This window comes from Oncorhynchus gorbuscha, linkage group LG14 (genome assembly GCF_021184085.1).
Source record: "Oncorhynchus gorbuscha isolate QuinsamMale2020 ecotype Even-year linkage group LG14, OgorEven_v1.0, whole genome shotgun sequence".
In the NCBI taxonomy this organism is placed as follows: Eukaryota; Metazoa; Chordata; class Actinopteri; order Salmoniformes; family Salmonidae; genus Oncorhynchus; species Oncorhynchus gorbuscha.
In genome coordinates this window covers 10,608,817-10,730,712 of record NC_060186.1, presented here as the reverse complement: position 1 = coordinate 10,730,712, position 121,896 = coordinate 10,608,817, and the positions used below count along the sequence as shown (strand labels likewise).

General features: G+C 42.9%; 4 protein-coding genes across 8 annotated transcripts; 2 read left to right on the top strand and 2 right to left on the bottom strand.

Annotated features, from left to right (window-relative positions):
* Window positions 1-769: 769 nt before the first annotated feature.
* On the bottom strand, window positions 770-34,646 carry LOC123994418 (GAS2-like protein 3). Of its 3 annotated transcripts, none has more exons than XM_046296956.1 (9): window positions 34,444-34,646; window positions 18,131-18,186; window positions 10,737-10,914; window positions 10,395-10,513; window positions 10,005-10,146; window positions 9,278-9,341; window positions 8,973-9,114; window positions 8,252-8,359; window positions 770-3,237 (listed from the first exon to the last, which is right to left on the bottom strand). In XM_046296956.1, the coding sequence occupies exons 2-9, from the start codon at window positions 18,152-18,154 to the stop codon at window positions 1,996-1,998; spliced, it is 2,019 nt and encodes a 672-aa protein (XP_046152912.1). In that variant the 5' UTR covers window positions 18,155-18,186; window positions 34,444-34,646; the 3' UTR covers window positions 770-1,995. The 3 variants fall into 3 exon arrangements, with proteins under 3 accessions (XP_046152912.1, XP_046152914.1, XP_046152913.1); XM_046296958.1 differs by lacking the exon at window positions 34,444-34,646 and adding an exon at window positions 32,723-32,825; XM_046296957.1 differs by lacking the exon at window positions 34,444-34,646 and adding an exon at window positions 19,004-19,329.
* A 4,639-nt stretch (window positions 34,647-39,285) lies between these two features.
* Window positions 39,286-63,002, top strand: LOC123994417 (AT-rich interactive domain-containing protein 2-like). Of its 2 annotated transcripts, none has more exons than XM_046296955.1 (21): window positions 39,286-39,906; window positions 40,018-40,111; window positions 40,937-41,034; window positions 48,386-48,519; window positions 50,901-51,119; window positions 51,576-51,643; window positions 51,875-51,944; window positions 52,184-52,440; window positions 52,609-52,705; window positions 52,896-53,105; window positions 53,476-53,643; window positions 54,295-54,370; window positions 54,577-54,711; window positions 54,974-55,164; window positions 55,417-57,776; window positions 60,182-60,327; window positions 60,598-60,736; window positions 60,819-60,910; window positions 61,013-61,136; window positions 61,346-61,437; window positions 61,586-63,002. In XM_046296955.1, exons 1-21 carry the CDS (start codon window positions 39,815-39,817, stop codon window positions 61,695-61,697), a joined length of 4,974 nt encoding a protein of 1,657 aa, XP_046152911.1. In that variant the 5' UTR covers window positions 39,286-39,814; the 3' UTR covers window positions 61,698-63,002. The 2 variants fall into 2 exon arrangements, with proteins under 2 accessions (XP_046152911.1, XP_046152910.1); XM_046296954.1 differs by having other exon boundaries at window positions 54,292-54,370.
* Window positions 63,003-63,556: 554 nt separating this feature from the next.
* LOC123994416 (protein SCAF11-like) lies at window positions 63,557-84,849 on the top strand. Of its 2 annotated transcripts, XM_046296952.1 has the most exons (16): window positions 63,557-63,765; window positions 65,313-65,408; window positions 68,443-68,504; window positions 68,640-68,785; window positions 68,942-69,025; window positions 69,164-69,246; window positions 74,886-74,962; window positions 75,049-75,086; window positions 77,425-77,495; window positions 77,734-77,856; window positions 79,613-79,713; window positions 80,101-82,269; window positions 82,475-82,767; window positions 83,007-83,165; window positions 83,371-83,481; window positions 83,903-84,849. In XM_046296952.1, the coding sequence occupies exons 3-16, from the start codon at window positions 68,483-68,485 to the stop codon at window positions 83,996-83,998; spliced, it is 3,573 nt and encodes a 1,190-aa protein (XP_046152908.1). In that variant the 5' UTR covers window positions 63,557-63,765; window positions 65,313-65,408; window positions 68,443-68,482; the 3' UTR covers window positions 83,999-84,849. The 2 variants fall into 2 exon arrangements, with proteins under 2 accessions (XP_046152908.1, XP_046152909.1); XM_046296953.1 differs by lacking the exon at window positions 65,313-65,408.
* Window positions 84,850-95,919: 11,070 nt separating this feature from the next.
* Window positions 95,920-107,557, bottom strand: LOC123994415 (sodium-coupled neutral amino acid transporter 2-like). The gene is made up of 15 exons (XM_046296950.1): window positions 107,243-107,557; window positions 105,902-106,027; window positions 105,636-105,717; window positions 105,409-105,524; window positions 102,229-102,395; window positions 101,759-101,834; window positions 101,034-101,116; window positions 100,515-100,573; window positions 99,811-99,981; window positions 99,578-99,657; window positions 99,243-99,343; window positions 98,508-98,632; window positions 98,206-98,350; window positions 97,984-98,081; window positions 95,920-97,821 (listed from the first exon to the last, which is right to left on the bottom strand). Exons 2-15 carry the CDS (start codon window positions 106,024-106,026, stop codon window positions 97,717-97,719), a joined length of 1,533 nt encoding a protein of 510 aa, XP_046152906.1. The 5' UTR covers window position 106,027; window positions 107,243-107,557; the 3' UTR covers window positions 95,920-97,716.
* Between the last annotated feature and the right edge of the window lie 14,339 nt (window positions 107,558-121,896).

Below are 121,896 nucleotides of genomic sequence, written 5' to 3'. Positions count from 1 at the left end.
GTGAAACTCAATATTAGGAAGGTGTTTACACTCAGTGTTAGAGAGCTTAGTTCAACTGTCCTACCCCATCAGAATCCAAAATACAAACTCGTTTTACTCCAATGTTTGTAAACCAAGTAAATGTAAACCCCATATAACCTCAAAACATGGTCAAAACTATAATTTGTATATTACAGATGGTCACTCCTTGCAACCATAGCTCTATGGATTTCAGTGGTTACATTTCTCCAGCCCCAGTAGTCAGCTTTTACCAAAACAGGGAGGACAATTTGTTATCGTTTCAACTGCTGATTGCTGCTTTAAGGTCCCCAGCTAAGACAACCAACCATCACATTGAGTAAAAATGTTCCTCAATAAAGCAGCCATCACTGAGCTGATTAAGTAAATGAAGTGGAAACCAAGGACGAGTGGAAATATGAATCCATATTGAATTAAGTATATGGCTGTACTCTGACTGCACAGATCAACTTTCAAAGACCTTCTAGTACTTCAGCTGCACATCTGCTCATACCTTTTTCACACTACTGAGCCAAACCCTAGGATGATTCTAGGCCAGGCCACGCTCTACTGTGCCAAGCCTGGTTACGCATCCATTGTAGTTTCTAAGACTATGCTGGAAAGGACAATGTGAAAGCCAGCGCAGTATGGTTAGCACAAGAGTGTGAAAAGGTTATGAGTATGCTTAGTTTCTGGAAATTAAGTCAATATCAATATCATTTCCACTGACTTCAAATGTTACTGTCAATTATGAAGCGCAGACATGTTTTGCAAGGAAGTCTGGCAACGTTTGGCCTTTTATTGGACAATGTAACAAAAGTAGATCAGACAACACAAATCAACAGAATCAACATCCAAATTGACAAACACACCAAGAGGTTTTAATAAAGTGCTGACCAAGAAAACAGATAAAGTAACTTAGACGTGAAGCTCACGCAGAAAAGTAAAAACATGATCAATGAAAATAAACAAATTAAAATCTACCTCACGTTAACTTCCCCCTCTGTAAAATGATTAAGGGCTTTGCTTGTCCCTTTGTTGTCTACTACGTGTTCAAAGGATGTGTTAGAGGCATATTATTATCAGTAGTAATTCATTTGAGGTTTGACCTTGTAATAATCATAAAAAAACTCAGTCTGAGTGCTTGTACTTTGTGCAATTCTCATTTGTAAAAACAAATATTAAAACCCTAGCTTCTAGTACATTCTAAAGCCACTCAGCAACAACAGTCATTTCTAAAGGCACACGAGAAACATTCCAACAGTGCTTAATTTGACCTCTAAAATGGAAAATACCACATTCATCATCCAGTCTGTGACATAGAGAAACAAACATCTATATTCAATCATACCTCCATCAATGAAATGCTTATCCACACAGAGGACAAACATTCAGTCCAGTTATATTTTCTGTCAAATATGTGAAACTTTGGTTACAGTAACCTGCTTGTAATGAATATTGAAAACTCAAAAAGCAAATGTTCAAAGTGTGCTGCCTTACTTAGCTCTGCTTTGCACAGAAATGACCCTTTCTGAAAAGAAAATGTCAATGTTTAAAAGTCAAACTTTAATATGCAGAGAAAAAATATGTATCAGATCAGATGGACAAAGAGTGAGCCCTCTGTGGAGAGGGAAAAGGATAAGAAACAAAGGGCTGTTGAAGGGATGTTGGTTGACAACACTTCCATTGAGTGTTTCTGTTAGGCTAAAGACTGAATTGAGCTGACCTCAGATAAAATCAGTATCACTCACTTCTCAACCCATTCAAAGACAGTATAAAAATGGACTTCTTGTAAAATGCTATTGAAGCATGAGCTTCAAGCTTTTGACAACAGGACAATAAAAGGAGACAAAGTAACAAAAAAAATCTAACCAACAGAAACATAAACATAAAAATGGTAGAATGCAAATGACGTTTTGAAAGTTACACACTAGCTTGTGTCTTGACAGTTGCTGCATCTATAACCGGTTGGATATATATATGTCCCCCAATTACGTCTCACGTCTTCTGATGCCTTCTACTGTTCATTTCAAAATAAGGGTCCTCGCTTTTGTTCTTGAGTTGGGTCTTCTTCGTGAGAGCAGTGTTCTTTTGGGAGGGGAGGGCTTTGATGTTGGGGCTGGTTTTTCGGGGGGCCGTTTTGGTGGGCTCTGGTTTGAGAGAGGGGGTGTTGGTGGTAGGCTCTTGCCTCCGTCCTGCCCTCTGTGCAGTTGGTACCGTTCTCTGGTTGGTCTTGCCAACAGCGGAAGAGCCACTAGGGGCCCCTGGTACCCACCCAGGGGTGCCACCACATGGAGGCACAACCACTTTGGGGATGGCCCTGGTTTGGGCCTGGCTTTTGGCTGTTGTGTCTTTGCTCTTGGGGAGCGCGATGTTGGATTTGGGCAGGGCTGTTGTGGCATTCCTGGAGGTAGGGTTTAGTGCCCTGGTGGGTTGGGCCGTTGCAGGCCTGGGTGTTGGCACAGCCACCCGGGGGGTTGGACGGACCAGTCTTGCAACATCCAGACGAAGGCTTGAGGTCGGGGAGGTGGGCCGCCTCTGAGACAGGCGGCGTTGGGTGGTGCCGGTTGGGGGTCGGCCATCTTTCTGGAAGTGTACCCTCGATGGGGCTGTGGCGGGGCGAGGCACTGTGATGGAGGTGTGGGTGGATGGAGTGGAGGAGGGTTTAGGACATTTACAGGAGGGCTCGGGGCACACAGGGCTACGGGGCTGGTAGAGGGCGCCGCAAGGGGATGGCCGGAGCTTCAGCTTGGGGGCAGAAGAGTAATGTAGCAGTGGTGCCGTCTGCTGGCTCTTGCCACTGTGAAGTGAAGGGCTTGGGCCCTGCTGCGAAGACAGGGTGGGTGACACAGCAGCCACCTTTTTGGGAATTGGCAAGGGCTTCTGGGTGGGCTTCTTGGGCGAGGGAAGGGGCATCTGCAGGATCTTTTTGGGTGCTGCAGCTGCTTTCCTGGGCAGAGTTGGGGTCGAGACGGGGGTGCAGGTAGCTTTGGAGGCCGAACCAGAGGAAGACGAGGAGGAAGACGAGGGGATGAGGTTGACTGCAGCAAGAGGGTCCATGTCAGGTAGAGGGGCCGCTGCTGCAGAGCCGTAGCCCGGTGGCCCCTTCTGGTATGCCAGGATCTTCTGCTCCAGAGTTGTGAACTGGAGCACCCGGCCGGGGTCGTACTTGAGCAGGAAACCCCTTAGGGTGTCCCAGCCACCCCCCACACGCACCATCACATGCTTCCCATGCAGCATCTACCACAGTGAGAGAGGGAGAGACAGGGATAAATAAATGTGAGACATTTCAGTTGGTCTCTTTAAAGGGTTAACAGTGAAGTGGTGACGCAGGGTACCGTGCTAAACGTCAAATTACCTCTAAATCCCGCGGTGTAAGCTCACAGCTTTTAAAGGAGGAACCACTATACCACCACTACTCACTGCCTACCACCACTACTAACCACTCACTACTCACTCCTACTACCACCAACTAATATCTACAGCTACCATCTATTTTTTCAGCTGCTGTTCCTTGGCCAATAAGTGAAGGCTGTTCCTTGGCCAATAAGTGAAGGCTGTTCCTTGGCCAATAAGTGAACGCTGTTCCTTGGCCAATAAGTGAACGCTGTTCCTTGGCCAATAAGTGAACGAAGGCTGTTCCTTGGCCAATAAGTGAACTGTTCTGTTCCTTGGCCAATAAGTGAACTCTGTTCCTTGGCCAATAAGTGAACTCTGTTCCTTGGCCAATAAGTGAACTCTGTTCCTTGGCCAATAAGTGAACTCTGTTCCTTGGCCAATAAGTGAACTGTTCCTGTTCCTTGGCCAATAAGTGAACTCTGTTCCTTGGCCAATAAGTGAACTCTGTTCCTTGGCCAATAAGTGAACTCTGTTCCTTGGCCAATAAGTGAACTCTGTTCCTTGGCCAATAAGTGAACTCTGTTCCTTGGCCAATAAGTGAACTCTGTTCCTTGGCCAATAAGTGAACTGTTCCTTGGCCAATTGAACCTGTTCCTTGGCCAATAAGTGAACTCTGTTCCTTGGCCAATAAGTGAACTCTGTTCCTTGGCCAATAAGTGAACTCTGTTCCTTGGCCAATAAGTGAACTCTGTTCCTTGGCCAATAAGTGAACTCTGTTCCTTGGCCAATAAGTGAACTCTGTTCCTTGGCCAATAAGTGAACTCTGTTCCTTGGCCAATAAGTGAACTCTGTTCCTTGGCCAATAAGTGAACTCTGTTCCTTGGCCAATAAGTGAACTCTGTTCCTTGGCCAATAAGTGAACTCTGTTCCTTGGCCAATAAGTGAACTCTGTTCCTTGGCCAATAAGTGAACGCTGTTCCTTGGCCAATAAGTGAAGGCTGTTCCTTGGCCAATAAGTGAAGGCTGTTCCTTGGCCAATAAGTGAAGGCTGTTCCTTGGCCAATAAGTGAACTCTGTTCCTTGGCCAATAAGTGAACTCTGTTCCTTGGCCAATAAGTGAACTCTGTTCCTTGGCCAATAAGTGAACTCTGTTCCTTGGCCAATAAGTGAACTCTGTTCCTTGGCCAATAAGTGAACTCTGTTCCTTGGCCAATAAGTGAACGCTGTTCCTTGGCCAATAAGTGAACTGTTCCTTGGCCAATAAGCTGTTCCTTGGCCAATAAGGAACCAAATAAGTGAACTCTGTTCCTTGGCCAATAAGTGAACTCTGTTCCTTGGCCAATAAGTGAACTCTGTTCCTTGGCCAATAAGTGAACTCTGTTCCTTGGCCAATAAGTGAACTCTGTTCCTTGGCCAATAAGTGAACTCCTGTTCCTTGGCCAATAAGTGAACTCTGTTCCTTGGCCAATAAGTGAACTCTGTTCCTTGGCCAATAAGTGAACTCTGTTCCTTGGCCAATAAGTGAACTCTGTTCCTTGGCCAATAAGCTGAACTCTGTTCCTTGGCCAATAAGTGAACTCTGTTCCTTGGCCAATAAGTGAACTCTGTTCCTTGGCCAATAAGTGAACTGTTCCTTGGCCAATAAGTGAACGCTGTTCCTTGGCCAATAAGTGAACTCTGTTCCTTGGCCAATAAGTGAACTCTGTTCCTTGGCCAATAAGTGAACTCTGTTCCTTGGCCAATAAGTGAACGCTGTTCCTTGGCCAATAAGTGAACTCTGTTCCTTGGCCAATAAGTGAACTTCTGTTCCTTGGCCAATAAGTGAACTGTTCCTTGGCCAATAAGTGAACTCTGTTCCTTGGCCAATAAGTGAACTCTGTTCCTTGGCCAATAAGTGAACTGTTCTGTTCCTTGGCCAATAAGTGAACTCTGTTCCTTGGCCAATAAGTGAACTCTGTTCCTTGGCCAATAAGTGAACTCTGTTCCTTGGCCAATAAGTGAACTCTGTTCCTTGGCCAATAAGTGAACTCTGTTCCTTGGCCAATAAGTGAACTCTGTTCCTTGGCCAATAAGTGAACTCTGTTCCTTGGCCAATAAGTGAACTCTGTTCCTTGGCCAATAAGTGAACTCTGTTCCTTGGCCAATAAGTGAACTCTGTTCCTTGGCCAATAAGTTCCTTGGCCAATAAGTGAACTCTGTTCCTTGGCCAATAAGTGAACTCTGTTCCTTGGCCAATAAGTGAACTCTGTTCCTTGGCCAATAAGTGAACTCTGTTCCTTGGCCAATAAGTGAACTCTGTTCCTTGGCCAATAAGTGAACTCTGTTCCTTGGCCAATAAGTGAACTCTGTTCCTTGGCCAATAAGTGAACTCTGTTCCTTGGCCAATAAGTGAACTCTGTTCCTTGGCCAATAAGTGAACTCTGTTCCTTGGCCAATAAGTGAACTCTGTTCCTTGGCCAATAAGTGAACTCTGTTCCTTGGCCAATAAGTGAACTCTGTTCCTTGGCCAATAAGTGAACTCTGTTCCTTGGCCAATAAGTGAACTCTGTTCCTTGGCCAATAAGTGAACTCTGTTCCTTGGCCAATAAGTGAACTCTGTTCCTTGGCCAATAAGTGAACTCTGTTCCTTGGCCAATAAGTGAACTCTGTTCCTTGGCCAATAAGTGAACTCTGTTCCTTGGCCAATAAGTGAACTCTGTTCCTTGGCCAATAAGTGAACTCTGTTCCTTGGCCAATAAGTGAACTCTGTTCCTTGGCCAATAAGTGAACTCTGTTCCTTGGCCAATAAGTGAACTGAACTCTGTTCCTTGGCCAATAAGTGAACTCTGTTCCTTGGCCAATAAGTGAACTCTGTTCCTTGGCCAATAAGTGACTCTGTTCCTTGGCCAATAAGTGAACTCTGTTCCTTGGCCAATAAGTGAACTCTGTTCCTTGGCCAATAAGTGAACTCTGTTCCTTGGCCAATAAGTGAACTCTGTTCCTTGGCCAATAAGTGAACTCTGTTCCTTGGCCAATAAGTGAACTCTGTTCCTTGGCCAATAAGTGAACTCTGTTCCTTGGCCAATAAGTGAACTCTGTTCCTTGGCCAATAAGTGAACTCTGTTCCTTGGCCAATAAGTGAACTCTGTTCCTTGGCCAATAAGTGAACTCTGTTCCTTGGCCAATAAGTGAACTCTGTTCCTTGGCCAATAAGTGAACTCTGTTCCTTGAACTCTGCCAATAAGTGAACTCTGTTCCTTGGCCAATAAGTGAACTCTGTTCCTTGGCCAATAAGTGAACTCTGTTCCTTGGCCAATAAGTGAACTCTGTTCCTTGGCCAATAAGTGAACTCTGTTCCTTGGCCAATAAGTGAACTCTGTTCCTTGGCCAATAAGTGAACTCTGTTCCTTGGCCAATAAGTGAACTCTGTTCCTTGGCCAATAAGTGAACTCTGTTCCTTGGCCAATAAGTGAACTCTGTTCCTTGGCCAATAAGTGAACTCTGTTCCTTGGCCAATAAGTGAACTCTGTTCCTTGGCCAATAAGTGAACTCTGTTCCTTGGCCAATAAGTTAACTCTGTTCCTTGGCCAATAAGTTAACTCTGTTCCTTGGCCAATAAGTTAACTCTGTTCCTTGGCCAATAAGTTAACTCTGTTCCTTGGCCAATAAGTTAACTCTGTTCCTTGGCCAATAAGTTAACTCTGTTCCTTGGCCAATAAGTTAACTCTGTTCCTTGGCCAATAAGTTAACTCTGTTCCTTGGCCAATAAGTTAACTCTGTTCCTTGGCCAATAAGTGAACTCTGTTCCTTGGCCAATAAGTGAACTCTGTTCCTTGGCCAATAAGTTAACTCTGTTCCTTGGCCAATAAGTGAACTCTGTTCCTTGGCCCGACCTCCTGTCCAGTACTAACGAGATCCACTCTGCTTCCCTAATGAGCTTAGGGTGTGATCTGCTGCTGTGTGGAACCATGAGCCACTGAGACAGATGTTTCCAGCTTCCTTTATCCTACAACGCTGCTTTTTATACTTGGCGTGGCTTTTTACTTTCCAGTTGTATCACCATTTTATCAGCCTTAAATACACAACATTGATACTAAGCTTACTTGACTTTTCTAAAATGCTTTGTCTCAAGTCTACAGGTCTATCTAGTCTATATATCAGGTTGGTCTCAAGTCTACAAGACTTATCTGGTCTATATATCAGGTTGGTCTCAAGTCTACAAGACTATCTGGTCTATATATCAGGTTGGTCTCAAGTCTACAAGACTATCTGGTCTATATATCAGGTTGGTCTCAAGTCTACAAGACTATCTGGTCTATATATCAGGTTGGTCTCAAGTCTACAAGACTATCTGGTCTATATATCAGGTTGGTCTCAAGTCTACAAGACTATCTGGTCTATATATCAGGTTGGTCTCAGGTCTACAAGACTATCTGGTCTATATATCAGGTTGGTCTCAGGTCTACAAGACTATCTGGTCTATATATCAGGTTGGTCTCAGGTCTACAAGACTATCTGGTCTATATATCAGGTTGGTCTCAGGTCTACAAGACTATCTGGTCTATATATCAGGTTGGTCTCAAGTCTACAAGACTATCTGGTCTATAGTATGTGAAGGTATAAAAGGACCAGACGACAGGTACTGACCATAGAATTACATCAAGTGTAGTAATTTCATTTCTATGGTGCTGACACAGCCAAGCTTGTGCCAGGCACCGAGACTGAACCTTTTGATTAATGGCCAGGTAATGAATGAGGTTACGGTAGAGAGATGTTTCCTGGTCTCTTGGCAGAGGACAGAAAGGGTGTGTCACTAGCTACAGGTCTAATGCTCACTTAGCAGTGGAATTGACTCAGTGCAACATCTACAGCACATACACTGATGTTCAATGCTTGGGAGAGGTCAGTGTGTCACTATACAGTTTGTGCTGCTCACCCGGATGAAGAGGGTCTTGTCTCCCAGTCTGTAACGGCCCTCTGACAGGTATTCAATAGATACTCTCTGGGAGCAGTTACACGGAGGCTCGTCCGTCAGATGTTGCTCCTGTAACACAGAGGGAGAATTAACATGGGCCTATAGAGTCCTGGCTAAGGAAGTAAGAACATGAGAAAGAAATGTTCTAAAACATTGAGAAACCCTGTTTCATTAACCCATCACCTAAGGATAAAGCAGAGTTGCTAACAGGAAAACGCAATGAACCGATGAACTCAAATGAACCAATTTTAAGTTGCAAAGACTTGAAAGGCTAGAGAGCAGCACTCAGTAGCAGCCTCTGAATACTGTAGTTTAAGAGGACCGCTTTGGCAAACACACTAATCAAAGGCTAAGTGTCATGCAGCTTAGGCTGTGGACACAGGAAGTGTTCTTCTGATGTTTGTTGATGTTGTGACTGAGCTGCATTTGTGCCACAGGCTACAGAGTCACATGACCCCAGATGGATGGAGCATCACGAGGACCATAATGACTCATACAGTCCTGAGCAGTGAGGCAACTAGAGCCCCCGCTGCCTCCATCTTGGATCTGATGAAATGGGTCACCAACTAACTATTTTAATAGAACAACAAGAGAGATGAGAGGAGAGGAAAGTGGAGAGTCGAGTCCCTATTTAGTCAGTAGAAATTTGACAATAGCACAGTTAACTCCTGGAGTGACTTACCCCAGGCTGGTAGAGGCCCCCATGCTGGCAGCACACAGTGAAGGTTTTGACTGCAGGAGCAGGCTCTGTCGTCTTCAGCAGGGTCTCCTCCAGATCAATCTCCTTCTCCAGTTTCACCAGCACCGGAGGCTCCACACCATACCTATGGAGAAAAACAGATCAGTACAGTGCTTTAAAAGGGACTGTTAGGAATTGAAAAAAAGAGTGAAGACATCAAAACTATGAAATAACACATGGAATCACTGTAGGCGTGTCCAAACCTTTGACTGGTACTGTACATCATCTATCAACCAAGGGAAACTTACTTGGAGACGATGCGGCCGATCTCTAGCAGACACAGACACACCTGCCGGGGATCCTTGTGCAGAACTGCGAGACAGAGAAAATACATACTGTAGAGAGACGACATGGTTGTATAGTATAGCAGCAGTGTCACAAACCCATTACTTATAATGAGAAGGTGTCCACACAGAGAACTTATGTTAATTGCTCTCTATGGTGGATCCTATTATGTCATTAAGGAGGACGGCTTAAACAAAAGCCAGACAATGGCTGCAGTGGAGGCATCTGCTCCGTTCAGTCATTAAAGGCTTACAACTCAGCCCATGTTCCTTTGAACCGATTAAGCTAAGGAGCAATTAATCAACTCCCAGGGTAATGTCGTAATGTATCAAACTCCAAGGGCAACATAGTAATGTATTAATCAACTCCTAGGGTAATATAGTAACATTAATTAACTCCAAGGATAATGTAGTAACGTTACATGAGTGGTGGGATGGAATGGAGTTGGACCCTACCTCAACTGTACAACCATGGTTCTGCTCCACTGATTACACAAGACTGAATGGGTTTTGGTTTGATTGACACCTGTGGACAGTTCGTGCTAGAATGCTAAGCTAACTAGAGGCTGCCGGAAACCCCCCCACCAAATATGCACTTCAAAACTGTCTGGAGCGATTGCCGTTTGTGATTAGCTCCTACTTACTGTGCCTACTGGTCAGTACAGCCTCCCCACCAAACTAAAACGCGTACCTAGGCCCTCTGATTCAAACAGGTACGTCTCCTCCACACCTATGCGGCGACACCAGCCCAGGAAGTTGGCAGTGTTGTCGCGCGCGAAAAAGGACCCTGGAGAGGCATTGCACTTGCATGTCACCTTCTTCATGGGAAACAACTGCAGGGAAAGGCATTCAAAAAGTATAACAAATGAACCACACATGCATTGCATCACAGTTGACATATGACCATGATATTTTCAAATGGACAGAAAAAAAACATGAATTTCAGAACCAAACGCACCAACTCGTTTCAGATGGGAAACAGACCACCATCTCAAATTACCCTATCCATTACCACTCTCCACACTCGCCTACTTTTCCTTAATATCCTGGTCCCCCTGCCATTCCTGTCGCCACTGCTCACCTTGCCCATATCAGAGGCCCCGCTCTGAGAGATCCTGCTCTGCAGAGCTCCGATTAGCTGACACAGCTTCACCCCATTGTTCAGCTCCGCCATGAAGCTCTCCGCTCTCACCTCCTCTCCTGTGTATCAGAGACAGAGAGGAAAATAGTGTGTTCGTGTTTATTTTTGGGAGGGGTGAGTGACAGGGCGAGACATTTAAGGCCAAATGATTAACAAAAGGAAGAATTCTAGGCTGCACATCCAAAAACTTCATTTGCCAGGTTCAGGTTACAAATAATGCCACAGGAACAAGACAACGACACACTTTTTGAATTATTTCCCCCATGACCCTCCTGGTCTTACCCAGCATCCCGGTGAGCCAGATGGCCAGGTCCTCTTGCATGGGTACCAGTGTGGCTTCGTGGCGCACGGCCAGCCACTGGTCATACTGGAAGACATCGGCCAAGCCCGGCCCATGGCGCAGGGTCAAAGGGCTGCGAGGACTCTGCAGGGGCGTGTCAAACTTCTCCCTGAACCACACCTGCAAGGGGGGGGGGGAAGATAGTTTGTCACTCAATGTGTCCTCTACCACCAGCTGGTACCATTAATATGGGGAGAGAGTGCAGAAAAAGGTTTTGGGTGCTGACAATGAAATGTTCCTAGCATATCGCTTACATTCACCCGTTATTCAACAATTCCATTATATTACAAGTGGTGTCAGCCTGGCAAAGGATGTCATTGTCAGAATAGATTCCAGCACGACAGTGATTGTATCCAAATGCTCGTAGACTAAAGGAGCTGCACGGATCACTGGAAGTGGGTTTAGACTCTGTTGGCAGTGGGATAGGCCGGGGGGAGAAATCCGAAATCCTTCACTCACACAGGCTACGAGAACTCAGCCCCTGGCACACAGACCGCGCCTTCATCAGGGCAAGAATAACATGATTCAAGCATATCAATTTTCAAACATGTTGATATTCATCAGTATACAATTTCAACATTTGGCCCCCTAAAAAAACTATCCAGCTACACTAATAAGATTGAAGTGCAAATAGACAGAGGAAAGGTTGCCTTGGAGATTGAGCAGCGTTTTGTAAGACTCTAAAATGGAAGAGGAATAGAAATAGGATATTGTCGAGACAACCAAGTCCTCCGAGACGGCCTACTAGATGTCTGCGGTGATATTCCACTTGCAGTGAGGGAAAGGAAATCAGCTGAGGGGAGGAGAATTCCTGGAGGCTGGAACAAGCACTGTATTCTACAGTCACATCAGATTAACCTCCAATCATGGACCCTGACAAATCAGCCGGGCTAGACAATCTGGACACTCTCTTTCTAAAATTATCTGCCGAAATTGTTGCAACCCCTATTACTAGCCTGTCCAACCTCTCTTTCGTGTCTTCTGAGATTCCCAAAGATTGGAAAGCTGCCGCGGTCATCCCCCTCTTCAAAGGGGGAGACACTCTAGACCCAAACTGCTACAGACCTATATCTATCCTACCCTGCCTTTCTAAGGTCTTCGAAAGCCAAGTTAACAAACAGATAACCGACCATTTTAAATCCCACCATACCTTCTCCACTATGCAATCTGGTTTCAGAGCTGGTCATGGGTGCATCTCAGCCACGCTCAAGGTCCTAAACGATATTTTAACCGCCATCGATAAGAAACAATACTGTGCAGCCGTATTCATTGGTCTGGCCAAGGCTTTCGACTCTGTCAATCACTGTATACTTATTGGCAGACATCGATAGCCTTGGTTTCTCAAATGATTGCCTCGCCTGGTTCATCAACTCCTTCTCTGATAGAGTTCAGTGTGTCAAATCGGAGGGCCTGTTGTCCGGGCCTCTGGCAGTCTCTATGGGGGTGCCTCAGGGTTCAATTCTCTGTATACACCAATTATGTCGCTCTTGCTGCTGGTGAGTCCCTGATCCACCTCCACGCAGACGACACCATTCTGTATACTTTTGGCCCTTCTTTGGACACTGTGCTAACAACCCTCCAGACGAGCTTCAATGCAATACAACTCTCCTTCCTTGGCCTCCAATTGCTCTTAAATACAAGTAAAACTAAATGCATGCTCTTCAACCAATAGCTGCCTGCACCTGCCAGCCCGTCCAACATCACTACTCTGGACGGTTCTGACTTAGAATATGTGGACAACTACAAATACCTAGGTGTATGGTTAGACTGTAAACTCTCCTTCCAGACTCACATCAAACATCTCCAATCCAAAGTTAAATCTATTTCGCAACAAAGCATCCTTCACTCATGCTGCCAAACATACCCTTGTAAAGCTGACCATCCTACCGATCCTCGACTTCAGGTGATGTCATTTACAAAATAGCCTCCAATACCCTACTCAATAAATTGGATGCAGTCTATCACAGTGCCATCCGTTTTGTCACCAAAGCCCCATATACTACCCACCACTGCGACCTGTACACTCTCGTTGGCTGGCCCTCGCTTCCTACTCGTCGCCAAACCCACTGGCTCCAGGTCATCTACAAGACCCTGCTAGGTAAAGTCTCCCCTTATCTCAGCTTGCTGGTTACCATAGCAGCACCCACCTGTAGCACTCGCTCCAGCAGGTATATCTCTCTGGTCACCCCCAAAACCAATTCTTTCGCCTCTCCTTCCAGTTCTCTGCTGCCAGTGACTGGAACGAACTACAAAAATCTCTGAAACTGGAAACGCTCATCTCCTTCACTAGCTTTAAGCACCAGCTGCCAGAGCAGCTCACAGATTACTGCAACTGTACATAGCCCATCTATAATTTAGCCCAAACAACTACCTCTCCCCCTACTGTATGTATTTATTTTGCTTCTTTGCACCTCATTATTTCTCTCTACTTTGCACATTCTTCCACTGCAAATCTACCATTCCAGTGTTTTACTTGCTATATTGTATTTACCTCGCCACCATGGCCTTTTTTTTGCCTTTACCTCCCTTATCTTACCTCATTTGCTCACATTGGATATAGACATTTTTTCTACTGTATTATTGACTATGTTTGTTTTACTAAATGTGTAACTCTGTGTTGTTGTATGTGTCAAACTGCTTTGCTTTATCTTGGCCAGGTCGCAATTGTAAATGAGAACTTCTTAACTTGCCTACCTGGTTAAATAAAGGTGAAAAATAAACAAATAAATAAATAAACACAGCTGACAGTATAGCCGCTATCGCTGCCTCTCTCCCACACCCTCATTGGCATATCATGATTGAGACTTTCCCTGGGTTTAGCCTCACAGAAAGGTCTCGGTTGTTCTTTGGGAGTTTTTCCACGACCCCATTTGAGTGACTCAAAAACTTCAGTGGGGGTAGAGAACGAGGGCGAGTCAAGTCACTGTTGGAGATATTTGACGTCACAGAAAACATCCCAGACTGAGAAGAAAGAGTGAGAGAGAAAGTGAGAGAAAGAGAAAGTGAGAGAAATAAGATATGAGAGAGCAAGGGGTGTGAGAGAGAAAGAGAGTGAGAGCATAAATGGCCCTGCTCAGTAGATAGCATTTAAAATTCTGTCTGGTTGTCAAAAGATGTGCATTTAATTAAAACACAAATTAGAAGAAATTCTCGCAATTCCTCCTCCCCAACCCCCTCTCCCTTACATAACTGTGTTCTAAAGATAAGGTGCATGGCTGGTGCTCTGGGCAAGGCAACCCCACAACTTATGTTGTTTTCCATCTTACTCGCACTGAATACAGCTAATTAGAGAAAAGGCGACGAGGAGGGGAGTGTTTGAGTTACATAAACATGTGGAGATTACCACCATACCATTGGGGATTACCTGTGGTGACCTCTCCAGCGTCACCTGACTGGATGCAGGTTTAACAGAAATCAAAGCTTTAGTAGCCCTCACGTGAGCTTATTCTAGTTAGACATCAATTCAATTGATCCTTAATGGTAGTCCTTGTGCAGTAGAATATCTACCACCTTTCCTGTGTCCAAATAAAATTGCTAAATAGTTTTGGGTACTGTGAAAACTTTAGACTCCTCCCAAGTATACGTTTAGTTTTCAGAATAAGTGTACAGGCAAGGTACTGTGTACAGGCAAGTAGACTAATTGTGTAAACAAATACAGCATAATAGTGGTAAATCTGGCAGATAGGGGAGGGAGATTGTAAGAGTTTTAAACATTGGACTTTAAAGCTCCCTCTTAATGGAACATAGAAAAGGGATTTTAAACAGAAAATCTACATTCCTAACTCGTTCTTAATGAAGAAACCAAATAGCCATTCAGGATGATGTGGATCGCATATATGTACACATACTAGGCCTCTCGATTGCATGTTGGTGTGATCACAAGACAGACACCAAGCCAATGAGTTTGAATACTTCTCAAATGCATCCTTTCACCCTTCCTTAACGGAATCACATGATTTGAGTGCAAAAAACTGTTTCCACTACATTGCTTTCACTAATAATGATGTCACATCAATTTAGTGATGGGGGAAAAATACATATCACAATAATATTTTGGACAATATTATAATTTATATTTTCACTGTGCTTGCGCCAAAACGCCAGTATTTTTCATCCGAAATCTTGTTCTCTGTCTTATATATAAAATAGTAAGCCAACATGGTTACAGCACTTTTAGTTCAATGACTGATCAACACTCATTTTGTCATGGTTCTCTCGTCCCTCTGCAGCAGACATTGGGTGAGCAATATGTTAGGAACAGCAAAGCATAATAAAATCACAGTATCGAATCGCAATTCATATTGTATCGGCACCGACACATGATAATATTGTATCGTGAGGCCCCTGGCAATTCCCAGCCCTACATCAGATCAGTGATAACGTCAAGGACGAGAGGAAGGAAGGATTCAAACAGGGCCAGAGTTACACCTGCTAGTCCTTTATGCTCCTCCGAGTTGTGAATGGTTCTTGATGACCTTTGACTCAGAGGAGAAACAGAGGAATTTATGGATTTTTCCCATTGTATAAACCTCGAAACCCCACAGGCAGGGCCGTAACCAAGGTCTGAGTTTTGCAGTGAGGTCTGGAAAAAGAAATAGAGCAGGGGGCCTTAATGAGTCGAACAAGACGTTGGAAACAGCAGCGTGAGGAACTGACTCAGTGCAAAAAGACAACAAAAGGACAGATATAAGCCACTCGACATCAGTGTAAATCGTTTTAAGGTGGCGCTCAGTGTTCCAGGCTTGGATGACAAGTAAAAATCCTTCACTAAAACGGGCGCAGGCGAAGAGCATCTTATGGTCAATGACCCTAACAGCGTGGAGCACTGTCAAAAAAATCCACTATCATCAACGGATTTTGTTGAAGGGGCCATGAGCTCAGCAGGGTATTTGCCTCCGGATGAAAGTGACAAAATGAAAACGATCAACATGCAATTCTGAGGCTATTCAACTCCGACACCGAAGGAGATGACTTCAGAGTGCACAGGAGGAGGAAGATAGTGACCAATGACTTTCTTGGTAGGCTATAATGTTTCGAAAGCGTTAAAGCCATGTTTCGTTTAAAGAAAGTTCATTTGTTTCAATGTACCGGTCAAACTTCCTTATTTATGTACAAAATCATTTTTTTAATAATTCAGTGATTTCACGTGCTTAATAGTCCAGCAATTTTTTGCTCAAAAAAATTTTATGTCATTCATTTTGTAATTTTAATAAGTCAGATTTTTTTACTTTATTGACAAAAAAGACAATTAACTTGGACAATTCTTGGAACACATTTTGCCACAGGGTGGGGATATTTTTTTGTAGACTTAAAGCACATGTTCTACAATTCTACACATTCTGCCATAACTTATGCCATGTTAACCTGTTACTCCTACCCCCTACTTTTTCGAACATTCTGTTAAAAATCGCGCAACATTTCAGCGCCCTGTTACTCAGGCCAGGAATATAGTATATGCATATGATTAGTATGTGTGGATAGAAAACACTCAGACGTTTATAAAATTGGTTAAATCACGGCTGTGACTATAACAGAACGTGCGTTTCATCGAAAAGTGCAGGAAAATCTGATCACTGAAAGTGGAAAAATATATCCATCCGCCACTTCAACCCATTGTTATGGGCGAACGACATTAAATGGGGCTGAGGTTGCAGTACCTACAGCTTCCACACGATGTCAACAGTTGTCATTTGCCAATTCTTTGTTTCTTGGTCAAACAAACAAGAGACAGGCTTTTTCTTCAGGTCTCCGACCGGATATTTTGGTTGAGAAATACACGGACATTATTTCCAGACGGACCCCTATAGAAAACACTTCGTCTCGTGATTAATTTGATCGCTTATTAACGTTTACAAATACCTAAAGTTGCATTACAAAAGTATTTCGAAGTGTTTTGTGAAAGTTTATCGTCTACTTTTTTAATTTAAAAAATGACGTTATGTTATAAGACGCAATTTTTTTCCGTTTATCACACAGTCTTCATAGATCGATATCTAGGCTATATATGGACCGATTTAATCGAAAAAAAGACACAATAGTGATTATGGGACATCTAGGAGTGCCAACAAAGAAGATGGTCAAAGGTAATGAATGTTTTATATTTTATTTGTGCGGTTTGTGTAGCGCCGACTATGCTAATTATTTTGTTTACGTCCCCTGCGGGTCTTTTGGGGTGTTACATGCTATCAGATAATAGCTTATCATGCTTTCGCCGAAAAGCATTTTAAAAATCTGACTTGTTGCCTGGATTCACAACGAGTGTAGCTTTAATTCAATACCTTGCATGTGTATTTTAATGAACGTTTGAGTTTTAACTAGTACTATTAGCATTTAGCGTAGCGCATTTGCATTTCCAGATCTCTAGATGGGACGCCTGCGTGCCAGGTAGGAGCAAGAGGTTAATATAATATCTGAGTGAAAGTGACTAACAAAATATAATACGAGGGCCTCCTGGAGGTCAGGGCCCCTGGGCACACGCAGGGTGTCGGTAATTCAGCCATGATTACAACAAGTTTAGATAGTTGGCTAAACTAATTAACCAATCCATTTTTTTTACTGCCATTGGTGAGTAACAATTGAAAAACTGCTTATGCACAAAATGGCACCTAGTGTATTCTACAATCCTAACTCAACAGTAAATTGAGACCCTGACTGTCCCCCCCCCCCCCCCCAAAAAAAAACATTTTAAAAAACATGTATGAGATCCAGACCTCTGTGTCCTCATATGTAGTTACGGCCCTGCCCACAGGGTATTGGCCTCCTCAGATATCAGACGGCCTTGAGAGCAAACAGATTATGTTGCTGGAGATAATAGACCAGTAAAAACAGTAAAGCGATCAGGTGTCAATCCGCCTCCTGAATAGACAAGCTCAGGGCTGCCCAACCCTCTTCCTGGATCTACCGTCCTGTGGGTTCAGTCCAACCCTACTTTAACACCTGATCCTACTAATTAGCTGCTCAACAAGACCTTAACTAGCTGAATCAGATATGCTAAATTAGGGTTGGACTGAAAACATACAGGACAGTAGATCTCCAGGAAGAGGGTTGGGCAGCCCAGGACAAACTAAACCAGGAAAGCGTTAGAGATTTTGAATGACTCGTGAAGGGTCCTAAACTGATGAGAACGTCACGATTTTGCTTTGCCATTGTAGCCGAGCCGTTTTGCTAACACCTGACTGCTGCTCCTATCCTTTAGATATGTAAACACAGCAGGGATAGGGACCACGGTATGAGAAGAGGTCTTTGGACTGGGCCTTTGAGGGAAAAGGAATTACCCCTTCTGAACAACAAAAAAACGTTCCAAAAATCCTTGTATGTTCATAAGTCATTTTCTTACCTGTATGCCAGCCTGCACTGCCATCGCTGCAATCAGAGGAGATTCACCTTGTCATCCTGAAACAGACACGAGGCTATTAAGTATAAAAATGATAGAAAACAGATACAAATTAAACTAATATATCAGAATGTCTCCCTCATTCCTCCCAGGATGTAGGGGATTACCCAGACCCCTAACCATCCCCTTGGCCCAAAGGTGTGTGTGTGTGTGTGTGTGTGTGTGTGTGTGTGTGTGTGTGTGTGTGTGTGTGTGTGTGTGTGTGTGAGAATGAGAGCGAGAGACAATGAGCTGCACTATACTAGCCTCTGACAGTTTATTTAACAAGAAACACAGCCAGCCCCCCCCCCCCCCCCCAACATATACACACCCCAAAACAGCTCCCTTTCTCCCTCAGCAACCCACCCAATTTAAACTTCTCTACTGGGCTGAGCTCCAGTACTCAAACGTCACCATAGACCCAAGGGGCAGGCAGCACAAACTAAGACCCCGGAGCTATGACCGCATTTCAATTTTATAGATAGGGTTGCAAAATTCCAGTTACTTTCAATAAATTTACTGGTTTTCCCCAAAATCCCAGTTGGACGATTCCCGGAATCAGGTGGGAAGAAGCAAAAAAATCCAGAATCCTACACCAGGATTTCTGGAAAACCAGGGAATTTATTGAAAGTTCGCAGAATTTAGCAACCCTAATGATAGATTCACATTGCAGCTACTTAATACGCTGTCGTCATCTGATAGACCGCTCCTTACGTGCACAAAAATGTGCATTCAGTTACTCTGACACAGCATAAAATAAATCAATTAATGTCTCATCTGTGATGCGTTGCTCTCGGCAGAGGACAAGATGACAGCAGTGCAGACAAGCAGAATTACCTTAAGACAGGAGGAAGACAATAGTCATGTACAAAAAGAGCTGCGTAGAACCCCCAGATAGTCGGAAAACCCCGTCTCCACCCTGCTTCTGACCGGAAAACAGAAAGCGCAACAAAACCACGCAGGCTCTACTGGCTGGTTCCAGACTTCAGAGTGTGTTATGTCGACAGCGAGCGAGAGAATGACAGAAGGAGGAGAGAGAGAATGGAGGGAGGAGGGAGAGCCTTGACTAATGAAGTGGCTCTGCTCAGCGCTGCAGAGGCCCCCCACTCCTGCTACGGCCAGTCCTCCTCTCACAAAGCACCCATTGTTACACAGCATCCCCCTTCCACGCCCCCCACGCGTCCATCATCCCCCAACTCTGCACCTACCCTGGGAGCTCCCTGCGATGAGCTAGTGGAAATGGAGCGCTAGGGGGCAGGGGAACCAGCCACTTCCTCCTCACCCCCCCACAAAAAAAGAACAACATGATAGCAAGGGGAAAGTTTGGTGTGGAGAAGACAGAAGAGAAAAGGGCAAGGGCCAGGGTTTCAAATTACACATTGCGACTGTCCCTGATCTGGGATGCCCTCAGAATAGTGGCTGGACCAAAGTGTTCATTGTCTAATGCTTATGCGGGTGCTCAGGCCAGTGCACATGTCCTGATTTGCTTAAAGGTGACAAGCACTGCCATAGTTGGAACCCTGGCAAGACTTGCTCCTGGAGCAGATCAGTAGGTCTAAACTACTGGACAGTAGACAAACAAAGAGGGGGAGAAAGAGAGAACGGGGTGACTTTTAACTTGAGTAGAGAGGAGTATGTGGCTGACAGCAGAGGACAAAGGGAGCACTCGTCTCTAGAATGTGCTGCATCTGGGGCCCCAATGCGCGAGCTGAGAGAATGCCTCCCCGTGGGGACCAAAAGGGCAGCATGCGCGTCCACACCACCACCAAATGTCAATGCGAAGGAGGGAGCGAGAAATGAAAAGAGGCATTCAAAAACAGAATGTGTTTAATGCTGCTGGGTTGGCTGATATGAATGTGCGAGTGTCTCTGAGGAAAGGGCAAGGCTCAACACTTGACATGGGGCGCTGCCTTTGCACATTCTCCAGAGGCTGCTGAAACACTCGAACAAGGCCCGTTCTCTCTTGGCAGCCTTGTTCAATCAAAACCGGTCTTCCAACAATGACCTTTGGGTCCAGCAAAAATTAATGTTTGAATGAATATGCATTGGAGCTTGTTATTGCTTCACAATGTAAACCTTGTTTGGTACATTATGCATTGGTACATTGTTGGGTAAATTCATTAGATTTTTAAAACTTATCTTTAACTCTGCATTGTTGGAAAAGGACCCGTAAGTAAACATTTCTCTGTTAGTCTACAAATAACATTTTACTTGATGTTGATTCATGCGTTTTATTTTTGATAGAACCGGGATGTAAAATTACAACCTGCTTCCAAACCAAGACGGCCCTTTAAATGAATTGAAATGGTGGGTCTCCCTTTGTGAGGAAGTAAATGGGAAGGTTTAATGAAGTAGAGGAACATTAACCAAGCCTCTCTGTAGTCCTGAAGGAAAAACACACAGATGGATGAGGGAGCAGGGGTAGACTGTCCACATGTTCCCCATGGTCAACATCTTGCCTCAGTAATCATTTAAGAGGATCAGGGGCTATTCCAGACATGGACGATCCACCCTCACTGATCACAATACTACAGACAGCACGTAGCACGGGCACATGGATGGAGCTGTAGTCGATGTACATCATGTGTTTGATTTGCATTCAAGCGCATAGCGGGAGACCACACAATGTTGGGGGGGGTTGCATGTTCATTTGTTTTACAGTGCATTGTAAAGTGTGTGCGAATTATTGACTTGGGTGGGGGGGGGTGATTCGCTTATTTACCAATAGCATGGAACTGCTGCGTTAGTCTAACGTAAGAATGGGAAGGGGCTGTAATGCCAGCACATGGGGACATAGGCTTTTTATTTTTTACCCTGCTCTCCTGCCAAATGGGGTCTGCTCCACTCACCCCAGAGACCACCAACTCTTCATTCATTCAACTTCTCCTGCTGAGCCCTTTGTGTCTCAACTTAATTGGCCTGTCAGTTGAAGGTTTCATTCGGTGCCTCTCCATCGGAAATGGACCTTTTATTCATTATGGGAGTAGGTGCATTCAGGCAGGATTAGGCCTATGTGTAGCACACAGCATTAGGCTCAACCCCTGTCCTTCAAGAAGAGTTGTCCTGAAGATGACGGGTCGCCAGGAAAGCCCCTCTGACTTTTAGGTGTGAACTGAGGAGACACCTGCCAATCCCACTTCATCCTGGTTTGATTAGTCTATTTCTGCTCCACAGCATGCACTTTGAGGCTGCTGGGAAGTTTGTCTTGTCAAAAAAAAAATTTAAGACAGTCGACACATCTGGTAGGGAGTAAAAAACGTGTGGATTTACTGAAGTCTGAAATTGAGGCAACCAAATGAAAGCTGTCAAAGGGAGCCAGTATCGAGTTAGGCCTCCTATAGGGTGATTGTGCCTGTTAAGCTGCGGCAGGCAGGACTGGCAGCTTGCCCATTCATCTGGAGTTTGCTCGCTGATTAACATAGACTAGGCCACTGAATTGCAAGCCAACGTAGATGACATCATCCCTTCAGAAAACAATATCCCGACAGTCCCAACTGAAGTACCTAAGAATGTCCCAAATACCGCCAAGAGCATTGATCTAACCTGACAGTGTCATAAATGTTGACGTTTGCTTTAAATACATTTTCCAGAATGAATAGGGTTCCATGGCCATACTGACAAAGTCATCAGGAAGAGATTCTGTGATTATCAAGGAGAGGGTTGTGATCTGATCATTGCAGTGATGGCAACAACTGCAGAAGCTGCTGTATTCAAAAATGGGTCAGTTGTAAGGACAAGGCCGTTAATGACCTCATCTGAAACTATGACTGGATGATGTCAACAGAATAGAAATAGGGCTTTTGCTGGGCTTTTGCTTAAAGAGGGTGTTGAGGAAATCAAATCAAATCAAATTTATTTATATAGTTCTGTGATATCTCAAAGTGCTGTACAGAAACCCAGCCTAAAACCCCAAACAGCAAACAATGCAGGTGTAAATGTTCTGTGTGTATGCTCTTATGATAGGAACAGACTTTTTTAAATTTTATGGTACACAATACTAGTTCTACCTTTCAAATTGTATTGTATTGTGTTCTCCATTGTCCTAAAATTTAAAAAAGAAAATCCTGAAATGAAATTGTAACACAATGCGAACACCAAATATGGGCCTAACGTGTCAGCTAATTTGTAACCGGCTTTATCAAAGTGGTCAGATAAGCTACAAGACGTCCGAGGCCCTGAAGAAGACCCTCGCAGAAGGTCAGGTAAGGAGGGTTATTTGCTTGTATGATAATCCCAGAGATATAGGGGAAGGGAGTGGGTAAACCTTTCATCTTAACATGAAAGGCTCAGCCCTCAGTAAAAACAAAAGCTATCATAGATCCTGTTGTCATTAACTAATGACCTGCTGTCATTAACAAAGACCTCCAAACACCCTTTCAGCATCCTCCTCTCATCCTGTTCTTTGTTTTGAAACTGGACTCATCATCTGTCGTAGAGGAGTCCAAAGACCTCTAGAATTAAACTGGATATATTCACAGGACTAAGGTTGCAAAGGGTCGGAAACTTTCCAGTAAATTTCCAGAATTTTCCCAGAAATTTTTCATGGGTAGTTAAGCCCGGGAATTATGCTTAAATTCATTTTTTTTAAAGTTAGCTTATAACAGTGAACCTGTTTTTGTGGGATACACATAGGGCAATACTAGGTCATGTGGCATTTTTTTTGGTTAAACTATCCCAAATTCAATGGAATTGCAACCCTCTGCATGCACAGTGCATTCTTCCATCATGTGCAGTGCACTCTTCCATCACATGGACAGCTGATTCTCAAGATCTTGCACAGAATGAGATGCTATTTAGCCCACACTACCACACTGACTGAGCCAAGGACTACATACTTTCTGGTAAGTTTTGATTACAATACTGGGTGGGGTGAATATATTTTATAGAACATACATGATTTTTTGTTAACTAGTAAATAATAGTCTACTGCAAAGTGTGTCTAAATCATTTCTAACTTGTTGACAATTTCTGCTAGTTAGTTTTTGATACCATGTGGGTTTTAAGTTGCTTGAGCCTGCTAATGAAGGAGTCTTAATTTAACTGTTTCCATACATGTTTCATTTAAAAAAATGTATCTTACAAAGGAGTTGATTAATCTAACTATTTAACTATTTTTCTGTACCTGGAATTGTATATATTAAAAAAAAACTAATTTCCTCTAATCTCTACAGGAAAATGCCATGGGCACCTTCTGATGAGCGGAGACATTTCACCACAGCTAATGTAGAAGGAAAATCTGTGTACATTTGCAAATACTGTGCCAAATCATATGTGAAGAATGCAACAAAGATGCAGAATCATCTGGCTAAGTGCACAAAGTTCCCTCAGCGCTCACAACAAACACCCTCTGAAAAAAGTCACTACTGCTATTTGAGGTGAAAATGATGAATCAGACATCTTATCGATGGTCCTCCTGGAATCAGAAGTTTTTTTGACTCAATGGAGAAACGTCGTCAGAAATGCTGATGAATGTCTTGCTTGAGCGGTGCATGCAACTGGTTCATCTCTGATGCTCAAAGGCAATGTGTATTGGAAGAGATTTCTGAATGTTCTTCGCCTAGCATACACCCCTCCAACCAGACATGCTTTATCTACTCATTTGCTGGATGCCATCCTGTCTGATGATCAGACTCTGCTTGAAGATGTAAGCTAAGAAATCCATACTTTCCTGCCCACTTCACTGTTGCTCCAAGCAGAAGAAACTGCAGTTCTGAAATACATCAAAAAGCGTGAAGACTTCTGCCTGAAGCCCATACACGCCGCAGCATACATGTTGGACCCCAAGTATACTGGCAAGAGCATCCTGTCTGGTGCTGAGATCAACAAGGCCTATGGTGTCATCACTACAGTGTCTTGCCACCTTGGCCTGGATGAGGGCAAGGTTCTTGGCAGTCTGGCGAAGTACACTTCCAAGCTAGGTCTTTGGGATGGAGATGCAATATGGCAGTCGTGCCAACATATCTCATCAGCCACCTGGTGGATCTGAAGCTCTTTCCCCTGTTGCTTCCATCATCCTCCAAATCCCACCAACATCAGCCACCTCAGAGCGCAACTGGTCCTTGTTTGGGAATACACACGCCAAAGCACGCAACAGGCTGACCAATACAATGGTTTAAAAATTGGTGGCCATCCGGGCAAAATTTAGACTTTTTGAGCCATCCTCAAGGTTGGAAAGTGACAGTGAAGATGAGGCCTCAGTCTGATGTTCAAGAGGTGGACATTGGAGGAGGTTCAGAGAGAAGACATTGAAGCCTGAGAGGATGACAACCAAAGCTTTAGTTTCTAGACTATCATTTTACAGATATATGTTGAAAACATTTTTGGGAGATGCGATGGATCATTGGGGATCATTCAATAATCCCTTTTGTTGTTCAGTGAAATCATCCCATGTCAAGAGTCAACTCAATGAAAGTTCAATTCGTAATGATTTTTTATTTTTTAAATATTTTTTAACTTCTATTGGAAATATTTAAGAATTTGCAATTATGTCTACTTGTGATAAGGTAAAAATGTTTATGTCTACTTATGATAAGGTAATTTTTAAATGTCTACTTATGATAAAGGTAAAAATGTTTATGTCTGCTTAAGATATGGTAAATTCTCCAGATCCTTCAGGTTTCGGGGCTGTCACTGGGCAATACGGACTTTCAACTCCCTCCAAAGATTTTCTATTGGGTTCAGGTCTGGAGACTGGCTAGAGACTGGCTGGAGACTGTTATATACCCTTTGTTGGTAATGACAAAGTATTGAGATAAACTTTTGTTATTGACCAAATACTTATTTTCCACCATAAATTGCAAACAAATTCATTAAAAATCTTACAATGTGATTTTCAGGATTTTTTTTCTCATTTTGTCTGTCAGTTGAAGTGTACCTATGATGAAAATTACAGGCCTCATCTTGTTAAGTGGGAGAACTTGCACAATTGGTGGCTGACTAAATACTTTTTTGCCCCACTGTACATGGCCCCATCCATCCTCCCCTCAATACGATGCAGTCGTCCTGTCCCCTTTGCAGAAAAGCATCCAAGGAATGTTTTCACCTCCATGCTTCACGGTTGGGATGGTATTCTTGGGGTTGTACACATCCTCCTCCTTCCTCCAAACACAGCGAGTGGAGTTTAGACCAAAAAGCTCTATTTTTGTCTCAGACCACATGACCTTCTCCCATTCCTCCTCTGGATCATCCAGATGGTCATTGGCAAACTTCAGATAGAGCTGGACATGCGCTGGCTTGAGCAGGGGGACCTTGCGTGCGCTGCAGGATTTTAATCCATGACGGCGTAGTGTGTTACTAATGGTTTTCTTTGAGACCGTGGTCTCAGCTCTCTTCAGGTCATTGACCAGGTCCTGCCGTGTAGTTCTGGGCTGATCCCTCACCTTCCTCATGATCATTGATGCCCCACGAGGTGAGATCTTGCATGGAGCCCCAGACCGAGGGTGAAAAGACCGTCCTCTTGAACTTCTTTCATTTTCTAATAATTGCGCCAACAGTTGTTGCCTTCTCACCAAGCTGCTTGCCTATTGTCCTGTAGCCCATCCCAGCCTTGTGCAGGTCTACAATTAAACCCTGATTTCCTTACACAGCTCTATGGTCTTGGCCATTGTGGAGAGGTCGGAGTCTGTTTGATTGAGTGTGTGGACAGGTAACAAGCTCAAACAGGTGCAGTTAATACAAGTAATGAGTGGAGAACAGGAGGGCTTCTTAAAGAAAAACTAACAGGCCTGTGAGAGCCGGAATTCTTACTGGTTGGTAGGTGATCAAATACTTATGTCATGTAATAAAATGCAAATTAATTATTTAAAAATCATACAATGTGATTTTCTGGATTTGCGTTTTAGATTTCGTCTCTCACAGTTGAAGTGTACCTATGACAAAAAATTACAGACCTCTACATGCTTTGTAAGTAGGAAAACATGCAAAATCGGCAGTGTATCAAATACTTGTTCTCCCCACTGTATGTATATACTCTATTCTAGATAAGGCTCATCCTATATAACTACTGTTGTACACACATTTTCTATTCATATACTGTCCACACACACACACACAAACAGAGAGAGTATACCAAACATTAGCAGTAGAGGTTGACCGATTAATCGGAATGGCCGATTAATTATGGCCGATTTCAAGTTTTCATAACAATTGGTATTCAGCGTTTTTGGACACAGATTGTTGCCGATTTATTATTATTATTATTTTAGAACCTTTATTTAATGAGGCAAGTCAGTTAAGAACACATTCTTATTTTCAATAACGACCTAGGAACAGTGGGTTAACTGCCTTGTTCAGGGGCAGAACGACAGATTTGTACCTTGTCAGCTCGGAGATTCGATCTTGTAACCTTCCGGTTACTAGTCCAACGCTCTTACCACCTGCCTGGCATTGCACTCCACTTATCTAGCATGTCCTGTGTTGCATATAATCAATGCAGTGCCTGTAGTTTGGGCCGCCTGGCTCGTTGCAAACTGTGTGAAGACCATTTATTCCAAACAAAGACCGTAATGCATTTGCCAGAATTTTACATAATTATGACATAACATTGAAGGATGTACAATGTAACAGCAATATTTAGACTTAGGGATGCCACCCATTAGATAGAATACGGAACGGTTCCGTATTTCACTGAAAGAATAAACATTTTGTTTTTGAAATGATAGCTTCCGGATTCGACCATATTAATGACCTAAGGCTCGTATTTCTGTGTGTTATTATGTTAGAATTAAGCCGATGATTTGATATTTTATAGAGCAGTCTGACTGAGCGGTGGTAGGCAGCAGCAGGCTCGTAAGCATTCATTAAAACAGCACTTTCGTGCGTTTGACAGCAGCTCTTCGTTGTGCTTCAAGCATTGAGCTGTTTCAAGCCTATCAACTCCCGAGATTAGGCTGGTGTAACCGATGTGAAAAGGCTAGCTAGTGAGTGGGATGCACGCTAATAGCGATTCAATAGGTGACGGCACTCTGAGACCTTAAAGTAGGGCCGCGGCATTTGTGGAGCAATGGATAACGATGCTTCGAGAGTGGCTGTTTTTGATGTGTTTCTGGTTCGAGCCAGGTAGGGGCGAGGAGAGGGACGGACGCTATACTGTTACACTTGCAATACTAAAGTGTCTATAAGAACATCCAATAGTGAAGGTATATGAAATACTAATGATATAGAGCGAAATAGTCCTATTATTTGTATAATAACTACAACCTAAAACTTCTTACCTGGGAATATTGAAGACTCATATTAAAATGAACCACCAGCTTTCATATGTTCTCATGTTCTGAGCAAGGAACTTAAATGTTAGCTTTTTTACATAGCATATATTGCACTTTTACTTTCTTCTCCAAAACTGTTTTTGCATTATTTAAACCAAATTTAACATGTTTCATTATTTATTTGAGGCTAAATGGATTTTTATTGATGTCTTATATTAAGTTAAAATAAAAGTTAATTCAGTATTGTTGTAATTGTCATTATTACAAATAAATAAATAAAAACTATATTTTTTTAAATGTAAAAAAAAAATACAAGCGTCCGATTAATCGGTATCGGCTTTTTTTGGTCCTCCAATAATCGGTATAGGCGATGAAAAATCATAGTCGGTCGACCTCTAATTAGTAGTGCTGACTTAATATGGAGTTGCTTCCCCCCATCCGCCTTTGCTTTCAGAACATTCTCAATTTGTTAGGGCATGAACTCGACAAGGTGTTGAAAACATCCCATGGGGATGCTGGCCCTTGTTGACTCCAATGCTTCTCACGGTTGTGTGAAGTCAGTTGGATGTCTTTTGGGTGGTGGACCATTCTTGATAAACACAGGGAACTGTTGAGCGTGAAAAAAATCCAGCAGCGTTGCTATTCTTGATACAAACCGGTGCGCCTGGCACCTGCTACCATACTCTGTTCAAAGACACATTTTTTATCTTGCCCATTCACCCTCTGAATAGCACACATGCACAAATCATGTCTCACTTGTCTCAAGGCATAAAAAGTCCTTACTTAACCCGTCTCCAGCCCTTCATTACACTGATTGAAGTGGATTTAACAAGTGATATCAATAAGGGGTCATAGCTTTGACCTGGTCAGTCTGTCATGGAAAGAGCAGGTGTTTTTAACGTTTTGGATACTCAGTGCAGGGTGAATGGGCAAGGCAAAAATATTTAAGTGCCTATGAACGGGGTATGGTAGTAGGTTCCAGGTGCACAGGTTTGTGTCAAGAACTGCAACGCTGCTGGATTTTTCACACTCAACATTCTCCCGTGTGTATCAAGAATGGTCCAGAACCCAACTTCACACAACTGTGGGAAGCATTGAAGTCAACACGGGCCAGCATCCCTGTGGAATGTTTGAAACCTTGTAGAGTCCATACCCTGATGAATTGAGGATCTTCTGAGGGCAAAAGGGGTGGTGCAACTCTATATTAATATTTAGTATACTCTGTGTATATATTCCAGACTCTGACATGGCACCTGCTAATATTTCTTAATTGATTTATGTGTATTGTTAGGTATTATTGCACTGTAGGAGCTAGAAACATAAGCATTTCACTGAACCTGTCATAACGTCTGCTAAACATGTGTTCATGACCAAAAACAATAATTGGTTTTATTTAGTCTCAGTCCATTCTACCTCTCCTGTAACCATTCCACTTCCCCTCTCTCATTGGTCCCAGTCTTCCCATTAGTCAGCAGGATTAATCAGGATTTTATTTGGTTTGGCCTCCTTCTGGAGATGCCACTTCCCCAAAATGTGAGTTATAATGCCAGAGATCAGCCAGATGGTGTTTAGGGGGTAGAGGGGCAGAATCAGGGCTGGTTTGGGGCACACTCCTCCTCGTGCATGCATTCATTTGGCTCCAGTCCAGAGCTCAAGTATGACCCTATGCCTAAATGTTATTATTTCTGTCACACAAGCTACCACAAGAGGGTTGTCTGACAAAAGCAGCACAAAGCACAATTTGTGTGGTAGTCCTACATATGAGATATGCCTATGAAAATGATTTGTTTTCACATTACAGCTCAATTTAGGTGCAGAAATCAACTGTTCTGCCTTACTATTATTCGACCATGCTGGTCATTTATGAATATTTGAAAATCTTGGCCATGTTCTGCTATAATCTCCACCCAGCACAGCCAGAAGAGGACTGGCCACCCCACACATGGTCTCTCTAATTCTCTCTTTCTTTCTCTCTCTCGGAGGACCTGAGCCCTAGGACCGTGCCCCAGGACTACCTGACATGATGACTCCTTGCTGTCCCCAGTCCACCTGGCCATGCTGCTGCTCCAGTTTCAACTGTTCTGCCTTATTATTATTCGACCATGTTGGTCATTTATGAACATTTGAACATCTTGGCCATGTTCTGTTATAATCTCCACCCGGCACAGCCAGAAGAGGACTGGCCACCCCACATAGCCTGGTTCCTCTCTAGGTTTCTTCCTAGGTTTTGGCCTTTCTAGGGAGTTTTTCCCAGCCACCGTGCTTCTACACCTGCATTGCTTGCTGTTTGGGGTTTTAGGCTGGGTTTCTGTACAGCACTTTGAGATATCAGCTGATGTACGAAGGGCTATATAAATAAATTTGATTTGATTTGAAATTGTATGTTAAAGAAATAATAAGCAGGTCTACTTGAGTTTCTAAAATGGGTATAGTATTTAGGATCCATTTGCTGCTGGTGAAATGGTCTTCCTCAGAGGTAGCAGCACACACTTAAGCAAAGGGAAGCACCTGCACAACCTTGCCATTACGGTATTCCTCTAGCAGGAAACAAGGAACAGGGAGATTTAAAATGGACATAAAAATATTTTCTGGTATTGCTTAACATTATGTAGGCTAAAAGTAAGCAATAAAATCAAGGGCATCTCCTTTCCAGACATGATGGGTTGATGGTTGCCAGAAGATACAGACCCAGGTATCTTCTGGCAACAATCCACCCTCTGCAACTGGATCATGGACTTCCTGACGAGTAGACCACAGGCTGTGAGGATTGGCAACATCACCCCCCTGACTCTTCACACAGGGGCCCCCAAGGGGAGTGTTTTCAGTCCTCTGCTGTACTCCCTCTTCACCCACAACTGCATGGTTGCACAACACCAACGTCATCAAGTTTGCTGACGATATCACGGTTATAGGGCTGATAAGCAACAACAACGAGTCAGCCAATAGGGAGGAGGTAAGTGAACTGGCATTGTGGCGTCATGATAACCTCTCCCTCAATGTGAGCAAAACAAAGGAGTTGATTGTGGACTTCAGGAAGCAAAGGAGGGAACATGCCCCGATCCACATCAATAGGACTGCAGTAGAGGGTCACAAGTTTTAAGTTCCTCGGCGTGCACATTGGACCAACACCACTCTTGTCAATAGGGCTCCCAAGTGTCTCTACTTCCTAAAGGCGTCCACATAATTACCAGCCGAAATAGTTCGGTAGAGTTTGTACATATATAATGATGACATTTTGTGGGGGTTTTATCACTTTTTGGACTTCGGTGAATTTTTTTTCGGCAGTTCATGCACACATTTTTTCTGGAGGCAAGCCAAAAGGTCAGAGCCAAAGTCTACGTCCCTTAGTCTGCGATTGGTTATCAGTAGGGATTCTTCAATAAAGTATTTTTTTGTCATTTCAATGAGACTAATTTTCATGTAATTTTTTTCCATTGAAAAATACTTCAAACATCTTAATTAGATGTAAAATCTTCAGCAAAATCAAAATTAATGACTAATTTCTTGACTTAGATAAATTCTTTATTTTGAGGAAGTGTATACTGGTTACAGTGTTTCAAAATGGACAAAGTACTATCGCCACTTGTTTCTTGTTTTTAAAGCGAAGGTCTTTTAAGGAAGTAAGCGAGCACACTCGTTCGGTTAGCCGAACTGAAGCATGCTGACGAACACAACGATACATCAAACCGAAGCATGCTGACGAACACAACGATACATCAAACCGAAGCATGCTGACGAACACAACGATACATCAAACCGAAGCATGCTGACGAACACAACGATACATCAAACCGAAGCATGCTGACGAACACAACGATACATCAAACCGAAGCATGCTGACGAACACAACGATACATCAAACCGAAGCATGCTGACGAACACAACGATACATCAAACCGAAGCATGCTGACGAACACAACGATACATCAAACCGAAGCATGCTGACGAACACAACGATCAAACCGAAGCATCAAACAAACCGAAGCATGCTGACGAACACAACGATACATCAAACCGAAGCATGCTGACGAACACAACGATACATCAAACCGAAGCATGCTGACGAACACAACGATACATCAAACCGAAGCATGCTGACGAACACAACGATACATCAAACCGAAGCATGCTGACGAACACAACGATACATCAAACCGAAGCATGCTGACGAACACAACGATACATCAAACCGAAGCATGCTGACGAACACAACGATACATCAAACCGAAGCATGCTGACGAACACAACGATACATCAAACAGAAGCATGCTGACGAACACAACGATACATCAAACCGAAGCATGCTGACGAACACAACGATACATCAAACCGAAGCATGCTGACGAACACAACGATACATCAAACCGAAGCATGCTGACGAACACAACGATACATCAAACCGAAGCATGCTGACGAACACAACGATACATCAAACTGAAGCATGCTGACGAACACAACGATACATCAAACTGAAGCATGCTGACGAACACAACGATACATCAAACTGAAGCATGCTGACGAACACAATGATACATCAAACTGAAGCATGCTGACGAACACAATGATACATCAAACTGAAGCATGCTGACGAACACAACGATACATCGAGCAGATAGAAATACAGCTTAAAACTGCCCCTTTCGTCCTCATGCTAACTACCAGTATTTCGCTACACTCGCATTAACATCTGCTAACCATGTGTATGTGACAAATAAAATTTGATTTGATTTGATTTGAAGTAGACACAGCAGCCATTTTAAAATGGCAGTTTCAGCCAATCAGATCCATTGTTTTTCAACATCATGTGCCATTTCATAATGGCTGCTGTGGCTACTGGTAGCTAGCATGAGCACGAAATGGGAAGTTTTAGAGGAACACAAGTAGTATTTTAATCTTATCCACGCTGCTCCATAGATAAAGGTCAAATTTGGAGTACAGTGGCATATCCCATTCCTGCATTGAGGTACATTTTCAGACCCGTATCTCACGCCGGCTCAACTGTGTCAATGTAGCCAGGACGTAAACATTAATAAAAGAGAGTCACACACACTATATACAAGCTCCCAGTAATATATTGGGTGAACCAACAACGTATCGGCATCACTGTGCCTTCTTCAGGGTCATGAATGTAGCCAGGACAAACACATTTTCATGATTTCACTAATATCATGAAAAACAATAAATCATAGCACGGTTTTGGGCTCATTCGGTAGTTTTTACCTGATAAAGTACCATTTATATTAATAAAAAACAGGGGTCACCAACAAGTGGATCGTGAAATTCAAGGCATTCCTAGTTGATAATCAAACACTTCTGTAGAAAAGCTAAAGATAAATGCATAATGTCTCACCCATTATGCAACTAGAGTTTTGCCATCAAGCCTGTCCCCGCTCTCTGATCAGTCTCACTGGAGGAAGGCGAGAGCAGGGACTGTGAGAGGTGGACCCCTCTGCTATTCTCTCCCTCCGCTGAGACTAATGCCGTATTCGAAACAACTGGGGACTCAAATCTACAACTTCCGAGCGTTCAAGACAACTTCTGAGAAAAAAAATAGATCAAACAAAAATAGATCCAACTGGGGAAAATAGTTTTTGAACGGTCATCCAACTCGGAAACTAAGGCATCTTTATAGCGCTCCGACTTTCCGACCTGAATAAAGTTCACTGACTTCATGATTTGACCTCGTTTTTTTTTACAGGATAATGTCAATGAATCACTACCTCACCTCAGTTTCTAAATAGTGATAGATGTGATAGCTTAACCCTCAAAACCATTCCTTCATTTGAGGCCAGAGACTTTTATGGGATGAGCGCGCAATTTATTTTCAAGCCACCATGACCTGAAAATGACAGATACGTTCTAAATCCCGCTACGGACTGCCGTTTATGACAAACACCGGTACTAAAAACCAAAGATAATCATCTGTTTTAAGTAATAGATTTTGTGACTTCTAGATTTGTTTTTATATATTTTTTTGTTTAACTAGGCAAATCAGTTAAGAACAAATTCTTATTTACAATGATGGCCTACCCCAGCCAAACCCTAACACGGTCGACGCTGTGCCAATTATCCACCACCTTAAGGAACTCCCAATCACGGCCAGTTGTGATACAACCTGGAATCGTACCAGGGTCTGTTGTGACACCTCTAACACTGAGATGCAGTGGCTTAGATCGCTGCGCCAATCTGAAGGCCTATAAACTGTGTGCGCAGTTTCATCATAAACGGATGACTATAAACTGTAATACCAACATCACCAATCTGAGGTAAAAAGGAATGGGTAATTTCCTGTAATTCATGAGGTGAAAACATTAGTCTTATAATGTAATAAAACACTATGTCCACCATGGGTAAATTTGAATAATATATCATAATTCATTGCCAAAGTAATTCAACACTTTAATATATGATCATACTACTTTAACCATGGACAGAGTTTAAAATGCCTGTAAACGCAATTTAACCAGGCACTCTAGACTAGAGCGTCCGTAGGGTCTGTGCAGCAGGATGAACGTTTGACCACTATACTTAATGTAACCATGATTGTGTTCCGATCTCAGTATAGCTCAGTGTTAACAAGCGTAACGGTAGTGTCAGTATCTTCTGGCAAGGTGGATGTTTGTCCAAGGCCAATCATGTATGTTCCTTGCAGTTTGTATCCAAGGCAACATTTTCAAACACACGGTCATTAGTAGGGCGTCTATAACCTGTGTGACATGATGATGCTCATTATGCAAGATAATACATGGCCCATTTCAAAATGTGTTTAAAACGCTTTCCCATGGATTTTCAGAGATGTCCGCCAAATTGCACATTAAATGTAAAACAAGTTCAGTCATCTAAGCAGGCTACCAAATTACACGCATTCCATTTACAAACCATGAGACCAAATATAGTCTATTGTGCAGACTATAATAAGGTTTAAGAACTTAGAAACTACATGAAATAAGTTAGTCTTCCACTCCAGAGAATTATCAGCCATGGGGCACTTGTTGCTTTCTCGTGGGCTGTATAAACGAAAGGACAGATTCGTCCACGCCACGGAAACAATTACGTCTCGCGTTAACTCACCAGTATATAAATTATGTGTTCCGTCTCTCGTCGAGTTTTCCTTAAAAATTTCCTAAAGTTTGAGTTTACTGTCATTAGTGATCAATTATAGCTCTCGCCAAACGTGCATGCACTGTTCGAAACAACCAACCAGAGCACAGCCGAAGCTCTTCGTGGAAAGGGGCGTGGTGAAGCTCCTGCTGGAAGAGCAGGTAGGCGGACCCAAAACGACGCTCCAGGTGGAATTTGGCTAAACTCACGAATACGCAATCAATATTGATATAGACACATAAATTGTGGTTTATGAATATATAGTGACAAATCAAACCCCATTTATGTTATTTTGTTATATTTGTTTACTATATTTTCAGCACTCAATTACTTTTCCATCACAGGCTAACTTTGGACATTTATCGACGACTTCTGGAAAATGTATTATAATTATTGTTGTTGCAGACCTCTTGTTGCACACATCTTCAAGTCTTGTCAATGACAAGTTGTCACAGATCTGGAATACTGTAAATTACACACATAGTGGTTAGAGCGTTGGGTCAGTAACCTAAAGGTTGCTGGATCAAACCCCTGAGCTAATAAGGTAAAACAAAATCTGTCGTTCTGCCCCTGAGCAAGGCTGTTCCCCGGGCACTGTGGATGTCGATTAAGGCAGCCCCCGCACCTCTCGGAGTCAGAGGGTTTGGGTTAACTGACAAGTAAGGTACCCCTACTTTCCCTTAATTGAGAGAGAGAGAGAGAGACACACACACACTGAGAGAGAGACACTGGGAGAGACACACACAGAGATAGAGACACTTGAAATGTCTCTATTCCTTTGGAATGTTTACTGTTAATTTTCTATTGTTTATTTCACTTTTGTTTATTATCTAGTTCACTTGCTTTGGCAATGTAAACATATGTTTCACATGCCAATAAATCCCTTTGAATTTAATTAAGAGAGAGAGAGAATAAGGAACTTCTGTTAATGGAATGTTTACTGTTCATTTCACTTCTGTATATTATCTACCTCACTTGCTTTGGCAATGTTAACATGTTTCCCATGCCAATAAATCCCCTTGTATTGAAGTGAATTGAAGAGGCAAAAGTTCTTCCTCTGTCTCTGGATCAAAAGCAGATATATACTACCCCTCCAAGGCTGTTAGTCGTTACTACAGGCTAAAGACTGTTTTCTGGGGGAAATTTCAACTGAGTGAACTCAATAAACAAATTACATATTCTCTACTTCTTGCAGTATTAGCTTTTATATGTTGTTTTTGAAGTCAACCAAAATAAAATATGTGCCCTTGGTTAAATATAGGCTAAGATAAAAAATATATTGAATTTGGGCCCACCAATTGTGTGCATGTGTGTGTGTGTGTGTGTGCGTGAGAGAGGGAGAGAGTGAGACCACTGGAACAACTACTGGGACTTGAATCAGGCTCAGCAGACATCTGGTTTGAGGGAGACCTCATTTGGACAGGGATTTGAGCCAGTGTGGCTGGATGGGCAACGAACAGTCTTACACAGTGCAGAGTGTAGACACAATGATTCTAAATGGTGTACTGTCTGTACAATGACACGGGCATCTGATCAGGTTGGGCAATGTCTCCACAAACACCCACACAAAAGAAGCATCCTTCACCCTTACGCAAAACTGAATAGTTTCAAGTTTTAATGTCACATTCACAAGTACAGTGAAAAACCTTTCTTGCAAACTCAAAACCCAACAATGCAAAAATCAATAACAATGTAATACTAGAAGAAAAAAACACGAGAAATAAGAAGATACATTTCATTTCATAAAATATATCAAAATGTAATTCTATACATAACATTAAATATAGTGTAAGGAAAGTACACCCAAGCATGCTTCAGCCCAGTTTGAACAAAAAGGGAATCAGGTGATGAAGGACTTGAAAATGTATGTCTCGTTAATACATTTCTGATCTATGCAGAAACAGAATGCACCTTTTTCTTAATTTTCCTGGATAGTCACCCGCTGAAGTGTCCAGGGATATGGATTTTTTTGGGGGATGAAATATAGTGTGTATTATATACATGTTTGCATATATTACAGGTTTTCCATTACAAATACACATGTGACAGATGGCCTTTGTAACTGTACATTTCCCTGGTATGTCTAAAACAAATCAATACATTTTTGCAAATGATTTTTTCCCTGATAATGTATTGGTTTTATATTTATTAGTAACGTTTCTTACATAGGACATAGAACGCCTCATATTTTTGAACATGAAACGCAACATATTCAACGCATCGCTTGCAAGTAAAATCTCCACAAGAGGGAGCTATTTTTTCACGTTATGGGTTTACCAGCAGTAATTAAATGTATTCCAGTTGAGATCCAGAAAATGTCAAGGACCTGGAAGACAAGGACGTTACATGCAATTAGAACCCTGCTGGGATCTTTTGTCTAGGTGTGCAGAGGCAGCGTGGACCATGGCCCCATTTACGCCATATGCTATAAAAGGTCTGTCAGACCTAATAAAGACCAACATGTGACATCACAACTGACCATGCATGCAGTTCATCACTGGATGGACACTGCTTTCAGCTTCATGTCTCAAACCAGTGATGGCCGACCAGCTTTTTAATATCAGGCAAAATATTGCACCTGAATGTATTTATTAAAACCCATACAAAGCTACATAGCAATGCTCATACAGTACATAATCACATTAGAAACGTTGGTAATGTCAGGGATTTTGAGGAAAATTGTATTTATTTATTTAATACAATGGCTAGGTATTGCTGACTATATCACTGTATTCTCTTATAAAATTATATTGGCATCTGAAATCTATTTTTAAGCAGTATCCTGTTCAACAGAGGAAATTATTGTTTCAGACGTTCATGCCTTGCATAACAGGCAGTTGTTTGACTGAATTATATGCATTTTATTTTACGTGATTACATGTTATAAATTTGCTGTGAATACTTTGTTTCTGTCTGTATTTGAGCTTGATCCAGTATCCAAAAGTAAATTCCAATACTAATTCATCAGCTATGTGAATCACTTACAATGCAGCCATCAGTATACATTTTTTGCAGGCCTTCCAAGTAGCTAGATTTGCCGAAGTATACAGAGCGCGTGCTGCTAGCTAACCGCGCGAAACTTTGCCTTTCAGTTTATCTGTAGCTAGCCAGCCTGTGGGAGGACACGTCCATGTTGTAGCTAGCAACTGTCTTCTGTCAAAACGTGACATTATTTGCTAAAGTTGTTTATATTGATTGTGAGATTATAGTTAGCTAGTTACTGCGAATACACACATGCCAGCAATCAACAGCTTCAGCAAACATTAGCTAAATTAGAAGATTGACAACTGTTAGCCAGCTAGAAAACGTTAACTAGCTAACGTTAGCTAGAGTTTCCGGTGAGTAAAGTGGATATGGTTGTTAGATATATTAGCTAGTTAACGTTAGCTGGACAGTTAAAATAAAGTAATGGGTATACTATTTAAATAATCCCTCGGAGTTAGCAAACTAACCCTGGATGGGGGGTTATTCGTTGAGTTTTCAGGAACGTTGACGTAGTTATTAACATGAGCTGTTCAAAACCAATATGCCTCTAGCAAGATGGGTAACGTTACAACTAGCTATCCAATAATAGCTCGCTATACGTTGCCACCATGTCAGCAAATAAAACCATTCTGCTCATGGAAGGAAACAGGAAATATTTGCTTAATTCCAAACCCATTCATAAACTATCCTGGATCTAAAACTGACTAGCTATGTGGCTAACGTTAGCTGCTGGCTAAATGTGACTGACGAGCGAGCAGCCACCGTCAACTAGTAAATCCGAAATCGAATGCCTCAATGTTGACGAGCCGCTAATCTCAGTATTGTTGCTATTTATTTCGCTGAATCGTTGATATCCAGTGGGTAAAGTTAGCTGCATCCATAGACTTTCTACTCCACAAAATGGGGTCTATTAACGTTTGTCTCCGCCATTTTGTGACAGAAATTTCTCTGAGCACAGGGGTACGTGTAATGGTTGAATGTTGTAACCTCGTCAAGTAGATATCCGTCTGGCAGTTACAGAAAAGGGATCATGAGCAATTTCCATTCATCTCAGGAGACAAAAGTCATTTCTGACTGCTAGGCTATTGGGTCCAACACCGGTGATAACCTGGTAGCCGGTTGCTCTCAGGCAAGGGCTGCAGATACTGGAATAAAGTTACATTACTAGCTATCTCCAATTAAAATATTACACAATATGGCATTATCACTTTGAAATTGTAGCTAGATTTGGTAGAAAGGAGAGTTGCGGCTATTGAAACAGCCAGGTGATTTCGTTATCACAATATAATCAAGAGAAAGTATTTGTGAACAAACAGTACTGATACATTATTATAACTCGTATTCATTTCTACATTGACAGTTTAGAGTTCCGCTCTGGGTCCAGCCAATTTAGCTAAGAACTGTCACCGCTTTGATACAGGTGTAAAAAGCAATGTGGTGTAATGGGATATTGCACTGAGATAATTAATATCACGAACCACTCATTTTGTGGATGAAATTAGCAAAACTGAATTTACTGTAGTGACATTATAAACTGTAATGATTAGTCTACTTAGTTAAGAATATTCAGAGAAAGCAGTCACTTCACTAAACTTTACAATTTAGATGAAACCATTACACAAATTAATTGCATGTCAGTTGCATCTAATATTGATCAACATTTAGCCAACTTTGAGAATAAAGTAGGGCTATCACAGCACAGGAAAATATATGTGGAAACTCTGAATAATCTATTTTTAATGGTTGTCAACTTGTCACATTATTATTCTTATAATATATCCAAAAGCGCCCCTCCCCCACGAACAGTAGTAATTTTGTTCTGTTTGAACGGGTCTTGTAGATTTCAGATGAGCTCTAAAAAAGACAACACTGTCTATTGTTCCAATAAACCGCTTTGGAGTGCAATACCGTTGTTTCTAGTAGAGGGCGCTGCGTGGCAGTACGAGCTCGAGGCCTCAGATCTTTTTGTCTGGAACTGGATCCCGCTGCCGCTCTACAGTGTGTGCGATTGCTTGGAGCCGCGTCCGTAACACACTGTCAAACCACTCCAAACGAACACATTTGATACCAAAACTATTAATTTAGCATATTTTACAATGGCAGTTGTAGTTTGCCGTTGAAATCGGTCGTTATTCTGGCTAAGTGTTTATTACAACTTGCAGAATCGGCTTGTTTTCTGTGTATAGCTGTGCATCAGTCTTTATTAGCGAGCTGGCGCTCTTCTTGCTATTAGCTATTTCTTTAACTTTTTTAAACACTCAGCTTCGCGAATGACTGAGCGCCGGCGGAGTATGGGATCCTTGGTGTCTTAGGAAGCGAGTGAGTGGGGGTTTAACCGTTTTTACATGCAAAAACAATGGCAAATTCGACGGGGAAAAATGTACTAGATCAGCGAAGGAAAGGACTGGCTTTCCTGGACGAGCTGCGGCAATTTCACCGAAGCAGAGGGTGAGAATGGGGCGTTTAAATACACCTTTAAACATCATGTGCATATGACTATGGATGCTTACAAACAATTAGTAATACTATTCTCCATGTATTAAATTATTTTTCCTTCAGATCGCCGTTCAAGAAGATTCCTATCGTGGGTGGGAAAGAACTAGATCTTAATGCTCTCTATATCAGAGTCATTTCGTTAGGTGGATTTGCTAAGGTGAGTGCAACTAAAAGTGCATTTTCGCACTCTCGGTTTTCAGTGAACAGCTAGAGAACTCTCATTCGGCATCCCTAATAGCTATTTCATACTAAAACGGCTGTAGGAGAGAGAGGATTGCGGTCGGCCTTGTGCTAGTTTGCCATCTATGCAATGTGGTGGCTTGTGTTGTGTATGGTTTGCATTGAAAGTCCGTACGGTAGCTGCACTGCTCGGAGTCTGAGTGCAGTAAGAGCAACTCGAAATTAGCGGGCACGTTTAACATCGATTATCGGCACTGGCTAGGAGGAACTATTCGCCGCGGGGGATAGGTAACATTTTGTGCAAGTAGATTTTTTACGATAATTTGGGGGAAGCTAGTTATTCGCATTAGCCATCTTTGGCTCTATGGCTGAAGACAAATGTAGGCCGCACACAGGCCTATTTATTGAAAACTGTAAACGTGAAAAGAATTCCCCAAATAAAGACTGCTCGCCTTCATTCCATCATTGCTACTAGCATTGTGCTGAAGCGGGTCATCGTTGTCTCGGGCTTTGGAAGCTACCACATTTAGCCTGCACGCTTGGCTTGCCAGAAAAGTAATGTTAGCCAGATTGCTAACACTAGCTTGTAAGTAAGCCATCCAGTTCAAGCTGTAGCTAGCTGTGAGTTGTTGCTTGCAAACATGGAATTAAATGCACAGTTCTAGCTAATAAAAGTAGCTAACATTAACATCTTGTTACTATATGTTAATCAGATTGTTTACGATTAATCTAATACATATTTTATGCATCCTGATATTGCTTAATTGAAAAATTTATAATAACATCCTTATTTACTTTACAGGTTTCTGACAAGAATCAGTGGTCAGAGCTGGGTGAAGATTTTAACTTCCCAAGGAGTTGTTCAAATGCAGCATTTGTTTTAAAACAGTACTACCTTCGGTAAGTGGCATGGTCTTGTATTAGCTACTACACTCAGACAGCATGTGGCAAATGTTTACAAATTGTGAGAGGCTGGAAGCAGGAAAGGACCATGCAACAATCCAGCATTGCTGACAGTTTTAAATATGTTGAACACGGAAAACAAAAACACCATACAGGACCTTACGTTGGCTGCAATATGTATGCCTCATAGCAGTATGTTTTGACGTAAAATTTACTAAACTTTACTGGGTTAATGCAGATCACTATTTTATATATATTTTGTTTGTTTGTTATGCTGTGTCTTACTGCTGGGGATTCTGCCATACATCTTCTCTTTTGTAGATTTAAACTATTAGTAAGGGACATAAACTGGGAATGCTTTTTAAATGGCCCATGATTTGTGTATTACTGAATGCTGGCTGTTCATTTTGTAATTGAATAGGCTAGCTGTTGCCACAACTATGCAATCAGCGGCACGTTACCGTAAACACCTTTTGCCCTCGGTGTAGATGTTTCACCAGCAGTAAGCCTGTGGCCATTGTGGAGCTGCTTCTCTACTCAAGTCTCCTTTTCCCTCCAAAATATTGCCATCATTGACACGGTCACCTGCTTTTAAGAGGAAGAATCACATTCACCAGTCTAGCCTAGAGGCTGCTTATATGACCCTGCGTTGCCAGTTAGTTGAAGCAACATATCTGTAATAATCCTGTTGCATTAATCACCTTCACAATTTGGGAATGGTTGAAAGAGCTCTAGGTCAACAGTCTGCAAGTAACCAATCATGTAGGCATGTCAAATTCTTAACAAGGTTCACACAGACTCTACCTAAATATCATAACTGCCTACAGATATGGCTTATGAATTTGAACAACTCGGCATAGGCCTAAAGATGTTATTGCCAACCACTCTTAAGTTATCATGGGATTTTATATAGGCCCTACATGCAGAGCCAATGATAGGCCAAGCACAGTAATGAAGTGTTTCCAAATGGTCCTGGTTATTCCAGCATTTTTAGCCAAGGATTTCATTCTTGCTATCAGATGAACAATAGTTTGTTGAATTAAAATATTTTAACATGCAAAGCTGATTTGATATTGGGCAGGCAATGTTACCCTGTGAGGTGTGGTTGCAGGCTGTTTTAGCCCAGCTGCAACACCTGATTCTACCAATCAACAAGGCCTAAATGGTCTTCAACCAAGAAACAGGTGTGTTGCTGCTTGGCTGGGAACAAAAGCCGCAACCCAGTGAGACAACCCCCCCCCCCCTTCAAATTGTCATTTGAAGAGTCATAGGCTAATTTATAATGCAGGGCTCCACAATGTGACCATTTTACTCACATATGCAATGTCGTCACAGTTCGCATATGTGTATCGTCAAGTACAAGTATTGTGATATTTTATTTAGGAGCACCAGTGCGCCTAGAAGAATGGAGGATTCTAACATTATTACTTCAAATATTTTTTGTGTGCACCTGGCTACATTTTCTGACTTAGTTCGCACATGTGCTCCTTGTAAAAAAAAAAAAAAGAATGCGTAGAGCCCTGTAAAACAATGTTTGACTGAAACACAGAGATATAAATAGCCTAACTGATAGCACATCAGCAGGTTGGAAGGAGCTGTTGGGAGCTGCCCAGATGCATGCTTTATTTTGCCTTATATTTTCAAACAAATGCACAGGCCTAACCCATTTCAAGCCTGCATTTGACCTGACTGCCTGAAACTATTCCTGGGTTTTACCTCATGACACAGCCCACTGGGATGACATAGAAGTTTGACCATTCTGGTCTACAACTACCATTCCTTGGAAGATTTTTTTCACAGCTTATATAGGTTGTTTATTTTTACCATACTCCTGTGTCTTAACCTGGCCAATTCAATTTTTTGTTTGGTAAAGACAGCCTTCTACCATCAACTCAAACTGGTTTACGGGGGAGATGTAGCCCAATGCCAGGTCTCTCTTTATAGGGTAAGCAAGCCTGTAACAGTGAAACTTGTTGGAACCGAAGAGCCCTTTGGTTTAACTGGGAGGTGTAGCTCAATACCAATGTGGTCTTAAGGGCAAACGCTGAATAGTCAGAAATGTATTGAAGTAGGGAGTCGTTTGCTTGTTGGTCTTCTTGTACCGCTACTTAAATTAACATTGCCAAGCCACTTGTCAGTGAGAATAGTAAGTAATCATACAACCTGGGAATCTGAGCAATAGACTCAGTAGTTGACCTCTGATTATCGTTTAATAAAACTGGAATAAAAATTCTACTTATGTTAAAGACAAACATGGAATAAATGAGTTGTTGCAGCTCAATTCAAGTCACTACAACCATCATGTTGAGGCACAAGTTCAACAGTCTAGTGATTGCTTCCCCTTGTATCCTTTTATCTGCATTGGTTTGAACCTGATACATGGGGGTAAGCAATATTGATGTTGTGCCTACTGCATACAGTAAATTGGCTTTTGTCTGTCAATTTCCTTCACCTTAGTTCAGGTGCAGGAAAGGAGTTCTCTTAAGACTGAGATGCAGCTTGTGAATAGACTGTACCCAACATCATGATGTTAGCACTGTGATGCCCATGCCAAAACAAGAGCTGGATTAGAACTACCTCACTGTTTTCATGCATAAGTGAAGTCCGAGGCAATCAAGTTGTCTCATTCACACATCGTTTGCTAGTGAGATTAGCCTTGGCACCTCAACAAAGGTGAAACGCGGCAACAGCGTTTAGAGATCCGGTGTTACCCCGATGTCCCCTGATATCTGTATGTCTCTTTCTGATGTTAAATAGAGGGTGCTAAAATGATATAGCAAAACTCATGTATCAGCGAGCCACAGAAAACTGTAGCGAGTCTGCTGAAACTTTGGAAATGCATGTTATTTCGACAAGATTTTGCAGACAATGTCAACAGTTTCCTGGTGTAATCCAAGCTGTGCATACCATATTCATTTTTATGAAAAGTCAGTTTGCTTTCTAAACCAGTGTCATATAAATTAGGGCTGTGACGATACTAGTATCGTGATATTTTTTACATGGCAAAAATAAAAACTCAAAGCAGACATCTCTGGTCCTTTAAAAACTTGCTGTATGTTAAGTATTGTGTTTTGTAGCTTGGAAAACACAGTGAACAAAAATATGAACGCAACATGTAAAGTGTTGGTTTCATGAGTTGAAATAAAAGATCCCAGAAATGTTCCATATGCACAAAAATCTTATTTCTCTCAAATGCTGTGCACACATTTGTTTAAATCCCTGTTTGTGAGCATTTCTCCTTTGCCAAGATAATCCATCCACCTGATAGGTGTGGCATATTAAAAAGCTATTTAAACAGCATAATCATTACACAGGTGCACCTTGTGCGGGTGACAAAAGGCCACTAAAATGTGCGGTTTTGTCACACAACATAATGTCACAGATGTCTCAAGTTTTGAGGGAGTGTGCAATTGGCATGCTGACTGCAGGAATGTCCACCAGAGCTGTTGAAAGAATTGGATGTGCATTTCTCTACCATAAGCCGCCTCCAACGTCATTTTAGAGATTTGGGCAGTACGTGCAACTGGCCTCAGACCACGTGTATGGCATCATGTTGGCGAGTGGTTTGCTGATGTCAACGTTGTGAACAGAGTGCCTTCTGGTGGTGGGGTTATGGTATGGGCAGGTATAAGTTATGGACAACTAACACAATTGCATTTTATCTATGGCAATTTGAATGCAGAGATCATGACAATGGACCTCAGGATCTCGTCGTGGCATTCATCCGCCACCATCTCCTCATAGTTTCAGCATGATAATGCACAGCCACATGTTGCAAAAATCTGTACACAATCCTGGAAGCTGAAAATGTCCCAATTCTTCCATGGTCTGCATACTCAACAGACATGTCACCACCCATTGAGCATGTTTGGGATGCTCTGGATCGACATTTTGGATAGCGTGTTCCATTTCCTGCCAAAATCCAGCAACTTCGCACAGCCATTGAAGAGGAGTGGGACAACAGGCCATAATCAACAGCCTGACCAACTCTATGCGAAGGAGATGTCGCACTGCATGAGGAAAATGGTGGTCACACCAGATACTGGGTGATTTTCTGATTCACAACCCCTACTTAAAGAAAAGGTATCTGTGACGAATATCTGTAATCCCAGTCATGTGAAATCCATAGATTAGGGCCTAATGCATTTATTTCTATTGACTGATTTCCTCATATGAACTGTAACAGTGAAATGGTGTTTTCTATCATCAGATAGAACAATTACAGCCTAACAATTACATTTACATTTAAGTCATTTAGCAGACGCTCTTATCCAGAGCGACTTAAGTTGAATAACTCCATAGTTCCCCACTTAAGTCGATAGGACAAACTGTTGCGAATGATGGGCAGCAGAAGTTGTTCACTCTAAAAAAGGTACACCCGGGAACCACTGTTTAAGAAGAGCAGCTCTCCCTACTCCAAATCCTATTTCCAATGCCTGACATACATTACAAGACTTGACTGGCAAGTAGGACCTAACTTGGTGGTGGACAAAGAAAACTATAGAACGTCTGCTTGTTTGCAATTTGATTACAGGTGAAGCGCCATGGTTATTTGCTTAGGTTTTGTTCTGGTTTTCCGCCACTGTGTGAGGCCACAGCTAGCTCTCTCCCTCAGCATGCCCCCTTATTTTGTCACTGGTTATCTGCTTGTCATGCCTTTCTCTACTATTTTTGAAATTGTTAAACCTTGTCAGCAACAATAGCTAGGAGAGGTTTTGAATCACAGATATAACAGTCCAGTGGTGGGGATTGGAGATGTTGGGACTAGCGAAAGCTAGCCGAGGTAGGCAACACTACTGCTACTGGCCTAAGATTGGGCATGCTGTCCCAGTGTTCTTTGACTGTGGTAAGCTCTCTGCAGATCACACAAATGTTTGAAATTAAATGTTTCTGTTGGATAGAAAGTGACACTGACTAACTTTGCATCAAGCAAACTACACTCGTGGAAAATGTATTTAGGGGGCTGACAAATTAAACTTAGCCACCATTCTCATTATGTTAAGCATGGTCTTGAGGCCAAAGTGTTTTATTCTTTGTCTAATGGCATTCTTTTATCTTTGTTGTGATTCCCACCTTGATTGTGGTTGTTAGCTTTCTTCTCGGTGTAGTTTACCATTGTCTCCCCCAGACCAGTTTCTTGTCCACAACCTAGTACTTGGATTTCACCCACCCCCACTCTCAGTAGTGGCCTGTATATAGTGCTTCCATTTATGATTTTATCAGCCATAAAACCAGCCTATCAATTGACATAGCTTTAGGCTACATATTCTGGATTTCTAATGTTGCTCATCGGTCTCTGTATGCCCCATGTTTAATAAGTTGTCTCTGTCTACTCAAATGAATCTGCAAGCATTTAATTTAAAGGTACAATAATATATATTCACCTGTTTATAGAACAGTAGTAATGCCAGTTAGTTTACTCAATCTGATTGTGTGTATGTGTGCTTGTCCAACAGGCGCACCCAATTTTCTCTCACTCACTCACTCACTCACTGAGGCAGCCTTTATTGAGAGGGTTGCTCTTATGTCCTATCAGCTCTTGTATGATCCGGACAACCTTAAATTACATCAGTTCACAAACAGTCACCATTTGCAGTGATAGATCTATGGCTTCAGTTTGGTTGCCTACGTTTTTATTGTGTGCCGTTCAGATTAATTGAAAAAATGTGATTTAAAAAAAGTATATATTTTTTGTTGTTGCTGGGGACAAAAATGAGGAAAGAGCCCTGGTCTACCTTAATTGCTTGTTTTTTTCCCAGCTGATGGTATGACACATGCAATGACATGTCAACTTGATTGGACACTGATAATGAGAAGGCCTCCTAATTCTGTGTTGCTTTTCTGTGGCACTCTGGCTGTTGTCTTGTCAGAAGAATGGGTGCTTTTTGCCAGCCATGTATGAAAAGGGAAGTGCAGACATGAGCAGCTGCAATAGAACCCACCACCACCACACATCCCGCCTCCCCTTCTTCCCGTGCCCAGACAAGTGTGTGATGACGCTGTGCAGAGCCAGGGCCTCTCCAAACGGAGAGTTGGTGTATTTATAGTCCAGTGTGTCACGCGCCGTGGACGGGGGATTACCTTGATCACAGCGAACTAGCAGCAGCACTGGGACTCCGTTCAGATTGGAGCTCTCACTCTGACTCACGGCAGCACACACACTCCGCGCTTAGCCAGGGCTTTCCACGCTACCACTGGTGAGGTATTTTCTGTTGCCACCACTGCAGCATGTGTCTGTGTAAACAAATATTCAATGTGCAGATGTGTTGGTTCCTCCCTACCTAAACATGTGAGAGAAGGCTGCAGCACCTTGTTAGACTTTCTCAACTCAAGTAAGGTTTTGCAGATTTTTTGTAGACTTTTTTTGGCTTTAGACAGAAAGCTGTCAGTCTTTTTCTTTCATTGAAACTCCCTCTGCTTTTCTGCACTCCTCCCCAGCTGAGCGGTTGGTCATTTGAATGAAGACATCACCCCAGTGTCTGGAATATTCTGTCTGTGCTGATGATAAGGTCATACCATCCCCACCTGTGTCACATCCAAGCTGAATAAACATATTAAGGAATACTGGTATTGGTTGTGACTCTTGATAAACTAGTTTGCCCTAAGCAATAGGGCACAAAGGATTCATCACTTGTATTCTGCTTAAACACTTGCACATGTCTTTTGATTCTTGAGTCAGCTAGGCGTAAACATAATTATTTCATCATAACCGATGGTCTCTATGTCAAACTTGGATTGGATTTTTATCCCCCTCTGGCAGTATTTTTCATTTCATGCTTTGTCGTGTAGTCATTCATGTTCACTCTGTCGATTTTAGAAGTAGGCGAGAGACATTGGTTGTGTTGTAAGCCCCGTTTTGTAGTTTGTTCCACTCTGCTGCGACTGAGTAGTGGAATTGCTTTGTGACTGGGGTTGGAATAGGATGTGGGCACAGATAGCCCAACAACATTAGTGTTGTCTGTAGGGGGACTTTGAAAATGTTAGGAGTTCACAGAAGTAGGCTTGAGTCTTTATAGGCGTGAGTGTAGCCTACCAGTTTACTTGTGTGATTGCAGGCATTAACCAAATTCCACAGAGTGGCTGTCATACTCCATTGGCAAATGATATGGTGGAAATGTGCCAGGGTGTCCAGTTTTGTTATCAGGGATTTGGAGGCACAACAGTTGATGTTGAAGCCACAGTCTAAGGATACAGGACTTATCCTAGTTAGGGAGATTTGAGGATCGGGTGAAACAGGATTATTTGCTATAGAGAGGCCATTCTAAATTTGATATTGGGGGGGAGAGTAGGAATAGGTGGGGTCTTGGATCAGTCACCCTCTGAGCATTAAGTTCTCTTTTGTCTACAGATATTTAGAAAAGTATGAAAAGGTCCATCACTTCGGCGAGGATGATGACGAGGTGCAGCCTGGGAACCCGAAACCATCTCTTCCAATTGGTGCAATCCCCTGCTCCTATAACTACCAGCAACACACTGTATCAGGTAAAGCTTTCCCTCTCTTTTACAAAGTGTCTTCAAAGAACCCCAAAGCAATAATTGGCTACATAAGTTCTGCCAAAATCTTGTTGGTTGGGCTAGGACTTGAAATACAATAAAGATTCTTGAAGGGATGGCCCCATATTTTGCTTTAAAGCTAGTTCTTAAAGGGACAATGGTATTTCAGGATGGTGGCATATTCCAGGAAACGAACAGATGCAAGTATGATAAAAACTTAGTTTCTTACTGACACTTTGAGAAGAGTGATTTTATTGGACAGGTATCTGAGAGGTAGGGCTGGTTAATTGCTAGTGGTGGGGGGAAAAATAGATGCTTACATATTGGGATATTATTTTTGATATATCGTTTTGACAACATGGCAGTATTCATTTTGTGGTAGTACCTGCCCCAAAACTCCAGTATTTATCCTTAATGACTTGTTCTTATCTTCTTTTCAGCTATTTTATTTCCTTGACTGATCAAAACTAGTTTTCTCATGGCTCGCTCTTGTCCCTCTGCAGCAGACATAAGGTGAGCAATATATTTGGAACATCAAATCGCAGTCAAATCACAGTATCTGATCGCAATACACATAGAATAATGAGAATCGCATGCCGAATCGGCACCTAAGTATTGTGATAATATTTTATTGTGAGGTCCCTGGCAATTCCCAGCCCTAGTTATTGCCTTGGACCTCATGATACAATATCACTTTACTTAGGTGCCGATAAGATATGTATGGAGATTGTATATGTATCACTATTCTGTATGTATTGCGATTCGATGTTCCAAACACATGCTCACTATACTGTATATTTGCTGCAGAGGGACAAGAGAAAGCCATGAGAACTAGTTGTGGAGGTTAAAGTGCTCACGTTGTTTGCTCAACATGCTTTCTTTTTTAATTAAAAAATATATATTTAAAAAAATAAGATGGAGAAAAGGCTACAGGATGATCAATACCTGATATTATGTGGGGCAGGTACACCTGACTAACGTTAACAACCAGCTAACGTTAACAATATAGTCACAGTAACGATGTAAAACCGGCAAAAATTATATTGTGATACTCTACTGTATCCATACTGTGAGGTAAAGCAACCACCCTTTGGTGGATTTTGGGATGCTGTGAAATAAATAAAAGTACTCTTAGGTCAGAGGACAACCTTGGTGTGTGTTTATCAAGGTGGATATTTCTTCAAGTATCGAGTGATGGGGCTGTTGAAGAACACCGCCAACTCTGATTTGAGTTGAAACTTTACGACTCAAATGGAGAACATTATGGCCACCTTCAGCACTGAACATCCTCTCAACAATCTTGACTGGGAGAACTAGGTCTCTCTCTACTCAAAGCACACATTTGTTAGTCATCTGAATGTGCATATACTGCAGGCCTGTTTGCTTTGTCTTTTCAGACAATTTATTCCACCTCATAACATAATCATAGATTCATCAAGATATAATTTGGAAAGCTCAAGAGAGGAGAATGTTAGCAAGACAACAAGATCTTAAAATGTATGATGAAAGTAGCCTATATTCCAAGAAAGAGGAGTTGTACTAGGATTAGTCTTTGAGCTGTTTCAGAACTGAGACGCAAAGCACTTCATAAGGTATTTGGGCTGCTACATTTATACTCCTTTTGTTTATGTGCAAACATATGGGCCTTTAAATCCGTGCTCTGCCACCAGAAGCTCATATCCTCCCTCATATGGCTGTTGAGATAATTGTTTGAATAATCTTGACTTTGGACAAATATTGTAATACAATCATGCCCAGGACTGAGAGACCCCCATCAGTAAGAGTGTATCTGAACTGAGGTTGTCATTTCCCCAGGCATGCAGGCAATTTGCAACAGTGTGTTACCATGGTGCTGTGTGATGGTGCATTACCACCATGCCCGCTGTGTGTGAAGTAGCTCTAGTTCAGGAGTCCTGACAGCTACACACACACACACACACACACACACACACACGCGTGTGAAACAGATGCAAAGCTGCCAGCTGTGAGGAGTTGGCTATTTATATCCCATTGATTGCACCATAATCAATTTCAAATAACTGAAATATGCCATACAATCATTGCCATGCCAGCAAAGTTATGCCAAGTGACGGAGGCTTCAGGAAGTTGCACTTGTTAAGCCCACCCCCTGCATGTGACTTTAATTACTGTTTCCTACCTTTGAAAGTATATTCATTATCAGGCAGGTGTCCCATTGCATGCAGTTTCAATCATTTTTTTAAACAGTCTAAATAAACTCCTAAATCATAATTTCTCAAGGTCTTTATAGCACAACATTGTAATGTTTTTGTATGTTTTCATCAGGCTTTCTTTACATTCACTTTGAAGTTGAAATTACAACTGGATTTGTGGTTGTTTTTTGTCCCCAGACTATCTCCGCCAAAGCTATGGGCTGTCCATGGAGTTCACGGCCCCATGCGACTATAACAAACTGGTGCTCTCTCTCCTGTCGGGCTTGCCCAATGAAGTGGACTTCGCAATCAACGTTTGCACTCTCCTGTCCAACGAGAGCAAGCATGCCATGCAGCTGGAGAAAGACCCCAAACTCATCACGCTGCTGCTGGCACATGCAGGCGTCTTTGATGACTGTACGTCTTCAACACCTTTAAATATTATTCATTAGTATCCAAATCTATTTTTGCAGAACAGTAATTAGAGAGATGTGTGTGTGTTTTTGTAATCTTTGTCTATCATGGGAACTTGGGGGAAATGTTGAAACACTCGCACTACTGTGGTCAGTTTCCCTTTTTGGTTAAAGTAGAAATGGGGAGTCAGTTGTTTATTCCCTTTCATTTGCCTGTATGGAGACTAGATGAGTTATTACGTCCTTGGTAAACTTGTTAATTTATAGTCTGAAGACTGTTGTGTTCAATACAGAAATCCAGGCTTTAACACAACAAAATGTGAACACTGTGCATTCCTTTTCAAGGCACTGCCATTGCAGAACCTTTTTTGTTGTTGTGATCCCTCAGGTGTGAAAGTACCTTCTGTCTCAGAATGTAAGGGTTGGAATGTTCTCTAACGGTACTCTTGTGAATTTGCAGCACTAGGCAGCTTCTCCACTGTATTTGGGATGGACTGGAAGGAGCAAACCTCCCGGGACTTCATGAAGGTAGATTTGACTGAAAGACTCACTATATATGTATACTATAGGTTTGTAACTTAAAAGGCTTTTGGTCAGAGGGAGAAAAAAAAATGGTTGCCTCACCTCCAGCCGTTCAGGGATCTTAGTGAAATACGGTGTGATGTCCTCGCGGGAGTACATCAGCCTTAACCGCTCTTGTTTTTTGTAGCAATGCATCTTTTCGGCAGTCAGTATTTCAATAATAATCTGTGAATACAGTTCTGGAAGGATGTGGTAGAGGATTCTGAAGTCCGGGACCTCATCTGGGACAAGACCAGCCTGACACAAGGTAAGCAAATTATGCTGACAGATCCAATTTTAAAGGACCCATGGCAAAATAAAATATTTTTTGCACAACAATGGTAAAAGTAGCACGTCAAATAAATATTACGGCAACATTGTTTTGTGGAATTTTTGTGTAATAAAGTATTTGAAAATTTGTCATAAAGACTATTAGAAGAACATTGCTCAGACCCTCGATGTCCTTGGGGGATCAGACATTCACTGTTCTCTCTGCTCTTCTCCCAGTGACAGACACTACGCTGGGGGACGAGCGCTGGGGCGTCCTCTTCCACCCTCCACGCAACCTAGGCATCGGCGACATCGAGGGTCAGCGGGTCCTGCAGGTGGGAGTCATCCTCCGCAACCTCTCCTTCGAGGAGGCCAACGTCAAACTGCTTTCTGCTAACCGCACCTGTCTGCGGTTCCTCTTACTGTGCGCCCACTGCCACTTCATCTCCCTACGGCAGCTGGGATTGGATACACTCGGCAACGTGGCCGCAGAGGTGAGGCGTTTTTACTGTTATATTTATCTTCTGAATGTTATTACTTTCGTGCAGTATGGAGCTAATTAGTACTATTCAGTATAATGTTAGACAAGTCTGTAGCTGTTCCAGAGCATTTGTGTTATTGATGATTCCATGAATTAATATCTCTGTTTTCTCTCCCAATAGCTTCAGTTAGATCCTGTTGACTTTCGAACAACCCACCTAATGTTTCACACCATCACCAAATGCTTGATGTCAAGGGACAGGTTCCTGAAGATGAGGGGTGAGTGTCAGAGCCCATATTTTATCTTTGTCAGTGTCTGGGTCTTTTTATTACATTCAATGTCAGATTTATTTTTATATCACTGGCCTTGTAATGCGAAAGCAAATTCATGTCTTTATGTAAAAACAGTAAGCATAAATTGTGATAAAATTTTCCCCAGAGCCTGACTATTTGTTCCTCCTCCCCTCAGCCATGGAGATCCTGGGTAATCTGAGCAAGGCGGAGGACAACAGCGTGCTGATCTGTGAGTACGTGGACCAGGAGTCATACCGGGAGGTGATCAGCCTGCTGTCGCTGCCTGACCTCATGCTCCTCATGTCCTCCCTGGAGGTCCTCTACCTGCTGGCCCAGCTGGGGGAGATCCCCTGCAGCAAGATCGCCTCCGTGGACAGGAGCATAGGTGAGATACCAACAACCTAGCCCTAACCATGGTACTAGTAACCTAGACACTAGTCAGGATTGAGGATACATGCAGTAGTATAAACAACCAACCAGAATGGAGTGGATGGGGAACCGTCTAACCAAGATAAAGTGTATGTATAGCAATAACAACTAATGGAGTGTTTGAGTACAGTTTGATTAAGTAAAGTCTCTTAGCATGGCACAGCAACCAAGCTACATGAATTGGGAAACAAACTGGTTGCACAGAAGATATTTGTCGTCTCTTGGAGGAATAGGAAATTCAATGATTTTCAGAATTGGGAAATCAAAAACAACTGTCATGCAACAATTTACGTTATTAAACTGTGTATATGTGTGTCCCTGGGCAGATCTGCTGGTACGGCTGGTATCAGTGGACCTGCACACGTTTGGTCCGGATGCTCTGACGGCCGTGAGGCTGATGGAGCACCAGGCCGCTGGGCAGAGCCAGGTGGCCGAGGTGCGGCCGCAGCTTGTAGAACAGCTGCCTGCTCCGCTGCAGGGCGCACCCATCCCAGGTGAGCATCTTAACACTTAAACCCTGTCCCCTGATCTTCAGATGCACATAGAAATTAACTGAAGCCAGGTTATTTATATTCATGTTGTACATAAAATCAGAATTCAGAGCAAGCTGTGTGAGGGCAATAATTAGCCATATGGTATAAAGGAACAGTTCCCTGAGACAATGGCCTGAGATTATAGGCTCAGCTCTGTGGAGCCTTGCTCCTTGTCGTGTACGTTGGAGTCTGATCGAAAGCTGACAGCTCATCAGTTTACGCCTCCCATAAGCCTCTGCATCCACTCTCTTCTGTAGAGACTTTCCATCCATTGGTGATTTAGAAACATGGATGATCAGGCAAACTGGTGTAACCTGTATTGTATGCAATAAATCAGCTAAAGTTGATGTTTGCATGTGGTGCTAGGAATAATTCAAGCTAGGGTAAACATAGCAGTCTGCTTGTACAGTACTGTCACTGCTCCCTAGTGGGAAAAATGAGGAACAGCACACTAAACACACCATGTAGGAAGGGAGCACTGTTCTGCAGATTTGACTGTTCAGTCTCACATCAGAACAAACGTGTTTTCAGCATAGAGAATGAGTTTATTCAAAAATGTTTGTAAATTGATCAAATTAGACTCAATAATGATGTTATATCTCACTTCAGCAGCAAGAGTCCCTGTCCAGTCCACTCCCCCTCCTCCTGGTATTGTTGAGCTAGATGGGGAGAAGTTTACAGTACAGTGGTGAGTCTCTCACACACACACACACACACACACACACACACACACACACACACCCTCTCATAGTTATGCTCTCTCTGTGACACATCTTAGCTCTTTAGTTTCTCTGTAAGTTGAACGGTAGTTTTCAGGTCAAGCAGTCAGCTTGCTGGTCACAATTGACCCCTGAGTAGCTATAGATACATTCTGAGTCCCTTTGTCTCCACCAGGCTAAACGCCCACTTCGAGGTGAGCGGCGAGAGCTCCGTGTTGCGCTCAGAGATGTACTCGGAGTACCTCACCACATGCAGCAAGATGGGACGCGCTGGCATCCTGGCCTCCCAAGGCTTCCTCAAATGTCTACGGTTGGTTGGAATAATCCCATATTAAATCAATAGATTTAATTGAAAACCATCATTTTGGAGAACACACAACTAGAAGTTTATACTGTTTTTATTTTATTTCCAACTGTGGTCCTGGAAGCCTTATTCATGTTGTGTTTTCAACCAAGAAATCACCCTATGGACAAGTTACAATATAGTGGTCCAAATTCAATGACTTTGAGAAGCATGATTGACAAGGTTTTAGTGTCAACTGCACTCACACCATGTCTCTATCATTTTGTAGGACAATCTTCCCAAACCACACAGTGAAGCGGCTAGAGGACACCAAGCCCAATGCTCAGGCACACATACACGTGGTGGGGGTCAAACGGAGGGCCATCCCACTGCCCATCCAGCTGTACTACCAGCAGCAGGCTAGCCCCACACCAGGGCCCAGGCACGACGTCCCTGTCGACCCCCAGGCATCCCGGTCAGGTAAACTCACTGTACAACTAACTACATTTTGTAGTTAGTGGCATTAAAATTCAAGTTTCCACATACCTTGAATGTTATCACAGCAAACGTCAGAAGACATAGTTGCTATACATGTTGTCTTGGAGTATGGTGAGACATACTTTGCAGTTGTGCAAATTAGACCTCAGTCAATGATTCTAACGTGTTCTTTGTTGTATCTCTTTCTGTGTTTACGCTTTGTTCCTGGGTATCCTGGGTTTGCCCGGCCTCCAGTCCCCAGCCTTACTGCTAACCCGGCAGCGCCACAGGTGGCCTCCGCCATGCAGGATGGTGTACCTCACCCCCAAGTGGCTCAGACTGTTCCTCGGCTCCCCCTTCACCCCCAGGCCTCACCGCATCAGCACCCCCACCCTGCTCAGCAGGCCAAGCCAGGGGATATCCTCAAGACGGCCATGGTCCAGAGCTCCATCCCCACCTCTGGCCAGGTGGTCCAGAACCACAGCCCCAGCATGGCCCAACAGCTCCACCATCAACAAGTCATGGCGCCTACCGGGACCCCCGTCACACTGTTCCAACAGGTACAGCAGGGCCACATCTTCACGGCGCGGGTTCAGGGGGTGCCCATCGCGCAACGGCCGCCCCTGCCACACACTCCCTCCTCAGTACCCCAGGCCCTCTCCCAGGGCCCCCAGCAGGAGACGGCTGTATTCTCTTCCCCCCCACACTACGCTGCTGTGTCGGCTCCCTGCTCCTCGCTGCAAAACTTCCAGGTGGGCGGGGGCCAGGTGTTCACCATTGCCGGCGTGTCCAACACCCAGGGCTCCCGCGTCACTTTCCAGAACATCGCCCCCAAGCCTGCACCCTCGCAGGCCAGTGGACCACCAACAGCCACTCATAACCAGCAGCAGCAGTCCAGCGTTGTCATCGTCAGCCCCAACCTCCAGCAGAACCAGGCCTATGCCCCGGCTATCCATCAGATTGTTCTGGCCAACCCCTCCACCATGTCTGGTGGCCAGGCCATCCAACTGGCAGGACAGCCTCCCGCTCCTTCCAAACCACCACCTTGCCCTTCCACCATCGCTCCACTGCCCCAGGGCCTGCCCACTCCTTCCAACACCCAGATCCCAATGCAGGGCTCTGCTTCTGTCAGTCAGATGCTGTCGGTCAAACGGCAACCACAACAATTGAACCCCCAGCAGCAGTTTCACCCCCAGCAGCAGTTTCAGATTCAGTCCCAACCCCTGCCTCAGCAGCAGCCGCCCCCCCAGCCTACCTCTACAGAGTCCAGCCTGATCAAACAGTTACTGCTTCCAAAGCGGCCCTCCACGCCGGGCGGAAAGCTCATTCTGCCCGCGCCCCAGGTGCCTCCCCCTAGCAGCACGCAGCGTGCCCCAAGCCCACAGGTGCTCTACCAGTTGGCCTCACAGGGCCAGCCTCAGCCCCAGCAGCTCAATGTACAGCTGGTCCCCAGCCAGCTCCAGTCCCCAGGGGGGCCTCTCCAGACGGTGCAGCTCATCTCCACCAGCAGCCCCGCCACCATCATCCAGGGCCAGGCTCCTGGTGGCCAGGTCACCTTCACTGTGGTGCCCAACACAGGCTTCAACACTTCAGCCTCTGCAGCTGCCGCCCAGGTCAGCCAAGGAGCCGCTGCACCAGGCCTGCCAGCGGTCCAGACAGGCAACACCCTCCACGGGCCACCGCTACCCTTCAGGGGGGACAAGATAATCTGTCAGAAGGAGGAGGAGGCCAAGGATGCCACGGGTCTGCACATCCACGAACGCAAGATCGAGGTGATGGAGAACTCCTCTCTGGCCGATGGGGCTGGCACCAAAACCAGCAACGGGGACCTGGCAGGGGCCGACGCTCCAGGGGCCAAGCTGCTTAATGGGAGGAAGTGCATGGACTCCAGTCTACCTCCATACCACTCAGGGAACAGCCAGGTGGCCTGTGCCAACGGACCAGCCAGTGAGAGCTGCCCCACCAACGGGAAGCAGCCCTCTGGCCCGGCTAACCCACAGGAGGGCCATGTCGACCCCAAAAAGGCTCTCGTCAACGGGGTCTGTGACTTTGAGAGAGGGGACACCTCCACCGGTGCCCACTTAAGCAAAAACATTCCAAATCACTTCGCTTCCAAACACTTGGGGAACGGGGAGGTGGGTCCTCCTCAGAAACTGCATGGGGCTCCCCAGGAGCCCTCTGTCCCCCAGCAGGATACTGCCAAAGCTGAGCAGGCAGAGCGCCTTGCCAATGGGCCTCAGGCAACAGGCCCTTTCTCTAACGGACCTATGGGGCCGGGGCCTAACTACGCACTGCCTGCATTCAGGCAGCAGCTGTTTCCCACCGTCACTGTAAACTCCCAGGGCGCCACGGGGCCAGGGACCCTGCCGGCCAATGGTTTGAGCGGTGAGAGCCGTGCGCACAAGAGGCCGGCGGAGGAGGACAAGGGGGCGTCTGTGATTCCCTGTAAGGTGGGAGTGAGGATCATCACCATCAGCGACCCCAACAAGGCGGGCTGCAGTGCCACCATGGTGGCCGTGCCTGCTGGAGCCGACCCAAGCACAGTAGCCAAAGTAGCAATAGAGAATGCCACGCAGCAGAGGAACTGCTCCATCATACAGGCATCCAGCTCTACGGTGAGTTTCACATAACTCAACCATTTGTTTCTTGTCCCAGTTTTGCAAGATGTGCCAACTTAGTTGGCTAGCAAGCTCATTAGATTGATGACTTATCTTGAATAATTCATTGGATCATTGACATTCTTGCCCTGCTGGTAAAACATGTGACTACATTTTTCTTCATAAACATAAAATGCAGGGCTCAACATTAACGCTTGTCCTCTTGTCCGGGACAAGTAAAAACGATGCTCGGACAAGTATAATATAGATTGAAGTTCGGACAAGAGTAATAAACTTTTTTCTCATCAAACAATTACTCGGATCAGAATTTGATCAGAGGCCGACATTGGAATAATATTCCAATCAATTTTTTATGCACATTAATAAAAAGCCTACATGTCAAAGTGTAGATGATATGCATGTTGGCTACAGCCTCGCGTCCAAACTGATGCTGAATGCTGACATGAGGGAGGCACCAGAAAATGTAGCCAGACTTTTAATTACATAAATATAGGTTGAACACCAGTCATGTTTGAAAAATATAATGAAGGACCATTAACGTCTAAAGGCTTGATTCGACATACTCAAGGCACGGTTCGTTCAGATCAAATGGTCACAAGACCGGCCTGTTGCGCACCACACATCACCCACCTTGGTTCTGAGTGGGGTCTGCATTTTGAAGTTATTTAAAGGGCAATTCCATCACTTTTCGGCCTCATTTGTCATGTCCAGTGTATACATGTGTGAAATCAGCACTTTTTTTTACAATCTGTAGTTACAAAGATGAGAAGGAAAGTCCTAAAGAAATGCTTCTCTGTGACATCATAGGGTAAGATGTAAAAAAAATAAATGTAAATCAACCTGGAATGTGTTTTTAGCCCAAGGTGGGGATCAAGAAAATACCTCCATCACTGAATCTGTGTTTGAAAATAACTGATTATGTATTCTAAGTATACCTTTTTTTACTTTTGTTTTTTTCCTACAAGACTTATAAATGCACAGTTTTCATACATGTTGTTGTTGGTGTTGTGCTGGAGATAATGAACAAGAGGTTGGTGGAGTTGCCCTTTATCTATTAACGTAATTGTTTGAAACCTTGATGTTTTGTCATTTTATGAAGCACGTTTTACCTTGTTTCATTTTAGCCAAGCATAATCCTAGTCATTAGTAACCCATGCTAGTTGATGCATCTTTAGATCTCCCCTTGCTTTATTTCTAACAGATATTTTCATATCTCTTGCGGTGTGCTTTTGAGAACAAAGTTTTCCTGCAAATTGCATTTTGGAACATTCGTGCATAGCCTACAGCCAAGTGCGCATTGAGTTATTGTATAAAGAAATAAAACATTATCAACATTTTAAGCTAAACAGTCTGATCTGAGACATCAGCCTCATTGCTTTTTAAAGTGTTTTAATGTGCAGTGGTTGTATGAATTTGGGATCTGTCATCCTCAAGTCTGTTATGAACCGTAGACATATTTTTTTATCATTCCAGGGACAACGGGAAGCCCTTAATTTCGAGCCCTGGGGGGAATTATTTTAGAAAGAAAAGTGTTTGGTTGTAATTGTAATGTTGCAATATTTTATAGGCTACAAAGGGTGGCCAACCAATCTCCAGGAGAGCCTTAAAGGGGCAGTGTTGTAATTCCAGATAGGCTTGAATATGCAAAGAAGCCTACAGACAGAGTGTAGCCTACATTTGTCTGATTCTCGATGGTAAAATATTTTGTCATGCATTTTATTTGTAAAGTGGATCTGTCAATGATGCGAAGATTGTGTTATTTGGGGGGGGCTTCAGTTTTTGCAAGTAAAACATCTGACCTTAAATGTCTATCCATCACATGCAACTACAATGCTTTTCTGTTGCTGTTATTTGGGAAAATCAACTGCATTGTGATGAGTAGGGTTAGAGGCCATTTAATGATTTATGCAGACTGACTTTGAAAATATGTAATTGTATTTTATATTGCACTTATTGGATTGGCAGGTGTGTGTGATCTTTAATTTCATCGAATAACAATGCAAGGCTTACAGTTGTTGTTGTTTACAAGCAAATTACTTGCATAAAACAAGATCAACGATGAAAGTCTTCAGGATCTAGGACCTTGAATAATTTATTCAAACTGTTCATATTTTTGTTTAATTAATTTCTGAAAATAACTAATAAGTAAGTGGTAGGTTATTCATATTGTATAATTTATTGTAAGCAGAGGTTAGCTAGGCTAGAATCTAAATGTGTTTCTTCAAAATTAGCTTAATTTACCAATTTATCTTGTCATACTTTTTAAAAAGGTAAAAGAAATGCAACAACAAAAAATGGTGACTGTTTTATTTGGGGAATAGTCAAACACAATCATACAACACAAAATATCACTTGCTTATTTGGTCTGATAAAGCTTTGCCTCTTTCCCTGGTTTTACGCAGCCTCTGCCAACAGTGGCTCAGCCTGTGCAGGGTGGCAGCGCCAGCCCCAACTCCTCCCTTTCTGGGCCACAAGCCGTGGTGGCACCCCCAGAACAGACCAGGAAAGCGGGACAGAACTTCAAGTGTCTTTGGCAATCCTGTAAACGGTGAGTTAATCTCTGTCCATATTGAGTTGACATACTTAAAGAGAAGTCATTTGTTGTGAAAGGTGTGTTCATATCATGGCTAACTAAAACTGCATTTAGACAGGCAGCTCAATTCTGATATTTTTTTCCACTAATAGGTATTTTGATCAATCACATCAGATCTCTTTCAGAGCTGATTGTTCAAAAGACCATTGAGTGGAAAAAACATCAGAATTGAGTCTCTAAGTGGCCTGTTCATTGGCTGTCCCATTTATATCCGTGTTCTTCCAGGTGGTTTGAGACACCGTCTAGAGTGTTCTACCATGCAGCCACGCAGCATGGTGGCAAGGAGCTATACCCAGGCCAGTGCCTCTGGGAGGGATGTGAACCTTTCCCCCGACAGAGACTGTCCTTCATAACCCATCTACAGGTAAAACTACACCCTCACCTCACAATCAATCAGTCCATGTTTGTGGGTTTTTGTTGACAATTATCCTATTTTCTTCCTGCAGGATAAGCACTGTTCTCGAGATGCCCTATTGGCCGCACTAAAACTGGAGCAGGAACCGACACAGACGCAAGACCCAAATCAGAAAACTTCCAAGTATGTACCCTCTGGTTAGCTTAGTATGCTAGTGCTAATGTCCATTCTGGTGATGCTAGAATGTGCTATGTGTGGCTGACTGTCTTTTGCATTGTTCCACAGGCCTCAGCCAGTGGCGAGCAGCACTCCAGCCCCCCGAGCACAGAAAGCTATTGTCAATCATCCGAGCGCAGCCCTTATGGCCCTACGCAGAGGCTCTCGGAACCTGGTGTTCAGGGACTTCACTGTGAGTATGCTGAGCTTAGCTGTTTGTTTACACTGAAGGTGTCTGGCTGACTTTTGACAGAAATGTATGATTTTATACCTGGAAATAAGATTTAAGATGTTAAACATTGCAGTCCTTGACTACTCTATATTTATCATATATTCCCACTTGGAAATATTTTGTTATCAATATATCTTGTAACTGATGAATTTCACAATCCTTTTCCTTAGGATGAAAAAGAGGGACCAATGACCAAACACATACGACTAACTGCTGCCTTAACGCTAAAGAACATTGCCAAGTATTCAGACTGCGGTCGAAAGTAAGAACAATTATTTTGGCAACATTTACAGAAGGGTTATCTGAGGACTCCTCGTGCTGTGTTTGTTCGGAGTGATGAATCATAATCAATTAAACAAATGTTTACTGTTTGATGGAGTGTGTTTAATGACGGCTTCCTGTCTTCTCAGGTTGGTGAAGAGGCATGAGAGCCACCTCTCTGTGCTGGCACTTAGTAACATGGAGGTCTCCACAACGCTCGCCAAATGCCTTTACGAACTGACTCGCTCTCTCCAAGCTTGAGCCCACAAGAGCAACCCCACCCCAAAAATTGGAGAACCATCATTCAGGGGTGTCATGACAGTGGGGCACACAGGTGGGCAACACCAGACTATGCCCTTCGGACTCTCCTCCCTCACCCCACTGTGCTCAAATCCCCCCCTCCCATCTCCTTAACAAAACAAACTGCCACGGGGTCTTCCACCAGCTGCCCAAGAGGGGGAGCTCTTTAGATTGCTGCCCTGAGGGACTCTCCGACCGAAACCCTAAATACGAGCACATTTTTGTAATCCTGGGACTATTTGCAGAGAATTTATTTGAGTAGGAGCGGCAGTACGTTGAGGTTTTGCTGTGGCGGGGGAGGGGAATGGCTGGAGAGGGGGAGGGAGACGCAGCTGCAGGAGACTGGCTCGATTGTTTTTCTTTAGAACTTGATAGTGTGGTTTTCTTACTTGAGTCAATATATTTTCACTTATTTATTATTGAAATGAATACCATTACAATTAATGAAAATAATCTTGTAAATATTTGTGAATATATATATATAAAGAAAATCCTCTCATGCCGATACAGCCACTGGGGAACTTGCTCTGTGGAGTAATAGAAGCATTACTTTGGTAGAACCTTTTTTAATTTTTTTTTAAAATGATCCCTGATTACTTGTATCTAATGTGATTCTATACTCAGCAGTGGATGAATGTACTTAAAACCTGTAAATACTTCTGCAAAGGTACTGATGCTGTAAAGTTAAGGGGGGGAAACAGTTTTTTTGTGGAACTGACTTTTTTTGTATAATAATACCTTGTAGAACTCATTTTGCTGGTTGAAAGAGTATGGAATAATATATCTCATGTCATTTTGTAGAAGAAAATAATATTGAAGGTATTCTCTCACCCCGAACATGTATCCACTGTAAACGTTTGGCATTGTACAAGCACAGTGCGCGTACATTTTTTTTTTTTTTTTTGTATTTGTAAATTGGTTTAAATACATGGAGTTTTATACAGGTTTTCTCCTGTGTTCTTTGCTTTATGTGCAGGTATATTTTCTTCACTACTTTTTTTCTATGTTAATATAGTGTGGCGTTTTATTGTACTATTTTTTTCATAATACCATGCCACATTCCGGCTCACGTCCTCAGACTATCCTCTCTATGGAGTGTTGTGTAACATTAATGACTGCCTGTTAGCGTCCGAGCGGGGCAGCCCACCCATCCTCATTTCTGCAGTGTCAGTAGGATGTGCTATTATACATAGACATGAGTCTGTTAGATTGGCTTTATTTACTTTGGTGACTGTTTATAGTTTTTAAATAAAAGACTGAACTATTTGTCTTTGTTTTGGTGCTCTTGTTTTGTGGTGTGAGGAGGTAATGGGTGCCTCTGTTCTACAATGTTACATGGCTGTGATCATCCCCTTTTAAATACACATATTTAAATGGAAAATGGTTTCCCCTAAATGTGTATATTCTATTGATCAAATTACAACACAGTTACAGAAAGTTGAGCTGTTTTTAGAAAGTTTATTTGTGAGATCATCTCTCCCAGTGGAAAATGGATCAGAATGGTTGTCAATCTGAAGGTTTGTCCCCCCCAAACTACCTTAATTGGGTATATATGGCTCTGAGTTTAGTTTACCTTTTACTTGGATGTCCTGTTGGTGGCCTGTCACTAAAACTGTCAGTCTCCTGCTACTGTTTATGAAATTAGACTTTCAGCCCCCATGCCAGTTACCGGTATAATTATGTTTTAATAAAACAGTAAAAATATCAATGCTTTCTTGAAAATATTTTAATTTCATTGGCTACAAAACAGATACCGGTTATATCTGGGACCGGAAACAGTTGAAGGATTTCTTCCATAGTGTAAAGTGTATTGCAGCGACACTGTGCGGTGCCTTTTAAACGTCACAGGTTTCAGACATCGAGACATGTGGCCGAGACGTTCTTAAATGTATAACGAGTTAGCAGTGCAATCTATCCGGCTATGTCCAGGTTCTCGTCTAGCTTTGGAGACTAACCAATACACGGAAATAAGTGGGACAACAAAAAATAAACAACCAGGCCAATTTTATAGCTATTGATTTAGCTTCGGGTAAGTCAACAAACACTTAGCTAGCTAACCAATTTAGCAAGCAAAAGTATCGTTAGCAAAAAAATATATATCGTTAGCTGCTAGCTAGGTAGCTGTTATCGTGGCAAATATAGCGTCTGTACTGTAGGCCAGACCAGTCTCGTTAGCCAATCAAGTTGAATAATTAACTAACTAGCTATGAACATGTTTCTTGTTACTGACCTAAATACAATAAATACAAATACGTTGTTACTAGCCAGCTAACGTTAGCTAACAGCTGACTAGCCTATATCAACCAAAAGTAGTGAGGTAAATTAGCTGACTAGCGCCTGATCATGACCCTCTTGTTACCGTTATCTGAATTGCAAACTAGCCAGCTAACGCTAGCTAGTTAACTTGGTTATCAAACTAGTAAAAAGAACAAGTAGCTAGTTAACCAGCGAAACAAGTTAGTGTACTTTTGAGGGGGACTAGTACACACTTCTAATATATAAGTTGAAGGGTCGTGTTCCATCACACATGGGCCACATCAAAGTTTAACGTCAGCGACCGCAGGGCATTTCATAATGTTTACTAAGTTAAATGGTAACTTACGTGATAGCTAGCTGCGAGGTATTTGGTTAGTTAGCTGGACAGAAAATCAAATACAAGACCACAACTCTCCAAATTTACTAAATGGTAGGAAGCTAGCTAACTAGCTGGTAAATGTAAAGAATCCAAGATGGCATTGGACGATAGAACATGGCTAGTTAACGTTTAGTTATTTTGACATGGTAGAGAGTGTTGGCTTCAGTGACCAGTGTAACCCATTTAATTTGAATCTTTTTGCCTCTGTCCAGGCCTGCCTGTATTTTAGTCAGAGCTGACAGACTGGCTAAGCAAGGCCTTTTGTGGTACCCTTGCCACTGTGGTAAACCCGTTTGCTCTGGCTTTCACTGGACGGTGTTGTTTTGCTTCCTGATTCAGAGGTTAAACGCGGAAGACACATTTAAGTTGAATGCATTCAGCTGTACAAACTTTCCCGTTGCTCCACTCACCAAGCAGACGTTGACTTATCAACTGGCTATGTACACTTTGTGACAGTATATATTTTTTGTGTTTTTTTAAGTTAATTTAACCTTTATTTAAGCAGGTAGGACAGTTGTGAACAAGTTCTCATTTACAACTGCGACCTGGCCAATATAAAGCAAAGCAGTGCGACAAAAACAACAACACAGTTACACATGGGATAAACAAACGTACAGTCAATAACACAATATAAAAATATACATACAGTTTGTGCAAGTGTAGTAAGGTTAGGGAGGTAAGGCAATAAATAGGCCATAGTAGTGAAATAATTACAATTTAGCATTAGCACTGGAGTGATAGATGTGCAGATGATGATGTGCAAGTAGAGATACTGGTGTGCAAAAGAGCAAAAATAAATAACAATATGATGATGGGTGGGCTATTTACAGTTGGGCAGTGTACAGGTGCAGTGATCAGTAAGCTGCTCTGACAGCTGATGCTTAAAGTTAGTGAGGGAGACATAAGTCTTCAGCTTCAGTGATTTTTGCAATTTGTTCCAGTCATTGGCAGCAGAGAACTGGAAGGAAAGGCGGCCAAAACAGGAGTTGGATTTGGGGATGAGCAGTGAAATATACCAGCTGGAGTGCGTGCTACAGGTGGGTGCTGCTATGGTGACCAGTGAGCTGAGATAAGGCGGATCTATACCTAGCAAAGACTTACGGAAGACCTGGAGCCGAATATGAAGTGAGGGCCAGCCAACGAGAGCATACAGGTTGCAGTGGTGGGTAGTAGATGGGGCTTTGGTGACAAAACGGATGGCACTGTGATAGACTACATCCAGTTTGCTGAGTAGAGTGTTGGAGACTATTTTGTAAATGACTGCTGAAGTCATGGATATGTAGGATAGTCAGTTTTACAAGGGTATGTTTGGCAGCATGAGTGAAGTAGGCTTTGTTGCCAAATAGGAAGCCGATTCTAGATTTAATTTTGGATTGGAGATGCTTAATGTGAGTCTGGAAGGAGACACCTAGATATTTGTAGTTGTCCACATATTCTAAGTCAGAACCGTCCCGAGTAGTGATGCTCGTCGGGCGGGCGGGTGCGGGCAGCAATCGGTTGAAGAGCATGCATTTAGTTTTACTAGCCTTTAAGAGCAGGTGGAGGCCACGGAAGGAGTGTTGTAATGGCATTGAAGCTCGTCTGGAGGTTTGTTAACCCAGTGTCCAAAGAAGGGCCAGATGTGTACAGAATGGTGTCATCTGCGTAGAGGTGGATCAGAGAATCACCAGCCGTAAGAGTGACATCATTGATGAATACAGAGAAAAGAGTCTGCCCGAGAATTGAACCCTGTGGCATAGAGGTCAACCGATTGATTGGAATGGCCGATTTCAAGTTTTCATAACAATCGGAAATCTGTATTTGTGGACGCCGATTTTCGATGATTTAAAATAAAAAATACATGTTTTTTTTATACCTTTTATTTAACTAGGCAAGTCAGTTAGGAACACATTCTTATTTTCAATGACTGCCTAGGAACTTTGGGTTAACTGCCTTGTTCAGGGGCAGAACGACAGATTTTCACCTTGTCAGCTGAGGGGTTCCAATCTTGCAACCGCACAGTTAACTAGTCCAACGCTCTAACCATTGCACTCCATGAGTAGCCTGCATGTTACGTGAATGCAGTAGAAGCAAAGGTAAATTGCTAGGTAGCATTAAACTTATCTTATAAAAAACAATCAATCATAATCACTAGTTATAACTACTAATCCAGTTTAGCAGGCAATATTAACCAGGTGAAATTGTAATTTCTCTTGCGTATATGCAACAGTTTGGGCTGCCTGGCTCATTGTAAACTAATTTGCCAGAATTTTACATAATTATGACATTACTTGAAGGTTGTGCAATGTAACAAGAATATTTAGACTGATGGATGCCACCCGTTAGATAAAATACCGAACAGTCCTGTATTATTTCATAATAAATGTTGTGTTTTCGAAATGATAGTTTCCGGATTCGATCATATTAATGACCAAAGGCTCGTATTTCTATGTGTTATTATGTTATAATTAAGTCTGATTTGATAGAGCAGTCTGACTGAGCAGCAGCAGGCCTGTAAATCATTGTGATACAGGGAGTCCCATACGGAGGCGCTCATTTGGCCCAGCATTGTCCGGGGTAGGCCGTCATTTGTAAATAAGAATTTGCTCTTAACTGACCTGCCTAGTTAAATTCATAGAAATAAATAATGGAATGGAACACGCTCAAGAAAAAACTAATTGCTTATGCTAACTCTAGATGCAGAAACAAATAATGCTTTAGTGAAACATTCCTGAACTTGCTGCAAATGATGTACAAAACACCAAATGTCAGAATACGGTTAAATGGTGCATTATTCTCTAGAGTTCCCACGGCTATGGATGAAGTAAAACAATAGTGTTGTATCTGGATACAAACTAAATACTGGGAAATCAGAATGAATTACTATCAACCAGATCAACCAATATCCCAAGACATCAAAACTAAGTTTAAACTTAAATGGGATCCAAATAAACTGAAATACTTATTTATTACTATCCCCCAAGACTTGACTTTGCAATTCTGGGAAACCAGTTAAACAGGACCTACCTACAAATATGTACATTGGTGCCTTTTAACAATAACAGGAAGAATTTAAACTTGTACAATTAATGTCCTCCCAATATTTGTTATTCCTGTTCCAGAATCTATCAAAAACTATTACTCCAAACAGTTTTAAACAGTGGGATAAACTCCTGAGTAAATCCATATGGAGAGGATTAACAGTCTGTGTCCAACTTCAAACAATGTAAATAAGCAGGGGGACTAGCTTTACCAAACCTAATTAATTATTATATAGCTGACCAACTCAAATATTTTTTTGTTTGGATAAACCCGGCATCAACAGCTAAATGGAATCCACCAAATGGAAAAACTATAAGTGCAACTATATTTATGAGGACAATCAATGCACACACTCGGAAGATAGAAAATACCTGTATAAATAACACTATAAAGATCTGGACAAAGATCACCAAAATAAAAGACATCTAAACAGACCTGATCTACCTGCGAGAAATTGTAATGGACGGTGACTTTAAGCCAAATATGATTGATGATGCATTTAAATTATGGGCTGACCGGGTATCATTAGATGTTCACAGACAATGGGATAGATACATTTGAGTACCTATATAAAAAGAAATACAACCCCCCAGAAATCAATTTTACAATTACTTACAAGTGAGAAGTTCTTACTAAAGCAGTGAGACCTGAAAAGAAAACAGAGAACATCGCTGGGTTCGTCGATAGTATGTCGGCCGTTCGGACGCTACAGACGTTTTCGTGAGACGACAGATTTTTGGGATGTCTCATGGTCTGACAAACACAGCTATAGCTCCGGCCACCTTCCACCGCAGATGCGGAAGGCCGACATAGTCGGATGCGGTGGATTGCGACGCAGGCCATGCAAATATACTGATATCTCTAGTTTAAACAGACAGGTGTGTCAATAGACTCTTAAGGTTTAAGATGTCCATTGTGTAAATAATGCATTAAAGTCTATGGAAAACTTGCTTCACTTTGGTTACACACACATCTCAAGTTCAATGTAATTAAATGATGGCAATGTGACTGGGTTGTTAACAAGAATCTCTCATACATTTTTATTTCCAGGGGTCATCTGGTCATTAGGGACAAAGCAACAGTGCCAAAGATGACGGGTGAATCGGGAAATGGTAAGTAACTGCCAGCCAGTCATCATGAAAAAGATCTTTCAGTGGGCTTTGGCACCATGGTTTAATTTAAACGTCTCTACCCTCAAGTTTGTTCTTGAATGACAAGCTGTTGTGCCACCTCTCTCTGGTTGTTAGATGGACAGACTCCAGAGGGAGACCCGGAGCCGGAAGAGGCGGAGCGGTGTCCTATCTGTCTGGGCGCCCTGGGCCGCTGTGTCCTGGCCATGCCCGACAGCTGCTGCCATGTATTCTGCCTCAGCTGCCTCCTCAGATGGGCAGAGGTAAGCACCATGTACTGTCCTACCCCCTAGACACATCACTCTCATTGGCAACAGATAGTTGTCTATTGTGATAAGCCATGGTCTTACTCCCGGTGAGGCTCAGGAGACGATACATGGCTAAAATGTGTTGGACTGATGTTTTTTTTGTTGTTTAAGTTGCAGGCAGTTCCATCCTGCCCAGTGGACAGGCAGCCTTTCAATGTTGTCTACAAACGTGACGCTGTGCTTGGATGTGTGACGGTAAGCAGGGGTTTCTCCGCTGGCTCTACCTTCTATGTTTCACGATTTATAAATGGCATACACAAGCTATATTATAACTTTAGTCACTATGCAGGGATAATTTATGTGCTGTGACTTCAGTTGTGATGTGAATCTCAGGTTCCTGTGAAGAAGAGAGTCAGCCAATCAGAGCCAGAGAAGTGTGGCTGCACAGACCCAGAAGCCAGTGGCTGTTTGTTAAAGTGAGTAGAGGTCTTGCGTTAGTGAAAAGGTTGCCCTGCTGCAGAGTTAACCTGACAAAGACCCTTTGTGGTCGAAACGTTGTCTTTAAACTTGGGGAGCATTCAAACAGTGTGCAGCTTAATGGCAGTCACTTTGCGGTGCATTATTATATTCATTTTTTACCACGTTTTTATTTGTTTTGTCATTCTGTTGGAGGTGGGAGTTACAGGTACAATATACATGTTAATTTACACACTTAGTTTATACCACATGTATCTGTACTCTAAAGGATAATAACACTAAGAAATACATACAGAGAAATTATTATATTGATCACACAGGATTTTGTAGTAATACAATTGGTATGTAAAAGAATTCTGCTTAATCTTGTCAATAAATTAAGTTCTGTCTTGACTTTGGAAATAGTAATAGGTACCTGGTCTGAAAAAAAGGGTTGTTTGAAATGCAGTTAACATTTCCCATGATGATTTTTGTGATTTATTCAGCCGAGATGCAAATGCAGTTGCATTATTTTTTTATAAAACCTTTAATTGCATTCCATAGAATTCTGGCATTTGTAGTTGGCAGTAGTAAACGTGATGATCAGACAAGCTCATGGGGCGGCAAGGTAGGCTAGTGGTTAGAGTGTTGGACTAGTAACCGGAAGGTTGCAAGTTCAAACCCCCGAGCTGTCATGGTACAAATCTGTCGTTCTGCCCCTGAACAGGCAGTTAACCCACTGTTCCTAGGCCGTCATTGAAAATAAGAATTTGTTCTTAACTGACTTGCCTAGTTAAATAAAGTTAAAATAGATAAATAAATACATTGTTACTTTAAAGCCTTATTCTAAAATGTATTAACTTTTTACTTTTTAAACTTTTTTCCTCATCAATCTTCACACAATACCCCATAATGACAAAGCAATGGGTTTAGACATTTTTACTAAAAATAACAAACTGATATCACATTTGCATAATTATTCAGACCTTTTACTTTGTTTAAGCACTTTTGGCAGCAATTACAGCATCGAGTCTTATTGGGTATGATGATAAAAGCTTGGCACACCTGTATTTGGGGGAGTTTCTCCCATTCTTCTCTGCAGATCCTCTCAAGTTCTGTTGGGTTGGATGGGAGAGCATTGCTACACAGCTATTTTCAGGTCTCTCCAGAGATGTTGGATCGGGTTCAAGTCCAGGCTCTGGCTGGGTCACTCAAGGACATTCAGAGACTTGTCCCGAAGCCACTTCTGCGTTGTTTTGGCTGTGTTCTTAGGGTCATTGTCCTGTTGGAAGGTGAACCTTCCCCAGTCTGAGGTTCTGAGTGCTCTGGAGCAGGTTTATATCAAGGATCTCTGTACTTTGCTCAGATCTTGACTGGTATTCCAGTCCTTGCCACTGAAAAACATCCCCACAGCATGATGCTGCCAACAGACGTGACGCTTGCCATTCAGGCCAAATAGTTTAATCTTGGTTTCATCAGACCAGAGAATCTTGTTTCTCATGGTCTGAGAGGCTTTAGAAGCCTTTGGGCAAGCTCCAAGCAGGCTGTCATTTGCCTATTTTTCCTGAGGGGCTTCCGTTTGACCACTACCATAAAGGCCTGATTGTTGGAGTGTTGCAGAGATGGTTGTCCTTCTGGAAGGTTCTCCCATCTCCACAGAGGAACTATAGAACTCTGTCAGAGTGACCATTGGGTTCTTGGTCATCTCCCTGACCAAGTCCCTTCTCTCCTAATTACTCAGTTTGGTCGGGCAGACAGCTCTAGGAAGAGTCTTGGTGGTTCCAAGCTTCTTCCATTAAAGAATGATGGAGCCAACTTTATTTTTGGGGACTTTCAATGCTGCAGAAATGTTTTGGTATCCTTCCTCAGATCTGTGCCTCGACACAATCCTGTCTTGTTGCTCCTTCGAACTCATGGCTTGGTTTTTGCTCTGACATGGACTGTCAATTGTGGGACCTTATGTAGACAGGTGTGTGTCTTTCCAAATCATGTTCAGTCAATTGAATTTACCACGGGTGGACTCCAATCAATTTGATGAAATATCAAGAATAATCCATGGAAACATGATGCGCCTGAGCTCAATTTAGTCATATAGCAAATGGTCTGAATAAAAACTTCTAAAAACCTGTTTTCGCTTTGTCATTACGGGTATTGTGTGTAGATTGATATGGGGGGGAAATAATTTAGTCAATTTTAGGAGACTGTAACATAACAAAATGTGTAAAAAGTCAAGGGGTCTGAATATTTTCTGAAGGCATTACGTCGAATTTCTATTTTCTTAATTTTAGAAAATAAAGGTGTAGATAAGAGAGAAATCGAGTACTCTGAGTAGAAAGTGCACTCTTGCTTTAGGAGTATGTGCTCACCGGGCATCAATGAGGTTGTAATCAGAGAGTATATGTTGGAGAGCCTTGGTTGTGTGTGGATTGTAGTTGGTCTTTATTAGATCTGTCCCAAAAACTAGTTGGATTTCAGTTAATTCTAACAATAGGCTGTTCAGAGAATCAAAAAACTTGGGATCAAACAAAGGTGGAGCATACATATAAATAAAGGCAATTTTATTTACATTATGGATACATTTAAGGAAAGGGATTCTGCCGTCTTGGTCTTCGCCTTAACCAAGATGGTGATTTTGAGTTTGTATTAATATGATTACACCTTTAGGGCTGATGGAAAAGCAGCCAGTTTCTACAAATGGTTCTGTATTCTATCTGCATGCCTTTGGAGTAGGTGTATTTCTTGGAGCGTTGCTATATCAATATGGATTCTTGCTAGGATATCAAGACAGCTGGAACATTTGATTAAGTGAGCAGTGCAAGAGATTAATTTAGCAGTTTTAATTGCAAGTCGAGGGCAGAGGTAATTTCAGCACAAACAATCTCTTGCATAGAAGCAGCCAACTCTTTCTGTTGTCGGGTGTCTTTCTGCTCCCACCTTTTATTTTTTTTTTTTTTTTATTTCACCTTGATTTAAGGCCACTTGAGAGCACTTGGCATCCTGGCCAAGATAAAGCAAAGCAGTGCGACAAAAACAACAACAAAGAGTTACACATGGGATAAACCAATGTAGTCAATAACACAGTAGAAAAAGTCTATGTACAGTGTGTGCGAATGTAGAAGAGTAGGGACGTAAGGCAATAAATAGGCCATAGAGGTGAAATAATTACAATTTAGCATTAACACAGGAAGGATAGATGTGCAGATGATGATGTGCAAGTATAGATACTGGGGTGCAAAAGAGTAAAAATAACAATATGGGGATGAGGTAGTTGGGTGTGCTATTTACAGATTGGCTGTGTACAAGTACAGTGATCGGTAAGCTGCTCTGACAGCTGATGCTTAAAGTTAGAGAGGGAGACATAAGTCTCCAGCTTCATTGATTTTTGCCATTTGTTCCAGTCATTGGCAGCAGAGAACTGGAAGGAAAGGTGGCAAAAACAGGAGTTGGCTTTGGGGATGACCAGTGAAATATACCTGCTGGAGCGCATGCTACAGGTGGGTGTTGCTATGGTGACCAGTGAGCTGACATAAGGCGGGCTTAACCTAGCAAAGACTTATTGATGACCTTGAGCCAGTGGGTTTGGCGACGAATATGTAGTGAGGGCCAGCCAACGAGAGCATACAGGTCGCATGGTGGGTAGTAAATGGGGCTTTGGTGACAAAACGGATGATACTGTGATGGACTACATTCAGTTTGCTGAGTAGAGTGTTGGAGGCTATTTTGTAAATGACTGCTGAAGTCAAGGATATGTAGGATAGTCAGTTTTACGAGGGTATGTTTGGCAGCATGAGTGAAGGAGGCTTTGATGCAAAATAGGAAGCCAATTCTAGATTTAATTTTGGATTGAAGATGCTTAATGTGAGTCTGGAAGGAGATTTTACAGTCTAACCAGACACCTAGATATTTGTAGTTGTCCACATATTCTAAGTCAGAACCTTCCCGTGTAGTGATGCTAGTCGGGCGGGCGGGTGCGGGCAGCAATCTGTTGAAGAGCATGCAGTTTTAGTTTTACTAGCATTTAAGAGCAGTTGGAGGCCACGGAAGGAGTGTTGTATGGCATTGAATCTCTTGAGGTTTGTTAGCACATTGTCCAAAGAAGGGCCAGATGTATACAGAATGATGTTGTCTACGTAGATGCTGATCAGAGAATCACCAGCCGCAAGAGCGACATCATTGATATATACAGAGAAAAGAGTCTGCCGAGAATTTAACCCTGTGGTACCCCCATAGAGACTGCCAGAGATCCGGACAACAGGCCTTCCCGATTTGACACACTGAACTCTATCTGAGAAGTAGTTGGTGAACCAGGCGAGGCAGTCATTTGAGAAGCCAAGGCTATTGAGTCTGCCGATAAGAATGAGGTGATTGACAGAGTCGAAAGCCTTGGCCAGGTCGATGAAGACGGCTGCATGGCGGTTATGATATCGTTTAGGACCTTGAGCGTGGCTGAGGTGCACCCATGACCAGCTCAGAAACCAGATTGCATAGCGGAGAAGGTACGGTGGTATTCGAAATGGTCGGTGATCTGTTTGTTAACTTGACTTTCAAAGATTTTAGAAAGGCAGGGCAGGATGGATATAGGTCAATAACAGTTTGGGTCTAGAGTGTCTCCCCCTTTGAAAAGGGGGGTGACCGCGGCAGCTTTCCAATCTTTGGGGATCTCAGACGATACGAAAGAGAGGTTGAACAGGCTAGGCTAGTAATAGGGGTTGCATGAATTTCGGCGGATAATTTTAGAAAGAGAGGGTCCATATTGTCTAGTCCAGCTAATTTGTAGTGATTCAGATTTTGCAACTCTTTCAGAACATCAGCTATCCGGATTTGGGTGAAGGAGAAGCAGGGGAGGCTTGGACAAGTTGCTGCAGAGGTTGCTGAGCTGTTGGCTGGGGTAGGGGTAGCCAGGTGGAAAGCATGGCCAGCTGTAGAAAAATGCTTATTGAAATTATCGAATTTCGTAGATTTATCAGTGGTGACAGTGTTTTCTAGCCTCAGTGCAGTGGCCACCTGTTAGTTGTTCTCCACCTTAATATGGTGTTATATGTTAACAATTATTTTTAAAATATACTCCATGGCCAATTTATTACGTACACCCATCTAGTACTGGGTCGGACCCCCCTTTGCCTCCAGTTCAGCTGGAAATCTTCGTGGCATGGAAACGTTGCTCAATTTCTATCAAGAGACCTTATGTGTGCCAGGAAAATAGTCCCCAGGAGTTGTGTATTCCGAGATGCCATTCTTCACACCACTGTTGTACTGCGCTGTTATTTGCCTGTTTGTGGCCTGCATGTTAGCCTGCACGATTCTTGCCATTCTCCCTTGACCCGCTAATCAACAAGCTGTTTTTGCCCACAGGACCTGTCACTGACTGGATGTGTTTTGTTTGTCGCACCATCCTTTGTAAACCATAGACACCAGGGTTCGCCAACTGGCGGTCCCCCCCCCCCACACACACACACACAGTTCTCTTAGCACAAAAATGTAAACAAGGTTTGAAATGATTATGTTTAGTCAAATATCTGTTAGGGATTCTTGCAGTTAATTTGCAGTCTACAAGTTCCGGCCCCCTGTTCTGGCCCCCTGACCATCCGGTCAATAAAAAAAATTGTCCTGTGGCTGAATCTAGTCTCCTTTTATGACAAATGTTTTTGTTGTTGTTAAGGAAACAAGGAGGAAGATGGAGGAGAACGAAGACTGATAGGACATCAGAAGCCAAAGTCAAAGGCCTTATTCGGAAATGTATGTGTCTCCTCGCATAAATCCTCTTTCCCTCATTTGTTGGCATTTTATTCATGAGGTGTAACAAGATAAATTGTTTTCCCCAGGCAGCGATGATGACCCCTCTGTGTTGAGCAAGAAGAAGGTTAGTAATTTCAGACCCCTTGTAGGGGCATCTATTTCATAATAAATATGTATGGTTCTTGCAAGATTTTATGGGTTTAGAGTCCAACTGTCCAGATATGTAATGCATGCGATGCAACTAAGAAACAAAAGTTTCACACTACATACGCACACACGCATACCAACACAAACACACATACAGTGCATTCGTTAAGTATTCACACCCCTTGTCTTTTTCCACATTTTGTTACATTCCAGCCTTAGTCTAAAATGGATTAAATAAATTGTTTTCCTCAATCTACATCCAATACCCCATAATGACAAAGCGTAAACAGGTTTAGACTATTTTGTGTGTGTGTGTGTGTGTGTGTGTGTGTGTGTGTGTGTGTGTGTGTGTGTGTGTGTGTGTGTGTGTGTGTGTGTGTGTGTGTGTGTGTGTGTGTGTGTGTGTGTGTGTGTGTGTGTGTGTGTGTGTGTGTGTGTGTGTGTGTGTGTGTGTGTGTGTGTGTGTGTGTGTGAACATACCTTATTTACATAAGTATTAAGACACTTTGCTATGAGACTCGAAATTGAGCTCCGGTGCATCTTGTTTCTACAACTTAATTGGAATCCACCTGTGGTAGATTCAATTGATGGGACATGATTTGGAAAGGCACAAACCTGGTCATACAGTTGACAGTGCATGTCAGAGCAAAAAGCAAGCCGTGAGGTCGAAGGAATTGTCCGTAGAGCTCCGAGACAGGATTGTGTCGAGGCACAGATCTGGGGAAGGGTACCTTAACATTTCTGCAGCATTGAAGGTTCCCAAGAACACAGTGGCCTCCATTCTTAAATGGAAAAAGTTTGGAACCACATATACTCTTCCTAGGGAGGTGACCAAGAACCCAATGGTCACTCTAATAGAGCTCTAGAGTTCCTCTGTGGAGATGGGAGAACCTTCCAGAAGGACAACCATCTCTGCAGCACTCCACCAATCAGGCCTTTATGGTAGAGTGGCCAAACAGAAGCCACTCCTCAGTAAAAAGGCACATGACAGCCTGCTTGGAGTTTGCAAAAAGACTCAGCCTGTGAGAAACAAGATCATCTGGTCTGATCAAGATTGAACACTTCGCCCAGAATGCCAAGCAGGAAACCTGCTTTATCCCTACCGTGAAGCATGGTGGTAGCATCATGCTGTGGGGATGTTTTTCAGCGGCAGGGACTGGGAGACTAGTCAGGATGGAGGGAAAGGTGAACAGAACAAAGTACAGAGCGATCCTTGATGAAAACCTGCTCAGGCCCTCAGAATGTGGCAATAGTTCAGCTTCAAACAGGACAACAACCCTAAGCATACAGCCAAGACAACGTAGGAGTGCATTCGGGACAGGTCTCGATGGGGTGGCAGGGTAGCCTAGTGGTTAGAGCGTTGGACTAGTAACCGAAAGGTTGCAAGTTCGAATTCCCGAGCTGACAAGGTACAAATCTGTCGTTCTGCCCCTGAACAGGCAGTTAACCCACTGTTCCTAGGCCGTCATTGAAAATAAGAATTTGTTCTTAACTGACTTGCCTAGTAAAATAAAGGTAAAATAAAAATAAAAAATGTCCTTGAGTGGCCCAGCCAGAACCCGATCCAACATCTCTGGAGAGACCTGAAAATAGCTGTGCAGCGAAGCTCTCCATCCAACCTCACAGAGCTTGAGAGATTCTGCATAGCAGAATACAGGTGTGCCAAGCTTGTAGCGTAATACCCAATAAGACTCAAGGCTGTAATCGCTGCCAAAAGTGCTTCAGCAAAGTCTTGAGTAAAGGGTCTGAATACTAATGGAAATATATTTCAGTTATATTTACATTTGCCGTAATGTCTAAGCCTGTTTTTGCTTCGTCATTATGGGTGTGTGTGTGTGTGTGTGTGGATTGAGGGGGGGAAAAACTAATCAATTTTAGAATAAGGCTGTAACGTAACAAAATGTGGTGAAAGTCGAGGGGCCTGAATACTTTCTGAATGCACTGTACATAGACATTACACATGCCTACTCACATACTCACACATCATTTGCTGCTGCTACTCTTTATTTATTTATTTTGTATTCCTCTTGTGTTACTACTTTGTTTAAACTCTGCATTGTTAGGGAAGGCCTAGTAAACAAGCATTTCACTGTAAAATCTAAACCAGTTGTATCCGGCACATTTGACATTACATTTGATTTTAGATTTCCCATGTTCGTATTTGCTCAGCCAAGAGTTTTCGATAATACTCTGACATAGAATAAGTAGTATCAACGTGGCCCCCTGTCCTCATAGGCCCATTTGTTCCCACTGGGTGCTTGTCTGGTATTTGCAACAGCCAAGCCTCCTTCTGAACGGTTTTCTCTCTTTTCCAGGTGAGAGGACCTCTGTGCTCTTGGTCTGCGGCCCAGACAGGCACAGCAATGGCGACTATGACACAGTGCATGTGAGTAGGCCACTTTGTTAACGTTTTGATTTGCAGCTCACCGAGCAGAGACACAGTAACTACTTCTTATGGTACTTCACAATTTGTTGGAAACCCTGTTCTAATCATCATTGTCCTAACAAAGTTGAAATAGAAAGAGTGGATCTATCTCAAGTTAATGTTTTTGACTTAAAAAAAGACAACCAGTGAAAGATGTCCTTTTTCTGTGTGTATATTGTGTCCTTTGTCTACTCTGCAGTGCAGAACCCCTTTGGGTGCCCGAGGAGGAGCCTGAGGATGACTGTAAACAGTGTAGCCGCAAAACACAGGACTGCCCATTTCTGCCTTTTGCTGTACCCGTTCCTGCCAGTGGCAACTCGAGGTGAGTTGGTCCACACACAATGAATGTATGTAGATGGAGTGTGTGTATATACACTGCTCAAAAAAATAAAGGGAACACTAAAATAACACATCCTAGATCTGAATGAATGAAATATTCTTATTAAATACTTTTTTCTTTACATAGTTGAATGTGCTGACAACAAATCACACAAAAATTATCAATGGAAATAAAATGTATCAACCCATGGAGGTCTGGATTTGGAGTCACACTCAAAGTTAAAGTGGAAAACCACACTACAGGCTGATCCAACTTTGATGTAATGTCCTTAAAACAAGTCAAAATGAGGCTCAGTAGTGTGTGTGGGCCTCCACGTGCCTGTATGACCTCCCTACAACGCCTGGGCATGCTTCTGGTGAGGTGGAGGATGGTCTCCTGAGGGATCTCCTCCCAGACCTGGACTAAAGCATCCGCCAACTCCTGGACAGTCTGTGGTGCAGCGTGGCGTTGGTGGATGGAGCGAGACATGATGTCCCAGATGTGCTCAATTGGATTCAGGACTGGGGAACGGGCGGGACAGTCCATAGCATCAATGCCTTCCTCTTGCAGGAACTGCTGACACACTCCAGCCACATGAGGTCTAGCATTGTCTTGCATTAGGAGGAACCCAGGGCCAACCGCACCAGCATATGGTCTCGCAAGGAGTCTGAGGATCTCATCTCGGAACCTAATGGCAGTCAGGCTACCTCTAGCAAGCACGTGGAGGGCTGTGCGGCCCCCCAAAGAAATGCCACCCCACACCATGACTGAGCCACCGCCAAACCGGTCATGCTGGAGGATGTTGCAGCCAGCAGAACATTATCCACGGCTTCTCCAGACTCTGTCACGTCTGTCACATGTGCTCAGTGTGAACCTGCTTTCATCTGTGAAGAGCATAGGGTGCCAGTGGCGAATTTGCCAATCTTGGTGTTCTCTGGCAAATGCCAAACGTCCTGCACGGTGTTGGGCTGTAAAGCACAACCCCCACCTGTGGACGTCGGGCCCTCATACCACCCTCATGGAGTCTGTTTCTGACTGTTTGAGCAGACACATGCACATTTGTGGCCTGCTGGAGGTCATTGTGCAGGGCTCTGGCAGTGCTCCTCCTGCACCTCCTTGCACAAAGGCGGAGGTAGCGGTCCTGCTGCTGGGTTGTTGCCCTCCTACGGCCTCCTCCACGTCTCCTGATGTACTGGCATGTCTCCTGGTAGCGCCTCCATGCTCTGGACACTACGCTGACAGACACAGCAAACCTTCTTGCCACAGCTCGCATTGATGTTCCATCCTGGATGAGCTGCACTACCTGAGCCACTTGTGTGGGTTGTAGACTCTGTCTCGTGCTACCACTAGAGTGAAAGCACCGCCAGCATTCAAAAGTAACCAAAACATCAGCCAGGAAGCATAGGAACTGAGAAGTGGTCTGTGGTCACCACCTGCAGAACCACTCCTTTATTGGGGGTGTCTTGCTAATTGCCTATAATTTCTACCTGCTGTCTATTCCATTTGAACAACAGCATGTAAAATGTATTGTCAATCAGTGTTGCTTCCTAAGTGGACAGTTTGATTTCACAGAAGTGTGATTGACTTGGAGTTACATTGTGTTGTTTAAGTGTTCCCTTTATTTTTTGGAGCAGTGTATTATATAGGTTGTAGGGTGAGTTAAATACCCTGTGCAAGGTGATAGTTTTTCAATAGAAACAGTGATTTTTAAGTGTGTTTTTGTGAGGAGTGAAGCTCTGATCTGATATTTCCCTCCCAGGCAGTTGTTCCATCCCTCTGAGTGGAGTAGCAGCCCCTTTCCTCTGAGACCCCTCTCACCGTTCTCTACTACTGCTTCACCTCTCGGCTCGGGGCATTTTGGTGAGTCCTGCTTTGAAATGCTTATCAACCATTTAGTGAGTCTGGTCAAAGGAACCCTCTTGGATTTTGCCCCGCCCCGCCCCCACCCTCCCAAAACCTGCTATAAATGTTAGCTTGAATCACAGAGTTTGAATGAGATCACGCAAGGTGACTGGACTGTAAGTTACTTTGCTACAAAAAGCTACATTGTGGCAGTAAGATACTTTTTCTGCATAATTTCCATCATGTGTGTGGGTTGTGCAGTACCCTGGCATCAGGAGTTCAGTTTTGTGAAGGCACCAAAACCAATCCTTTTAATCCATAGGTTATGCCTAATTTTATGCTACATAAGACCATTGTTAAGTTTCTCACAATACTTCTAAAATTCATGATTATGTCTCATCATAGTCTTTCAGGGAAGAGTTTGCGCAGTCACCTGCCCCAAAGGAGAGGAGAAGAAGGGCACCTGTGGATCTGGCTCCAAAGGCCCCTCCAAACAGACAGAGGCCCTGACGACTAGGCGCTCTGGCCGCCACAGCAGGGCTGAGGAACAAGCTCCTACACAAGACCCTGCATCTTCGCAGTCCCACTCTTCAGATTCCGACACTTCCACAAACCCACCCACAAAAGCGGGCAAAAGCACCGCAGCCGCTGGTAAGAGGAAAGGCAAACGGGCAGCTCAGCGAAAGCCCAGCGCCAAGAGGAAAGCCCCAGCTAGAAAAAAGGCCTCCAAAGTCGTTCTCAGTAGCCCAACAGGAAGTGAGGAAGAAGAGGAAGCCAAAGAGGAGGAGGAATTAGAACAGCAGAGGAAAGAGGTAGAGGAAAGGGAGCAGCTCTCAGACACTGCAGTGAGCCCACAGGCTGTGCAGCGCACCTCCAGCCCTACCGAGGAGGAAGGCCGTCCCGAACCTTCTGCTTGTGATGCTCTGAAGGACCAGCCATGCGAAGGTGACGATCTTTCTGAGGAAGAGAATTGTGGGAAGGAGGATGGTGAGGAAGAGGACCAGAAATCACCGTCGTCAGATGTAGAGCTGAATACCTCTGGGCTCTCCCACGACAGGGACCAAGGTGCAGGGGAGAAACACCCGGACCAAATAGAAGATCCAGAGAAAAGCAACTCACCCACCTCTTCCAACTCACCAGAGAGACCATTGGAGAGCCCCCAGTCTGGGCAGTCAGGACAACTTGGGGAGGAAGATGCTGACGCTGTGGAAGCCACTGCCAATCCAACAGAAGTGAAATCAGATGATGAAGCCTCAGTGGAGGAGGAGAAAGCAGAGGCCTCTCCCTGCCCTACTGCAGAGCCTGAATCTTGCGCTGGCTCTACACGTTGTGACTCTCCAGATGGGAATGCGTCCCAGAAAGTTTCAGGTGCCTCAGAAGCAAAAGTGTCCGAGGAGGACAGGCATGATCCAAAGGATGTCAAAAATGAAAAACCAGCAGCCGGCAGCAAAGAGGATGGTCTGTCTGAGGATGACACAGAAGCAATACCGATAGACTGTGATTCACCCAGCAGTGAGTGCAGCACCAACCTGGCCTCTGATCCACCAAAAGAGACTGAAAGTGCAGCTCACGAGTCTACAACCCAGGCCCCGGAAGACAAGAGGAATGGCAGCAGGCAGGAGCGGGAGAGCTCGGTCGGAGAGGAAAAGGTAGAGGAAAGGAAGAATGGCAGGCAGCGCAAGTCACGCTTCCACTCTGCTGCCACCACTTGGTCTCCCAAGAGAGAGTCGAAGCAGGACTCGTCGAGGAGGTCGCGTTCCAGATCTCGGGAGCGCAACAAGGAGCGCCAGGCCTCGGGCAGCCCCCCCTCCAGCCGCAGCAGGGAACGGGACGCGGAGAGGGACGCCCCCAGGATGGGCCGTAGCCGTGACCATAGCCGTGAGAGGAAAAACAGGAAGCGCTCTAAGAGTCGTTCCAGATCTAGTTCCAGGTCCAGAAACAGGTCCTACCGAAGAGGGGCGTCCCCGGAACGCCCGGACTCAGGGGGCCAGTCACCACGGAAGAGGAATCGCTGGACTGGAGATGGATGGAGGGCTGGGCCGGGTAGCGACTCCTCTCGAAGGAATTTCCCAGAGAGGCCGGCCAGAGACACGGGCCGCTCTGAAAACGGTGGCTTTACAGAGGTTTCCCCCAGCAGGGAAAATCCTGACTGGGTTATGGAGAAGGCGCGTGCTGACACAGAGGCCAGGGTGACAAGTGGCCCTCGCTGGGAAGATAAAAGCTGGTGCGGAGATCGTGGACGAGGCACAGGACGAGGCCGGGGCGCCTACGGAACCTCCAACCAACAGGGGGAGCAGGCAGAAAACCGCTGGCAGCCCAGAAACACATTCTCAGGGACCTCAAACAATTCAGGGAGCGACGCATATAGCCGATTCAACGAGAACCGTGGTGGCCGCAGGAAGGAGCCTGAGATGGGTGAATCGATGATGGACCGCTCCGGCTGGTCATCAGCTTCCAGCTGGGCTGTGCGGAGGACACTCCCGGCAGATGTGCAGAACTATTACTCCAGGAGAGATCGAGGGGGAGGTGCAGGCTCTGGCAGCTGGAGCAGGCAGGAGGAGACGTCAACAGCAGGTCAGAACCCTTAGATTGTGTAACATGGCGTGTATGCACTCATTACTGTTACTAGTTTCACTGTGCATATCGAAATGGTATTGCTGATGCCTGTTGCGCAGTTGATGTGGATCCGACTTCTGCCACCAATGTAAAATGTAATAAAAGGCCGGACGTACATTAGGTAATCTAATATTATTCTTGATATTTGTTTTTATCTATTCAGACCCAGCTCAGAGTGAGACCAATGCCCAAGGAGAAGCTCAACCTGCCCTGAACGTCATGCCTCCCCAACTGAACGTCCTGCATTACCCAATGGGCCCGCGAGGCCCACCTGTCAGCCTGCAACCACCCCCCTTCGGGATGCCTCCTCAGGTCCCCATGCACCACCACTCCTCAGTGCCTCTCCTGCAGGTCCCTGTGACAGCTGCCCAGGGCCTCCCGCCACCACCTCCACCACCACCTCCCATGCAGCAGGGCAGCATGACGGCCATACAGGCAGATAGCCGCACAACACAGGTAAGGACAGGAGAATTTTGTATCCTTTGTCAAAATATAATCTTCTGGACCCAATCAATGTTTGAGTATTTTCACTTCTCACATACTTAATTCAATAATAATAATAATAATAATAATTCAATCAACTGTAGATAGTGTATTTCCGGGATAGCACTTTCAGAAGTGTGTTGTATTTGCATAGTAGTGTGTCCCGGTTGGAGGGAATTGTCCCCCTGAATACCTCCATGTCTCTTTCCCAGATGATGAGCAGCATGGCAGGCCATGGCAAAGCCCCCTTCATGCCCGCCATGACCAAAGTAGGTGGTGCCACCACAGCCCAGGCCCACAGCATGGCCATGCCATCCTCTACCACCCAGCACAGCAGGGCTGCCCCCCCAGACAGCTCCAAGAAAGAAAAGGTAATGTCACCGCCACTAATAACAACCACAGCACCAGACAATGTTCTCAATATTCTCAAGTGGCTTCCTATACTTTCTGTTTTGTATATACTGTGGAGAGCTACTTTGCTAAATTTGTGTTTGCATTCTGACCCAGATAATTAATGATCCTTTTATTAGATTAGAACTAGATTTCTTAACTTGATATCTGCTTTGGAAACAACAGATCCATGAGAGAGCTGTCAATGAAGTGAAAGCAGCCATGAAACCCTACTACCAAAACAAGGACATCACCAAGGACGAGTACAAGGAGATTGTACGCAAAGCTGTTGAAAAAGTGAGTGGTTATAAACATCCAGTAACATTTTGACATTGGTATTTGAGTTTAGCTTTTAGGTGTATTAAAACTGCTTAGTTTTCAGGAGTACAAAAACTACTTAGCTTTTAGTAGTATTATAAATACGTAGCTTTTAGTAGTATTATAAATACGTAGCTTTTAAGAGTATTAAAATACTTAGCTTTTAAGAGTATTAAAAATACTTAGCTTTTAAGAGTATTAAAAATACTTAGCTTTTAGGAGTACACTTAGATTCTAGTAGTATAAAAAAGACTTCACTTTTAGAAGTATAAAAAAATACTTAGCTTTAAGGAGTATTAAAAATAAGATAAAATAAGATAAGATAAATCATAGGGTGTCCAACAAATCAAAACAGTCTGTTTGGAATTTTTTGATTTGCTGAGGGCATTTTACATTTCAGGTCTGCCACAGCAAGAGTGGAGAGGTGAACTCTGGGAAAGTGGCAAACTTGGTGAAGGCCTACGTGGACAAATACAAACACGCTCGCAAGAAATGAACCCTGACATCTGCTGAGGGGGAAACGGTCGCAGCCCATCTGCTTAAGTGCAATTTCTACCAGGTGTAACAGCCTCCCGGCTGACAGACTGGAGCCCGACTTTTGATATCTCTTACCTTGAATGAAGATTTTTCTATAGATTTCATATTTTGTTTAGAAATAATCCAATCGGAAACTGTAGTGTGAGAAGACCGTTATTTCAAGCAGATCTTGTGGCTTGGGAACTACTATGAGATAGATGCCCAGAGTAGCTGGAGCAGTAAGGTTAGCACCTGTTCTCTGGTGAGATGGACATGGTGCTATGGGTAGTACAGAGCAGAGCACCCTCTCGTGGAGCCAGCTGGTATGATGAATTTCTCCTTCTCCACCGGGGACCTCCAAATTACTTCTTAGTTAAAAAGTATTGTCATTGTTTCTCATTTTGTTTTTGTTTTATAAATATTATATTATGATCATTCTGGAGGAAGCCTAGGTAATAGTGCATTGCCTTTATGACTGTCTAGGCTGCATCACACGTGCAGCCCAATTCTGATATTTTTCCACTAATTGGTATTTTGACCAATCAGATCAGTGCTGGAAAAGATCTGATTGGTTAAAAGACCAATTAGTGGGAAAAATATCAGAATGCATCCTAAGTCGTCACAGCTCAAAGCTTGTAGACTGGATATGTCTTTGAGTGTAATTGTATCAGGGACTTCATTGGTTGAGAGTTGGAGATGAGTTGTCCAATCAGCAGTGAATTTGTAGCGTAAGGTATGGGTCTGGCAGATCAGGTGAAAACGGCCATGTCCCTTACTTGTTAAATGTGCTGCGAAATAACCAGAGATCAATGAAATAAATGAGCTGCTTCATGTCTGGCTATGTGTGTATGTTTGTGGTCAATCATGGAAAAGTTATTGACCTCATCCATCAATTTAACATCAGAATTTCTATTTTGTAAAGGTCCAATGCAGCTGTTTTTCTCTATCAAATCATTTCTGGGTAACTATTAAGTACTTTACTGTGGTTGTTTAACAAAAAATGTTTTTAAGAAAATATACATAAATAGCTTATTGGCAAAGAGCAATTTCTCAATCAAGAATTTAACTAGGACTGTCTGGGAAGAGGTCTGTGTGAGGAGGGGAAAACTGAAAGGTAGCTGTAATTAGCAGGCCAAAACTCCATTCCACCAAAATAGACTGAAATTTCAGGTTCTTTTCAAACCGCTGTTAACACTAAAAGGGAATCATAATTTTTCAGTTTCACAGGACAGACATATTTTGTTATGGTCATGAAGACCCACTTTGCCAATGTTTCACACAAGTAGTCGAATGTTAACTTGAAAATGTGCTTCACTATTTTCACCAGTAGGGCGAGCCTTTGTCAACACCATCTCAGGTTTTTTTTTTATAAACCCACCATTTCATAAAAAAGATTTGAACATAGTTAACATGACAATCCACAGAACTTTGGCAATCAGGGCCTTTTCCAGCTATAAGCGACATAAACGGTCGCTTAGGTTGGGGTCTCATCCAGTAAAAATTGTAGAATACACCAGGTGAATTTTTGAAAATTGGTTGTGCATCCGCTGTTTTTCTCTTATGATGCACCAGGTTTCCATCCAACCTTTTTATGCGAGTAAAGTACATGTCGGATAAAACATACCATGACAAGCCTGATGGAAATAACATTTTACGGTCAACTTTCCAAATGTTGACAAAGAATACACTGGACAAGATGGGATCTTTTTGTGTTGGTAAAATTAATTATGCGAAAATGTTGGTGTAAATGTTTTTATGTGTAAATATTGATAGGCTTAATAACCATATCGAAGTAAACTTGAAGTCACACAATGACATGTATGGTCCTCCCATTAGGGCTCATCGGGAAATAAATCAGGTTACAGATTGAATAAATGATGATTAACTTCACAAGGTGGTGAAAGTGCAAGGCGATGACTGATACTCCTTTCCAGTAAATATTGAGGAATTTATTATTGTGACATGATGATCGATTTTTGGCTTCCGCCTGACAAGTATAAATAATCTTGCTCTTTTGTCCATAATAATAATCTGATCATGTAGGCTATATGGTGGATTTTGAAGAGCTAACATATACACTGCTCAACAAAAATAAAGGGAACATTTAAACAACACAATGTAACTCCAAGTCAATCACACTTTTGTGAAATCAAACTGTCCACTGAGGAAGCAACACTGATCGACAATAAATTGCACATGCTGTTGTGCAAATGGAATAGACAACAGGTGGAAACTATAGGCAATTAGCAAGACACCCCCAATAAAGGAGTGGTTCTGCAGGTGGTGACCACAGACCACTTCTCAGTTCCTATGCTTCCTGGCTGATGTTTTGGTCACTTGAATGCTGGCGGTGCTTTCACTCTAGTGGTAGCATAAGACTGAGTCTACAACCCACACAAGTGGCTCAGGTAGTGCAGCTCATCCAGGATGGCACATCAATGCGAGCTGTGGCAAGAAGGTTTGCTGTGTCTGTCAACGTAGTGTCCAGAGCATGGAGGCGCTACCAGGAGACAGGCCAGTACATCAGGAGACGTGGAGGAGGCCGTAAGAGGGCAACAACCCAGCAGCAGGACCGCTACCTCCACCTTTGTGCAAGGAGGAGCCCTGCAAAATGACCTCCAGCAGGCCAAAAATGTGCATGTGTCTGCTCAAATGGTCAGAAACAGACTCCGTGAGGGTGGTATGAGGGCCCGACGTCCACAGGTGGGGGTTGTGCTTTACAGCCCAACACTCTGCAGGACGTTTTTCATTTGCCAGAGAACACCAAGATTGGCAAATTCGCCACTGGCGCCCTGTGCTCTTCACAGATGAAAGCAGGTTAACACTGAGCACATGTGACAGACATGACAGTCTGGAGACGCCGTGGAGAACGTTCTGCTGCCTGCAACTTCCTCCAGCATGACCGGTTTGGCGGTGGGTCAGTCATGGTGTGGGGTGGCATTTCTTTGGGGGGCCGCACAGCCCTCCATGTGCTCGCCAGAGGTAGAATGACTGCCATTAGGTACCGAGATGAGATCCTCAGACCCCTTGTGAGACCATATGCTGGTGTGGTTGGCCCTGGGTTCCTCCTAATGCAAGACAATGCTAGACCTCATGTGGCTGGAGTGTGTCAGCAGTTCCTGCAAGAGGAAGGCATTGATGCTATGGACTGTCCCGCCCGTTCCCCAGACCTGAATCCAATTGAGCACATCTGGGACAACATGTCTCGCTCCATCCACCAACGCCACGTTGCACCACAGACTGTCCAGGAGTTGGCGGATGCTTTTGTCCAGTTCTGGGAGGAGATCCCTCAGGAGACCATCCTCCACCTCATCAGGAGCATGCCCAGGCGTTGTAGGGAGGTCATACAGGCACGTGGAGGCCACACACACACTACTGACCCTCATTTTGACTTGTTTTAAGGACATTACATCAAAGTTGGATCAGCATGTAGTGTGGTTTTCCACTTAAATTTTGTGTGACTCCAAATCCAGACCTCCATGGGTTGATAAACTTGGTTTCCATTGATAATTTTTGTGTGATTTTGTTGTCAGCACATTCAACTATGTAAAGAAAAAAGTATTTAATAAGAATATTTCATTCATTCAGATCTATATTATATATTTTTTACAAAACTTAGTCAGATAATAGTTAATCCTTTACCATTATAAATCAACATACATGCCAGTTTAATTCAATTGAATATTTGTAATTCATTACCTAAAGAAATGCTAGTGCTGCCTTTTTGTCACTGGCATTACCTATATAATTTGCATATATAATCAAAGACTGAAAAGGTTCATGCAAATATTCATGAATTGTTTAGATTTGTAATAATTTACTTTAAAACTGTATGTAGAAAGTTCTAGTGTGTGACATTTTTATATTTCTACCATGTGTTTTGTGTTGTAACATCAGAAATAATTGAGGTTGAGTCATCAAAATTTGATTATCATATGCTTAAAATGCTTACTAATTCATGCAGCAGCAGTTGGGTCGATACAAATAAAAAATTCTCTAAAAATGGGCAACTCTGATGCCAGAACATCAGTGTCCATGCACTAACTAATTTGCTTACCGCCTAAATAGGTCCACAGACGATGCAATCTCAACCACACTGCACACTGCCCTAACCCATCTGGACAAGAGGAATACCTATGTGAGAATGCTGTTCATCGACTACAGCTCAGCATTTAACACCATAGTACCCTCCAAACTCGTCATCAAGCTCGAGACCCTGGGTCTCGACCCCGCCCTATGCAACTGGGTACTGGACTTCCTGACGGGCCGCCCCCCAGGTGGTGAGGGTAGGTAACAACATCTCCACCCCACTGATCCTCAACACTGGGGCCCCACAAGGGTGCGTTCTGAGCCCTCTCCTGTACTCCCTGTTCACCCACGACTGTTTGCGGACGATACTACAGTGGTAGGCTTGATTACCAACAACGACGAGACTGCCTACAGGGATGAGGTGAGGGCCCTCGGAATGTGGTGTCAGGAAAATAACCTCACACTCAACATCAACAAAACTAAGGAGATGATTGTGGACTTCAGGAAACAGCAGAGGGAGCACCCCCCTATCCACATCGATGGGACAGTAGTGGAGAGGGTAGTAAGTTTTAAGTTCCTTGGCGTACACATCACAGACAAACTGAATTGGTCCACCCACACAGACAGCATCGTGAAGAAGGCGCAGCAGCGCCTCTTCATCCTTAGGAGGCTGAAGAAATTTGGCTTGTCACCAAAAGCACTCCCAAACTTCTACAAATGCACAATCGAGAGCATCCTGTCTGGCTGTATCACCGCCTGGTACGGCAACTGCTCCGCCCACAACAGTAAAGGCTCTCCAGAGGGTAGTGAGGTCTGCACAACGCATCACCGGGGGCAAACTACCTGACCTCCAGGACACCTACACCACCCGATGTCACAGGAAGGCCATAAGGATCATCAAGGACAACAACCACCCGAGCCACTGCCTGTTCACCCCGCTATCATCCAGAAGGCAAGGTCAGTACAGGTGCATCAAAGCTGGGACCGAGAGACTGAAAAACAGCTTCTATCTCAAGGCCATCAGACTGTTAAACAGCCACCACTAACATTGAGTGGCTGCTGCCAACACACTGACTCAACTCCAGCCACTTTAATAATGGGAATTGATGGAAATTGATGTAAAATATATCACTAGCCACTTTAAACAATGCTACTTAATATAATGTTTACATACCCTACATTACTCATCTCATATGTATATGTATATACTGTACTCTATATCATCTTTATGTAATACATGTATCACTAGCCACTTTAAACTATGCCACTTTGTTTACATACCCTACATTACTCATCTCATATGTATATACTGTACTCGATACCATCTACTGCATCTTGCCTATTCCGTTCTGTACCATCACTCATTCCTATATCTTTATGTACATATTCTTTATCCCTTTACACTTGTGTGTATAAGGTAGTAGTTTTGGAATTGTTAGGTTAGATTACTCGTTGGTTATTACTGCATTGTCGGAACTAGAAGCACAAGCATTTCGCTACACTCGCATTAACATCTGCTAACCATGTGTATGTGACAAATACATTTGATTTGAACACCAGTGACACGATGTGAAACCAAACATTGAACGTAAACAAAGACTTCCCAAAAACACTGATATAAACCTATTGTATGCAGTAAAACATGTTCACGGAACAGGCCTATTTCCTGTAATAACTTTTCCTGTACTAATTATTTCACATTCAAACATCACTTTTACTTGAGATGTGTTTTTGTCTTCAGAAAAGTTTGTCCATATGTTTGTCTTTGCCATGTTATTGTGTCATGTCCATCTGTTAGCATCTCCCAGCCAGTCTCCCTTGCTTTCTAACCACTGACGCCTTCTTCTCTGGGAGCCAGTTCACATCTGCCACTTTCACACATTCAGGTGCTCCTCCAAGTACTTCCAGATACTGTGGCCAATCTGAGCTGATCTTTTGTTCACTGGCAGTGGCTTTGGCCTCAGACACACAATGTGGTCATCCCCATACCGGATGATATCGTCTCTTGGGCTTGGCCAGAAGAACTTGTTGACTTCCTTCCTGTGACATTCATTCCTTTGACGTTATGTTCTTTGACCTCCAGTATAATGCCAGGGTATGGTGGTTCATCGTGGTTCACAATGCACCACTGTCCAGTGTGGTGAGCCTCTGACATCTGGACAAAGTGGAGCTGAGGTATCCGGGTCGATGACATCTGTTTGATGTGGAGGTGAAAGACCATTGCCATTAGCCGGCATTGTCGGGAGATTGATATCTTGTAGTCCATGACATAGGCAATCCCACATGCTTTGCGCTGGTTGACAACTTATGTCTCTGTATTTTAGGATGCCAGGCGTGATACTCAGAACCTGGTGCATTCGTATGGTTACCCCATAAATATAATGGGCCTTACTTTCCACTTCTTCCTCACTGACATAATGCAACTGTATTTCATATCAAATCAAATTTCAAATCTGAATTTGATTTGAGTGCCGGAGCCCCTTACCTCCTGATCGCAAGACATTGCATCCTTTGTCTTTCCTATGTTGGACCAAGAGGTCAGCTGTCTTCTTTAGTGAACCCCCCACTCCATCTGGAGCACCCTTTCCGTGACTGGGCTCAAAAAAGTTCCATGTACTCCCCTGGAAACCCTTCTTGAAAGGTTCAGTGCCAGCCATATAGAAGTTGCCCTTTTGTTTATATTGGGTGGCATGGCCATTACTGAAGAAGTGTTGCACAGTAGGCTACTGCTGTTTAATCATGCCCAGGATGGGGTCCCCGGGGAGCCCATATGGCTGTGCGGTCATGCCTTCAAACTGGGTGAGATGGTGCAGAAGGAGATGGGGGACTCCTCTGCCACATAGAAGACATCAGTGTGGAGCGTCACCTGCTTGTGAAGTTGTCACTCAAATCTATATGGATCAGGCCGTTATTGCTTAGGTTCTCTCTCAAGGTCCGGTAGCTGTGGTACTGCCATCGGCTGATGAACAGATGTTTCCTAAATTTAAAGAGCCGATACTGGAACTGGGTAACCAGCTCTTCCTCAGTTATGGCTATATCCATCTTCATAGTGATTAAGCTTCTTTTCTCTTGTTCTTCATTTGCTCTGTTGTGCTCTGTCTTGTCCAGACACCACTGTCGGGAGACTGATTTCTTGGAGTCCATGACATGGGAAATCCCACATGCGTTGCACTGCTTAACAGAGACAACTTATGTCTCTGTATTTTAGGATGCCAGGCGTGATTACTCAGAACCTGGAGCATTTGCATGGTTCCTTTTATGGTTACACCATAAATCTTCTGTGCCTTACATTTCACTGCTTCCTCACTGACAATGTATTTTGAGTGCCAGAGTCCCTTACCTCCTTATCGAAAGACATTGCATCCTTTGTCTTTCCTGTGGTGGACCGAGGTCAGCTGTCCACTTTAGTGAGCCCCCCACTCCACCTCTTCGTTGGATTTGCTGTCTAGCAGGCGGTGCAGCGGAGTGTTCACATTCTTGCCATTCGCCATAGGTGCATGCCTTTGAATTGTTTTAAACTGTGTTATCTGCAATCTCCTCCAGGTTGCTGGACTGTGAAAGACCGAGTTTGTGCATTTCATCCATCGTAAACTGCAAGTTCTCAGGAGTCTCGCACTGGCAAGTTTCTCTCCTGCGGTGTCACCACCCAAAAGGGGTTTTCCCTGCAAAAGAAGCGGTCTCTCTATCCTGCTCAACATCTCTCTGTTTTTCTGACTGACCCGACATTGCTTTTGCTACTGTCTTGTTCCTCTTTATGTGAGATCATTCACTCGCTTTCTTTTTTGACTCTCTAAATCGTTTAAATAAGTACGATTTTTTTATGTAGGCATCTCTGCGGTCTGGGTAGCATCCCTGCGCTCTCTGTAGAGCCTTTGCTATTCAGCAGCACTTACTTTTTTATTTGCTGTATCTATCAAAAGGAAAGCCATACAAAGTGCAATATTGAAACAGTATAAAACCTTACATTGATATAAATAGTTAGCAGTGTGATTGATTGTCACTGGTGTTACCAGCAGGAACAGTAACACCAGGGATGTAACACCAGTGACAAATCGGCTGACAATATGACATATCTAAAAATGGGGGCCACAGTAGCTCAAACCACACCTATTAAATTGTAAATAAATAACTTAATAACATGATAATTTTTTTTAATCATATATTGCTAATATGAAGAGAGGGTGCACTCACCATGTGCTCTTAAAAACAGCCCTGCTTCCAACAAACCTTTGAGACAGAAAGTTGGCAAGGATGTCATTTTTTTCAAAGTGGTATTTTTTATTTAAGGTAACAACAGTGACATGACATTGAGGGACAGTTATTTCCTGTAAATTATTTCTAATATTTAGTTCATATTTTAAGTAATTCCCTTAACAGCTATAATACTTTAATTTGAATTATGACATTTAAAGAAAAATATATATTTTGACTCAATATGTCACTAAACCATTACACCTGGCTCGAAGTCATTTTCATGGTGCTGAGCGTGTTCTACTATAATATGAAAAATAACATTTGCAATATTACATATGTTTATTAAAACAAGATATATTTTGTTTGAATTGTTATTTGATTTTCTAAATATAAAAATAAATAAAAAGTTTTCCCCTGGTGCGCGCAAGCCAACATCGCGCAGATAACGCTGTAGAGCGCACGTGCCAATACCAGAGTTTTTTAATGAGAAAACAATCAGTAGAGTTGAAAATGCGATGGAAACCGATTTAACTTGTATTTTTTTATGAGGTACGTGGGAATTTAACCACACTCTAACGGCGTTCTTCGTTTGTAGAAAGAGAGTCGGACCGAAATGCAGCGTGGTGGTTACTCATGACTTTAATAGAAAAAGTGACACATGAAATAACGATACAAAATACAAAACAACAAACGGAACGTGAAACCTAATTACAGCCTATCTGGTGAAACTACACAGAGACAGGAACAATCACCCACGAAATACACAGCGAAACCCCGGCTACCTAAATACGTTTCCCAATCAGAGACAACGAGAATCACCTGACTCTGATTGAGAACCGCCTCAGGCAGCCAAGCCTATACAACACCCCTACTCAACCGCAATCCCAATAATACAAAACCCCAATACGACACACACCAACATAAACTCATGTCACACCCTGGCCTGACCAAATAATATAACGAAAACACAAAATACAATGACCAATGCGTGACACACACAGGGTATTTTATGTGCAATACGTCATCACTCACAGCCTTTTATCTACAGCAAGTCAATTTGATGGAAACATCTCTGGTGGGAAAAAGCACATATTGTTTTTATGCAGATTTTAGAAGATTCGCATGAAAATCTGTCGCCAATTGGACGAAAACCCAGCTACTGACAGTCGCTCAATTAGCCATGTCAGCTAACATTTTTTTCATTGGTAGTTAGCCAGCTATCTAAACTTGTAGTAATCATGGCTGAATACTTACCTCCAGGGGGCCCCCATTAATTTTGTAAATCATTCTCACTCAGATATCATATTAACATGGCATAAATCATTACTAAAGTTGTCGAAATATTGCTTTAAAACTGCCAAAATATCTCTCCACCCTATGGAAAAATGGGTAGAATTGCAGGAAATTAGCTGTTAAACTGAATTTATTTTCTATACGCCCATGCAAAATGTGTAGATTTACATTTTTCTCTCCACCATCATGAGGGGGGCCACTAAAATATTTTACTGCGAGGTGGGAGGCCCCTCAACCAAAACTGGTTTAGGGCTCCCAAAATAAAACACTGTTTCTGGAACGCACTGGCAGGGACAACCCACAGGGCGGTTGGGGAGGGATGGGTTTGATCATATGTGGTTGGTTTTGTAGTGTTATTGTGCAATTTCAAGGTAAATGACCCCACTTGACTGTCACAGTGGTTTAGTTTCATTTACAGAAATCACTTCAAATAGCTACGTTTTCATCCAATTGACGACAGATTTTCATGGGAATATTCAAAAAATATGCATAAAGAATGGTTCAATGTGTTTCCATCGCTTTTGCATCTCTACCAATAGTTTTTGCACAAAAAGTGTTGCATTAAAATAGCAAATGTGCCTAGTCTGGTCTTGGCACATGCCCTTTAGCTAAACAGCTTGCAGATACTGTGCAGGTAGGATAGTCTACAATACATGATGAGATTATTAATGAGAAGAGCGAGAACATTTTATTTGACAAACGGCAGTCAAGTATCGATCATCATGTCACCACAATAAGACCCTCGATATTTATTGGAAAGGAGCATCAAACTCATACTGGTCCGTGCACTTTCACCACCCTGTGAAGTTCATCATCATTTATTTCATAGTGGGAGGACCACACACCATGTCATCGCCTGACTCCAAGCTTATGTGTATTTTATTATGGATACCCATTTGCTGCTGCAGCAATATTGAGGCAATTTACATATACATACATTAATACACACTACTACAACATATCTACAATACAAAATCCATATGTAATGTGTGTAGAGTACGCGTGTTAGCGTGTGTGTATGCGTGTGTCTGTGCCTGTGTGTGTGTGTGGCTCTTCACAGTCTGCTGTTCCATAAGGTGTAGTTTAATGTTGTTTTTTAAAATCTGATTTTACTGCTTGCATGAGTTACTTGATGTGGAATGGAGTTCCATGTAGTTAGTCATGGCTCTATATGGCACTGTGTGTTTCCCATAGTCTGTTCTGGCCTTGGGGACTGTGAAGAGGCCTCTGGTGGCATGTCTTGTGGGGTATGCATTGGTGTCTGAGCTGTGTGCTGATCGTTTAAGCAGACAGCTCAGTGCATTCAACATGTCAATACTTCTCACAAATGCAAGTGATAAAGTCAACCTCTTCTCTATTTTGAGCCAGGAAAGATTGACATGCCTATTATTAATATTAGCTCTCTGTGTACATTTAAGGGCCAGCCATGCTGCCCTGTTCTGGGCCAATTGTAATTTGCCTATGGCCCTCTTTGTGGCACTTGACCATATGACTGGACAGTAGTCAGGTATGACCAAACTAGGTCCTGTAGGACATGTTTTGTTGATAGTGGGGTCAAGAAAGCAGAACAGCGCTTTAATACGGACAGACCTCTTCCCATTTTAGCTACTGTTGCATCAATATGTTTTGACCATTACAGTTTACCCTCCTGGGTTACACCAAGCAGTTTTCCAGTCTCCTCAACTTGCTAAATTTCAACATTATTCATTACAAGATTTAATTGAGGTTTAGAGTTCAGTGAATTACATCAATGTTTGCCCATAAAGCCGTTTCCACAGCCCTTTCTCACATAATTCAATTTAAAGTCACAAAAAGATTCCACTATGTCGAACTAACAAATGATCTCTCAACATTTATAAAATTGTATTGAAACTTCTTGTTTCCATCACAGCTGTCGTGATTTTCTTTCTTCATAGCGTGGATGGAAACATGGTTAACGAGGCCGTTTGCATAGTTCGGTCCATTGAGTTGTGCTTTTATTTATTTCAGCAAGGCAGAGTAAAGATGTGTCTTATACATATTTGGCTGTTCAAATCCAATCAACAGCACACCTAGAATAAGGTTGTGTCCTCCTGTCACCTCATATTCATCATTTGATCTCAAATTGCTGGAGTTCTACTTCACTGTCCAAACACTTGTGGACTTTTGATTCTGGACTATACATCCAATTCATGCAACGTTTCCCACCACAATATTTAGACAATGTAATATTCTCTCCTGAAATCGTGTTGTTCTTGTGCAGTTTATTAATCAAAATATAGGGGGTTCCAGTTCTTTGTCTCAGGAGTTGCCATCACTTTCCCAACATACGGTGGGCTCCCTGCAAAACCACACCACAATCAGCTGGTCTGCAAAATAGAACTGACACAAAGACCTGACAATGTGTGGGGTTATCTTTCACTTTATTTTGACAATAATTACATGATGTACATAGTGTTTCATTGAAACAAGAGTGTAACACTGGTGGGCGATGCCCTCTGCTCCCGAGGTCAAGAGATGGCTCACATACTCTCTAACCAAGACGTGCATAAAGCATGAGAGAACAGGTTATCAGGGTCACAAATAGAAGTGTGTTACACAAAGACCACTGCCACTATGCTTTGGTAGGTTCCACTTTAAACATGGTCTTTCAGAATTACAGCAAGTGGAAGAGGGAAAACTCTCTCACTATGGTTCCAGAAATGAAAGTGAACAGCTCCATACTGAATCATAGGGGGGGTAAATTGATAAAGACCAAATTCACCAGCAATTTTTTATAGTTTAGTGAAATGCCAATAGAAGGTTAAACAAAACATAGCATATATACAGTAGTTTAACTCATAGATATATATATATATGTACAATATATAAATATAGTAAAATAGATAAAATTACATTGATTTCATGTTCTTCCATAAATAATCGCAGGACAATAACAGTTTGGATGATGTGTGAGGTTAACATTGGAAGCAGTGAGCCACTCGCCTCGTGTTTGTGACGAGGCGACAAGCCAACTCTACACTATCCTTATCAATCATTTCGTAACTTTTTGTACCTACGGTTATGTTTAATAAGGAGAAGCTGCCAACCGTTAGAAAAACACTGACATTTTGACAGACACTGAGCAGCTCACACGACATTCCTCCGCCTTCCCTCAGTTCTGCATGGAAGCCATTATGTAACGTTGATGTGACGTTTGGTTATATGCGGTCTCAAAACCGTCATAAAACAAACTATTTTAGCAAGTTAAACAGGTACATTACAACCACGCATGTGGTCAAATTCAAGATTTTCTTCCGTAAAGAAAAAGTGTAACGTCCCCCTCCCCTTAGCATCCGAGGGATTTGACAGGGAGCATGCCCCATCTACAAGCAGTAGTATCATCGCTGTGCTAGATTTGAACAAGGTCTTCAATACATTACAATGCGTAATACATTTCTTTAAAAGAGATATTTTGCAACTTCCAGTGTGGGGTTTTGAGAAGGCAGGTTTCGTTGATTCATACTAAGCATTTTACAAGTTAAGCCGACACCACTAGCTAGGTCACACAGCCTTGGTACAAATACTGATAAGCGGTCTAGTAGTCCGTGAACAGACAATTTCGTCACGAGTGTGCTGAACATTAAGTGCTTTTTAAATATAGAAACACATATTACAAATACCTTTTTTGGCAATGTTTAAAAAAAAAGAAAGAAAAGAAGTTGAACACTAAATTATTCACCTCGAGTAGAGTCTGCTGTCACGTTCTTCACCTCTAATGATTTCTGCGATTCCAGGATGTCCGCGGTTGCGTGCGGCCCTGGTTGAGAAAAGTTGTCGCCGTGCCCAAAAAGCTGAGCTCACACGCAGTACCTGAATATGAGCTGCAGTGGAACTCTACAACTACACCATCCCTGTTTGAGGCACCATCAAATGTTTCAAATGTACCAGAATAACAAAAGAGAAAACGTCCAAAATGGGAAACGAAACAAAGAAAGCACAACGAAAGGAAAAAAGATAATCACCACCTGTGTGGCTTAACTGCATACTGTACAAAGTTCCGTACATTCTCATTGGAATGGTATAGTCTCTTGCTTAGAGTTCAAAGCCGAACATTGTTGTATGTGAGGTCATATTCTTCTTCTTGGGTAGCAGTCTTAGCGGTCAGATGTTTAGCGGCTGAGCTGCGGATGGTGTGGTGCCCCCCCTGGTGGATGAGGTATCCTAGTGTCCATTGGCGGCTTGTGAGGCGTTGTTGATCCAGTCAAGGGTGATGAGGGTCAAGCTGCCGATCATGACAAAGAAACCACTGCACAGGAAAATGGATGCCTGGAGAGAGACGGAGGACAAGACGGTCGGGCTTAGCACAACAAACACATCAAGGCTTTCTTCTCCACTATAGGATTGATGCTCCTTGCCAGGAGTCACAGACTACAACACCCACAAACACATCAATTGCATGGACTAAAAATGAGCGGGATGGTTTCTTACTCCGATTTTCTGCACAGACTTCATGGGCTCCTTCTTGACCAGTTTGATATAGAAGGCCGAGGGCAGGATGAAGATCAACATGGCTGCCGCAGATGCACCTGAAGAGGAAGATGACAGGCTCAGTGGGGATGTTCACCTCTTTTCTTTCTCTATTACAACTTCTGGAATCTGTGCTGTTCAACTTCTAGAAATGCACCTGACCAACTGAACACATTCACTCACCGATGAAGCCGAAGATGTCTCTGATGGAGGGGACGAAGATGACCAGACAGTTTGTGCTGGCCAGCAGAACCATGGTGATGATGGTGTGGCGGATCCAGCTGAACTCCTTGGAGGCACACAGCAGCTGGTTGACTGATGTGCGGATCTACGAAAAGACGGACAGAGATGGGGGACCAAGGTCAACATGGTGGCAATACCGGACTTGACAACGCTCACAAGTTTTGGATGGATGGATAGAAGGACAGCTGGATGGACAGAGAGACAAGCTGCCAGCCAGACAGATAGATAGATGTGGGGCTTACGGGAAACAGCACCACAGGGACAGTCAGGGTGACAGCTGTCAGCACGGCCAGACGAACGATGAGTAGGATCACGTCAGACTTGTAGACCTTGGAGTAGGTGTGCAGAAGTTCGGACTCCACATGCACTGTAAAGCCAATCCAATACGGTCATTTAATGTATGCTTGTTTCCTTTCACTTATAAAGCCACATATTCAATTCCTTTCCACACCTTTCAAATATTCAGATATCCAGACACAGGGCCCATGTGTGACCAACTGGGTATCGAACCCTGGTCAGCAATGCTCTATAATAACCCCTACGGTCAACATTCACTCAATGTTGGTGTTCGTTCAGAATTGTCTTTGTAACCTGCTTGTTACATGTCCAGCCAAATCAAACTGAGATTGGGAGGTCAATTGGAATACAGCTAAGATTATTTGAGGTTGTGCGTAACCTTCGCACCCTCGTTCATTCATTTTCGTCATGTCGTCCTTGCTAACAAGGGCCAATGCGTAGCCATACTTTTAGAGAAGTCTGGAACATGGCTGGACACCTGCTGCGATGTCCTTGCCCGTAACAAATATACAGGATCATTGGTCTATTGGACAGATGATTCTGTGTCTTGTTTTCTCATGGGGGACAGTACTTGCATAACAACTGGTTGTAATGAGCCCAAAACGGACTGTTTCCTTCTCAAACTAGTTTTGTATCTGACTGTTAAATGGATGAATATGTCTCTAAGGAGGGCGGCTCACCGTTGAAGGTCAGATATCCGAAGAGAGCAGCCAGCAGGTACATGATGAACATGGCCAGGAAAGACACGTTGGCCACGCCCTGCATCTTTCTACGGGAACGACTGGGAAAGAAGAGGAGGTTTAGACAACACAGAACCACTGTTCTTTTTTCTGTCTTCCTTCACAGGTACTTCAGATATAAACTGTGTGTGTGTGTGTGTGTGTGTGTGTGTGTGTGTGTGTGTGTGTGTGTGTGTGTGTGTGTGTGTGTGTGTGTGTGTGTGTGTGTGTGTGTGTGTGTGTGTGTGTGTGTGTGTGTGTGTGTGTGGCAGCTGGGTAAACAGCGATAGACTCACTCTTTAAGCTCCTCGTACATGGGCAGGACGGCGGGGTGGCAGACAAAGGCGAATGTCAGGATAGGAACAGCATACACAGTCTGAAGGAGAGAGTTAGACAAGACTGTTAGACATTTGACACATGCACAGACACAAAAAATACCTAATACAGGTACGAAAGCACTTGGACATCCATTAAGTAGTTCTCTTTCTATTTATCGATTTACCACTCAACATATCTGTCCATTTCTCACCTGAGAGTTGAAGACAAAGTATTTGGGTGTGCAGACGTCCTCGTTGTAGACACCGGCGGTGGTGTTGAGGAAGCCCATTGTGTTGTTCAGGACCTTGCTAACAGTCTCGTTCAGTATCACGTCCATGTTAGGGATGAAAGGGCATGGGATCTGGAACTTCTTATAGATCACCTGGAAAAGCAACCAAGCCCATTTAGACTCCCATACAAAAGGTACAGACTATTGGCTACATACGTTGCTAATTGGCGATATAACTACTACAGATTAAAACGCATTACTTTTAGAAAGCAACGTACAATAGAGGGGTCATTTGAAATGCTTGCTCATGGTCCGGCTAGTGTGAGCAGGTCAGAATTGTAAACCAATGTGTCAGTTATTCAGGTGTTCTATCTTCATTTGACCAGTTTCTCACTGGATGAAAATAGTCCTGCAGCGACAGGAATTTTTCATTTCGATGTGGATTATAATAAATGGAGATCTGGTTGATACAATCAAGATTGACAGTATTAAAGTGGAAATTACAAACCTTAGAAGCCGCTTTAAACCTTAAATACAGTACAATTTGCATTTCCTACTGTGCAGGAACATTATCTTCGACAACAGAGTGATAAAATTAAGATATCATATCTGTAGGTGAGCCATTCACTACAATAACCTGAACTGTAAAGACCACAACAGCGGAGTAGTTTAGGATGTTGACTCACCACAATCAGGAAGAACACCATGCAAAGCAGGGAGAAACCACTTGTGTAACCAAGGTAACCTGAAGTAAGGTAACGGAGAGAGAAAAAACTATTGAGTACTTCATATACTGTGGAAATGTAAGATAGTAAATATACTAACAACTGTGTAATATCCCTGTTATAACATATATTAAAACCATATTACAATGAATAATAATGTAATCTTCGAAGGCAATATATTAACTTTATCAGTCAAAAAGGAATCTAATGTAAACAAACTGTTCTGGCCTCTACTACACACATACGTTGCCACAGTGCGTCACCATCCCCTGCCCTTTCACAACATTTTACACAAGTGCTGCATTTCACAACACACACACACACACACACACACACACACACACACACACACACACACACACACACACACACACACACACACACACACACACACACACACACACACACACACACACACACACACACACACACACACACACACACACTAGGTAAAGTGCCACACTCTGTATTGTGTCTTACCAAGGTTCCTGAGAAGTGAGAGGGGCAGGATGATGACAACTGACACCAAGATCACAAGATAGTCCCCGTTCACATACCACTCTCTGGAACGCACAGGAGAGACAAGACCTCGTCATACACTGTACACACATATCACCACACAGTTTAATATAATAACACGCAGTTACACCCACACACACTTACACACATTCATATCCCAGCATTTATCTAGCTTTTGTGAAAAAAAATTACCTATATCAAAACTTTTGTATCGTTCATTTCCCGTTTGACTGGTGTTGTAAAATACAAACATGTCAGAATGTCTGCAATGAACACTGAAATAGCAGCCTGCTCTTAGGGTGGTCTAGCTACATGTTGGCAACACTACATGAATGTTTGATGGGCCAGTTGGTTGGTCTGAATGAGCTCATCCAGAGGTCTGTCTCTGTGCAGCACTGACTCTTCTAAAAGGACCCTTTGAACGGCTGCCGACAACACACCGTCCCACCTCCCTCCCCTCTCTCTCTGCTGAGAGGGACAAAGAGGCCTCTTCACATCTTCCCAGCGCAGCACTCAAAAACAACCCGCCGCCATTTTGAATGACACCAAAGTCACTGCTTCACATCGGGGGTCGACCTCTCAAAATCAACCATGGGCCATTTGTCAAACCAAACTCTAACAGCAGACTAAAAGACACACACACACACACCAACCGACACACAGAATCTAGAGACAAAGCTGCGTACCCGTTGGTAGCTCCCACGAAGGCTTGGATAACGATCGGCAGCTCGTACTTCACAATGTAGAGGTAGCTGGACATGGCTGCAAAGGTAAAAGCAAAGTCACGGTTAGTCAAAGTCATATTGTGAATCAACGACTTCGCATCAAAACAGGCCTGTATTTTGTTCCAAAACAGACATCTCTGAGACATAAATGGTTCCAGAAGCACTAACTAAGGATGAATAGGCCTGTTGGTTCGCAGAAGGGATGTTTGTTCCATTGGAAAGTCTAGTACCCGTGCAAATATTTATTGGAAACATTTACAGAACCATTTGGTTTATGGGAAATGGGCTGCTCTTCCTTTTCTGTGTGTGACCACTGGCATTTAGACTTTGGACTTTTTTCCACATAGTCTCATTGATCCACTAGGAGTTGACCGTCTCCCTGACTTTTATCGGTCTTTCTGAATGATCATTGAAGTGTCCTTAGTTCTCACCTCCGATGTTCTGCATGGTGATGGAGATGGATGCAGCCAGTTTGCCGGGCATGCCGAAGGCCTTGTAACCCAGCTGTTCATAGACCAGCGACCCTCCTTCATTGGCTGTCTTTAGAAGCAAGTGCACAGAGTACAGGGAGAAGATGGACACAGCCACCAGGAGAATTCTGTGGAGAGAAGAGGAACATTGTATCATGAGTAAGGTACGGAACCAGGCCAAAGGACTGCTATTGCCTGCAAGACTGGTAAGGACTATTATCGACTGGAATTAACCACACTGACACACTGTAACCCGGTTGACTACTGATAAGTGCACATTGGATAAGTGCAAGCTTTGTGTCCATTCGGTGCATTTCACCAGTCCCAATTCAAACACATTATTTTGACTTGATCTCCCGATGGTTCCATCTGAACGTGGAGACAAAAAATGCCAAAGGTCAACGCAAAGCTAAAATTCACATGGAAAATGTGTTTTGACCATCGCAAGGACACATCTCATGTTGACCATGTTGAGGCTGGGGAAGTGACATACAAGCGACTTCTCTACTGTACTGTAGCACCCAAACACAGGGATCAATAGGTTCTGTCTGTGAGGTGATCTGCAAAGACCTTGTCATGGGGACAGTTTTGATGCAACACAGCTATGCACAATCCAGATACAGGGATGGGATTTGGACAATGGGCTCCAGGTAAGGATATTGTATCTAGCAGCCAAGCCGTGCAGAGCTAAAACTGTCTCACTTTATTAATAGTAGCAATTGTGCCACTGAGAGAAATGATCTCTAAGCGATATAAGCGATGGTCACATTATGAAGACCTTGTGAAAATAATTTCACTCACACACACAACTTCAGAACCACAACACAGTGGTATAGAGACGATTACTCAACTCAGCTACTTGTCACCGTTTACACTTCTGCCCATAATAGTTTAGTCTACACTTTATCACATCATATGCACTTCACTGACTCACCAAATATACCTTAGATGACCTCAAGGTAATTGTTTTCACTCTGTAAATACTGAATCTACCCAGCGGTGAAGTGTTTGCAAGTCCCATGGTGTGGAAACCTTTAGCAAACAAAGATTTTTTTTTAAACGGAGGCCTTTGTGAAAATACACAAATGATTTTATACCCTGAAGATGGTATGTTGGGGGAAATGCATAAGCCAAATGAATAAAGGGTTTTGCATTGAGTGCCCAGGTTTTTTTCAGTATGGTTTATATATTTTACAGAATTTCTCCTACTTCACAACGCTACACAAATAATCAGAGGTATTATATTCATAATTCATATTCATAAGCTGTTGGAGGAAGTGGCCCTTCAGACTGGCTACCCACTGGGCACAGACACTATTTCAACGTCTAGTTTTGATTTAAATTTGGTTGATTTGTCAACTAACGTGAATTCAACGTGAAATCAACAAAGAATGTAATGTCATTGGATTTTGGTTAAACGTTGGTTGAAATGACTTGTAATGAGTGTAATGGAGAGAAGAAGACTCTACTGGAATGGCGGGGGGGCAGGGGGCTCCATTCATGATCTCATGTGAGGCCTGTTTACCGTACCTTACACTTTATATAACTCTTGCCCCAATGCAGAAAGATTAGCGCTGCTAAGCGGCTTCCCCCCGGCTTCGAGTGACTGGCCCAAATGAAAGGCCCCGATGCTCGTGCGCCACACACCCAACCCCAGCGCTCACACTCATATGCCCACTGTTTGTAAACACTGCCCACTGTTTGTAAACACTCTGGGCTGTCTCACCAGCCTACTGGGTTATCCAATGCCCTGTCTTAGACAAGAACACATCTCCAGTAGACTATGGAGAACGTGCCCTGCGGTAGCATAAGCTTTGATCTCTGTAGGCTGTCTCACCAGCCTACTCGAACTCCCTTCAGGGTTATCCAATGCCCTGTCTTAGACAAGAACACATCTCCAGTAGACTATGGAGAAATGCTGTGCTCAGGTTGTATGTACAGTATCTATGCCTCACATTGGTAGATATTGAGATGTGTGACCTTGTTGTGCTCTACCTGGTGGTATATCACACTGCTAAGTTTAGAATGTGCTGTATTGCCTCTGATATGACGGAGTGCATTCAGACTCAGAGAGTTCCACATACTATCTTCTACACTAGCAACATACAGTGATATTCTATATTATATTCTATTCAATGTGATGTTGACTTACATTTTAGTTATTTAGCGGACACTCTTATCCAAAGCGACTTACAGGAGCAATTTGGGTTAAGGGTCTTGCTCAAGAGCACATCGACAGATTCTTCACCCAAGGGATTCAAACAAGACCACTTTGGGTTATTGGCACAACCCGATTAACCGCTAGGCTACCTGCCGCTCCTAATTCCTACTACCTACTCCCCAGATTCATAAAGCTGAGCTCCATTTCAATTGTGGATGTGTATTTTCATTCCAATTATTTATATATACACTAGTTGACAGACAGGGGGTGCTGTTTTGATGCTACTGCGCCTTCATCTTGGCACCCTCCCACCATTGTAAAAAATATTTTGGAAGCTATCATATAAAATACATGTATTAATGTGTACATTTGTTTTTGCCACATTTATTGACTTAACAGACACCTAAATGCATAATTGAAAGTATATTATTTGAGTTAAACATTAAAAAAAGCACAAAAAATATATATACAATGTTTTTCCTTAAAGTAGAATGGTACTAATGTTACTGTCCCCACTACAACAACAAAATACATGTCATTTTGTCCTTGAAAAATTGTATTGAAATACTGTAGAATTCCATTCATTCCTATGGAGGACTACTCTTTCTGGGGACTGCCAATATGGCCGACTGGTGGCTTCAAAGCCTCTCATTGGCCAATACATAGCATCAGCAATCCTGGGATATATCATTGGTGTTAACCTCTTTAAAACAGACACCACTATCTCTTCGTCACACCTTGCAAGCTGCAGACATTGCCATAGGATGACACAGTGTGAACGTTGATTGACCCCGCAGTACAGTTTACAGTTTTTATTTAGAACGCCCTTTTGACATCAGCAGATGTCACTAAGTGCTTATACAGAAACCCAGCCTAAAACCCCTAACAACAAGCAATGCAGATGTAGAAATAATCTGCAATTGATTTCATTGAAACCCAAGTCTGACACTGGCATACAGGAACACTAGAACAGTACTCACACAAAGAGTGCAATGCCAGTGTTGGCCATGGCATAGGAGAGACCAAGGATGCCACTGCCCATAATAGCATTGCCCAGGTTGAAGACTGACATCCCGAAAGAGGCGGTGCCTGGATGCTGTTGAGAATAAAGGAAAATATACTCAGTAAGAAAAAAAACTCAAATAAAAACATAGTAAACCATAAGCCTCAAATTGGGTAACCTATATGTTATCAGTCCAGCACTTACATAATCTGTTTCATACTTCTTCTTGTCCAGGTGGTAGTCTGGAAGGAAGTTTTGACTCTCTGCATCCATATCGGGATATTGACTGGAAATCAAACACACATAAAGCATTTATTTAATGGATTAATCCCATTCCAATTCAGCCGTTAAAACCAACATAATACAAGTTCTACAAAAATATGCAACTTGATGACATTTCTGCGGTTAGAAACACAAGGCATAGGTCTACTGCAGAGCATCTTCAGACCCAGCAGGCTGCAGTGCCTCACCTGTCAATGGGAACCTTCTTGGTTGGACAGGAACTGTATTCATGACTATTGGAACTGACACTGCTATCCTCATCAGGGGAAATGCTGAAGCGGCTCATCTCTGTCTTTGCAGTGGCCTGTTTCATGCTGTAAAATAAAGAAACGGAAAACCTTGAAGCAATTTGTGTTCATTTGTGAACTTCTTGCCTGCACCATTCCCACTCTCTTTTTTTATTGAACCGTGAGTTCTACCAGGGACGTCGAATAATCAATATTGGAAAGGGAGAGACGAGGCTACTCATTGCGCTGCAGCTACCTCATAAATCTGAAGTCATGTGACCAGACGAAGGGGGGTTGACTCATCCCAGAAGCCAGTGGAAAAATACCAGCCGCCCGGCATCCGCGTCTATCCACATCAGCGCAGCGTCACATACACAATATGAATGACAAAAGCATTGCGCAAGTCGTTTCATCTCCAATTTCAACGTGTTAAATAAGAAGAATTGCCATTATCATCGGCCGATATATGTAACTAGCAAATACCGTTTATTCAAACAGAATGTGAGATCATGTTATTAGTTTAGGGTTTTAAATGATAGAGCACAGCCTAATCTAAAACATTTTAGACATGGGACTTTTCAATAATTCGATTTTGGGCTCCATTTAATAAGATTTCTTCCATGACTGACTGACGGAAACAAAGGCACGTGCTTGTCTATTATGGACTGGCACCATTTTGCGCAGAGCTGTAGTCCTATATCTGTTTTAGATATCCTCAACTGTAGCTTACAGTCATTCATTTGGGTTGCATAATTTCTTGGGCGTTGATGTCTCTTATTTACAAGTATCCCAAATAAGTGAAAAGACTCAACCATCAAATCCATTACATTCCTTCCTTGGTTACCGCCCCGACATTCCTCTAGAAAGAATGTAGCCCACTAGCCTACAGCATCAGTGATATTTATTTATATCCTTGCGAGTCTGGCCCATTGCGCTGTGTAGCCTAGGCCTATAGCATAGCATCATAAATATTATAAAGAATATAGAAATAAAGAGATATGACCTAATACATTTTATCTTTGCGCCTAACTGATCTTGACTAATTGACCAGGGAAATAACATGCAAGAGATTATATACATCGGCCCGCTATTTCAATACACAATATATGGGCTAATTATTTCACCAATTTTCCAATAGAATAGACTTAATTACTTACAACACAGAATACATCAATTTCATAGGCCTATAGAATTGTAAATTACAATGTATAAATAGAGAATTACAAGATAATTAGCCTACACCAGGTAACCCAGCATATTTCCTGGTAGACAGTAAAAGATGCAGCGCAGACAGAATCTTACCTTTGAGAAGACGAATAAAATCCCTATGAAAAAGTGGCGATCCTTAGCAATTTATTTTAAACAATTCCTTCACCATTGAATGTCTCCAATATTCTACTAAAAACTATTTATCATTGAGGTTTTAAATTCCCAATTATCAGCAACAATAAATGTACTTCAGATACAATGAAATTGTCCCAATTAAATAGGAAAATAACTTAAAATGTGGATACACTTGTATAATAATAGCTTAAAAGCTCAATTTTAAGATGTTATATGAATGAAATTGCCAATGATGTGATGCGCAACTTGAATTTACGTTGTTCTAAACGAGGAGGGGTTTGTCTGCACCTTTATATCTATCCAGCATTGCATCAGCTCGAGGAGGAAGGGGAGTGGCCTTTTGCCTTCGTGACAGGCATAGACTTTACACACACCAGAATGAATGACGCTGTTTGTGTACAAACACACGGTCCAGTAAAGGGGGTGGTTCAGAATGCTCTTCACAATGTGCAATCTTGTGCAATATTTGGATCACTATGTCTTCATTAGTTTTGTTCTGTGTGTTGCACTGAGCATACAATAAATAGCCTAGCCAATAGTCTATACTTTAAACTATAGCCCATAGTAGTCTAGGCCAACATTCCTTTGGCTTAAATATCCCGATAATTAGGCCATGGCTCCTTTTCTGGACATTTTTTTATTTGGTTCCCGGACATGAAATTGACAAGATGATGAACTGATGAGAAAGCACAAGATTGGGTGTCAGTAGAATTTTAAATGCGACTAAAGCTTCAAAGAAGACCTCCCAGTATCAAGAAGATTAACGTACGCAAACGAATCATGTGACGACGGTTCAGTGAGCGCGCCAGGAATCCTTGTCATCCCAATCCGTTTGTCATGAAGTGACTCCCTCGCATCGGCTTTAGGTTCACACTCTGCTCCTTTGCAAGTGTAAGCAGCGCGTTGGTTCTCTCACCCATGCTGTTAAAGTTATGTTTACACACTATTTCTAAACAAACTAAGCTGCCCCTTACTTCACACACAGGCTCTGTCTCTGTTATTGTTATCTGTGTCACACACACGCGCACACGCACACGCACACGCACACACACACGCACACACGCATGCAGGCACGCACACACACCATACATGTTAGGCTATTACACATGTATTAGGCTATCACTTTATTATTGTCCGTAGCAGGGTCAATGTTTCTCAGTATACCACACATTTTGTGATGGATTCAGCCGGGGTGTCTGACGTTGAGGTGAAATCACACAGTTTCGTAACAGAGAAGGGTTCATAACCCCTTTTTCATTCATTATATTAGCAGCAGTCGGGTCTTTACTTATGCTTCATGAACTTGTGACTCAAGTACATATGAAGCCATGGCACTGTTAGAAAATAGGGATTTCTGAGAACAAGTTTGCAGATGAACAAAGTTAATGTTGTTTGGTGGACCAGTTGGACCTCAGTGGTTAGGATTAGTTGCTGATTCAGGAGATATTACTGTAAAGAGCCCACTAGTCCTACCTACAATGTCCACTATTAGTGCCAGGTTCATTTCTATGTGATAGCAGAACAGTATACAATGCAAAACATACAAACCCTGTGTGGGTATGAACAGCATCATCCCAGCCTATAGACAAAAACATAGCAACACAGATGTACACACACACACACACACACACACACACACACACACACACACACACACACACACACACACACACACACACACACACACACACACACACACACACACACACACACACACACACACACACACACACACACACACACACACACACACAGACACAGACACAGACACAGACACAGACACAGACACAGACACAGACACAGACAGACACACACACATTATTCCCCTCTCGTCACACATGAGTTAGTTTGTGTATAGGTCTGTGGGAGCCATTGTTTGGGGCTTTAGAGTGACCCTGCCAAACTAAGACGGATCAGGAAAGTGGAGCAGGGCCTGGATTTGGGCCGATTCCCCAGCCTCGCCATGGCCCCATGCTACATTAAAACATAATTTAAGCTAATGCGTCCAGACACAGGCCGTGGGGCAGGCATCTCAGGAGTGGGAATTATCTTAAATTAATGTAACTTTTGACTGATACACAAGAGTGTGAAGCCTAAATGTTGTCAATGTGTGTCTATGGATTTGGATGGAATGCACCCAATTATATATTTCTATAGGACACTGTAGTTTAAATTATCATTTGGTTTGTTACCTCTGCACCCTGTTACTGTCCCAAATACCTGTATGAGTAGCTTAAAACATTACTACCTCCTTAAAATTCTGCTGAGCATTCTAGCTTTCTAGCATTCTAGTGTGTAACTAAACCGAAAGCCTACTGTCAGCTGATTGGCTGCAAGAGGTGTAGAGATATTTTATTTATCAACCATTTCCTGTTCACTTTCTCGGAAAGGAAGCAACCAACTTGGAAGTAAAGGACCAAAAAGGCATAGCAAAGGAGATCTACTTTAAGATTGTGCCTCTTTGTCTTTGCAAGGCTAATATCACCGCAATAATTACATCCTGTTTCTTATATATATATATACAGTTGAAGTCGGAAGTTTAAATACACTTCAACCACTCCACAAATTTCTTGTTAACAAACTATAGCTTTGGCAAGTTGGTTAGGACATCTACTTTGTGCATGACACAAGTAATTTTTCCAACAACGGTTTACAGAGAGATTATTTCATTTATAATTCACTGTATCACAATTCCAGTGGGTCAGAAGTTTACATACACTAAGTTGACTGTGCCTTTAAACAGCTTGGATAATTCCAGAAAATTATGTCATGGCTTTAGAAGTTTCTGATAGGCCAATTGACATCATTTGAGTCAATTGGAGGTGTACTGGGGATGTATTTCAAGGCCTACCTTCAAACCCAGTGACTCTTTGCTTGACATCATAGGAAAATCAAAAGAAACCAGCCAAGACATCAAAAAATAAATTGTAGACCTCCACAAGTCTGGTTCATCCCTGGGAGAAATTTCCAAACACCTGAAGGTACCACGTTCATCTGTACAAACAATAGTATGCAAGTATAAACACCATGGGATCACGCAGCCGTCATACCGCTCAGGAAGGAGACGTGTTCTGAATGTACTTGAATGTACATTCAGAACACGAATTAATGTACTTTGGTGCGAAAAGTACAAATAAATCCCACAACAACAGCAAAGGACCTAGTGAAGATGCCCTAAAACCGCCCTAATAAAGCCAGACTATGGTTTGCAACTGCACATGAGGACAATGATCGTACCTTTTGGAGAAATGTCCTCTGGTCTGATGAAACAAAAATAGAACTGTTTGGCCATAATGACCATTCTTATGTTTTGAGGAAAAAGGGGGTGGCTTGCAAGCCGAAGAACACCGTCCCAACCGTGAAGCATGGGGGTGGCAGCATCATGTTGTGGGGGTGCATTGCTACAGGAGGGACTGGTGCACTTCACAAAATAAATCGCATCATGAGGGGGGAAAATTATGTGGATATATTGAAGCAACATCTCAAGACATCAGTCAGGAAGTTAAAGCAAATGGCTATTGCAAATGCAAAATGACCCCAAGTATACTTCCAAAGTTGTGGCAAAATGGCTTAAGGACAACAAAGTCAAGGTATTGGAGGGGCCATCACAAAGCCCTGACCTCAGAAAATATGTGGGCAAGCAAGGAGGCCTACAAACCTGACTCAGTTACACCAGGTCTGTCAGGAGGAATGGGACAAAACTGTTTGCGGGCTTTCTTGTGCATCATCTTTAGAAGAGGCTTCCTTCTGGGACGACAGCCATGCAGACCAATTTGATGCAGTGTACGGCGTATGGTCTGAGCACTGACAGGCTGACCCCCCACCCCTTCAACCTCTGCAGCAATGCTGGTAGCACTCATACATCTATTTCCCAAAGACAACCTCTGGATATGACGCTGAGCACATGCACTCAACTTCTTTGGTCGACCATGGCGAGACCTGTTCTGAGTGGAACCTGTCCAGTTAAACCGCTGTATGGTCTTGGCCACCGTGCTGCAGCTCAGTTTCAGGGTCTTGGCAATCTTCGTATAGCCCAGGCCATCTTTATGTAGAGCAAAAAAAGAAACATCCCTTTTTCAGGACCCTGTCTTTCAAAGATAATTTGTAAAAATCCAAATAACTTCACAGATCTTCATTGTAAAGGGTTTAAACACTGTTTCTCATGCTTGTTCAATGAACCGTAAACAATTAATGAACATGCACCTGTGGAACGGTCGTTAAGACACTAAGAGCTTACAAACGGTATGCAATTAAGCTCACAGTTATGAAAACTTAGGACACGAAAAAGGCCTTTCTACTGACTCTGAAAAACACCAAAAGAAAGATGCCCAGGGTCCCTGCTCATCTGCGTGAACGTGCAAGGAGGCATGAGGACTGCAGATGTAGCCAGTGCAATAAATTGTAATGTCCGTACTGTGAGACGCCTAAGACAGCGCTACAGGGAGAGAGGAAGGACAGCTGGTCATCCTCGTAATGGCAGAGTGTCTTTGAATAGTGATTTCTTTGCAGCAATTCAACCATGAAGGCTTGATTCAAACAGTCTCCTCTGAACAGTTGATGTTGAGATGTGTCTGTTACTTGAACTCTGTGAAGAATTTATTTGGGCAGCAATTTCTGAGGCTGGTAACTCTAATGAACTTTTACTCTGCAGCAGAGGTGACTCTGGGTCTTCCTTTTCTGTGGCGGTTCTCATGAGAGCCAGTTTCATCATAGCACTTGATGGTTTTTGCGACTGCACTGAAGAATAGGGCTATCTTCTGTATACCACCCCTACCTTGTCACAACATAACCAATTGGCTCAAATGCATTAAGAAGGAAATAAATTCAACAAATGAACTTTTAACAAGGCACACCTGTTAATTAAAATGCATTCCAGGTGACTACCTCATGAAGCTGGTTGAGAGAATGCCAAGCGTGTGCAAAGCTATCATCAAGGCAAAGGGTGGCTACTTTTGAAGAATCTAAAATCTAAAATATTTGGTTATATTTGGTTAAAATATTTGGTCACATTTTTTGGTTACTACCTGATTCCATATGGTATTTCATGGTTTGGTATATGGTATTTCATAGTTTTGATGTCTTCACTATTATCCTACAATGTAGAAAATAGTCTAAATAAATTAAAGCCTTGAATTAATAGGTGTGTCAAAACGTTTGACTGGTACTGTATAAATATATATATTTTAATAATATGGATTTATATGAATTACTACACATTAATATCGTATAAATAAAACCACAACTGTTAAAAGTATCTGCACGAAGTGCAAATATAGTATATTACTGTAAGAGATGCTTTTGGTTTAATTTCACTCAGGAACATATTCGTGTCTGCTTGCAAGCTGAAAATATGTGTCTGTGCATGTTTAGTCTACCTGCCCCTCACCCAGGCTACTGTACTGATGTTACAAGCTTGACTCAGAAGATAGGCAAAGGGATTTTTTATTGGCAAGAGAAGAATGGTTTTACTTTTCAGTGCTAGTTAAGGATAATATGTGTCTAGTTATCACGTTTCACATAGGATTTATTAACTACCAAAAGGTAAGCGTATTTAATTATGCTGCTGCTCTGCACACACAAGCTTGTTAGCTAGCTAGATCAAATGACATTCAACGTTCCTCCATAAAAGCAGCTCCTCCCAGGTATAATTCTGTGGACCTAATTCAGATAATGCATGTCATAACAAGATGCCCGGCGCTTCAAGCCTCCTCCTCAACCCTTTCTCGCTCTCCTCCCATCTGCAAAATTGCAGTTGCATCTTGTGCCATAAATTAGGCTCCACTTGTCTGTCCATCACACATGTAAATAACTAGCTTGCCTGCTCAATCCGCACTTATTTGTGAAGTAATTGAATGAACTAAATGTAAAAAACTGTTTCTTTCACAGGTTGAAAAGGAACAGACAGGAACCATATCAACCACAACTTTTGGGGGGGGGGGTTGAACCAGTTCAGAACTTTAATTTGCTGTTTGGAATAGTAGAACGAAACAAAAAAAAGGTGGTTCTGTTCAGAACGAGACGATTGGGAGATCATTTTGGTTCCAACCCCTGGTTCGCACAGAGCAAAATGGCATATCATATATGTGCCACTTGTTGCAATGTTTGTTACCCTCATGGCAGCCAGTAGGGGTAGAACAGCCTTAAACCAGTCACACCCATGTCCAGGCCAAATATAATTTCCCCATTGTCTTGGCAGAGGGCCCATTTCGTTATCATTTATCCACAAGGATACGAGATAAATAGTTATTCTCAATGCACCCGACTCATTCATGGCATCCCCCTTTCCCCCCTCTCTACACACGTACACACACTCACTGGCTTCGAAGTCCGATCGCTAACCTTGGCACATAGCTCGCTAGCACGAGAGCCCCCCCCCCCCTTCTCTGTTTCATAAAGACCTTTCATTTTCCCTGGGTTTAAATTAAGGATTTTCCTACTCCAAGCCTTTATCCACCTTCCCAAAACTCAGATTCTGAGAAGGTTCATCTAAGTAAGGGATATTTCAATTTGGATGCCTTTTGAAAGTAAATTAAAAACGATCAAATCTGCCTGTCAAGTAAAGGGCATTTGTTGTGTCCAGAGGCAGTTTCAGGAGATTTACTGAAAATTTTCATGGGTCACCATGTTTATGGGGTAACTGAGGATGTTACCACATAGTTGGTAGAGCAACTGAGAGCAGCTGAGGTTCCTTTACACTGCACACATCAAATAAAATACCATTTTATTGGTCACATACACATGGTTAGCAGATGTTAATGCGAGTGTAGCTAAATGCTTGTGCTTCTAGTTCTGACCATGCAGTAATATCTAACAAGTAATCTAACAATTTCACAACAACTACCTTATACACAAAAGTGTAAGGAATGAATAAGAATATGTACATATAAATATGTACATATAAATATATGGTGAGCGATGGCCGAACGGCATAGGCAAAAGGCATAGGCAGTAGATGGTATAGAGTACAGTATATACATATGAGATGAGTAATGTAGGGTATGTAAACATGATATGAAGTGGCATTGTTTAAAGTGACTAGTGATACATTTATTACATCCAATTTATAATTATTAAAGTGGATAGAGATTTGAGTCAGTATGTTGGCAGCAGTCACTCAATGTTAGTGATGTCTGTTTAACAGTCTGATGGCCTTGAGATAGAAGCTGTTTTCAGTCTCTCAGTCCCAGCTTTGATGCTCCTGTACTGACCTCACCTTCTGGATGATAGCGCGGTGAACAGGCAGTGGCTCGCTCGGGTGGTTGTTGTCCTTGATTAACTTTTTGGCCTTCCTGTGACATTGGGTGGTGTAGGTGTTTTGGAGGGCAGGTAGTTTGCCCCCTGTAATGCGTTGTGCAGACCTCAGCCTTGCGGTTGTGGGCGGAGCAGTTGCCGTACCAGGCGGTGATACAGCCCGACAGGATGCTCTCGATTGTGCATCTGTAAAAGCTTGGGAGTGTTTTTGGTGACAAGCCAAATTTCTTCAGACTCCTGAGGTTGAAGAGGCACTGTTGTGCCTTCTTCACCACGCTGTCTGTGTGGGTGGACCCTTTCAGTTTGTCTGTGATGTGTACGCTGAGGAACTTTCCACCTTCTCCACTACTGTCCCATCGATGTGGATAGGGGGGTGCTCCTCTGCTGTTTCCTGAAGTCCACGATCATCTGTTCAAAGACAGTTTATCTACTTAATGCTGCAATATGTAACTTTTAGGGCGACCTGACCAAATTCACATAGAAATGGGAATTATAGATTTGTCATTCTCATTGATAGCTGGTAAAAGAAGTGGTAGATCTGTTCTATGTGCGCTATTTCTATGCTTCTCATTTTTTACGTCTTTTAATTTCGGTTTTGTACTCCAGCTTCAAACAGCTGAAAATGCAATGCTTTTGGTTATGGAAAGTATATTTCACAGATGGTACAATGATTCTCTACACTATACTTGCTTGTTTTGTTACATAAACTGAAATTAGGTAAACTATTTGAATTTTAGCAACCAGGAAATGGCAGAGCAATTCCTGCATGGTGCACCTTGAAATAAGCTGGCCAATGAGACTGCTATTGCCTTTGAGGACACTGGAATGTACCCTTCAGTGTGAGGTCACATGTGAGGTCACAAAACGCTGCCCTAGTCAGTCTTGGAGTCCATTTAAGGACAATGGCAACAATAGTCTCATGGTCTGGCCATTTCGACCACACAACACACAGACACTCCTGCTCTTTAAAGGCCCACTGCAGTGGAAAGTAAACTTTTCTGTAAAACTATGTCTTGACCTTATCTATGATGTTGTACAATAGTTTGGAAATAATCATTTTAATGGATATGAGTTTTATTTTGTTTTCAAGTTGCCTTAAAAAGTTAAAGGTCATGTGTTATATTAAATTATATTGCTTTTCTAAAAATAAAGCTTACAACATGCAGTACATGCCAAGTAAGTGACTCATAAACATGTGCGATTTGAGTTTGATATATTCAAATGCATTCTCAGTGGTCCTAATGGTAAGAGACTGTTCCTTGTGTAACCGATGTGAAATGGCTAGCTAGTTAGCGGTGGTGCACGCTAATAGCGTTTCAATCGGTGACGTCACTTGCTCTGAGACCTTGAAGTAGTGGTCCCCCTGGGTAACGATGCTTTGTGGGTGTCAGTTGTCTGTGTGTGCAGAGGGTCCCTGGTTCGAGCCCGGGTAGAGGCGTGGAGAGGGACGGAAACTTTACTGTTACACTTGGAAGGCAGTATGAACCATGATTCAAGGCTGCAACTGGACACAGCAGTGAAATAAATATAATTGTTGGTGGCACCACATTAGGGACAAATTCTGTGGAAACTGATGACGTCATCCCATGAGTTATCTCAAAAGTAATTAAAGCCAGGGAAACAGATTGTAACAGATCTTTACTGAACAGTTAGTGCAAAACATCTGTAAAACATCCTAACTGAAAGATGAGACAAAATGACCTAAGTGAAGTTTGTCAAGTTTAGAGGGGAGAAAATAGGTTAGTGAGTGCCATTCCACATTGGACACACAAAGGGCTAGTAACCATCAGACTGAAAGGCAAACATGTCGCCAAAGAGGAAGTGAGTTTTGTTTTGGTATCACACACACACACACACACACGTTGATCCTGATCGGACATGATGTCTGTGCCGGCCAGGAGACAGTGCATAAACATTGCCTACATCAACACCATCACAAAGAGTGGAAAACCAAAGCATGAGGGGACCCACAACACCAACACTACTGTACTTTCTGTCATGTGGGATGACGGCTAAAATTAAGGCAGAATTATTTGACGCAGTGGAAAAGTTTGATTTTATAGAATGGACCATCAACTGGTTGTCGATACCTAACAGCAATACAGTAAAGAGTTTTAAAAACAATGTGTAGTATATCGATAATGTTAAGGTCTGTACATTAGGTCATGGACATTATAGAACACATTTAGACTTTTTGACTGTTGACTTCAGGGCTAAGCATCCTATATTCAATATTCATTTCCATCCTGTCCAATTTCTATGCTAATAGCTGTCATTTGCTTCCACCCATCTTATCTCTCCCAGCATGTGACCTAAACTAGGGTGATTTGAAAAGGTATACTTATGCAAGTTAAAGTGTTTTTACAGTGGTTACTACAGTATCAGTTATGTTTGTGGACTGACATGGTTTGCAACATGGTCTTGACCCTCACGTGGACATATATTAGGTTTTCGTCACAGTACAGGGCAGTGGCGTCCATGTCCAGTCTGAAAAGTCTGACATCAATCTTCTACATGAATAATTCAATTCAGTCTCCCAGCGGCAACATCGGCCGTAGCATCTTTTTGATATGAAGCATTACCTTCGTAATCCTCTTAGTGGTGGGAAAGTGGTTTAGAGGTGCATTCTTTATAACAGCAGCACAAATGGGGGGGATCACTGCCCCGAGGGGCCTGGGTTCAGGGTAGGCCACTCCCTCTAAGGCTCTTCAAAACTTTCCATGAAGATTTCCTGGGATGGGATCGCCCGCCTGCATTACACTGAACCCGCTGACATCTCTGCACAGTGTGTGATGTGATGGGATGGAGAGGTGAGGGGAGGGAGCGAGGGGAGGTGGGGGCCGAGGTGATTGGGGGTGGTTTGGGTTCAATCTGGATGGGAAACTCAGGGAAATGGTGTTGCCGCGGGAATGCAGGGCTGTTTGAGCCATGCGGCCTGAGAGGATTAAGGGGATCAAGAGCGGGAAAGGTGGCCAGATACACACATACACTCACACATACACATGCGTATACATACACACTAATCAGGGCACGTCAGCCACAACATTCTCTGCAGCCCACGCTGGGACACGATGAAAGACAGAGAGAGATTTACAATGAGCATTGGTGTAGTGAGGGCTATACGCCGTTTACCCACTTTTTTTCCAGTGGGAATTGCATATTACTTCATAATCCCCACTGATGTGTATCAAAGTAGTACAGTGAAGGTATATGCCATTTCAATTATGTAGTACAATTGCGAAATCATGCACAAAGTAGCCTACACAATCGCAAAGTATGTGAATATAGGCTATTCACATGCACGCTGCACACATAGCTCGTTTTAGCGGAATATCAGGCAGCAAGAGCACATAGCTCTCAACTGGTTGTTGACGCATGGAGCAGCTCACAGAATTGAAAGACATCAGTAGCCAGTTATGGACTTTAAACATCACATCTTTAAAAAGTGTAATTTTGAGAGTGAAAACATGAAACAACTATAGGAAAATGTTTGGCAAAGTTAGAGTATACCCACTTCTCCAAGCACCACTATACCACTGACAATAACAGTCACCACACTCAATGACAGACAGACAGACAGACAGACAGACAGACAGACAGACAGACAGACAGACAGACAGACAGACAGACAGACAGACAGACAGACAGACAGACAGACAGACAGACAGACAGACAGGCAGGCAGACAGACAGACAGACAGGCAGGCAGGCAGACAGACAGACAGACAGGCAGGCAGGCAGGCAGGCAGGCAGGCAGGCAGGCAGGCAGGCAGGCAGGCAGGCAGGCAGGCAGGCAGGCAGGCAGGCAGGCAGGCAGGCAGGCAGGCAGGGGCATTCAATGAGAGACAGAGAGACAGGCATATAATGAGACTCAATGAGAGACAGGCAGACATGCTTAAGATGACACTAGAAAGACAGGCTTGAGACGACACTAGAAAGACAGGCTTGAGACGACACTAGAAAGACAAGGTAAAGACGACACTAGAAAGACAAGGTTAAGACGACACTAGAAAGACAAGGTTAAGACGACACTAGAAAGACAAGGTTAAGACGACACTAGAAAGACAAGGTTAAGACGACACTAGAAAGACAAGGTAAAGACGACACTAGAAAGACAACGTTAAGACGACACTAGAAAGACAAGGTTAAGACGACACTAGAAAGACAAGGTTAAGACGACACTAGAAAGACAAGGTTAAGACGACACTAGAAAGACAAGGTTAAGACGACACTAGAAAGACAAGGTAAAGACGACACTAGAAAGACAAGGTTAAGACGACACTAGAAAGACAAGGTTAAGACGACACTAGAAAGACAAGGTTAAGACGACACTAGAAAGACAAGGTTAAGACGACACTAGAAAGACAAGGTTAAGACGACACTAGAAAGACAAGGTTAAGACGACACTAGAAAGACAAGGTAAAGACGACACTAGAAAGACAAGGTAAAGACGACACTAGAAAGACAAGGTTAAGACGACACTAGAAAGACAAGGTTAAGACGACACTAGAAAGACAAGGTTAAGACGACACTAGAAAGACAAGGTTAAGACGACACTAGAAAGACAAGGTTAAGACGACACTAGAAAGACAAGGTAAAGACAACACTAGAAAGACAAGGTAAAGACGACACTAGAAAGACAAGGTAAAGACGACACTAGAAAGACAAGGTTAAGACGACACTAGAAAGACAAGGTTAAGACGACACTAGAAAGACAAGGTTAAGACGACACTAGAAAGACAAGGTTAAGACGACACTAGAAAGACAAGGTTAAGACGACACTAGAAAGACAAGGTTAAGACGACACTAGAAAGACAAGGTTAAGACGACACTAGAAAGACAAGGTAAAGACGACACTAGAAAGACAAGGTTAAGACGACACTAGAAAGACAAGGTTAAGACGACACTAGAAAGACAAGGTTAAGACATTTACATTACATTTACATTTAAGTCATTTAGCAGACGCTCTTATCCAGAGCGACTTACAACACGACACTAGAAAGACAAGGTTAAAACGACACTAGAAAGACAAGCTTAAGACTCAATTAGACCACTAATACATTGGCCTAACTCTTTGTAAGTGTTAGAGAAAGTACTCTGAGACTTACAAAGATCCTCAGCATACGCGGAGATAATTAGACACACAAGTGGTACACTCAACAAGTGGTAGAGCATGAAAGAAACATCAACAGAGACACTGAGACAAGGCTGTGAAGAAGACATGCAGACTCGGTCTACTTACAGATGAGTGCACTGTTTTCCCTCTGCCACAGCAACGGCAGTCAAAGTTCCTGTCTTCCAGTCGTTGTTGTGTGATTTTGGTCGTTTTGCTCAACGGCAATGTCGCAGTGCACCATGCCGGAAGTGCTGTGAAATACCATCTCCATGACCATTTCCTGTGGAGGACAGGGCGTTAAGGGGACATACATAAGGCATTATGATACAGCTTCCTGTCTGATATAGTGTCAGCATTGGAGAAGATAAGGAAATATGTTCTCAGGAAGAGCTGTAAGAAGTGTTTTCAAGTGTCTTCTGGGAAGGGGAAGGAAATGTGGTGTAGTGATGTTAATCAAGCACATTTTCCACAGTGGCTGAAATGGTGGCTGAAACAGTGGCTGAAATGGTGGCGTAAACATCAGACCGGACTACTAGTATTTCTACAACTAGTACACCAATAGTTCCTCATTGCAAATTGTTACTTCTCTTTTCATTATCAGAGTCAGGCAGTGCTTAACCACATCAGACAGAAAGAAAACAGCACTACATTGGTCTGAGGTTAGTTTCATATCACTTCTAAACACATTTCTATCCAAAACACGTCCTGTTCTCTCATTGCTTAAATGTAATTTTTTGATGAACAACATTTTTATTTTATTTGAGCAGTAAAATCCTTTAGTGCGGAGGAAAAGATGTGTTGGCAAGTTGTGTGAGTGTTTTACTAGAGCTGAACATTGGCATGTCGTATTATTTTAAGGGCTCACTTTGCTTCCAAAATATGAACAGAAAACATTTAAAATGTTGCTTTGTAGTTTGCACTACAGTTCTAATGATGATAAATGTTAAAGTAATTATGTGCTGTGGGTGAAGGATTGTGATAAAAAAGACAATTTAATGTTTTATTGTTGAGAAACGTCTATGGCCAATAATAATCATAGTAATGAAAATTGCACACAAAAAACATGATCATTGTAACGGGGTTCTTCCTGGGAAGGAGAGGGGACCAAAATGCAGCGTGGTTATAATTCATGGTTCTTTAATAAAGATACTATACATGAATAAACTACAAAAACAAGAAACGTGTAAAACCTGAAACCAGTCCCGTGTGGTACAAATACTGACACAGGAGACAATCACCCACAAAACCCAACACCAAACAGGCTACCTAAATATGGTTCCCAATCAGAGACAATGACTAACACCTGCCTCTGATTGAGAACCATATCAGGCCAAACACAGAAACAGACAAACTAGACACACAACATAGAATGCCCACTCAGATCACACCCTGACCAAACAAAACATAGAAACATACAAAGCAAACTATGGTCAGGGTGTGACAATCATCTACTTCCTACATAGAACATGTAAGCAGATTCATGACAGGATGCTGATAGTATATCCGTCGTAAATCCAAAATGACCTACTTACCGAGTGGTGTGTATGTATTGTAGGTTTGAACCTCCCAGTGTAGACTGTTGGAACCTCCCAGTGTAGACTGTTTGAACCTCCCAGTGTAGACTGTTTAAACCTCCCAGTGTATACTGTTTAAACCTCCCAGTGTAGACTGTTTAAACCTCCCAGTGTAGACTGTTTGAACCTCCCAGTGTAGACTGTTTAAACCTCCCAGTGTAGATGGTTTAAACCTCCCAGTGTAGACTGTTTAAACCTCCCAGTGTAGACTGTTTAAACCTCCCAGTGTAGACTGTTTGAACCTCCCAGTGTAGACTGTTTAAACCTCCCAGTGTAGACTGTTGGAACCTCCCAGTGTAGACTGTTTGAACCTCCCAGTGTAGACTGTTTAAACCTCCCAGTGTAGACTGTTTAAACCTCCCAGTGTAGACTGTTTAAACCTCCCAGTGTAGACTGTTTAAACCTCCCAGTGTAGACTGTTTGAACATCCCAGTGTAGACTGTTTAAACCTCCCAGTGTAGACTGTTTGAATCTCCCAGTGTAGACTGCTTGAACCTCCCAGTGTAGACTGTTTGAACCTCCCAGTGTAGACTGTTTGAACCTCCCAGTGTAGACTGATTAAACCACCCAGTGTAGACTGTTTAAACCTCCCAGTGTAGACTGTTTGAACCTCCCAGTGTAGACTGTTTGAACCTCCCAGTGTAGACTGTTTAAACCTTCCAGTGTAGACTG

Coding starts and splice junctions, on each gene's coding strand:
- LOC123994418 (XM_046296956.1), bottom strand. CDS start 18,154: ATGGCAGTGCAGGCTGGCATACAG. Junction 10,514..10,736: donor CTGGCTCACCGGGATGCTGG/GTAAGACCAGGA, acceptor TCTGATACACAG/GAGAGGAGGTGAGAGCGGAG. Junction 8,360..8,972: donor GGGGCCTCTACCAGCCTGGG/GTAAGTCACTCC, acceptor TCTGTGTTACAG/GAGCAACATCTGACGGACGA.
- LOC123994417 (XM_046296954.1), top strand. CDS start 39,815: ATGGCAAATTCGACGGGGAAAAATGTACTAGATCAGCGAAGGAAAGGA. Junction 39,907..40,017: donor CAATTTCACCGAAGCAGAGG/GTGAGAATGGGG, acceptor TTTTTCCTTCAG/ATCGCCGTTCAAGAAGATTC. Junction 41,035..48,385: donor TTAAAACAGTACTACCTTCG/GTAAGTGGCATG, acceptor TTTTGTCTACAG/ATATTTAGAAAAGTATGAAA.
- LOC123994416 (XM_046296953.1), top strand. CDS start 68,483: ATGACGGGTGAATCGGGAAATG. Junction 74,963..75,048: donor CAAAGGCCTTATTCGGAAAT/GTATGTGTCTCC, acceptor TGTTTTCCCCAG/GCAGCGATGATGACCCCTCT. Junction 82,768..83,006: donor CAGATAGCCGCACAACACAG/GTAAGGACAGGA, acceptor TCTCTTTCCCAG/ATGATGAGCAGCATGGCAGG.
- LOC123994415 (XM_046296950.1), bottom strand. CDS start 106,026: ATGAAACAGGCCACTGCAAAGACAGAGATGAGCCGCTTCAGCATTTCC. Junction 102,396..105,408: donor ACTGGCATTGCACTCTTTGT/GTGAGTACTGTT, acceptor TTCTCTCCACAG/AATTCTCCTGGTGGCTGTGT. Junction 101,835..102,228: donor CACCATGCAGAACATCGGAG/GTGAGAACTAAG, acceptor TTACCTTTGCAG/CCATGTCCAGCTACCTCTAC.